The sequence below is a fragment of the Suricata suricatta genome, chromosome 16, assembly GCF_006229205.1.
Source record: "Suricata suricatta isolate VVHF042 chromosome 16, meerkat_22Aug2017_6uvM2_HiC, whole genome shotgun sequence".
NCBI classification, from domain to species: domain Eukaryota; kingdom Metazoa; phylum Chordata; class Mammalia; order Carnivora; family Herpestidae; genus Suricata; species Suricata suricatta.
Genome location: NC_043715.1, coordinates 21,740,977 through 21,885,155, shown reverse-complemented (window position 1 = coordinate 21,885,155; position 144,179 = coordinate 21,740,977). Strand labels below are relative to the sequence as shown.

At 37.3% G+C, this 144,179-nt stretch overlaps 1 pseudogene; it reads left to right on the top strand.

The window, feature by feature from the left end:
* Positions 1-37,889: 37,889 nt before the first annotated feature.
* LOC115281086 lies at positions 37,890-38,215 on the top strand (annotated as a pseudogene).
* The last annotated feature ends 105,964 nt before the right edge of the window (positions 38,216-144,179 follow it).

The following is a 144,179-nucleotide window of genomic DNA, read 5'->3' as shown; positions in this document are numbered from 1 at the left end:
GAAGATAGCACAGAGTGCAAGGGAAGGTGAAAAGGGGGATAGAGAGGTAGTCAGGACCCATACTGTAATATCTTTACCAAAGTAAACTCTACATGCTTGAATCCCGATCTGAATATATGAAACTGTTAGTTTACATCAAAGCCTCATCCCTAGTCTTTTCTTGTAGCACTAATTACATAAACTATATACAAAGATATGATATTGTGATTAAATGGTGGTTATATTTTGTTTCGTTTGTGGGTAGTGTGTATTTCCTCAATTATCGGTAGTTGTAGTTGATACCAGCCTAGCCGATTATAACAAATCAGAATTCGGTCAAATCAAATTGGACTGAACCAGGGAAATGGTCATCCAGTTCTGCAAAGAGAGGAAAGTACCATATAATCAATTCCTTCATTTCATTAATCAAATAAAAGTATCTCAATTCAAAAACTTTGAATATCTACCTAATCCACTGGTTGAAATGCTGCATCTGAACTTGGAATAGACACAGAGGCAACTTCACAGGTTGAAGGAGACTCAAGGCCAGCCCTGTGGAAGTGGCTTGTTGTAAGTGATTGATGTATGAGTGAACATGAGAGTGAAATTAGAGACTGTGGGCTCCAAAGGAAAAGCATCTATCAGCAGAAGCTCTTATGCATTTTAAAATGCAATTTAGAATGATTCATTTCTTAGGTTTCATGTAGGGACACATAGAGGAGGCTCCTTCTCTTTAAGAGCACTTGGAAATGGAGCATCATTCAAGGCTCTTTGTGACTGGCCTTCCTGCTCAGTGCTACAAGCACAATAAATGTCCTTCAAAACCAACAATCTGTTATTCTAAACCAGCTTTCTTCTGCCCTTCTGGCTGAAGGGCAAAATAGTCAGAATGAAAGCTGTTGAGATACACAATTCTACGGATTCTTAAAACTGCCCACCTCCAGACCCAACACATTGCTATTCTCAACATGAGGAAACTTGAACAGATTTTGCCACATTACTAAAATAAACCCTTCTAAAGGATGAAAATAATGCCATATTTTTGTGAAGTCAAAATTTCCCATGGCAAAAATAAAAAAGAGCAGTGATTCTTACCCTCTGCAAATTATCATAAATTAAATAGGAAGGAATTCAAAGTTTCCCATATCGGTAATTGGAAGGCCTATACATGGAAACTGAATTCATGACTTTGGTCTCGTGATAGAGTTGACATGTTATCTTTAGACTGACCTTTGCTTGATAGACTAGAAAACTAAAGTCCATAAAGTAATTTGCTCGAGTTTACATGACTATTTGTCATTATTGGGACTCCATGTCCGTTTTGGGTTTGTTCATGTGTTTGAGTAAGTATGTATACATCTATGTCCACTACATCCAATTACGCTTTCTCTTGTCAACTCATGCCAATTTCTGGAAAAGCAGTCCCTTGAAACAATCTGATTTTTAAGTATGAACACATTTTTATTTTTTTTAAACTAAATTAAATTGTGTTGAATTGAATTAAATTTTGTTTTGAAAAAGAGAGCATGAACACAAGTTGGGGAAGGAGAGAGGGAGAGAAAGACTCTTAAGCAGGCTCCATGCCCGGCATAGAGCCCGATGCAGAGCCCTATCTCACAGGTATAAGTTCACAACCTGAGCTGAAATAAAGAGTGCAATGTTCAACCAACTGAGCCACCGAGATGCGCTGAACACATTTTTAGATAGAATTTCAGGTTTTATTGAAACAGGCAACAGCCTGAACCCAAATGATGGAATCATCTACTATGCCAGTTAGCATGGGCTTTATAGGGATTATCTCAATCTTTGTTTCCACTAACTATGTCAAGCAGGAAATTAGTTTTAACCTATTTTTTTTTTATATACCTGATTTAAAAACCCTGTAGTTTAGAGAGATTAAATGATTTTTCCAAGGCTACCCAGGCTGGTAAATGGCAAAGACATTGAAAGTCTACCCTACGCTTTTAACCACAGAACTCCCACATAGTAATCAAAATGAGCAGTAGAATGCGGAAGGTGTCTTAAGAGAGCAGACAGTTGGATTCTATGGTACACAGAATGGATCCAGCCTGGGACTTAAGAGAGGGTTACTTGAGTAGAGGATTCTAGGAAGTCAAGGGAAGGTATGTTATAAACTATAAACAGGAGAGTAAGTTCCCTGGAGGAGTCTTTAAAGATCACTCCAGTATGGCCTTGAAAGTTATAGAGAGGCATATGGAATTACTGAACTTACTACACTCATAAGTCCAAGAAGAGGGAGGCATGACACTCCATGCAAGGGGCCAGAATGGAGGAACACCAAGCAAACCCGATCAACGAAGCAGATGGGTAGCCCCAGGCAGCTGCCTTTATTGGAGATCAGGGTAGAATACACAAGCCCAAGGCATGTGGGAATTTCACGGGTGTTTTTGAATGTCACTGAATCATAGTCAAGGGAGGAGAGGAAGGAAACTTGTGGTAGGGGCCAGCCTTATCACTCTGGTGCACCTGGCCACCTGGGCATGATACTCACAGCCTGTTTGTGGGGATGTTGCATCAGGAAAATACAAAGGTTTAAAAATTTACAATATAGAAGGATTCTTTTTTTCAGAAGAGAGGTTTGCACAGTGATATGGAGATGCAGGAAAAAAGTGAATTTTAGAAATTGAAAAGTGTTCCTTACGGTAAGAGTATAGTTGTTGGTAATTCAGGTGAGAGCAACCAGAAATGAGGTAAAAGGTAGGCAGAGGCCAGATTACAAAGAACTAAGGGATTTTTATTTTTTTTTTTTTACAAAGTCTATGAAGTTTACGGAATGGCTTTAAACAGGTATGTTGCATCTGTGTGGGATCTGGGAAGATCACGGAAGCAGCACTATGGAGGTCTGAAGTGGAGGGTGAGGATGAACAAAGTCATTGTAATCACCACCCAGCAGGACTTGTCCGTCCATTTGCAGGTGGGGGAGGGGTACTGAAAGGCGGAAGTCCCCATCTGCTTGTGGGTGGGGTCCTTCAGACACAGCACACCCTGATATCCTCACAGCTGTGGTAAATCATTTGGGCCAGATCTGCGGTGCCACAGTCCATTTATGTTTCATTTTTAGATATTCTCAGGAGACTGGCTGAACACCAGGGAAATCTGACTCAACACAAAATACTCTGTCAAATTTATTTTTCACTTGGGTTTACAAGAAACTGAGTTAGTAAGCAAGATGCCATGCAGTACAATTTGAATTTGAACAGAAAACAGATTTTTTTTTTTTTTGGTAAATGTTACTTATCCTTGCAATGGAATATATCAAATTCCAAATAACAAATAATATTTTGTTGCAGTTTTTCTCCTTGGCAATGTTGTGGTCTCTCTATTTTTCATCCCTATAATTAGTCTTTCATCTTAAACACAGTGATAATTCCTTGCCTGATATTCAGTCAGAAGTTTTGTTGTTGTTGATAAGTCGAAGCTTATCATAAGGAAAAGGGAGAGGGGAGTCTAATTTGCCAGAAGAGAACAGACTATAAAAATAACATTATCCGTTCAGTTGGATTGAAATCTTGGCAGCTGCTCTTCAAAATGTTGCTGACATGGTTTATATTATATTAAAATTCAGAATTACTGCATTTCATCAGTTTCTCTGCAGCTGGCATATCATGTTGTCAGCATCTTGGGATTTACAAGACTATGTACATTGTAAGAATGTTTCTTTAAATGCACATTTTCATAAGCGTGTTTGCTAATTGATATGCTATGGTGTCTTAAAGTGTAAACATATGTTGTGAAAGTCATGCTGCTTTAAAGTGTAAATGGAATACACAAGATGGGTTTCCTTAGTTCAATTTTCATTAGGTTTGCTTAAAAGCAAAAGAATTCTGGGATGGTTTTTAACATATCTTTTAATTTTTAAAGCATTGATTATTTCAATGAGGAAAGTTGTTAGAAGATAAACTTGGAATGATGGATGCATCCAAAAATCTAAATTATTTTTAAATGGGCTCACAGAATTGGTGATGCTCCGGGGAAGAAAATGCTACCAAATAAAACATTTGCAATCTGCAATACTACAATAATATATGGCATCATTTTAAAAGAATTATTAGTTTCACATTAAATACATAAGCTGATACTAATAGCATAATAAATATAGTTTGGCGAATGTTGGATTCTAATAGATTGTGTTTTTTTCAGTGCATAATTCAGAGTTCTTTGGAAACTATAATCAATTCTAAGAACTCAACAACGTCAGAAGGCTTTCGATAATGTTAAAATATGTATGCTTACACGTGGATCCTGTAGATAGTTATAAGCACTTATGTGGTTATGATGATAAAACTAAATTAACATATTCATATTGACTTTAGAGGATCCTTAAAAATTGGATTTGAGGCTAAATAAGGCTGAATGTCTTTGTAGATTGAAAATGCTTGAGGGAACTTTGATCGTACCTGAAGCGCTCAGCAGATGAATTTTCGGATTTGAAAATAATAGTTTTGACTTTTCAGAATGTCCATTTAGAATGCACATGTGAAAGATCTAGAAACACTGGAGAACTGCATACAGTTTCCTGTGAAAGAACATCTTGCACAGACAGAGCCAGAATGTGCACACCCAGGATGCTAGCAGGAAACTAAGTGATGCTGGACTCTTATGTCAAAACCGGCTGCCTCTTATCTTAAAAAACACACACACTCACACACACATGTTAATGGTGTCTTTTTGCACAATTGCCTAAGGACTTGATATTAAATTAGCCTCTTTATTTATTATTTAAGCGACTGCTTAATCTCTCATTATAACTTCAGAAGGAACCCATTAATATTTCTACCACTGGTAAGCAAAGCTGGTGGGATGGACTGGAAAAGCCAGGTGCACACTTCTGATAGCTCAAAGTCCATTTTGCCATGAATACAAATGGCTTTGTGGAATCAAGATGTTGATTGAAACTTTGCTAAAGCTGAGTTTTTGTTTTTTTTTTTACTTCCCCTCGGTGAGACTGGAGTAATTGCATTTCAACAGAATTTATATCATTAATTTATAATTATTACTTTCTTTAGTTGGAAAATATGAATGTGAAAGTTTTGGCCCAAGTGCAATCTCAGGAGAGAAATTAGAACTCTCCGTAATCAATAACGGTGGAGCATTCTGAATCTCTCCTTGGTTTTCATTAGCTGGAAGGAGAGCACATTTAAAGAAATGCTAACAAGTATCGATGTTTAAATTTGATTTATCAATGCTATTTAAATGTATATCTGCACTGTGCCGAGTTTATTTTTCTGCATTAAAGATTATTCAGTGATATCTCCTGGGTTAAGACAACTTCTAAACAAGATAAAGCACCCTGTAAATTAATTTATTTCAGAGAAACAAGAAAACATAATTTGTGTCTTCTTTTCATTAAATTATCCTTTAGTATATTGATTTAGCAGGAACCAAACACTTATTTAGCTAAGGAAACAAAACAGATACAGCACTCTGTCACTTTCGTTCTCTTCCTCAACAGAGGAAAGAATGTAGGTGTTTATGAACATTTATGTGTATGAATGAGCATATGTGCATGACTGAGGGCATTTCTCTGCAAGTTCATGGCATTACAGGTGCTGTTTTTAAAGAGAACACCATTCAGTTCCCTTCAGAATCAGACAAAAGAAGCACAATCAGTTAATACTTGCTACATGGCTCTTTACATTTTGATTGTACTCTACATAAACAATAAAATTATTGTGATTATGCCATCAATTCAAATAATACAGATTGAGTAACCATTTACAAGTCAAAGGTGTACAGGCACCCTAAGAGACCACCTAAGTTACAAATAACAGCAATTTTTCCAACCCTTTAGATACACAGCTCAGCATAATGTAAGAGACTTGAAAGGAGTGAAACTTCACATATATATATTGCAAGGAGAATGGTTTTGTGTGTGTGTGCATGTGTATAAAGACTTTATTAATCTGTTAATTTTATCTGTACCAAAAGATGTAAATTGCTATTTACTCAGGAAATGTTTAGTCTTGTGAACCTGAATAGGTGAACAATTATTAAATTTGGTCTCTTAAGAGTACTTAAATTCTGATGGGAGCACAGAGACTGAGCCTGTGTAAGCTATCATTACACAGTGAAAAACTAACCTCTGTAATTAACTTGCAATATTATACATAGGGCTCCAGTTACAGTAAAATCCAATTTTCCATAGTATACACACCAGGCAGCTTTGCTGAATATTAGATTTTAATGAGATTTATGACCTTATTCATAATTTATTCTTTAAGTTAGGAAAGTTTTGGTTAAAGTTCAAAGCAGTATCTTGAAGCACAAAAATAAAATGTATACCAAGTTTTTCTTGGAGACATTTTAGGATAAATTCTGAAACCCAAAAAGGACTTTTCTAGTCTCAAAACAACTCATGGAAATCATCTGCGCTTTAACACGGGGGAACTCCATGTTACTAATAAAGAGGTAGTCTGTGCTTGGCCTCAGTTTAAGGACAAGCTTTGTTGACTTTCCCTGTTTCATTGGTTATCTGGAAGCTTTCATTCATAGCATATTCTAGTCTAGCACATCTCGAACCTCAGTTTGCTTAGAAATCATTTGGGAATCTTGTCAAAATCCAGACTGTAGTTCACTAGGTCTGGTGTGAGACCCACAGTCTGAATTTCTAATAAATGATGTGGATGTTGCTTATTCCAGGAATAGCAAGGGGCTCCACTCCACTGGAGACCGCTCATGTGTTTTTTTCCTTCTCATCTTTCAGATGAAGAAAATTAGGTTCAAATATAGGAAATATATTTCCTTAGAGTAAGGATTCTTAACCAGGGCTGTTGATTAGAATCACCTTGAGGAGTTTTTAGACCTTAAGATACCCGGGTCGCACCCCAGACCAACCGAATCAGAACCCCTGTGACATCCCTGCATTTCCAAGCTCTCTTATCCCGGGAGCATAAAGAATCACTGCTAGATCTCATAGCCAATTAGCAGAAGTGCTCAGTCTAGCTGTAGGCTGGCTGACTGGCAGACCAGTTCATTGATTCATTGATTGATTTCTGCTTACACTGAGCACACAGTCATTGAGCTGTGCCTCAGATGCTACCAAGTCCCTTTAGCACACACAGTCCTCTCAGTATTTAGGTCCAGTAGTAAATGTTATCAACCAGAAAGGCCTTCCTTGGCCATGATATCTAAAGGACTCCTCCAGGGGCACCTGGGTGGCTCAGTCGGTTGAGCGTCCTGCTTTGGCTCAGGCCATGATTTCACAGTTTGTGGGTTCGAGCCCGGTGTCAGGCTCTGCTGACAGCTAGCTCAGAGCCTGGAGCCTGCTTCGGATTCTGTGTCTCCCTCTCCCTCTGACCCACATGCCCAGTGCTTCACCCAGGGCCTGACATGCACTGTCTCTGTAAAAAACATTAAAAAATATTTAAAGGGCTCCTCCTGTCTTATCTGGTCATCACATCCTCCTGCGTTTTTTTTTTTTCAAATGTCACTAATTGAAACTGTGTTATTTTGTCTTTTTTTCTCTTTTGTAATGTTTTATTTATTTTTGAGAGAGTGCAAGCAGCGAAGGGGTAGAGAGACAGAAAAGGACAGAGGATCTGAAGTGGGCTCTGCGTTGACAGCTGTGAGCCTGATGTGGGGCTTGAACTCACAAACCACGAGGTCATAACCTGAGCTGAAGTCAGACACTCAACTGACTCATCCACCCAGGTGCACCTTATCTCTTTCTTTCCATTAGAATACAACTTTCATGAAAGCAGACTTTGCTTGTCCTGTTAACTTCCAAATGCTGCTCTTAGTAAACCCCAGAGTAAGCGAAATTGGACAGCTTAAGCAGGTCCAAGCGTGAGCTTTGAACATAGGTACACTGGCCGTGTTTCCTTGAACATGTCACTGACATTCCATGAAGGCTTAATTTCCTCATGGTAAATAGATAGTAGATTCTGCTGCACAGAATTGTTTTACTATTAAGTAGGATGATTCATGCCCAGTGCTTCACCCAGGGCCTGACATGCAGGCAACAATCAGTAAACAGAACTATTATAATATTATTTAACAATCAAAAAAAATTGCTGGGAGTTACATATTATGATTCTCATTTAACAAGTGGGGAAATAGACCCATTAAAAACAGATCATTTGCACAAGATCATAGTATAATTTCTGAGGAGGCTGGTCCAGAATCTAGATGTTCATATGAGCGAAGCTTTGTGGAAGGCCCTTTCCCACTTGCTGTCAGAGAAGACACCTACCTTTAATCCAGTGCTCCTCAGACTGCCGCCCTGTGCCACTCGGTTGGCAATATAACTCTTCTCTGAGGGCACTAGTCAGTGAACTCATCAGCGAGTGTCCAATTCCGGGACTTGCTGGTGAAACCTAGGGTTGCATGTGCCAGCAAGACTGTTGGCTGCAATGTATTCAGCGCCCGCTGTGTGTATCAAGCACCCGTTTACCCTCACAAAACCTCTACGATATAAATACCGTCATTCCCAATTATAGATGAAGGTCTTAGATGCCACAGTAGGGCATTAAATCACCCAGGTTATCACAGCTTCCAAGACCAGAGGTAGGATTGGAACTCAAACGGCCCCCTCTTTCTGAGATTGCAGACATACTGGAATGACTTTTTTTCCTTTCTTTACTTTGAGGTGCACCCACTTTTTATGAAGAAGCTTACGTCACAATGACAACCTTAGAAAATGTGTTCGTTTCCTGATAGAAAGCAGGGAAGGTCCAGGGGGGAGATGAGTTGAGATTCATTTGTCAGGATGTATCTGGGTGTATACATAAACTGAATTCACATGAATGTCAACCCCAGAAGACAGATCATGTAGGAGACAGAATCTTTAGGCTTGGGAAACACAGGTGAATGGGTGCAATTTAATCGTACTATGTCTGGCATGAAGATGAACAGGTATGTGCTGTTGCAAAGGTAGAAACCAAAGTAAAGTGAGGATGTCCAAGGTCCTGAGGCCATTTGGGAAGGTCTGACAGAGGAAGTGACGTTTTATCTGCCTTTTAAATTTGGAGTAGGCAGAACTCATTTTAATGGTATCTCTGTTAGAAAAAACCCCACAACATGTGCAAAATCATGGAATATGAAAAAGTCTGGCGTGTTTGGGGAATGGGAAGAAATAGTCTGTGGCTCGAGCAGAGGGTACGTGGGGGACGTGCATAAAAATGAAAGAAAATTTAGAATTTTATCAATAGCATACTTTTTAAAGTTAAAAATAATTCCCACTGCAAACTTGTAAGTGAGATGCTTTCTCCCCTTTCCCTCCTGCCACTGAACAGCAGGAAGGCACCACAGGAAATATGTTTTCGGTTCTGTGCGCATAGGTTAACGGAACTTCAGTTTTGAGAGCTGCTAATATGGCAACATTTTAGAATGTCTTAAAAGCTTTTTTAAAATTTATTTTTCATATGTAAGGGATTGACATTTTCCCCTTTTCTTTGCTTTCTGCTTGCTATTCTGTCAGTATTTACCCAGCTCGCTTACAGGTTTGAAAAATTGGTTTACATATGTCCAAGGAAGAATACAAAGATTTGGTAAATTCCTGAAAAAGAACATAATAAAATGCCACCTTCTCAGACAGCTGAGATTTCTAGTGTGCTGGAAGAGGTCACATCGCTCCCTACCTCTGGCCCAGCGACTGCTCTTGACGCATCCTATTCCTGAAATAAGCTTGCTGTGCAACCTGATGTCCCTTCTTGCCTATGGCTGAATTCTGCCATGAGTCCCACTGTTATATCATAGGGATGTGGGGTCCCTGGGTGAGCCACATTTTTTTCTCCAACCTAAAATATATTGCTTTGATATCAGAAGTATTAAGGTTTTAATCATGGCCTTACTGTTTTTACTGGGTGACTTCAACAAGCCTCATCAACCATTCCAGAGTGTGGTGTCACTCTCTACCTCAAATTAGGATCTAGTTATATTTCCTGCAAGATAGCTTATATAGGCAGTTAGCTAGTTAGACAGATCTCACTATCTATGATCTAATGCAGAACAAGTCAAAGAATAAAGCCACAAAGGTAATTATAGGAAAATGTATTGATGTTAATGAGAGTCAGGGAGGAGGAGGAAAGGTAAAAAGGAAGAGGAAGGAGGTGAGGGAAAAAGGATTGGGGCGCCTGAGTGGCTCAAGTCAGTTAAGTGTCCGACTTTGGCTCAGGTAATGGTCTTAAGGTTCGTGAGTTTGAGCCTCACATCGGGCTCCCTTCTGTCAGCAAAGAGCCCACTTCAGATCCTCTCTCTCTCAAAAAGAAAACATTAAAAAAAAAAAGATGACTATCAGTGTACTAGAAGACAAACATATTCTAATAAATCATAGTGTAAACTGGACTTGTGCCTTGGTTTCAGAGTATTAGTAGCCCCCACCAGTCTTGTTCTGAAAACCAGAATATGTCATATCCCCTCTCCCCCTCATTCCCCTGCCAACAACCAATTCTTGTCTTCTCAGGAGTCAGACCTCAGTTTCTCGGCCCATAAATACTGATTGGACCATATATCTCCTATTCCTAAATGCTTGTGAAAGTCATAAATCATTTCTTTTGTTAGGTATTTTCTTATGCCTATCATAGAAATGCATCATCTAAATGCTACCACAAATTCTCAATCTACTCAACATATGAGCAAGGCAAAGGGGACACTTTTGGGTCCAAATCTATGATACCAGGGAAGTCAAGACCCTTTCATTTTTTTTGACCTTTGCTTTTTTCCTGTAAATTGCTTATGCAAAATTTTTGCACTTTTGTCTGGTAATAAATGTTATATCAAAAAAATTGTATATCCAAATATATTCATACATGCACACACATGTACATCTATGCATATGATAATGTGCTAATTCATTGCTATATGTATTATAAATACTTTTTCTCATCTTAAATAATACATTTGAGATGGATAATAAGAAGCTTTCTAAAATCACAGGGTCAACAAGCAAAATGAAATGACAAGTCTAGAAAGAGAAGTTCAAGACAATGGGTAGACATTCCCTTGCCAGCCACTAACCAGCCTGACCTTAATGCACCCCAATGCTGCCGTAGAGCAGTCTTTCAGTCATGATTGAAAAGGGGAGTCATCCCTCTCAAAAATAAAGAAGTATTTATCTGATAAATAAACATCAACATAACAAAACGTAACCCCTCTCCCCACAATAGTTTGAGACATTGCCTCAGTTAGTGACTGAAAATCCGTTGAACAGACCAGTGTTCTGTGTGGGTATATTCATTTTGGGAGTGGGGAACATAAAGACAATGACAACTTAACTCAAACACCAAAGTTCTGTTTTGAAGTTCTGTCCTGTATCATTTTGTTTTTAATTTTATTCATTTTACTCTTGGACACTAGAGTAATGCATTTTCATTTTAGAAATCTTGGAAAGCAGATAACATGTAAATATAAAAATAATGATACCACTACCAGCCAGAATCAATCACTGTAAGCCTTGTTTACATTTAGGATCTATTTTGTTTCTTTTCATTTTTAACAAACAAAATACAATTCCTAAAGACAAGCTGCAATAAATGCAAAACTGTATAACTCCTGAGGGCTCCCTACACTTTCATGGCCACGGCTAATGGGGCAGGCATGGTGGGAGAACAGGGAATAGATCATCCAGTACAGCACACCATACAGCCCAAACAGCTCCGTTTATTGTTCCCTGTCTGATCACTTCAACAGTTATGGAAATTTCTCTACCCCAAAGCTCTATTTCAGTATATTACATTATTGTCTGCTTGCTGAAGGAGCCATCCTTTCCCAGCAATCTACGACCATGATACACAGAGCTCACATTGGAAGACATATTTGGGGAGGCCCCAAAGCACCCTAACAGGAATGATGAGAATTAGATCCCACCAGAGTGCAACAGCATTTAGAGATGATGGGTTTAGAAGCTGTTTGGTGACAGAGTCCATCCACGGGCCAACAGCCAAGGAAAAGATCTTGAGCCAAATGGAGCCCACACGAAATAGCTGCTGAGTGTTGGAAAAATTAAATAATTAAAGCTGAATCCACTCCGCAAGGAATAGAGATAGGAAGATGATACACTTTTATTCCGTTCTGTATTGATAACTGCAAGTTCACAGAAACCAGAGATCCTTTTAACATTTTCTTGACAATTTGTCACAAACACCAGTTCACAGATATACTTGTCCAGGCAGATTGGGTGGCTTTCAGTTGTCTACATAATACTATGGACCTCTTTTCAGGCAATTCATAAAAAGGGAAGTAACAGCCCTGCATTTACTTCTGAACCACTGTCCCTGTATAATTTCTTCCACCTCATCTTCCCCTGCTTCTCAATAAATCCTGCAGATGGATTGAAAGGAAGCATGGTATTTAGAGTGTCTTCTTACAAATATCCTTTATACTTCTTCATCCAGAACCTAGGTTTTCCTGTTACATCAGGCATTCTTGAGGATATATACATATTTGTCATACAGACATATACACACATACCCATACATATACACACACACTCATACACACACACACTACATTATTCTCTTCAGATCTTGGGACCTCTGACATCTCAACCACAACACCGTGAACAGTACTCCATTGACCAGATACACTTTCTGTCAATAACAACCAGACATGAATATTCACGTATTAGAAACTTAAGAATGTATATAGTAATGAATTATAGATATATTTGGCTGAGATAAAAACCTTCCTTAAATTCTTAATAAGTTATATGTTGTAGCAGTAAATTTATAAGCATAATTCACAAATGTGCCAACAGAGGGAAAAACAAAATCCTGTCAAATGTTAGCAAGACCATTGATTCATTCACATCTGATAAGCAGGCTGAGCTGTATAATAGTCACAAAGAGGTCATAAATAAAATAACTATCTTTCTGGACATTGTCTTGATGAGGTATATGCAGATATTTATGCTGAAAATCCCCACTTCTTACAATTCATAGAAAGAGTGCTTATCACCCAAGAAGAGATTACATGAGAGGTAATTTTATCAGAATAGAGCTAACGAAAATGAGAGAGAGACTTTCTATATCAAAGTGGAACATCTACTTCTAGCACTGGCTTTCCTAGACCTGAGGATCATTTTCATTAGTTTTTCTTAGAAGACACAAATAAATTTTGAGATTCCTTTTGAGTTTATAGAACAGTCAAGAAGCAGAATTTAAAGTTGTATTAGGTTGGTTTGTTTTCATAGGGTGAAACTCAATATTTGTAGGCGCTACTGGGAAAATGTATTGAAAGTGGGAAGTGTCACAAAGGACTAAAACAAAAAGGAAATCATGACACAAAATTTGAAAAAGAAAATGTTGCAGACATGTTCATGTATTTTCCTTATTTGTCCATAACTAAGTCCTATAACATATAATATAAATTTAATCTGGATAAGAATGTTCAAAGCAAAATGAAATATAAAAAGTTCGAAGCAAAAGTGTGGAGATTACAATTTAAATATTTTTACTTTTTTTGATTTTTAATCTGAAATGGGAATTAAAAACTTTACTTTGATTTTTGAGAGAGAGAGAGTGAATGAGGGAAAGGCAGAGGGAGAGGGAGAGGGAGAGGGAGAATCTTAAGCAGGCTCCATACGCACCATGAAACCTGGTGTGGGGCTCGATCTCAGGACCATAAAATCATGACATGAGCTGTAATCAAGAGTTGGACTCTTAACCAACTGAGCCACCTAGGCACCCCAAAAAACTACTTAAAATATTCTTATCCAAAATGTAAAGATCTACTCTTTCTGGCTAACAGAAGCATTTAGAGTTTCCAAAGTAGGAAAGAACTTAAGGAATACCCTTCTTCAGCAGAAAAAAGTTCAAGTCTTTGATCATATTATCAACAAATAATGATGTGTTAGGGGATGTGAGAAGAGCACTCTTCTAGGAAGGAAAAAATCTGGGTGCTAGTATGGCCATATAATATTGGGCTTTAGGTGTCTTATCTGCAAATAAAAACTGCACAACCAAAAAGCTTTCTAGCTATATACAAGTTTCTTGGAAATTCCTCCTACCTTTCAGTCTTTCCTGCTATCTTGTTTTTTGAATTTTTTTTTCAATTTATTTTTGAGAAAGTGTGACTAGGGGAGAGGCAGAGAGAGAGGGAGACAGAGGATACAACGGGGGCACTGTGCTGAGGGCAGCAAGCTTAATGAGGGCCTTGAACTCGCGAACCATGAGATCATGACCTTAGCCAATTAAGACACTCAAGGGACTGAGCTACCCCAGGTAGCCATCTTTCTTGCTACTTTGTAACAAGAGATTTCTATTTTCTTTTATATCTCATGCTAGGAGATATAAAAGAGTCAGCTGAAGGGGAAGTTTAGAGGATGGACAGTACATGTCTTTACCTCTTGCTCTGTAACTTCCTCCAAGGTATTCAGGACTCAGGGCATCAGAAAAAAAAGCATCACACAAAGGTATAAAATTAAGGTAGAAATGCAGTTAGTATAACAAATGCAGCACAGACCATTAGTACTAATTGCTAGTTCTGACAAGACATCAAGAAAATTGGCTTTCTTGGGGCATCCAGGTGGCTCAGTCAGGTGAGTGTCCCACTTGGGCTCAGGTCATGATCTTGGGGTCCACGAGTTTGAGCTGCACACTTGGTTCTGTGCTGACAGCTTAGGGCCTAGAGCCTGCTTCAGATTCTGTCTCCCTCTCTCTCCCTCAAAAATAAATAAAAACGTTAAAGAAAAAAAGAAAATTGGCTTTACTAAAATGAAGAACTTAGGCAACACAGATACTGGCGAGGATGCAGAGAAAGAGGGACGCTTTTGCACTGTTCATGGGAATGCAACCTGGCGCAGCCACTCTGGAAAACAGTATGGGGGTTCCTCAAAATGTGAAAACTAGAACTACCCTATGGCCCAGAAATTGCACTGCTAGGTATTTACTCAAAGGATATAAAAGTACTGAATTGAAGGGGCACATGCACCCCACTGTTCATAGCAGCACTATTGACAATAGCCAAAGCATGGAAAGAGAACAAATGTCCAACGACTAAGGAATGAATAAAGAAGATGTGGTATATTTATACAATGGAATATTACTCAGCAATAAAAAAGAGTGAAATCTTGCCATTTGCCATGACGTGGATGGAGATAGAGTGTTTTATGCTAAGCAAAATAAGTCAGAGAAAGACAAATATATGATTTCACTTATACATAGAATTTAAGAAACAAAATGAATAAACATAGGGGAACAGAAGCAAAAATAAGATAAAAACAGAGAGGGAGACAAACCACAAGAAACTCTTAAATATAGAGAACAAACAGGATTGCTGGAGTAACTTTATGTAGGGGGAGGGTTTAAATGGGTGAGGGGCATTAAGGAGGATGCTTGTAAGTGATAAATCGCTAAATTCTATTCCTGGGATCATTATTACACTATATGTTAACTAACTTGGATTTAATTAAAAATATGTATATGATAAAATAAAATACAGAAATAAATAAAATAAGAAAGAAAATTGGCTTTACTCTTTCTGGGTGGACTTACTCTCTCTTGGGCCTCAATGTCTTCAGCTATAAAATTAAGGACATGATTCCCCCTTTTGATTTTGCCTTTCATTTTCACAGATTTGATGATGTCTGATGTTTGACCACTCTATCCACGTGTTCCTTCACACACTTCCCCATACTTCCTCCCCTTCAGACCCATTCCAAGAAAGAAATACTGAAGGCAAGAATTTTGCTAACTAACTAACTAGGAATTAATTCTCAAGTTAAATTAAATTTGCAATCCACACAAGGTGGGACCTAATTGTTTAATCATTTTAAAGGGGAAAAATGTGTTAAGAATAGTGCAATTGTATAAGGCAGATCAAAAAGTATCTGAGAATCTTCTAGATGTATGTTTGCTGACTCTGTTATGACATAAAGTTGAATACACTTTAATATATGACTATGATTTCTTTATGAATATCTTCAGCAACTTTGTAATGAATGTTCACTTTTACTAGCCAGTAGGTTTAATGTATTAATTTATGTGTATATGTATGTATGTATCTACCTATCTGTGTATCTATGCATAAATAAGTGAAGACATAGAGCTTCAATCAAAGAGTAGTATGTTGGATCTTAGAACACTTCACCTGGCTGCAAAATGATAGGTAACAACCAAACCTAATGTGCTCTTCATATCAATCATTAGTTTTTCTCAGCTCATTAATTTGTATGCATCTTACTAGCAGGTACCATGCTAGAAAATGGGGAATAGAGCAAAAAATAAAGAAAAAGTGAGTAGAATAATCATAGAAGGCCCCCTGGAGGAAGAGGTATTTAAAAAGTGACTTGAAGGCTGAGGAGACATTAAAAATGAGTGGAAAAGGGGCATCTGGGTGGCTTAGTCGGTTAAGTGGCTGGCTTTAGCTCAGGTCATGATTTCATGGTTCGTGGGTTCAAGCCCTGCATCAGGCTCTGTGCTGACAGCTAGCTCAGAGCCTGGAGCCTGCTTCAGATTCTGTGTCTCCCTCTCTCTCTGACCCTCACCTGCTTGCATGCTCTCTCTCTGTCTCTCAAAAAAATTTTTTTTTTAATTTAAAAAGAATGAGTGGAAAGGAGGCATGTGAAGTGTGTTGGGGGATGACTGGGTGTGTGTACACATGAGGTCATGTATGCATGAGTGAACAAACGGTGTTGTAGGAGGTAAAAGAAGAACATTGCAAGCAGAGGTGCAACATATAGAGGAAGGTTAAGGAAAGTCCAGAAAATGAAAGACCCAGACCAATATCAAAGAGGTTCAGAAACATGAAATTAATGGAAGTGCTTCCAATTAGGCTTCTTTCTTATAACTAAGTGGAATCCTGGCTAGTAAAAAAAGAGAATTCTTAAGATATATGTGTAATATATGTAGCACTGTTTTTATAGAACTAGTTTGCAAAGTATGGTACACAGATTCTTGCGGGGTGCTGACCTTGCTACCAGGGGTCTGTGGATTGACACTTCTATTCATTATAAAATTAAGACATTAGTCTCTACTTTCACTCTCCTGATACTTGTCTTGATGGTACAAAAAGAATAAGGGTAGCACCACTGGGACCTTAGCACAAACAAAGGTGGTGATACCAAGCTTTATTAGTGGCCAGTGTATCCTTTGTTACCACTCACCCAGAATTTAAAAAGCTAGTTTCACCTAAGAATAGCACTGGACATTGGTCTTTTAAAATACATTGTGTGATACATAAAGCACTTCTACTGCATCCTGAAGTATGATGATAGCCCCAAAGGAAAACTCTTGTGCAGTTGTCTGTGAGTTATGCTAGCAGTTTTTGTCATGGAACACTGTTGTCACTTGAAAGAATGACTAATAAATTGCCAAGTTAGAAATAACAATGTTCACAAGACCACATAGCTTCTGAGACAAGTTTCAAGTTCAAAGGTCCCCAAGACGACCCTTAGGTTCAACAATTTGCTAGAGAAACTCAGAACTCCCTGAAAGCTGTTACACTCATGGTTAAAGTTTGTTAGAGCTAAGGTGTACAGATTAAAATCAGCCAAGAGAAGACGCTTTATAGCAGAGTTCAGGAAAATTCCATACACAAAGCTTCTCTCTGTGGAGTCATGAACAGCAATCCTTTCTAGCATCAATTTGTGGCATGATGAATGGAATATTTCTAACCAGAGCAACTCACCCTAGCCTTAACACCCAGTCTTTATTTGAGCTTGGTCACACAAACATGGTTGACTGTTCATGTGGATAAACTCAACCTCCCGCCCTCTGAAGGTCAAGCTTACATGGCATGACTCAAATCCCCCTAAATCACTTTGTTTATGTAGCTCAAATCCCCAACCCAAAATCACGTTGTTATTATCTGGCAGTCTTTAAGGCCCAAAGTTAAGCAAAGAGACTCCTATAGACATGATAATCCAACAGCTTGGATGTTACCTCCAAGAACCTGAGGACATGGGTCAAACCTCCTCTGGGACAAGGCTAAAGTTTTTCCCACACGTAAATAAACTATGGTCATTCTGACTTGGGTATTTGGCAGATCTTTTCTCAAAAATGAAGAAAGCCATCCTGTCGCTTCAAGGAAATTGACGGTATATATTACCAAAAAAAAAAAAAAAAGGTTCAAGCAAACATTAGACTTTTGAAAATATGGATCTACTGCCATGAGTTTGAGAGTTTCCCGATATTTAGAGACTTTCCAGGAGAGATTAGTAATGAAATTAACCAATGTTCATTGATATAGTTTCCAGAGTCTTACTTACAACTAACATTTAGGAAACTACCACCTATCAATTCTTGGAATAATATCATAAAAGAATATCCACAATTATCTGATGTCTATTAAAATATTCTTCCCTTTTTCAGTACATATCAGTGTGAGGTTTGCAACTCTTCTTATAATTTAACCAAAATGATATGCTGTGCTTCACCAGATTGAATACAAACATAGAAATAAGAATTCAGCTCTATTCTAATCCAGACATTAAAGAGCCTTATTAAAACATAAAAGCATAATTCTCTTTTCAGCAATTTTCTTGTTTTGTGAAACAGCCATTTGTTCATAAATATGTCACTACATGAACATAAAATTGAATTATTTTGAAATGAATTAATAAATATATTTTTACATTTCTCAGTTTTAATTTCCAATATGATAAATACTAATGGATATAACTCACATAAAAATATGTTTGCTTCAATAATCTTAAGAGCACAAAGAGGTCCTGTGACCAAATGTTTGAGGATAGCTCCTTTTTGAGCAATATTTTTCAAACTGAGCCCTATGATCCCTTAATCACTATCCTCCCACAGTGGGAAAACTGCTTGTTGGCCATATCTAAGCAACAGTCTGCTTTTGTAAATAAAGTTTTATTGGAACACAAATATGCTCAACTATTTACATATTGCTTATGGCTGCTTCTACACTACAATAGCAGAGTTGAATAGTTCCAGCGAAGTTGAGTAGCTATGACAAAAATTAGTATGGCTTGAAAAACCTGCAATATTTACTCCCTGGCCCTTTAGAGAATAATATTTGCCAACTCTTCATTCTGTGAGCCATGAAATTAATTCTGAGGGTTTCGACCAGCATTCTTACAAACGAAGAAGAGAATTAAAGAGAAAAGAGAAAAGATATGAAACAAAGAGAAGAGATGTAAAAAGAAGGATGTGACATAGTAACAGTTATTATTTTTGTAAAGCACTTGTTTCCATTGAAAGTGGTGTGTGTGTGCGCACGTACATATGCACACGCACATTCGCATGCATGTGTGTTGGGTTCAAATACAGAATATTTTCTTACTGAGGGTCATAGTAAAAAAATTGAAATCTGCTGACTTAATGTGCAAGCTAAGTACAATGAGGATTTTCAGAGATGCCCTGTTAATACTGTAAACTGTTTCAACTTCTCCAAGGCAGTATATGGCATATAAATCTGAAATAGATAAATTGACACATTTATATCAGTCTTCCTGAAGATATTCATAGATATTTATGGCAAAAACAACTTCAACAATTTTTATAGAATGTAAATTTCCCCTAACTTTACAGATTTGGTTATGCTTCATAGCCTGTTATTTTAAGAACTCCATAGTTAATGTCATTTTCTCTGCACATGTCATTGCAAATATGAAGTTTGTTTCTTAACCTGAATTTGGTCTTTTGGTGTGGTGTGTTATACTAATATTATTAATATGCAAATTAACATGAATACCTTTAATATTATTGATCAATGTTTAATAAACAAACTCTATATACACAGCCCATGAATTACATAGTATCATGAATTTTTACAAACTGAACATACTTATGTAACAAGATAGATTGTGGATTTTTTACACTGCACATTGGAACACACTAGAACTGAATTATTTATTGAGACTGTTCTTTTATTGAGCATGTTGTTAGGCATTTTGAGATGTAAAAACATGAACAGAACTCTTCTCTGTCATCAAAAAGTTTACAATTAAGATGAAGATGAGACTTGGATATAAATAGTTAATGTGTGTGTGTATGTGTCTGTCTGTACATTGTACAGTGCAATTTTGAAATCTCATGTCAAATAGAGAGATTCAGATTCAGAGAGTTCCAGACTGAAAGCGCTACTTGAGTCTATCAACCCTGTGAAACCTTCTGAAGTGTGTAGCACAGAGCTTGGCATACCGTGCACTACAGACTAAATGTGTCCCCCCAAAATTCATATGGTGAAATCTGATCCCAGTATGATTGCATTAGGAGGTAGGATCCTCAGGAGGTGATTGTCACGAGTGCAAAGCTTTATGAATGGGGTTCTCATGCCCATGTAAAGGAGACCTCAGAGAGCGAGCTTGTCCCTTCTGTTACGTGAGGACACAGCAGGAAGAGACGGGCCCTCAGTAAACACGATTTCTACTAGTGCCTTGATCTTCGATGCCCCCAGTCTCCAGAACTGCAAGAAATAAATGTCTGTTGCTTTTAAGGCATCTGATATTCTATTATAGTAGCCTGAATAGACTAACACCTCTTGGATGCTAAATAAAAATGTCCTCAAACTGAAGAAAATAGCAGCACCATTCCCCCAATTTTGTGGCTGTTTCTGCATTGTCCCTGCATTAGAGGAGGCCTGTGTGGCAGGAATGGACAGACCTAGTGACAACCACAGGGAACAGATCTGGTAACAAAACAAAACAAAATGTTAGGCAACAGGGCTTTGGGGCTGCAACATCACCAGACCAAAGACAGAAGCACTTGGTTAGTTAGTATCTGTCCAGATTTGAAGGTGGAATTTGGAGTAGAAATATTTGAGAATTGGAATTACTCGAGTTACTACACTAATTTCATCTTTCTCTCCTCTTCTTAGAATGCCAGAGTATATTTTCCCAAAGCATTTACGCAGCTACACATGGCAAATTTTAGCTGCTAAAGATGCCAGCCCCCTCTCTGTTATGTCCACAATCAGGGATAAAGCAGCTTTCTTTGAATATGAGGGAAAGATACAATGTTCAGTATTTTCAAAATCAAGAAGATGAATACAGAGCAAAATATTCATATTGTATTATGTTGTATTGGCTCGCCTTCTACTTTTCATAGTGGTCCTTGGATGGTCAAGTGGCTGTAAGTATTACATCAGTGCATTGTCTAGAGAGTCCCAGTTAAAAAAGAGGTAACCCTTCCAATTACATACACATAATACTAACATCTATCACCCATCACTCCCTCACCAATGATTGCCATCAGTAACGGATCACAATACCCTTTCTCTCTGTGCCTAAAGAAAGCCTCAGAATACTCATGAATACATTGATGTGCAATGGCATATAAGAGGTGTGTGTGTGTACCTGCTCACACATACATTTTCTATACAACTCTACTACTTGTATAGATTCATGGAAGCTTAACTTTTAAAATACAGCTTTTACTATACAATTTAGTTATCACAAATGAATTCCTCCTCAAAGTTCTATCATGGTTTTGATCATTATTGCAAATTTGACCACTTGAGCTATAAACTTGTGCCAAATCTAAGTTCTTACACCAAATTCTACTATCATAATACACAGTCAGTCACCTAATCACCTACCATTACTGTCTTTTTTCTTGAAAAGAGAAATCTCTTTAGTTCAAGACATGATATATGAAGCCCCAAGCAGAGAGGTTAAGTTTCCAGGTTCCCTCATAGATATGAGAGAGGCCATAGGCTGCAGTCCTGGCCAATGAGATGTAAAGAGAAGCTCATGAGGGTTTCTGGAAGGCCATCTTCTTTCCCTAAAGCCTCCCCTCAGTGTTTTTAGCTTAGAACATCAACATATTATGACTATGTGAAGTACAAACACAAGAGAAGTCCAAGAGAATAAGAACTGCCAGCCTGTACATCAATAAACAACTCAACTGCTGTCACCAATTATCTACCAACAGACTTCCTGTTAAATCACACAGACAAATCACTTTTTGGTTAATTCACTTTAAGGAAAACTTACTGTCACTTTGAAAGTGCTCCTTATCAAATCATACAACTTGACCCTTGGTTATTACTATCAATTTAGTATCCAATTTATGCAATTAAATAGTCGATTCCTTTAAGTATAAGTGGTAAGAAGGGGGAAAAAAAAGTGTTGCTAGAGAGTTAAAAAGAAATGTAGGCAGAATATGTGCACAGTTATTTCCATGGGGTCTTCAGAGTCACTCAGGAAGCTGCAGGCCTTTACCTTATGAGAGATTTCCCATGGGGACATCATTCCAATGATCTGACCCTTGGTTTTTCTTCGTTAACATAGGAATAATAATGACAACAATAACAAGGTGCTTGAGGGGTATGGTGTATATATTCCCCACTTTTGAAAGTTTGAGTTACGCCACTTCGCTTTTGCAAAAGACCTCCTTCTGCTAACCAAAAGAATTCTGAAGGGGATTTTCACCCTTACGGAAAAAAGGCAAAAGCAAAAGCAGTGTTTAGCAGGGGCTCTGTAGGCAGCTGTTCCAGAGGCAGCACCCACGTGCATCGGCCAGAGAAGCACCTCCTAGCTCTTCTCCAGGGATCAAACTCAGCTTCTGACCTGTGAACTATGTCCAAAAGCATCTGTTCTTTATCTTGATTGCTTTAGCACATCCCTTAGGAAGATGCATCCCAAGATATCATCAGTAAAGCCTAAGAGAGGTTATTTTTGGGGGTCTGGGAACGTTAGAAAAATCTTCCATATAAATTAATGTCAATTGCTTCTTTACTTGACACTATTGTATCTTACGTAAGGTTTCATGGGAATGCTCTACCTGTGAATAGCAGGGGAAACTGTTTATAGTGGATGCTCAGAAAGCAATGTTGGGCAGGACTCCTTCATTGTCTAACACAGGACTTGGCACAAATGTTTAATGAAGTTTTTTGTTTGATTATACTCAAGAGGATTCAAAATGCTGAAGTGGTAATTAAAGCCCAAGAAGACTGCAGACCTCTTTCTGTGAAAATCCAATTTCTTTCCTATTATATTTCAACTGTGGAATTACTTCACATGTTACAAAATGAATCTTTCACTCAAAGGAAAAATGGAAAGTGGTGATATGTTCATCAATTTGCTGGTTTGAGGATTTGGGGTTTTTTGTTTGCATTTGGTTCTCCATTAGCTACATGTCATCAATATCACTTTTTTCCTGAAGGGACAGATCTTACAAGTCACTTCTCAGGTTTGAACAAATATTGTAGTGAACAGCGCTGCTGGGAAGAATCTTGCCTCAAGGGACTACTTATTGTCAACTAGCATTCAGAGTAGCTGAAATAACATTGTTTTGTTCAGCTACTATCACCTTTAGCATCATGTATTTGAAAGTATAAATGTAAACACGGTAGAGCAAGGGCACCATTGCCTTTTTTTTTTTTGAATTCTACAATCCTCCCCATGCATGTGAGCACACCTACACCTTCCCCAAAGTCTGACACATGAGACCATGGTTCTGAATTTAAAAAATTTTTCTTCATCTCAGGGCACCTGGGTGGCTCAGTTGGTTAAGTGTCTGACTTTGGCTCATCATGATCTCACAATTCATGAGTTTAAGCCCCACATCAGGCTCTGTGCTGACAGCTCAGAGCCTGGATCCTGCTTCAGATTCTGTGTCTCCCTCTCTCTCTGCCCCTCCCATGCTCACTCTCTGTCTCTGCCTCTCTCTCAAAAATAAATAAAAACATTTAAAAAATAAAAAAAATTAAAAAAATTTTTCATCTCTCCTAACATAATTTTGTCCCATATAAAAAACAAAACACTGCTCACGCTGTCTCTCTGTCTCTTAAAAATAAATTAAAAAAAAAACATTAAAAAATTTAAAAAAAAGTGACAGAATAGTGTGTATATATAGATATAAGTTTTTATGAGAATACTTAATCATGGTATACTGTAGTTATTGTTCCCCATCTAAACCAAGAGCTACTTGAGGGCAGGGGCTATTTCTTATCTATTGCAAACTCTAAAACACAGCATATGGGAACATTTGCCTGAGTGGCACACCCAAACTCATAGTGGGAAGCGGGTCCAGGAGTCCCCGGGTGCTGGTAGGCAAACTCTCAGGACCACAGTGGGACACAAATGTAAGTGCAACACGAAACTGGAGTACAGAGTGTGAGCAAGAGGCCAAAGGCCTGAGGAGCGGGAAGGGACTCACCGTCAGCAGGGGCAGGAAGCAGGGCAGAGAACGTGATGAACAGCAGACAGAGCTGTGGGGATATTGCCATGTCCTCCTTCAGTGTGGGCTGAGCTGCTGCCTGGCTTTTCTAGCAGCCCTGATTCATCACAATGCTTTCTTGTGATGTCAGCACCATTTCTGGCCAATCATCAGTGCTCTTTCAGAGCATCAGATTGGTGTTCAGGTGGCCAATCATGAGGCAGTTTAGCTGACCAATCACAGATGGCCTTCTCCTTGGCCATCCTGATATTATTGCCTGGACAACATGTTTTAAAGGAAAACATGTTAACATTCTTCAAGAGGAAAAACACATCTAAGAAATAATGTATAATAAGCTTTCAATATGGAAATATGATTACCAAAAAGGGAAACATAAATTTAATTGCCACAAAATTTTTAGATACTGAAAACTCTTCTTATTTAGAAATCAGTGTCATATTTACTGAAAAGAACCATTTTAACATTTAGGAAACGAACCCTATAATCTTTGGTTTCCAAAATTAGTTTGACTTGGTATATCCTGTCAGTCTTTACAAGGCTTTTATTTTTTTTAAATTTTTAACTTATTTTTAATACAAGGCTTTTACGAAATAGCTATCATATCATAGGGCACCTAGGTGGCTCTGTCGGCTGAGCATCCAACTTCAGCTCAGGTCAGGTCAAGATCTCATGGCTCGTGGGTTCGAGCTCTGCACTGGGCTCTGTGCTGACAGCTCAGAGCCTGGAGACTGATTCTGGGTCTCCATCTCTCCTGGTGCCTCCCCTACTTGTGTGCTCTCTCTCTCTCTGTCTTTCTCTCTCTCTCTCAAAAATAAATGAATAAACTTAAAAACAAGAAGTAAATATAGAAAGAAGTCTCTTTTTTTTCCTGTGGGGCTGAGAGATATATATATAGATGTCCACAGCTTAGTAAATCTCCTTATTGGTCCTTCAGATTTGCACAGGCAGGTGTAATGATGAATCAAGAACGAGGTTTCTTAGCAAAATGGAATGAAAGGAATGGAATTTCCAGTACACCCTGAAGAGTTGTCACAGCTTGAGCTGCCCCAACAAAACATAATAGACTGGGTGGTGTAAACAACAGGTATATTTTTGCTTATGGTTCTTGAGGCTGAACATCCCAGATCAGAGCAGTAGTCTGGTTAGGTTGAGGTAAGAGCTCTCTCCCTGGCTTTGGACAACAGCCTTCTCTCTCTGTGTGGGGCTTTCCTCAGATGAGTGAGCACAAGAAGGAAGAAAGAGAGAGAATAAACTGTCTAGTGGCTCTCCTTTTATTTAAAAAAATTTTTTTTGTTAATGTTTTATTTATTTTTGATACAGAGAGAGACAGAGCATGAGAGGAGGAGGGGCAGAGAGAGAAGGAGACACAGAATCCAAAGCAGGCTCCAGGCTCTGAGCTAGCTGTCAGCACAGAGCCTGACGCAGGGCTCAAACCTACAAATGTGAGATCTGACCTGAAGTCAGAGGCTTAACCAACTGAGCTACCCAGGCGCCCCTAGTGGCTTTCCTTCTAAGGGAGCCCATCGAACCCATCTTGAGTGCCCCGCCCCTATGACCTCAGCTAAACATAATTATCTCCAAACACCATCACATTGGGGTTAGTGCTTCAATGTATTGATTTGCAAGGGGGACAAAATTCACTCCACAGCAAGATGGACCAAAAGGAAAAATACAGAGAGATCACAGAATCACAGAGAAATTAGAAGGACAAACAAGATGGTGGGAACCAAATCTATTTTTTTAAATTGGAGGGGCAAATTAAAATTTGGCTGAAATAAACAGAAGTCTGCTAAGGTTTGGGATGTTGGAGTTTGAGACTCTTTTTATGGTGGGTATTATAATTCTTTTCTTTAGCCTCAAACTCAAAGATTGCCTTATCTGGTGACATCATGGAGAATATTCTAGGGAAAGGGATTATGCTGTTGGCAATGCCAAGCACAATAAGATCATATTGTGGAGACCAAAAGGCAGACCATGTATCCAATTAGCAGAAGCAGGTGCTCAGGAATGGAGGGAGAGTTGCAATTGGCTCCATTTCTCTTTTCCCTAACCCCTAAATCTCTGGAGGGTCTGCAAAAGGACTTGTAGTTTACAGTGTGTGTTCCATAGAATTCATCTGACTTTCCAAAGGCATGGTACTTTGACATTTGCATTTAACAGATGTTGCTTGAGTACCAGTGTTTCTCCAGCCCAGTGATATTAGACTAATGAGGCAAATGTGGGGACCTTTCAAGGAGCTTTCATAACACAGAGTGATTTCAACTAAACAAAGATATCATTTAACCTTATGACTATTTCAGCAAATAAGGACAATGGAGTTTATAATTGCATTATGGTGGGAGTATTAGTTTCATAGCCCTGTCATAGCAAAATACCACATATGGGTGGTTTAGGCAACAGAAATGTGTTGTCTCAGTTCTGGAGTCTAGAGACTCAAAATCAAGATGTCTGCAGGGTTGGTTCCTTCTGAGAGCATTAATGGAGGAAACTGTTCCAGGCTTTTCTGCTTGGCGTGTAGATGTCTTGTAGATGAGACAGAGATGACTTTCTTCTGTGTTTTCACCTCATCTTCCTTTTATGTGTGTCTGTCTTTGTGGCCAAAATTCTCTTTAATAAGGACATTAGTCATCTTGGAATACAGCCCATCTTACTGACCTCATTTTAATTTGGTTACTTCTGTAAATAACTTATCTTTAGATAAGGTCACATCCTGAAGTACTACTACTGTGGGGTAAGACTCCAACACATCTATTAGGAGGAGACACAATTCTACTCATAACAGTAGATAATAAATACAACTTCAGAAAAACATCCTGAATTAAGAAAGCCCCTTGGAAGGCCCCCAAATCAATTCCATTGTACAAGATAGCCCATGAATGTGGAAAATAAAGGGAAAAAATGGCAGTGTAGCAAGGTATTAATGGATGGTAGGAGTAATTTCTTTACTTTCCCAAAATTGCAAGGCAATCATTTTTCCTGAAATATAACACAACCCAAGTATTGCCTGTATAACTGACTTCCAAAATTGTTTCAATAGCACTGAAGTAATTTTACATTCTACTAAATAGGATACATTTGAAGAGACAAAATCCATCTGATATTCAGATTATGTCTGGTTTATTGAAATATCAGCCCTGTTATTTTAAAATGATGCCCTGGATGTTGTAGCTTCCTAAGTGAGCTTTCTGACTATATTTTAGATTCCTAGGAATTTTCAGTTTTGCATTGAGTTCTTCTAATCAAAAATCATACCATTTAATTTCTGAGATTCTGCTTTTTCTTTAAGAATTTGTTTTTAATGTTTGTTTGTTTGTTTATTGAGAGAGTGTGTGAGTTCAGGAGAGGCAGAGAGAGAGGGAGAGAGAGAATCCCAAATAGGCTCCCCATTGTCAACGCAGAGCCCCACACAAGACTTGAACTCACAGAACCATGACATCATGACATGAGCTGAAATCAAGATGAGATACTTAACCAACTTAGCCGCCCAGGTGATCCTCCGAGGTTCTGCTCTTCAAGTTGAAAGTTAAAGTTTTATGATTAAAGTCTTATGACTATTGTAAAACTTTACACAACAGGGGTACAAAAGTATAGTCAAATTCTTTTTAAAGTATGTGGTAAGACTAAACTTCAATAATTTTGTGTCTTTTAAAATATACTTTTTATTCCTTCTTTTCTTCAAAGATGGTAGTAGCTCATTGTCTTGGATGCATAAGAGCAGTCGTGTTTAAAATGCTAAAGTTAAAAATTTGCATTATAATGAAACTGGTAACTGTCCAATGTCTTATTCTAAACCACAAAGTTCAAGCATTCTACGGTCAGGGGCAAGAAGTCAAATTTTCTACGTAAGATAAAGAGTTGAAAAAAACTGTAAAATTCAAATGTCTTTCATTATAATTTTTTAAATAGGTCTATCTCATATTTTCTTATTTCTACATTGTCTTCATCAATGTAAGCCTGTGACATAAATTTTAATACATGATTTATGGTTACAAATTCATTTTTTCATTCTCATTTATTATGGGGTGTCACATTTTATCACGCCTGCATTTAATCATCTCCTGTCTGCATATTAATGGTTACAAATATGATACCTGTGTAGACCCAAGAAGCCAGGAGCTTAGCTGTCTCAGAGTGTAATGGTTGAGTGCCTTGAAAAGTAGGGTTGGAAAAAAAAACTTTAGATGTCTTTGTACATGCATATGCATTACAGAATAACTCATGTAGTGAAAAAGAGGGTTTTCTACTGTGTAGAGTCAATTTGTGTAAATTGATTTTTCATAAGCCCCCATAATTTGTACATCCATAACTGTATTGAACATATAATAAGGCTTGTGTCAAAACCAGGCAAGATCATAAACAAGACATCACTAAGTTTTAGTGTCAAGTTTAGGCCAACAGGAAAAATACTAATGCCCTCAGGTGCATTCATTCACACTGACACACCTTAGGTATTATTGACTAAAATATGGAAGTGAAAAGGCATGTTTTTAGGACTTTAGAGTTGATCTGAAGTTGACGTGAGGTTTTTGAGAGTTGAGAAGAGAATTTGCAATTAAAGATGAGGGAATCTGCTGCTATTAAAGTATAGGTACTTGACAAAAAGTAGTGCTAAGTATATGTGTTAATTAATGAATAAGTATTTTATTTTTACTTGCCAGCAACTAGTACCTGGGAGTTCCATCTGGCACGAAAGCACGCTGAGCTGCAATGCCATCCATAATGGATGTTACAGTGAGAAGAGTGTGGAGGAGGAACTGGGCTAAGTCCTACTAACTACAAGAAGACACAAATCATGGGCAGAGCATCAGGTGCCAACAACAAAACCAAACCAAGATCAATAGAAAGCCACACATACTAGGAAGAAAAGGAATTATGGTAATTTGGGGTGGGGGAAGGTAATTGGGTAAGTAAAGTACACAATACTAATGGAATGAGGAAAAACTTAATTCGGTGACCAGCAACAGAGAGTGTGCAGCTGGCTATGCAAACTGGGGTTAAGTTTGGGGACTTCAAGACCCCATAAAGAAGGAGGGAGTATATTAACTAATAGGAATTGGATGTATGATCGGTATTGCAGTAGAGAAACAGAAATGTGATGAGCTGTTATCTTTGGCCTTGAAGATGGCTACATGGGAAGCCTATCCTAACTCAAAGAAAATCAGGACAGAATCATGCAAGACAATGTGAAAGTGTTGAAATGTAAAGGTAAGAGACGGTGGTTTGTCATGAATGATCTGGGTAGCCTTGTTTAAGGATCGAGAATAAAGGCACATTAGCCCCTGTTTTCAAAATAGGATATTGATCTTGAAATAAACTGGACCACCTCCCGAAATTTTTGTTACCCTAATTTCTGATGTTACTCTAGTTTCCGAAGGGGAGAAACTTCAAAACAAAGCCTTTATTCTTGAAAAATAGGGTCCCTAGCCTGTCTTCTTTTGATTCTGTATCTTTCTGTTCTTTTAGTCAAAACTTTAAGGTTAAAACCTCAGAGTAATAAAGCAAGGCTTATGAAGCTGATAAAGCCACTCCACTTATAGGAATGTAGATTTCGGAGACAAAGGAAAATTATGCTTTCCCAGAGATTCTAAATAATTATTTCTGCCTTTTCAGACATGATGAAGTTCACATGAGTAATAATTCCTATCCTATGGATATTAACAAAATCAACAATAGCTTTGCATGGAAATAAACTGCACAATGAGAAATTTCAACAGCTGTATAAAGGAGAAGATACACCTGTGCTTTCTCTGTTGGAAATACAAACTGGCTGAGCCACACTGGAAACAGTATGGAGGTTCATCAGAAAATTAGAAGTAAAACTACCATATGACCCAGTAATTACCCCAGTAACTGGGGTATTTACCGCAAGAATATAAAAACACAAATTTGAAAAGATATATACACACCTATGTTTATTGCAGTGTTATTTACAATAGCCTAATTATGGAAGCAATCAAAATGTCCATCAATAGATGAATAGATAAAGAAGAGGTGGTATGTATGTATATATATATATACATATATATATACATGGCATATATATATATAATGGAATACTACTCATCTACAAAAAAAAGAAGGAAATCTTATTATTTACAACAACATGGGTGAATCTAGAGGTTATAAAGCTAAGTGAAATAAGTCAGAGAAAGGCAACTACCACATGATTTCACTCATGTAGAATTTAAGAAACAAAACGAAGAAAAAAAGACACAAACCAAAAAATAGACTCTTAACTATGGGCAAGAAACTGATGATTACGACAGAAGAGGGGCAGGGAGATGGGTGAAGTAGGCGGAGGAGATTAAAAGTACACTTGTATCAAAACATAAAAGTTTCTTGAAATAAAAGCAGTGCATGTCATGGTCCAATGAGCCTTAATGTGGTCAACACAGAAGGAGAGAAGTCTGGAAGATCACACTGGAGTTTTATGGCTCAGGTTGCAATTGGCCTAAAACACTTCCACTCACATTTCATTGGCCAAATTTAGTCAAGTGGTCCATATTAACTATAAGGGAGACTGGAAAACTTTAGTGCTGCTAAGTACAGTGGAAAAAAATGTTACAGCGTTAGCAAAAATAGTATTTTCTTCATTATACTACCTGTGTCCTCAGACACCTTCCCTTCCTTCTCCTCTGCCTTTCTCTTCTCCTCTTCCTTCTCTCCTCTTCCTCCTGTCCCCCCTCTTTCCCCTCCTGTTCTCCTTCCTGCTTGTATTAATTCCCTGCAACTAGTTGCTGATCCCCCAATTTTATATTTAAAAATAAAGCACAACACAACAAAACTATATTAATGATAGATAAATTTCCTTCTCCAGCACCAGAATCTCCCTTGAAATGCAGAAACCTACGTCAAACTCTCTTGAATATCTTCAGTTAGCTGTTTCATAGCTATTTTAAACTTAGCTTGTTGAAACATGACTAATAATTGACCCTGTCCCCAAACCTGGCTCTCTGTCATGTTTTAGCTCTGTCAGTTGCAACTATTATTGACTAAGGCTCACTCTTAGAAAGTTCCAGGAAAATACCTCTTCTCTCTCTTCTCTCTCTCTCTCTTCACCCCAAGTTCAACTTTTTCAAGTTCACTCATTCTTCAACTTTGAGTTAGATCCTAAGTCTGAGTCCTCTCCCACCACTTAGTTCACCACTATTACCTCTCATCTAGATTAGTGTAATGACCTCTTAACTGTTTTTTAATTTGTTGATACTAATATTTATTTTCAACAAACTATCCAAAGTAATCCTATTAACCTAAGTTTAGAATACATTACTCTTTTAAAAAACCTTTCTAATGTCGTCTGTCTCCCCACCCACCCACACCCTCCCCATTGAACAGGCAGTCTTAAAATGGCCTCAGGCCCTCAGGCCACATGTCCTGGCCCCTCCCTACCTCTTCAACCTCAACTTCTACCATTGGCCCTTGGCTAATTCCACCCTGCCTGTGGTCAACCTGCTTCTTAGTCTTTCAAACCCGTAAAGCCTGCTTCACCCTCAAGGACTTTTCTCTCTGCTTGGATATAGTTCCTCTCCCAGGTATCTGCCTGGCTCTCTCCAATCCTTCAGATCTTAGCTGAAATGTCATCCATTAAAGATGGCACCTCAAAAATCCTGTATAAAATTATAGCCATTCCCTACACAAATCTGTTTTTTCTTCTGTTTTACCCTGATTAATTATTTTCCCTCATTCTATTTTCCATCAAAGCACATATTACTTATAGTGATTTTCTAAAGAGCCCTATATAAAATTTAACCCACAAACTTCACTCTCCTCTATGTTACTTAAACATTTTTTTCCTTATAACACTTATCATCAAGGAACATATGATTTAATTGGTTGTTTGCTTGATGTATTAATTTTCTACAGTTGCTATAACAAATTACTGTACTTAGTGGCTTAAAAACACATTTATTATCTGACAATTCTGTAGGTCAGAAATCTGACATGCATTTCATGCTGAAATCAAGATGTTGGCAGGAGTAGAATTTTCTTCTGGAGTCTCTACGGGAAAATCTGTTTCCTTACTTTTTCCAGCTTCTCAAGGCGGCCTGTATTCCTTGGCTCATGGCCTCCTATCATTTTCAAAGCCAATAATGTCTGGCTGAAACGTTCACACATCACACAGTTCTGACTCTGGAATTTCTGCCTCTTTATTCCACATTTAAGGACCCTGTGATAATCCAAGATGGTCTCCCAATCTTAAAGTCAGCTGATCAACCAATTTATTTCCATTTGTAACCTTAATTCCCCTTTGCCATAACTTGATGTATTCACAATCTAGGGTTGGAATGTTGTCATAAGAGAAAAGAGGAGGGCATCATTCTCCAATGATTTTTGTTTATTTTCTCTCTTCCTGGCCCTCAAAGATTCTCAGTGTTGGGAGGATACAGATTGTGGCTCCTAATTGCCCTTCTGCAGCGGGACTGTTCTAGGTTTATATTATCAGCCCGATAAATATTTGTTGGATAAATAAAATAGTAAATAACAGGAGCAAGAGTCAGGAACTCTAAGATGTGAACTAACTCTTGAATTCTCACTGGCAGGAGTTGCCTAAAGCCATGTTATCAAAGTGTGGTCTGTGGACAGGCAGCACTGATATCATCTCAAAAAGTGTAGAAATGCAGAACCTCAGCCCCCCCACCCCCAAACTGTCGATTGGCATTTTTTAAATATATTAAACATTATTCCCCTCATATTTTAGAAAGAAAGAGAGAGTGCGAGTGGGGGGGAGAAGTGGAAGGAGAAACAGAGAATCCCAAGTAGGTGCCACACTCAGTGCAGAGTTTAACTTGGGCTTTATTCCACGATCATGACCTGAGCTAAAAATCAAGCATCAGCCCCTCAACTGACTGGGCCACCCAGGTACCCCAAAATTGGCATTTTTAGTAAGATCTTCCAGTAATACATAAGCCACGCATGAGAAAGAATGACCTAACAAATATACAAACCAATCAGTTAATCAACTGACACATCTCTAGGAATTTATAGAGGTCTATTCTGTGCTCAGGATGTTGAATGACTAGACACTCATTTCCACTAATCTAAGCACACATATATGTCCAATTTCCTTTTCTCCATGTGGCACATCATCTGGTCCTTTGAAGTAGTAGAATCCAAAACTTGGATTACTACTGTTGATAAGCTTCACACACAAAACTACAAAACAAAGTCTAATAGCCCCTACACCTTTGCCAGCACAAAGAACAGTGACCGAACCAAAAAGGCACTCAGCATATAACTGCTTTCCTGAGGAGGCAAAACATTAAATACCATTTTCTTAAGCCTTTTTAACAACAAAAGCTGGCAGGAGACTTTTAAAATACTGCTGTGTTTCATCAAGTCTTTTTGACTACTGCAGAGGATAAGACTTGTTTTTTTTATTATTGATTATTTCAGTTATGTGTGTAAGTATGTATTTTAAAAACACAAGCAGCAAAAGAAGAACAGGTAATTAGGCAATATAACAACAAAACAACGTTTGATTTTACTTGGCTCACAATGGGACTGAATATATTTTGTAAGAAAAAAGTGATTACATTACTTTAAATGAATTGATTGTTGTGGCCTAAACTCTGTAGCCTTTGGCTTTCTCCTTAATAAATGAAACAATGAAAGATTTCCCAAGACTCCTCTTGCAAACTCAATGCCTTGGTTTCAAGACACAATTTGTTCTCTCTCATAAGACTAAATCCATCTCTATCTCCAGAAAGGCATTTTCTCTTGAAAGAAGGAATATTAAATGCTGTATCTTCTCCCTAACTTTTAAAACAAAATTACTAAAATTTCTTTGAATGTGGGGAAGTCCAGCCCAGTGCCAGAAACCTAAATACACACATACATACACACAACTATAAGCATACTCATTACAACCTTTTCGTACTTTTCACTTTTCTGCTATAATCTAATCTAGTTGGGGCCAGCTAACCAGCTGATGGTCTGCATATCTAGACTATGTGTCCTAAGTCAGTCCCCAAGACGAAGTTTGGCTGCAGTTTGGGCTTTGTCTCTCTGGGACTGTGGGCTACCTGGGGCTCTTGATGATGAAGGTAGAGGCATAAAAAGACAAGAGATGGCAAAGGGCTGTCTGAAAATATCCAATGAGATCAATTTTCTAGAATGGGGAATACTTAGTCCCACAATTTTTAGAAGGTTGACAGACCTGCTAATAGGTGTCACCCAATGTCATCCCAGTTTCCTCATCCATGTTGTCACTGGAGAACTGTTTTGGGAATCACCTGTGGAAATGCCTTAGACCCATCTACCTCTCTATTACTTTAATAACAGTTTTGCATTCGACATAATAAGTATGAAACCTCAGTGTAATCTGTCTTGTTATCTCTCAGTTGCTGCTCACAGTATGGTACGCATGAAATAAGATCTTTGAATTCAAATAAACACACATTAGAATTCTTCCTGCGTCATCTACTGCATGTGAGATCACAGTCAGTTATTAGCAGTAAGCCTTGAAGAAACTTTCTTCCAAAGCCGGCAAAATAATGCCTTTCTCACAATTATTTTAAATAGTAAAAGGAGCAATATTTTAGTTGTAAATCACTTAGCACTGCATCTGGCACATTAACACATGTAAAAACTGGTAGCTTTCTTTACCTCCAATTAAAAAATTTTACAACCATCAAAATGATTAGTTTGTCACATGCATATTTTGTGGTAATAAGTGGAGTCACATCATCTCTGTACGGTAAGTTGTAAATACGTTGAGTAAGCTTATGTTATAATATTCGTTTGCTAAGAGACGAACAAAATGCTGAAATTCAATAATGTTTACAATGTGTTTTCCCTTCCAGTTGTGCACTGAAAGCCTAATGAAGTCTGTTTGAAGTCTGATTGTCTTCCTAAACCTGCCATATCATCAGGAATGAATGACAGGTTTTATTCTGATTGTTTTTTGGGTTTTTTTTTTTTTTTCAGGTTTTTGTTTTGTTTGGTTTGGTTGGTTGTTTTTGTTTGTTTTTGAGAAAAAACCTCATCTGGAGATTATGGACATATGCAAGTCCATAAAATAAAAAAAAAACTCTTTAATTTCATTCGATACAATATTAGGCCATGTAATGTTTTATCAGTGGCATGTTGAACTGCACTCTGGACAATACAGAGATGCTGATGACCATATGCTAAGTTCCACAAGGCACAGTGAGAGCAGCTCATGTGCTTGTTAAAGACATGCCAGGCCATCAGCAACATGTGTGTTGGATGGCTTCAAAACACACATGCTCTCAAGGGGGAATATGTGTGAAAAATCAGAGCCTGAAAGAGGGACCTGTATCCTCTCTCACACAATTGAAAGGTTATAGTTTAAGATACACAGCTTTTTCTTGAGCGACCTATAGAGTTTTTCAACATCTCTTTAGATATATTCAGAAAGATCAACTTTGTTCCTATCACGTTATGCCCATTCGTGGGTTAGACAGATGGAAGTGTGATGAGAGATTACTGTCCATGTTTATGCAGATATCATCACCACCATCATCAGTGTCAAGTCATGATTTAATTTATGCCATCTGGATTTGGTAGCCCTGCTATAGATAGGCATGACTATATTTAATCTTCACAGCCCCACTATATTCCTCTCCCCATTATACAGATCACAAGACTACAGAGATTGCCTCAAGGCATATAGCTAATAGATGATGGAGACTGGCTTTTGATCCTGGCTCTATAGCATAAGTCCTTATCTATATCTCATGTGAAAAAGTGAAGAGAATGCAAAATTTGAGAAATTTTATGGATAATAATGTGAAAGTTGAATAAGTCTATATCATAGCTTTGTATCAGAACAGTTAATCTTATAGAACTTCAGAAATAAGATTGCATCTGTCTTCATGTAAATCAAAGCCAAGACTTGGGCAGTGGCTCCATGGTTAGAAGACATCATGGGAATCTTGGCTTTCTACTCCAATGTCCCTATTTTAGTACTCTTGCCCTTATAAGCCAACATAATTTGAGTAATCCAGCCAGAAGATCCATACTAAGGGTGTCAGAGTGGAGCAAAAAGGCAAAGAAGAAAACATCATCTTTTCTAATATCTTTTATGGTTGTACCTCATAAAACTTCCAGTGATGTCTTTACTGGTGGCTTCATCCAGCTTCAAGAAACACTGGGGAATATGCCCTAATATATGGGCAGTAATGTTCCCCATAGGAAAATATGATTCTGCAACTAAAGATGAGAGGGAGAATGAATATTGGAAACTCTCAGCAATAGATATCACAAAATCTAAGTACTCCAAAAATAATCCAAAATTTTATTTCTTAAAAATAACTTAGAGTGGGAGCTGGGCAAGATGGCAGAGAAGTAAGGAGCCCCATTACCTCCGTCTGCCCGCAATTATCAAACTGAGAAGAATTAAAAGCCACAGCTTTCTGATCTCCAAGAATGGAGTTGTGCACACAGACCCCTTATTGACAGCAGCCTCATGGATGCCTGAGTGAGTGTGAACTGGGACCAAAGACATTGGGGGAGGGAGCGCTGGCCCAAAGTGGAGCCAGAAGACAAAGCGCCCAGAGGCTCGGCGCTGGGCCCACAGAGAGCTGTGTGTCCACAGGCGCACAGTTCCTCGGACAGCTGCGCAGGCTGGGCGGCCGTGAGTCCAGAGGCGCACAGATCTGTGAGAAGCCATGCATGGCATCACTGGGCACAGCAGCAGAGAGACCAGGGGAAGAGAAGTAGAGACTGAATCAATCATAGCATAATCTCTGGAGAGGGGAGACCCTGCCTGGGACGAAGAGCTGCTGAGCGCAGAGAGAGAAATCTGACCCCATCAGTGGGCTGCTTCTCCCTTGGGCCTGGCAGCTCCCCGACTTCAGGCGGAGCCAGGGGAAAAAACTGACTTCACAATCCCCCTACTCGATCCTGGCCAGAAAGCCACCACCTGCTGGAGATTTTAACTGTGGTGGCAACGTCAAGTGTGTGGGCAAGGACTTAGAAACCTGGCAGAACTTAAAATACAGAAACAATTAGACCCGCCCAAGGCATAAGAAGGTTGGACTCAAGAAAGTGGCTGGCAACACATGGTCTGAGGGGGGATAGGGGTGCCGCCATTCTTCTCCTCACATCCACCAAGGCAATGCCTCAGAGAGCAGGCCCTGAGACCTGACCCACCTACACCAAACCACGCCCATCCACACTGGATAGCAGCTGTGTTTTTGCTTATTATTTTTAATTGTTTTTCCTTTCTTTTCTCAATATTTTTAATTTTTAATTTTCCCTCTGTTTTCTCTTTTCAATTTACTTATTTCCTTCTTTTCTCCCTTTCCCCCCTGGAGTCTGGGAAAGACCAACATTTAGGCACTGCCATGCTTAGATCAACTCTTACCATCCAAATAGTTTTTCCTTTATCTCATCCTTATCTTCCCCCTCCACAGGTTTTAAGCTCTCAGACTGTCCTTTATCTCTGGCTATCACCATCCCCACCCTCCTGCATGATTTTTTTTCCTTGTCTTTTCTTTCCTGTTCCTTTTTTTCTTTCCCCTTTTGGTTTGCTTCTTTACTTGTTCTGTCAGTACATTTGTGTGCTTGTGTTCTCTGTGTGTTTGTCTGTTTGTTTTCCTTTTCAGAGCTACCTCAAGAAACAACCCAAAGCGCACATAGTGGAAAGTCCCAAATATCCCTGAATAGGGAAATAAATTAATCAGAGGCATAACAAGAGAAACTGAGAGACACCATTAAAAGAACATCTCCTGAAATGACAGACCCTAGACAGTCAAAGAACCTCTTTCAATAGAGAAATACTAATAGATGCACAGTGCAGAACGAGCTTTTAAAACTGACAAGAGGAGAGCTCGGTCGGGGGTTTAGGGTCCACTTTCATTGGTCCGTACACTCACTTCTCAGACCCTAGCCATCAAAATGGTGAAGCAGATCGAGAGCAAGAGCAAGTATGCTTTTCAGGAAGCCTTGAACAGTGCAGGGGAAAAACTTGTAGTAGTTGACTTCTCTGCCACGTTGTGTGGACCTTGCAAAATGATCAAGCTCTTCTTTCATTCCCTCTCTGAGTAATTTTCCAATGTTGTGTTCCTTGAAGTAGACATGGATGACAGTCAGGATGTTGCTTCAGAGTGTGAAGTCAAATGCATGCCAACCTTCCAGTTTTTTTAAAAAAGGGACAGAAGGTGGGTGAATTTTCTGGAGTAAATAAGGAAAAACTTGAAGCTACCATCAATAAATTAATCTAATTATGTTTTCTGAAAACACAGCCAGACATTGGTTGTTGAAAACTTGTAAGTTTTTTTTATTAACAAAAAGGAAAGATCAAGTATGAAGACTATATACACAACTGCCATTTGATTATAAGTAACAATAAAATATTAATTCTACCCTTTTTAAAAAAATAATAAAACTGACAAGAGACAGAAAACTAGCCAAAATGACGAAACAAAAGAACTCTCCTCTAAGAAACTCCAGGAAGAAATCATAGCTACAGAACTGCTCAAAACAGACACAAACAACTTAACTGAACAAGAATTTAGAACAATTATCATAAAATTAATCACTGGTCTTGAAAAAAACCATCAGAGAAGCTATTGATACACAGACTAGGGACCTTAAAAATAGCTGTGATGAGTTAAAAAAGGTTATACATAAGGTGAAAAAAAATGGAGGCTCCACTGCACGGATTGAAGAAGCAGAGAGGAGAATAGGTGAATTAAAAGACACAGTTATAGCAAAAGAGGAAACTAAGAAAAAGAGAGAGAAATTGATACAGGAGTACGAAAAAATAATTAGAGATCTGAGCGATACAATCAAATGGAACAGTGTCCTTATCTTAGGAGTTCCTCAGGAGAAAGAAAAAGAGAAAGGTCCTGAAGGGGTGCTGGACCAAATTATACATGAAAATTTCCCCAATTTGGGGAAAGAGAAAGACATTGAAATTCAAGAGACATACTGAACTCCTCTAAGACGTAACAAAAACCGACCTTCAGCATGACATATCATCGTGAAACTGGCAAAATATAAAGATTAAGAGAGAATTCTGAAAGCAGCTAGGGATAAAAGGGCCTTAACATACAAAGGGAAACCTATCAGAGTGATTACAGACCTATCTACTGAAACATGGCAGGCCAGAAAGGATTGGCAGGAAATCTTTAATGTGATAAACAGGAAAAATTTGCAACCAAGAATTCTTTCTCCAGCGAGCCTGTCATTCAAAAGAGAAGGAGAGATAAAGGTTTTCCCAAATAAACAAAAGTTGAGAGAATTCTTCACCACCAAACCAGCTCTACAAGAAATCCTAAGAGGAACTCTATGAGAGAAAGGTAGCAAGGAATATAAGACACCAGAGACATCAATACAAACATGAACCCTACAGAGAACACAATGAATCTAAACCCACATTTTTCAATAATAACACTGAATGTAAATGGACTGAATGCTCCAGTCGAATGACAAAGGGTAGCAGAATGGATCAAAAACCAAAATCTATCTATTTGCTGTCTACAAGAGACTCACCTTAGACCTGAAGACACCTTCAGATTGAAAGTAAGGAGATGGAGAAATATGCAACTGGACGCCAAAAAAAGCCGGAGTAGCCATACTTATATTGGACAAACTTGACTTTAAAGTAAAGGCAGTAACAAAAGATGAAGAAGGACATTATATAATAATTACAGGGTCTCTACATCAGGAAGAGCTAATAATTGTAAACATCTATGCACCGAATTCGGGAGCTCCCAAATACATAAAACAACTAATCACAAACAGAAGCAATCTTATTGATAAGAATGTGCTAATTGCAGGGGACTTTAATACCCCACTTACAACAATGGATAGGTCAACCAGACAAAAAAAATCACTAAAGAAACCATAGACCTGAATGTCACACTGGGACAGATGGAATTAATAGATATATTTAGAACTCTGCATCCTGAAGCTAGGGAATTCACTTTCTTCTCAAGTGCACATGGCACATTCTCCAAGACAGATCACATAGTGGGGCATAAAGCAGCCCTCCATAAATACAAAAGAATTGATTTCATACCATGCACACTTTCAGATCACAATGCTATGAAACTTGATATCAACCACAGGAAGAAGTCTGGAAAACCTCCAAAAATATGGAGATTAAAAAACTACCCTACTAAAGAATGATTGGGTGAACCAGGCAATTAGAGAGGAAATTAAAAATATAGGGAAACAAATGAAAATGAAAATACAACAATCCAAATTCTCTGGGACGCAGCAAAGGCAGTCTTAAGAGGAAAGTTCATTGCAATCCAGGTCTATTTCAACAAACTAGAAAAAGTGCAAACTCAAAACCTAACAGAGCACCCAAAGAAACTAGAAAGGGAGCAGCAAGAGCACCCCAAACCCAGCAAAAGAAGAGAAATAATAAAGATCAGGGTAGAATTAAACAAGATAGAATCCACAAAAACAATTGAACAGATCAATGAAACCAAGAGTTGGTTTTTTGAAAAAATAAACAAAATTGATAAACCTCTAGATAGGCTCCTCAGAAAGAAAAGAAAGAGCACCCAGATAGACAAAATCGTGAAGGAAAATCGATCTATTACAACAGATCCCTTGGAAGTACAAGCAATAATCAGAGATTACTATGAAAAATTATATGCCAACAAACTGGACAATCTAGAAGAAATGGACAAACTCCTAAATGCACATGCACTACCAAAATTAAAATGGGAAGAGATAGAAAATCTGAACAGACCCATAACCAGTGAAGAAATCGAATCAGTTATCAAAAATCTCCCAACGAATAAAAGCCCAGGGTGGGATGGATTCCCAGGGGAATTTTATCAGACATTTAAGGCAGTTAACACCGATATTTAGCAAGTTTTTAAAAAAATAGAAATGAATGGAAGACTTGCAGCATCATCCAACAAAGCACATATCACTTTGATTCCTAAGCCAGACAGAGACCCAACAACAAAAAAAGAGAACTACAGGCCAATATCCTTAATGAATACGGATGCAAAAATGCTCAACAAGATACTAGCAAATCGAATTCAACAGCATATAAAAAGAATTATCCATTATGATCAAGTGGGATTTATTCCTGGGCGATAAGACTGGTTCAATATTCGCAAATCCATCAACGTGATACAGCACATTAACAAAAGAAAAGAAAAAAAAACCATATGACCCTGTCAATAGATGCAGAAAAAGCATTTGACAAAATACAACATCACAACAATAAAAACCCTCAAGAAAGTCAGGATAGAAGGAACTTACTTGAACATTATAAAAGCTATTTATGAAAAGTCCACAGCTAATGTTATCCTCAATGAGGAAAAACTGAGAGCTTTTCCCCTGAAATCAGGGACATGACAGGGATGTCCACTCTTACCACTGTTGTTTAACAGAGTGCTGGAAGTCCTAGCATCAGCAATCAGACAACAAAAGGAAATAAAATTTTCAGAATCAGCAAAGAAGAAGTCAAACTTTCACTTTTTGCAGATGACATGATACTCTACATGAAAACCTAATTGGCTCCACCAGCAGCCTTCTAGAACTGATCAAAGAATTCAGTAAAGTCACAGGGTACAAAATCAATGTACAGAAATCGGTTGCATTCCTATACACCAATAATAAAACAGTGGAAAGAGAAATCAAGAAACTGATCCCATTTACAAATGCACGAAAAACCATAAAATACCTAGGAATAAACCTAACTAAGGATGTAAAAGATCTATATGATGAAAACTATAGAAAACTTATAAAAGAAATTGAAGAAGACACAAAGAAATGGAAAAATATTCCATGCTCATGGGTTGGAAGAATAAACATAGTTAAAATGCCATTACTACCCAAAGCAATCTACACATTCAATGCAATCCCCATCAAAGTTGCACCAACATTCTTCTCAAAGCTAGAACAAACTATCTTAAAATTCATATGGAACCATAAAAAACCCTGAATAACCAAAGTAATACTGAAGAAGAAAACCAAAATGGGAGGCATCACAATCCCAGACTTTAGCCTCTACTACAAAGCTGTCATCATCAAGACACGTGGCAAAAAACAGACACTTGGACCAATGGAATAGAATAGAGAGCCCAGAACCAGACCTACAAGTGTATGGCCAATTAATCTTTGACAAAGCAGGAAAGAGTATCCAATGGAAAAAAGACAGCCTCTTCACCAGGTGGTGTTGGGAGAGCTGAACAGCAACATGTTGAAGAATGGAATTAGACCACTTTCTTACATCACACACAAAAATGGATAAAGAATCTGAATATGAGACAGGAAACCATAAAAACCCTACAGGAGAAAGCAGGAAATAGCCTCCTTGACGTCAACAGCAGCAATTTCCTACTCAACACATCCCCAAAGGCAAGGGAATCAAGAACAAAAATGAACTCTTGGGACCTCATCAAGATAAAAGCTTTTGCAATGCAAAGGAAACTCTCAAAAAAAATTAATAGGCAACTGACAGAATGGGAAAAGATAGTGGCACATGGCATATCAGATAAAGGGATAGTATCCAAAATCTACAAGGAACTCACCAAACTCCATACCTGAATAACGAACAATCCAGTGAAGAAATGGGCAGGAGATCTGAACAGACACTTCTCCAAAGAGGATATCCAGATGACCTACAGGCACATGAAACAATGTTCAGCGTCACTCCTCATCAGGGAAATACAAATCAAAACCACACTGAGATACCATCTCACACCAGTCAGAGTGGCTAAAATGAACAAATCAAGAGACTATGGATGCTGGTGAGGATGTGGAGAGATGGGCACCCTCCTATACTGTTGGTGGGAATTAAACTGGTGCAGCCGCTCTGGAAAACAGTGTGGAGGTTCCTCAAAAAACTATCCATAGAACTCCCCTATGACCCAGAAATAGCACTGCTAGGGATTTACCCAAGGGATACAGAAGTGCTGATGTATAGGGGCACATGTACCCTAATATTCATAGTGGCACTTTCTACAATAGCCAAATCATGGAAAGAGTCCATTACCCGATGAACAGATCAAGAAGATGTGGTATATATATACACTGGAGTACTATATGGCAATGAGAAAGAATGATTTGTAGCAAAGTAGATGGACCTCGAGGGTGTCATGCTAAGCAAAATAAGTCAGGTGGAGGACAGATACCATATGTTTTCACTCATAGATCTAACAGGAGAAACCTAACAGGACCATAGGGAGGGGAAAGGGGAAAGAGAGTTGGGAAGAGAGAAGGACACAAATCATGAGAGAATATGGAATACTGAAAACGATCTGAGAGCTGAAGGGGGAGTGGAAAAGGAGAAGGGGGTGATGGTCATGGAGGGAGTCACTTGTGGGGATTATATGGAAACCAATTTGATAATAAACTATTATTTTAAAAAAAACTTAGAAAATATTAATGTTTCTGTATTAGGGATAATCTGTATGACAAGTTTATATTTAAAAATTCCAAAAAATGTCAGGGCTCACTGTTGTATTCCCATTTAAAAAGTTGTCAGTTATAGCTTTACCTCACTGGCTTCTTGAAGCTCAGCCACCATCATGAACATCATAGTAACTATCCCAAGCAGGAAGCTCATGACTAACTGACTACTTCAGCAGCAACAAATGGTCACTGATGTTCTTTGCCCTGGGAAGGTAACAGTACCTAAGCATTTGAAAAAACAAACCAAAAAAAAGAACAAAACTAGCCAAAATGTAGAAGATCGCACCAAATATCATCATTGTATTTGGGTTTGGAACCCATTTGGATGGTAGCAAGACAATTGGCTTTGGCCTGATATATGATTCCTTGCATTATGTAAAGAAAAATGAAGCCAAACATAGACTTGCAAGACATGGTCTATGTGAGAAAAAAAAAAAAAGATTCAAGAGGGGCTCCCAGGTGGTTCAGTTGGTTAAGCATCTGACTTTGGCTCAGGTCATGATCTCACAGTTCATGGGTTCTAGCCTCACATCGGGCTCTGTGCTGACAGCTCAGAGCCTGGAGCCTGCTTCAGATTCTGTGTCTCCCTCTCTGCCTCTTCCCCACTTGCACTGTATCTCTCTCTCAAAAATAAATAAACATTGAAAAAACCTACAAAGAAAAGAAAAAGATTCAAGGAAACCATGAAAGAAACATAAAACAGAACAAAGAGAGTTGGGGAAACTGCAAACGCCATTATTAGTGCTAGCAAAAAGTCAGGTAGAGATTGGGTAACAGAAGGAGTAAAGATCCTGCAGTGACTTTATCTGTGGTGATTGTACAGATTTTTCACAAGAGGGTTAATACACTAAGAACTTTAAAAAAATGTCCATCACAAATAGCGCCATTTTAATTGCTGGGCAGTAATGAAAGAATTGTGGCAATTCTACTACATGAGTGATAAACACGCACCACATGATGGTCAGGTTACATCACACCACACAAAAGGAACAACAGTTTTATACTAATTTGAATAGAGAAAAATGATCACAGTTTCGATTCCCCCATTGTTTATGACAGAACTGACATTTCAATTGCAAGACAACCTACACCATAGCAATCCCATGGCAAGCAGGGACTTTATTCCCACAAAACAGTATTGCCTGTCAAGAAAAATCCATGCTTGTTTAATGTGATTTTTATCAATGTTCATATTTTTTGTATTTAATTATAAATTTGAGGTTTTATGGCTATTTATTAGCCATAAACCCATGGATTTTCTAACTAGTTTTATGTTTATTGCATAAATAACCTGAGAGAAAATTAATTTATATCAGCATAGGTTATGGGTTTTTTTCCTTCCTTTTAAACAAGTTCATTTACACATTATTCAAATTTCTGAAACACAGGCAAGTAAAAAGTACTTGGTAAATGTAAATAATCACTTGAAGTGGTAAAGTCAAGTTTACTTCCCAGTCTCTTCAAAAACAGACCCATTCACTTCACACTATGCTGTGTGATCTCCAGCCTGAGATTAATTGACACTCTTCTCTCTAATTCCCTCTTCTCAGCATCCATCATTTCCTTCCGTGTCTCCAGTGTGCTAGTGTCATTGATCAGGAAAGGTTTAATACCAATATTCTTGACTGCTCGCTTTGAACTCTGATAAAAGGCAGGGGCTGTGGGAGCCCATTTGGACATTTCACAAAAGGGTGATTGATGGGGGTGTCTGGGTGGCTCAGTCAGTTAAGTGTCCAATTCTTGATTTTGTCTCAGGTCATGCCCTCACAGTATGTGAGATCGAGCCTCATATTGGACACTCCATTGGCACAGAGCCTGCTTAGAATTCTCTCTCCGCCCCTCTCTTTGCCCCTCCCCACCCTTCCCCTGCTTGCATACTGTCTTTCCCTCTCTCTCAAAATAAATAAATTTTTTTAAAAGGGGTCGTTGATGGATAGACTGACTTCCTCCATGAGGAAAAGCACCCAGATTGAGTATAGATGTGTCTGTAGTCTGGGCAGAACTTCCTCCAAGGAAAGGACTGAATGGAACAGGGTATAAAAGTCAAACCATTTAAATTTATTGCCAGAGAGCACTGGGTTGGTGGAAAATTTTGCTGGGCTTGCCTTACAACTGAACCTCTCCCTCTGCCCACCCCGGCTTCCTTTGCCTTCCTTTACATGTAATGATGTGTAAGAGACCTTCTGTGCCCCAAGCTGTAGCTCATCTTCTGCGTCTGGGGAGTCCAAGCTGGGATCTTGAGTAACTACTGTGTTGCAGGTGGTAGGTTGCCATGTTTTTCTCCCACAATTAGTTTCCTTTGATTCTCTAGCAGTCCGTTTACACTACAGAGTGTATTATATTCCCATTTTGCATGTGAGGCTAGTGGAAATCAGAGAAATCCACTTACTTAATCAGAGTCACATAACTGACAAGTTGTAAAGCCAGAATGAAATCATGACTTCACCTCCAGTAGCCCAGCACTCTTTATTGTATTCATTAAAATAACCCTCAAAGATGATTTAATGAGTGTTTAATTTATGCCAGACACTGTGCTAGCTCTTGGGTGGGTAAGTAATGAGAACAGAAATCTGTTATGCCACCTCTCTGAAACTTACAGTCTAGTGGGGAAAGCAGACATTTCACAAATGATACAATTTCAAGAAATTACAACTTATATGTAAGAAGAGGCATAGATGGCCAGGATAATCTGGAAAGGGGGGTTTTGAACAACTGCTTCTAATAAAAAAAATAACATTCCATCTGATATCTCATGGATGAGCAAGGCTTATCTAGGCAAATAAGAAAGGAAATAATATTTAAGACAAAAAATATTAGATGCACAAAGGCCCTGTGACAGAAGGTAGCATAGTTAAAAAAAATAAAAAAGGAAGATCTCTAGAATTGGAATCACAGAGAAGGGATAAAGTGATCTGAAATGAGACCTGAGAGATATAAATGAAGGATAAGGAAGCCTACCTAAGATAAGATGTTTTATCTTAATTCTATCAATAATGATAAGATATCCAATAATTTCAAAAGTTACCTTTGCATTTGAAGAGATCATTTTTTCTTCAGAACAAGGTATAGCCATTAGAGAGGGTAAGAATAAATGCAAGAGGTGATCTAGAAGTCCAAGTCAAAGATGTCAAGAGCTTAAGATGGGAAGAGCAGATGGAGTAGACAGCCAAAGGGGTCAGCACAATGGAATGGGGATAGGTCGTGCTATACATAAAATGTGACATGTAAAAGTTATTGGGGTGCCTGTGTGACTGGGTTGGTTAAGCATCTCACTTCAGATCAGGTCATGATCTCATGGTTCATGGGTTCATGCCCCATGTTGGGCTCTGTGCTGACAGCTCACAGCCTAGAGCCTGCTTCAGATTCTGTGTGTGTGTGTCTCTCTCTCTGTGTCCCCCCTTAAAGACAAAATATACATTAAAAATTTATAGAGTTGAAAGTTACCAATATGCCATTGGATAATTGTAGCGACACTTTCGTTGGGCAGAGCATAAATTCTACTGCAGAAGACAAATTCTACTGCACTAGAAGGGGAAAGAAAGCTAAACTAATACACATACAAAGCCTAAAGAGACAGGAGATCCTGGATCAGACAAATAACCAGCCTTAAAGGGAGGTAATATCGATAATTTTTCTTCCTGGTCCACAACAAAACTATGTTCATACATCCTCATAGCATTTGGATTTCTTAATGTTTCCTTCTTTTTCAGAATCAAGGTTGCCTATTTTATAATGGATCCTCTAATTTATACATATGAAGTCTGTTCCTGATACTTTGTCCCATCTTTGGCCACTAATTTAGGAATAGCCTCACCCATCGTTCTGCATAGGTAATGGCCTTGCTGTAAAATTAGGGCCCCCCACATCATTCCTTAGAGGATGGAAGAGAATGTTTATAAAACCTCTATATAGATACTAATAATTTTTGTTTCCTGTACATTACTTATGAATTTATCTATCAGGCTCATCAAAGTGCTTGCATTTTCGAGAACTTTAAAGATTGTTTATTCTTATAAATAAGATTTTATTTCATTAAGGCATGTAATAAGCTAGCTAAAAGCCTTTCATTTTGAAAGCAGTACTCACCCGTAAACTAACATGAGAGGTGTTGAGAGCTATAGGATAGAACTCAAAGAGATAAATCAACATTTCACCCAATAAATAGGGCACTTTGCTCTCAAGAGGAGAACTTGATCATTTTTCACTTCCTTCCTGTCTGTTTCTATTCTGGTCTTTCCTCTACACAGAACTGGATTTATCTTTCAAACCATTCTAATCATCCAGGCTCATGCTTGAAATCCTAGAATCATTGTCCATTTCCTACAGAATGGAGTAAACATTTTAGCTTGGCACTTAAGACTTTTTGAAATCTGGTTCCAAGCTATGTTTTCAGTGTCATCTCCTGCCATAACCCCCCACCCCCCATGCCCACGATGCTCTCCTTCCAGAATTGCTCATGGGCTCCCCAGCAAAACATGCTAACACATACTTCCTTGGTTTTGCATATGCTGTTCCTTTCATGTGGAATCCCTTCCATTTTATTCTTTTCTGGAAAATACCTGCTTACAATTGAAGAACTGTTTCAAGTGTTACCTTCCCCAAAGAGCCTTCCTGAGTGCCCACATAGTTACTTCTTTTCCTCCTATTTCAAAAAAGCTTTGTAAATATTTCTGTCATCTCCATCATGATATTTTGTGATGGCGTCTTTACTTGCCTGTCTTCCTAAAGTGCTTTTAGGTGGATTATAGAATTTGAGGAAGATACAACATATACAGATTAAGATTCTACTTTTGTTGTTGTTTGCTTGTTTTTAACAGGGATATAGAATCAATACAAGCAAACTGATACAAGCAAAGTGGCAGCACAGAGCTGTACACATGTAGCTTCCTCATCATAATCTACATTGCCAGTCAGGTCACCCAGGGCACAAGCATCTCATAAACACTTGGGGTTTATATATAGAGAGAGGCTTAAAAATATAGGAAACCTTGGGGGTGCCTGGGCAGCTCAGTCATTTAAGCATCTGACTCTCGATTTTGACTCAGGTCATGATGCCATGGTTCAGGAGTTGAGCCCTGAATTGGGCTCCACACTGATAGCACAGAGCCTGTTTGGGCTCCTCTGCCTCTCTGTCTGCTCCACACACACAACCCCCCCCCCCAACATGCACACATGCTTTCTCTCTCAAAAATAAACTTTAAAAAAAATATGTAGGAAAACTTGCATGAAACTACACACTCTCAAAACTTACTATTTCAAAAAAGTGTGTAAACACACTGTTTACATGCAGTGTTACAGAGGGAAAGCAGAGAGAGTTCTGGAAAGAAGCGCTGGAACAGTATAGAGGTTATTAGCCATGACTTTCAGATGGGAAAGATCTGATTTTGAGTGCCATGTCTTCACATATTAGCCCTTTGATTTTTAGTGCAAGTTACTTAAATCTTCTGATCTTGCAAAATATGGATTAAAATAACTACCTCACTGGGCAGCAGAGGACCTGGCAAACAAAAGCTATCACAAAGGGGCTTATTCTGAAAGGAATACTATGCTTAGGAGAAAAAAGGAGCACTCTACTAATCAGTATAACAATTACTAATTTCCTGTGAACAGGGATTGAAACTAAAAGGATTTATCTAGCCTGGTTGTTTTTTTCTCAGGAACTTTGCAAAAACAATTCAATGTCATTTCCAGACTGGTTAATTAGTATCTGAGAGAAATTGAGGGAAGCTACTGTTTGGCTGAATTTTCAAAAAGGTTTGCTTTGTTTAGACCTCCAGGGTCTGAACTAGGACACAGCATATACTTAGAAAACAAGACTCTGAAGAGCTGAGAGTTGCCTTCTTCCTTGAGAGAACAACTTTCTTACGAGAAGTCCTAAAATGTCCCAGAGGATATGGAATATGTTTGTAGGAAGTCGTACATCTTTTTAAATCTAAGAACCTTGACACTGTTCATCAGTTTGTTGGAACACTGTCAACATGTTCAAGTTGAACTCTGGATTATGATAGTGGGAGATAAGAAAAGGCTTTGGGATTCTAGTTTAGTGTGTTTCTCCTTTATTATTTTCAGTGGCAGAGTGCTTTTCCTAGGATAGCCTACCTGGAGACCTAATTTACACAACAGAGAAAATGGTAGCTTCCCATCTGTGAAACAAGAGGCTCTTTGTCTCAGCTCTCTTGAATTCTCTCACCTTCATGCTCCTCAATCCCACACACAGAGGAGCCCTTGGGTGCATGCTCTGACAAGGCACCTCAGAGCAGAGGGTGGAAACGTCCAGGGTGTTGGGAGAAGCATGGATTTCAGCGTCTAAGTGACTAGGATGGCAGAAGCCACCATCACCCAAAAACATGCTTACTTTACATGAGTATCTTTTTCTCTCTAAAATCCAGTGTCTTCTTTATCTTCTTTATACAACGTGAATAGGGAGAGTTGTTTTCTATTTGTTTCTTTGTTTCACAGAATTGTTATAATAACTGAATAATCTTAATAATGACAGGCAACATATATTGAGGGCTTACTGTGTGTCAAGAACTTTGAAAGTATTTTCCAAGGAATATCTACTTTAATCCTCACAAAACCTAGGAGGGTGTCACTTTATTATCTCTTGCTCCCTTCTTATCTATATTACCAGACTTTCGTCTCTTTGCCATTCTTAATAGAACACTCTAAGGTAGCACAGTTAGTGTTAGATAGATCCAGCTTTCAATCCACGATGGTTCTTCTCCAGACCACTCACTGTTAGCCATCAGCTTCTAAGCCAATACTGAGTGGCATATATGCAGAGCCCAGCATCTAGGACTGCTCTCAGCAGGTGAAAATCCTCTCAACATCCATTTTATGCCAAATAAGATATGGCAAATAGTAATAACTCTTATAACATTATTATTGACTTATCAAATGGGCACGTATTTAAATATCCTAATTCAATGTGATGAAATTACATTGATGTTGACTTTACTGAAGTCCTACATTTTTATTCCCTTCCACCATCTTGAAAACAGTTAATTTTTTTTTTTTTTGGATACTACATGTTTCTGGTTTTCCTCCTGCATCTCCACCCTTTCCATATCCAGTTCCTTTCTAGATCATCTCCTCACACAAGTCATACAACTATTCACCTTTCACAGTATTCAGGGTGACACCCTCCCTTTCAGTTTCACTCTTTAAAACTCTTACTCATCAAATAGCATCCATACTCCCACTGATGATTGTAACCTAGGTCTCATCTCTGAGATCTATTCTCATACATAGTCAGACTTGACCAGTTCTCCCTTCAATATGGTGGACTGAACACATTGTGCAGGGTGCATGGTGGCCAAAATAGTACCACCTAATGTGTGGTTCTGGAGATATAAAATAAAGATTTACTAAGACAGAGAGTAACTCTACTTCAGGGTAAGGTGGAGAAGAATCTGGACTGTTTTCTCCTCTCCTTTCTCTTTTCCCCTCTCCTGTTCCCCCCCTCCTCTCCTTCCTTCTCCTCTCCTCTCCTCTCCTCCTCTTTCCTTCCCTCCCCTCTCCTTTCCTTTTCTCTCCTCTCCTCTCTTTCCTTATTTCTTTTCTTCTCTTCTCTAATTCCAATGAATCCACCCTCTCTTCTATTACTTCAAGCAAACCAGAAATTAGTAATCAATAGGCTACTTGCTATTTTTCTACATCTAATTCCTCTCCTTTGTTTTGAGGATGAGGGTAGGCAACCACTCCTAAAACTACTTCTGCCAGCTTAGATACTCAGCACAGTCACCCATTTCTATCTCTTTTCTTGACTTACCATGCTTCATCCTTTACACTCCAACCTTCCGCCAGCTTAATGTGTCCCTGTCTAATCATGACTTAAGGTGAGTTACAAGAAAGCCTTTCTTTTACTCTTTCTTTTCTGATTTTTAATAGTCAGGCATTCTAAGAAAATTTTGAAAACATCTAGTGTTATGTCTCTTCACAGACAACATTTTTCTTGACATTTCCTCCCATCCAGAACAATGGATCATTGCGTCCCACTTCCTCTTACCTTGCCAGAACCTATTCGTTTTGTTGCTGAGACTTCAAGTTGATGTCACAACTGAATGTGATATTTGTTTTCATTTTTATAACTCAGACCAGATCATTCAACGTAAGAGCAACTTACAAAGAGCTCAGCACAATCCTGCTCCGACTTGTTCCAGGGAAGATGGATTTCACCTGAGAGCCCAGGCACATCCCTGTACTCAGGGGCCTGTATCACTCACTGCTGTCACTAGAAAGAGTGAGTGCTTCCTTCAGATTTGCCAGGTCATAGGCTTGCTAGGCAACGTTTCAAAGCAGCTGATAGTTCATCACTGCCATTAATAGTAAGAATGAGAGTAAGTAGCAGGGATAGGTTGAGTTGGAAGAGAAAGGCTTCAAAATCTGTCACAAAAGCTCTGGGAGGCAAATTGGGTTCAGGGAGGCTCATGTATGTGACAGACTCAAATGCCACGAAAACCAGTCCATGATCATCTGTGGGAGGAAAAGGAAATCACTAACTACGATTTGAATCGTGTCTATTGCAGGTGTCCTTCTTACAAAAGGCATGATCCTAAACCAGATATATTCAAACAACGACCTAATAATACCACATGGATTTATAGTAATTTTTTTCAACCCTTTGAAAGAACAGAACCACATGAAAATGCAATATGTTCCTTTCCATGAAGTTACACAGGGATTTTTGGTATCATAGGTACCACTGAATGTTATACAGTTAATGAGAAAATTAAGCTCTGGCTGCAATGCCACATGTTCCTTTGTTCCTAATGAACACTGACATTAGTGCTCAATTAACAATGACACGTATAATCATAAGAGTCTTTGCTCTGATTCCAACCCAGTATGGCTGGACCATAAGGAGACCTCCCAGTGTGATCAGATCAAAGCTCCTATGCAGTGTGTCTTTTCAGAGCAGGGAAGAGACAAATTAATCATATCTATCTAATTTTAAGTAGCATGGTCAAAGAACCATTGGGGAAAACTCATGGTGGGGGCATGGAGAAAGCCAGCCTTGAGAGAGGTTCGTGTCATAAAAGAGACAAAATTTCGTGCCCAGCAGTATCTGTTTGCAGTTTTCTGCTTTATAATTTTTCTCACAGATATTTAAAATTAAATTAGCACTTTTCTTTTTTAATAAGAGATATAAAAAGCACTCTTTGGTCATGATGCATAGCGCATTAGCTACAATTACATCAATATATCTTTCTCTGCTTCTTTATGCAGTTTTTGATTTTTTTTTTTCCTTTCTAACCTCCTTTGGGGAGCTCTTAGGGAGTGCTTTTGCTAATAATTAATAATGGGAGGATTCTCCTGAGGAAATCGTTTTGGAATCGTTATGCTCTTCTAATAAATTGTCATTTCAGAATTCTAATCAGCAAAATTTGGATTCCAAATGTTTGGTAATTACAGTGGCCCATTGCATCTGGATTGATTAAAATGTAAATGCAACTGATTCTGTCTTCAAAAGCCGATAGAAAGCAATGCGCATATATTCATGTAGAACAGGATTCACGTGCTTGGGAACTTTAAGGGAGAACCTGATACTGGGATAATAAAAGGATATCTTTCTATCTCTGCATCAATGGGCTTCTCACATTCAATCGCACTTTATTCTTTCATTAGTCTCTGCTGCAGCTGCTCCAAACATCTAAACTCTCTCAACAAAGTCACACAACCACATTCATATCGTATCGCTGCTTTTATCTGCCTGAAATGTGTGGCGGTGCCATGTCACTGTCATCTAAGGAGCTCCAACCATTGCACCGGTGTGTAAAGGAACCCCTAGCAGTCCTTTGAGAAAGATTGAGGCAGAACAAACAGAACAATAACCAGCTGCATAACAACGGGATGTTTACTGAACGGTGTACCAAAGTCAAGACGTGTAGACTGATCTCTACAGTCAACAATCCACCCCCCCTCCCCGAACCAATGGAAGGTCAGATTTCAGACTCACTTTTCTGAAAATGTCTCTCTTGTTTTAGTTAAGGATAGTGTCTTTTCCAGACTGTTATTCTTTGCAGATTCCCATATAATACAAATTGCAAACTTTAAAACTTTACATCCAAACATCGGTCCGTAGAATCTGAGAAGCAGATTACTTCACAGCTCTCTTTGGGACGAGTAAAGTGTGCCAGCAGTTTGTCAAATCTATCTGCATGTTACCAACACCCAGGGGACTTATTGAGCTTGTTTATTGTGTTTGTTTTTATCAGTGCTCAAGCCTCACCCACAGAGATTCTGATTTAAGTCGTGGATGGAGCACTGGCAACTAAAAACTCCACAAATAATGCTATTTTGCAGAAAGGTAGAGAGAAACACTTTTAAGCAAAGGGATTAATTTCCACATGTACCTAAGTGGGCATAAGGCTACGCTAAAGAGGGATGGGTTCTTCACTTCTGAAACAAGGTACGACAGTGTTCGTTTAGCAAATATTAATTGAATGCATACCTGGTGCCCATTACTGTTCTAGGCAATGTAGCAGTGAATTGAGTAGACAAGGATCCTGTCTTCAGAGAGCTCACCATCTGGTGGGAAAGATAGAAAGTAAACTATCAACAAACAAACTGGAGAACGAATCAGCCAAATCATCCTCCAAAAGCGGAAAGTGCTGTGGATGGAATTTATAGAACAGGTTGGTGAACATGGGGAACATCCAGAATGCGGGGCTGCTAGAGAAGAGAATCAAGGAGGTGCCTCAGCAGAGTAACATCGAAGCTGCAACCTGAATGGTGGGCAGGAGCCTATTAAGCAGAGATCTGAGAGAAATCTTCCTGGCTGGACACACAACTAAATAGACCTGAAGTAAGATCTGGCTTAGTATATTACAGGAAGGACTTCAGAGATTAGATTAGTGAGGCTGGAGTGAGGCAGCAAAGGGGAAGGTGGGGGAGAGGCACATCAGTAAAGCCATTTCAGTTATGGGAGCTATCTGAATTTTGTCCTAGTTTTTAATGAGAAATGGTTTGGGGTTTTGATTTAGAGGAGGACATCGTAAAAACTTTGAATAGAGGTAAGGGAAAGAGACTCAAAGGAGTGGATTCACACTTCTCAGTAATAACAGAGAAAGAGATGGTTATAATCTTAGGAGTTTTGTCTGATATTCAGGGATTTGGTTTCAGTTGTTGTTATTTTACAACATGATCAGAAAGTCACCTTTTTTGGCCCTATTTCTTCTAATAGTTCCTTGAGAGACAAAATCATATGTGGGAATCCCAAAACTTGCATTCCGAGTAATCAGTCCCTTTTCTGAGTTCTTAATATAACTGCTTCCAGCAAGAAAATAACTCTTCTGTTTCTACCCCACACACTCTGCAATATTTTCCTTCCATATTTTAAGAGTATCAAAATTAGATACTTTTCCATCCGGAAACAGCCAGGAGACAGAGAGATGAAGAATGAGAGAAAAGTGGTCACCTCAGGAGAGAATAAGGGAAGTGGTGTCAGTGTCATGCCTTCACTGTCTCCCCTGCTGTGACAGACACTTTACACCTGGGGCCTCCTGATCACTCAACCCAGAGAGGCAGACTTTTCTATCTTCATTTTATGGATTTGCCAGTGAGTTAGAGTGGATGGAGCATTTGGGCCCAGAACTCAGAGGCTTTTGATTCCTGAATCAACGCTATTAACTGGTTTATCACATTGCACCTACCAGTTGTTTCTTTCCACAGTTTAATGACATGAAGGTACATCTAGGAGAGAGTAGACAGACTAGTCCACCTCAGAGACTTTCATTTCTCTCCTTTTCCTGGACACAGGGATTGCCTCAGTCCAGAATCATGGAGTGATTGTGATACATTTAGTATCTAAAAGGGACAGCAGGACCCACCACTTCCTTTCTACAAGCAAGGAAATTGAGTCACATACATGGCTTGCTAAAGGCATGATTAAGTCTAGAAATCAAAACCTCCTCACTCTTCATTGAGTTCTATTTCTTATCAAACTAGGCTGCCTTTGACTCTGTTGGAAATGTGCTCTGCCTTTGGCTCTCCTTCAGCTCTGACATATCCCGAGCCAAGGATTTCCAGGACCATGATGGAGATCTTGAAATTGGTTCACTGACTCCACAGTGGAATCACAACACCCACACCACCTGCCATCCCTTGATGCGCTAAGAAGATCAGGATTCTCGGGGCACCTGGGTGGCTCAGTGGGTTGAGCATCTGACCTTGACTCGGTCATGATCTCTTGGGTCATAAGTTTGGGCCGACATCAGGCTTGCTGCTGTCAGCACAGAACCCACTTCAGATCCTTTGCCCCCCTCTTTCTGCTCTTCCCCCACTTGTGCTCTCTCAAACATAAATAAACATTAAAAAGAAAAAAAGAAGATCAGGATTCTCTACAATCTGCAACAAGAATCTGAAATATTCCAGAGCTCCAGGTAATTAATTCTACGTTTACCCACTGAGTCTGGGGAACTCTGATATCTACCACTTCTTCAATCCATAATACTTATACCAGTCTTTTTCAGAGCCATGCTTTCTTCACACTATTTTCCTTACCTGAAATGCCCTTCTCATTTCTTTTTGAGTGAGGACTGCAAAGCAACCCTGTTACTCAGGCCACTGTCGATACTTGATGTCCCATTTTGCCTGGTCTTAGACACAGGCCATTGTTAATTAACACAATATGGTCCACTTCACTCTGCTTGAATCTTTGAGGAGAGGTATTATGTCTTGCATGTGTGTGTGTGTGTATGTGTGTGTGTATGTACCCTCTAAAAGCAATTTCCAAATTAAATACTGTTGTAAGTCTGATATTTTTTTCTGTTTTCACTGTACACCACCTAATACACCACAAGTACATAAAATTTCATATTTAATAAATTTTTAATAATGTTTAATAATGATCTGAACCACTTCTAGTACACAAATTTGATTCCCATCTTGTAGTAACTTCTATCTGGCTGGTATTAATAGCTATAGATTTTATTTTCTTTCTTTAAAAAGTGTATCTATAGTACATGATAAATTCATTAGTTAAGCTGCATTATCTTACGACCCTATCTCTATTATATCTCAAAAGCCGGATGGCTTAAAATGTAATCTCCAACCCCCTGCCAAAAGTGTCAATCACAATTTAGCAACCAAACTACAATCTGAAATTTGGGCTACATGACTACTTTGTTTAGAAAAGTCTTACATGCAAAAGTAGTATTGTAAGAGAAAAAAATTGCTTAATTTTTGCTTGTTCTAAAAAACTTAAAAACATTTGACAGTAAATCCTCTTCTCTCCCATGCCAAGTTCTTCCATTTTTGTTTTGTTTGCCATTCATGTATACCATGAATATTTGAAATAATTGCTAACATGTGTCTGCCAAGATAGGCCTCCATAATTGTTTTAGTGACAGCCTCTGTCTAAGGCACTCTGATTAAGAATATACTATCCCACCTTTGTCCCTTCCTTATCCATGAACTCTTCTATTTCCTCCTGCTTGATGGCTGTGAGCCTTTTTGGAAATAACAAAGAGCAGAGATATCTATTGATACTTCAAACTTTCACATTTAAAAGTGACTCCATATGTTAATTCATCAAGAGAATAACTGGAGTGACATCATTCAGTGAAACTAATATGGAAGGCATGCAAGATAGGATGATCATAAATTCTCTTGTCCCCCAATAGAAAGTGTGTATGTGGGGGTATTCTGAAAGAAAAAAAAATAGACAAGTACTCTGTGCCTAAGAAGTTCTCAAGCTCATAGACTAAATGCATCCCTTTTATATCCCATACCTTGATAGATTAGTCTCTTGCTAATGATAATATGCTTTGAGCCATTTTTACAACACTCAACATATTTTCCTACTGACTACCCATGGAGTATGTATTCACTCCTATCACTAAACATACACACACACATATTCACTTCAGCCTTATCTATGTTCTCAATTATTATTTTATTAATGATAGATCAACATAAACTCACACAACAGTGCAGATGGAGGGAAGAGGCAGAGCAAAACCAACACCTCTGCACTTTCCTGAAGGGGATGAACCTGGATTATCCTTAGGATAAGAGCAAACTTTTCAGTATATTTTACAGAGTCCTTCAGGATATGGACCTAGTCAAGTTATCCAGTATACTTTCTGGCCATTACCAAAAATAATTTTTTTTTTTTTTTTTTTTTTTTTGCAGTGTGCCTGTACACACATCAAACACCTCATGGTACAGGAAGAACTGTATTTCTGTGTTACTCTGTCTATCTAAGAAGCCCTTTTCTCTTTCTCTTTTGGGTTAATCCCTTTTCTTCCATTAGATAGCAGCTTAGATATTGCCTCACCTAAATCATTCCACGTAACCTCTCTAAGTGTCAGATATTCCTCCTTTGAGGACCAGGATTCTTGAATGCTTACTCTGTTGAATTCCTTACCAACATAAAAAACATAAAAAAGCATGGAATCCTGATATGAATGTTAGATATATTTTTCACCTGAAATAACAAACCATGTTTTTTTAGTGCTAACAAATAAATTAAGAACTATGTGGAACAAATAATCACCCTTAAATGCAACCAATTCATTAATGTATATTCTTTTAAAATATATATTAAACAGGTACACTCTTCAACGGACATTGCCTGCTTAATTATGTTTAAAATTCTCAAATTGTGAAGGGAAAGGTACTGGACTTTATTCTTATTTAGATTTGGCCCCTAACTGCAGGAGGGGTTGGGTAAGCATTCTCTGGTCCTAATTCATAGTCTCTATCTTTTCTCCACTTTCAAAGTGGCAGGATAGTGCTGGGCATAGTAAAGGTTTGATGGGTATACCATATCACTGCTTCTTGTGATTAAAATGAGGAGATGAAACTAGATCATTCTTTAAAGCTCAAGATTCAAAATAAGAAGAGCTGTGTTATGTCTAATTAATCACACTTGTGTGGGCAAATCTCTGTTCTATTTCATGGCCACAAATCCATAGAAAAGTCACTCATTTAAGAGAAAACTTCTGAAAGTTAATTTCAATATTCTGTGTAGAATAATTGGAGCTTAAAACACAACTTTTCATTGAAATGTCGCAAAAGGGTTAAGGATGAAGTGGTATAAAACAATATTTCCAACCATTTCAACTTCATTTTTGGCACTACCTTCTGAACCTTGCACATTTTATTTCTTTCCTATATTGAGTGACTTTTCAAGTGGTCCTGCTGTGAGCCAGTAGAATTACTAAGAGGTTTCTGATTTCATAGCTATTTTTTATTATATTTGGAAGCTGGTCTTAAGTAGAGCTAAAACTCCAGGGCCACTATTTTAGAGTAGTAAAGATTGACATCTAAATTATGATCTAAGGAAAGTACAAGGCCATAGCTTTCATTGAATGTAGAAAGAAGTAAAAAATGGATTTGTCTCTGAAAATGTTGGCTATTTGACGTCTTTGAGAAATTTTCAGGCATAATTAAATTCTAAATCTCAGCAATGAAATTGTAATAGACATTTGGCTTACATCTATTACTCTTAGTTAATTCTCAGTTAAAGTTTCTTACATCTAGCTTTCAATGTCTCTCTTTCTCGTCCTGGGGAAAATATGCTGGCACATGATTTAAGAGTCTAAAGTAGACATTATAAGGGTTAGTAAGGGTAAGACATAATGCAAAAATAATTTGTTATGAGAAAGAGACAGAGCGAGAGAGAGAGAAGGAAGGAATCTGGTATTCTTTGATTCAACCCCATATTTCATACACAGAACTAGGAACTTTATATTCTACTCAAATCTAAGTAAAATAGTGTGAGTTAGATGTTCTATTTCCCATGCAAATAAAACAAAAGGAAATTAGAATACATGCCTAAGGTCATTTGTGTAGAAAGCATTCTCTGTACCTAGAATGAGTTTCTTCCTATTCTTTCTCCTTATAGGTTATTTTTATTTATCCTTCCAAATGGAATTTAAATAGTACTTCTTTGGATAGACATATCATAACTAATTCAAAACAAATGATTAAAATACTATTGCACCCTGTATTGCATTCTGGTTATTTCCATATATAATATCAGCTCTTAATTTGCTGCTATTATTACCTACACCATTCAAGAGAGGAGAATTGTGTCACAGAATCTCAGTGACACAGCATCAAAGTATAAAGACAAATGCAATTTCAGAGTATCCCATAGTGTATAAGAATTAGGTTATGAATAATCTTACACTACCTAGCATTTGATCTGATAAGTTACTGTCACTAGGTGTGTGAGAAGGCTGGCATGGGAGTAGGAACACCTAGTAAAGGTTCTAATCCACAGCTGCTGATTTCAAGCCAGGTACCCCTCCACGTTGTCATGCTAACGGATTTCGTGAAGTTATGTTGTTACATTGTACTTCTTACATGGGTGTGCATGAAGTGGTTGGGTACCGTGGAGGCATAGAGAATGGCGAATTCCTACCCTGGCCTTAAATCCACCCCTATACTACATTTACTCTAAGATGTAAGGGGAGTCACTAGGCTCAACATTCTCTAAGCTACATATTTTATCTCATGTCATCCATTAGACAATCTGGCGGGGCTGGTTATTATCATCTCCGTTTTAGTTGGACCACTGCATCCCAAGTAGGTTAAGTGGATTTTCCAAATTCACACAATTAAGATGGAATAAAGTTGAGACTTAAACTCAAGTCGCCAAAATTCACGTGATACCAGCACTGCTGTCATACCTCATGGACTCCTTTTGTTTGGCACTTTCACCATGATTGTCTTATGAAATGACAAGATTCTAAGGGACACAGAATTATCTCGATTAATGTGGCATAGGACAGCAATCATCAACTAGTTATTGGTCAGTGTGAACATAAAGAACTATGGCAAAAATAGTTGTTGTTGAAGATGGTGGTGGTGGTGGTGGTGGTACGCTGTTGCTATTGCCAGGTTTAAATGAGTCTGCTTAGAAATTTGAATGTCTTCAGGTCTGGTGTTATTTTGGTGGTGATAAGAAAAATGGCTATGAGTTGCTACATTTCTTAATTTTTTATTGAAATAGGGCGGGAGAAAGAATGTTCTTCCAATTTCTCTCAACTCAGGTGTCATGGGACACACACACACACACACACACACACACACACACACACACACACACACCCTGCTCTCACCATTCATGGACAAGGTTATTTCTTCTGCTTATTCTTTTGTTAAGTCCAATAAGCCAATGATAATATTGTCCAGTTGTTTTTGCCTAATGTTAGATGTTAGGTAAATAACTGAAATTGTGTCCATTAGGGAAGCACAGATCGCATAATGCGTCAAAGTTCCTGGTAAGGCTAATTTACTACTAATTTCAGATAAATCTTTTACTTCTGTTAGCTATCATCATAGCCAGTCATTACCATTCACTCTTGCCTGGAATATTTTAGCTTTTTGTTTTTAATCCCTAAATAATTATTCCTGCTCATCAGTATGAAAAGTTTTCACTCTCAAAAGTGTTATGGTCTTGTCATAGCCTATATCCAAATTGTTCTTTACTGTACTATTGTTAAGTATACCGCTGTATTGTTACTGTGCTACTTAATATTATGAAGTATGACCTTTGTTAAGTAAACCCAATATTAACCCAGACTAGAGATGAGAGAAAATGCAGAGATAAGAGTGGTTTCAGAGACATTTAATAAAGGCATTCTTTTCTAAGTATTTATCTGGTGTATGAAAGACAAAATATCCACCAGGTTATTAGTGAGTTTTCTTTCTTTATAGTCAGCCCTGTTACAGTAACTCTCGATGCTTCTATTATCTCAATTGCAATATATATTCTTAGACATTATTATCCTAATGTATAATATAGATTATAGCTCTATCTTCTAAGCCTGGCAGTTGGCAATGTGGCTTGTTATGCATTCAGAAATATTTGGAATGTGAAATTAAACAAAAGAAGCATGCAGATATCAAATGACTACATGTAAAAATGTCTTTGGCACTTTGTTTGCAATTAAAATAATTCTAAATATACCTAGCACACTTTTGCATCCAATTAAAAAAAGAGAGAAGAAATGTAATTGGTAGAATTTTATTGCCTATGATTAGGTATTCATTTAGTTTTTCTACCCCCTGAGAGTCTACAATTACAAAGTTTCTATATATTGCCACAGTTCATAAAATACGCCCTTTAATTTAACATATTAGCGCTTTGGCAAACAGAGTTTAAAAAAAATAACTGATGCATCTTTGTCATCTTTTTTTAAAACTATTTCTCTCTAAAAATAAAGCTGCAAATATACTCTATACAGACTTTTTGTGGTCACTATGGAACTTCCATTTAACAAAGAGTTGGTCTCTTCATGTTGATTAAAGTATTCTTTTACTCTTAAAACTTCAGAAAAATGAACGGAAAGCTTCGATGGGCTTATAAACCATAAAATTTGTGGCCCAAGCTATCAGTTAAACAGTTTATTATTTTATAATGAAAAGACACTATCACTAATAGGTGAAACACACTCTCATTCTCATCTTATTTTCTCATTTTTTGTGATGGTAAATACAGTGTTGTTATCTTTGGACAGGATGACAGCTTCAGGCAGGAGATACAACCCCAGGGACCAGCACTTTAATTTAAAAAGCCAAGAGGAAAAAACACAGGAGGAAATCAGACAAGGCAAGGCTGGAAACAAAGCTGCTTTTCACAATCAAAAGCTGGACAAGGAGCCCTTGCTAATCTCATGGCGACTCCAGAGGTTGCACTTTTAATAGCAAACATAGAAGAAACAGAAAGAAACAGGAGAACCCTCTTTAGTGAGGACTTGATGACAAACACTCAACGTAGGATGGCCCCCAGGATATTACTTTCCGTAACAGATTGTATATGGGAGAGACAGAGAGTGCACCGACATTCCGACCATAAGAAAGTGCTTTCATTTACCCTCACTGAGGGAAGTATGTTTATGAAGGAAAGGGCGGAGCATGTCTTCTATGCCTCTGTGAATAAACAAGCATGTCTGAGCATCTACTAAATGCCAAACACAGGAGGAAGACAGCGAGGCACAGGCAGAAGGTAACGTTCTAATTCCAGTTGCAAGAACAGATCATTTGGGGACCAACATAATATGCACATGCATGAGATATTAATATCGGCCCAGGAACTCTTTAAAGCACATATATGATCATTAATGGTATCCTTGTTGTCTCTGTGGCTAGCACAAGCTTGAGAGCACTCACGCAAGTTTCTTGTACTCAATCACTAAAGGATATGAGAACGACAATCCTGGTGTGCTTTGGGTACAATGACATGACATTATTAAAACATGGTGACTCAGCTCAGTCTTGAGAAGTAAATGTTAACTAAATGTAGAAGAAAAGGTGATCTGGTTGCAATAGAGACAAGAGTATGTATAGTTGTGTGAGCTTGTTCTATGGCTAAGTGTGTATGAAACAGAAATAGAGGGAAATAATAAATGAGGAAGAGGAGGAGGGTGACTCTGGTTGTATGGTGATGCTGCTGCTGATGTTAACAAGATCCCACCATTTAAAGTTCCTATTGTCTTCAGTGACTGTGCTAGATGGTTTGCAAAGTTACCAACTGTTCATTAATCTTCATAAAAATCCAATAAAGGAAATGCAATTCCCAGGACCAACTGTCAGTATTTCTAAAATCCTAGTGGAGAAGCTCAATATAGTTACCTGGGTTAAATAAAATAGCATCTTTCAAATTTGGGGGAAGAAATTAAATCAATGCAATATGGAAATTCCAGTTATCTATCTCATGGCAATTAAATGTTCCAAATGATATATGTACATGTTTTTGAAAAAAATAAGAATGGAGAAAAACGGACATCAATTTAAAATATAGTTTACTTGTGAGACAAAAAATAAAACATGAGTTTAAGGTAAAAAAAAAAAAGATCTTTAGGGGTGAAACAACTTGCAAAATGCAAATTCTATATGAAGTTTTCATTTTATAATCCCCAAACTCTAAATGACTTAAGAGGCCTCATAGATGAACTTGATTCTATACTCCAAGGTTTTTAGCATCTGAGTCTTGTATCTGCTAATTTGCACCTCCAGCATATATGGTCTTATTTTTTCTACCTCCAAGTTCTTAAATTAATTGCTTATGTGCAGGTCATTGTTTATGAGATAGTCAGAGAAGTTAATTAATCTGAAACAAGGAGGCTTTCTCCATTAGTGCCATATATATATACATATATGTATATACATATATATATACATATATATATATGTGTATATATATATACATTTTTTTTACAAATTAGCAAAGTAACAGAGAGCCCCTGACAAGTATTCAATGTCTTGATTTCAAAATCCAGCTCCCCCTTCCCTCTCCTCCCTTACATAATATCAATTATTACTTACTGCAGCCTAGCTCTACTATGGGTGAAGATTTACCCTACAACTCTTCTACCTGTGACTCATTGCTTCTCAGGAATACAATGCTAACTAATGGGACTTGCATTTTACTAATTAAAATAATATTTAATATTTAGAAGACTTTACAGAACAATTGAGTGGATAGTTCCCATATACCTCATCTTCCATAAAGTTTACACCATTACTAACATCTTAAATTGGTGTGGTACATTTGTTAAAACTGATAAGCCAATTATCAATATATTATTATCAACGAAAGTGCATAGTTTATAGCAGGGTTCATTCTTTATGTTGTACATTCTATTGGATTGACTGATCTATCATCTATCTATCTATCTATCATCTATCTATCTATCTATCTTATCATCTATTTAAATATACAATGACAAGTATCCATCAATACTGGATTCCTCATTTCCCAAAAAATACCTTGTGCTCCACCTATTCATCCTTCATTTCCACCAGATTCCAGAAAACACCAATCTTTTTAGTGTCTTCAGGCTTGCCTTTTACAGAATGTTATATAGTTGGAATCATACATTATCTGGCATTTTTAGTCTGGTTTATTTTTTACAGATTTGTTTTATTTATCATAATATTTATTTAAGATTTCTTCATGTCTTCATGGTTTGAGAGCTCATTTCGTTTTACTATTGAATAATATTCTATTGTCTGGATGTACTATAGTATGTTTATCCAGTCACCTATTCAAGAACATCTTGACGATTCCCAGTTTGGGGTAATTATGAATAAATCAGCTATAAGCATATGTGTACAGGCTTTCTGTGGACAGAAGTTTTCAGTTCATTTGGGTAAATACAAGAAAGCATGGTTATCTACTAGCTTCTGGTTTTATTTGCTCTTCTTTTTCTTGGATCTTAGGATGTGAACCAGATTGTTAATTTGAGACTCTTCTTCTCTGTCATGTATGAGTTTAACACTACAAGTATCCCTCCCCACAGTGCTTTAGTTGTATCCCACGTATTTTAACATATTGTGTTTTCATATTAATTCAGTCCAATTTTTACAATTTTTTGGTATGCATTTGCATTTCTTTTAATCCATTTGACCCAAGAATAGTTTAAAACTTTGTTATTTCATTTCCAAATGTTTGGATATTTTCCTGTTATCATTATGTTATTGACTTCTAATCTGATTTCATTGTAATTCAAGAACATATTCTTCAGGATTTCTGTTTTTTTAGATATGGAATTTATTTTATGGCTTGGAATATGGTTTATTTGGAATGTATTCTCTGGGAACTTGAAAAAAATGTGTGTTCTGCAGTTATTGACTGGTGTGTTTTGTAAATGTCAATCAGATTTTGTTAGTTGATGATACTGAGTTTTTTACAATTTTATTGCTTTTCTATCCAGTTACTTCATTAGTTGCTGAGTTTGGGCTATTGAGATCTCAAAATATAATTATGGATTTGCCTATTGTTCCTTTCACATCTATCAGTCTTTGCTACACTTATTTTGCTGCTTTGTTGTTTGGTGTATGTATCCACATTTAGAATTGCTATGTCTTCTTGGTAGATTGCCCCATTATCATTATGTAAAATCACTGTCTGCTTTGGTAATTATCTTTGCTCTGAAGTCCATTTTATCAGACATTAATATATCGACTCCAAATTCCACTGGATTAATGTTTGCATGATCTATCTCTTTCCATTTTTTTTTTTTTACTTTTGGATGCCTAATATACTACATGTGAAGTGGGTTTCTTATACACAGCAGATATAGTTAGGTCTTGTATTTATATCAATTGTGCCAATCTCTGTCATCTAATTAGTGTATTTAGACCATTTTCACTAATCCAATTATTGATCTGGAGGGCCTAAGTCTGCCATTTTATTTTTGAATTCTGTTGGTTCTGTTTGTCTTGTTTTTCTGTTATCTTTTTTCCTGTTCTCTTATGGGTTATTTGGACAAATTTTAGAAATCCATTTTGATTTCTCTATAATGTTTATGAGTTACTTAGTAAAGCCGTTAAGTGATTGCTGAAGGTATTACATTATACACAGACATTTTATCATAGTCAACTATTGTCACAGTTTTATCAATTCAGGTGAAGTGTACAAACCTTACCTTCCTTTATGCTTCTTTATCCTTCTTGTTTGTAATGCAATTTTCTTAAATATTTCTTCACATACATTTAGAACCAAACCAAAGTGTGTTATAAATTTTACTTCAATTGCCAAAAATAATCTAGAAAATTCAAGATGGAAAAGAAGTATCTCTTGTATTTATAGCTTTTTCTGATTATCAAATTCTTCTTCCTTACTGATGTTCTAAGGCTTTTCTCTTTATTTCCCTTTTGTTTAGAGAAACTCATCCATTTTTTTAGTGTCTGCTAGTGGCAAATGCTCTTAGCTTTCCTAGACAGCTGCTAATGTCTCAATTTTCCCTTAATTCTAGGAGGACACTTTGGCTGGACATAGGCTTCTGGGTTGATAGTTCCAGAAACATTGTGTCTCTTCCTTCTGGCCACCATTGTTTCTAAGGAAAATTCCTCTGTCATTTAAAGTATTTTCCACCCTTATGGTAAAGTGTCAGGTGTTTCTTGTTATTTTCACAAGTCCCTTTCCTGTTCTCTTCCCCTTCCCTTCTTATTCATAAGTTTGTGGCATTTCTTAGTGTGATTTTTTTTTGTGTGTTTATACTCTGTAGGACCTGCTCATCCTCTGGATTCTTCAAGCTTGTATTTTTTGCCAGATTTGGAAAGTTTCAGAGACTCTTTCTTTGACTACATTTTTAGCCCCATTCTCTTTATCCTCTCCTTCTTTGACTTTAATGGAAAGAATGTTAGTTTTGTACTATAGTCTCACATCATGGGTAATATCCTGTACTCAATACACACACACACACACACACACACACACACACACACACACACACACACACACATTGTTGTATTTTAATCCATAGTCTCCCTGCTGTTTATACTGGGTAATTTCTATTTTTTTTTTTTTTTTTATCTTCCACTTTACTGATTCTCTGTCTCCTCCTCAGGGGATTTTGAGCCCATCCTCAGGGTTTTGTTTTGCTTTGTTTTGATTATTGCACTTGCTTTAAATTTTCCATTTGGTTTTACTTTATAGATTCTATTCCTTGGCTGAAACTTTCTATTTTTTTCTATTTTCATTTTTCCCCATTTCTTTGAATTCTTTACCAGTGCCAGCAAGGTTAAAAGTCCTGATTCCTTCCTTGGCCATTTCTGACATGACTTTGGTGGGTGAAGAGACGGGAGCACTTCATTACACCCTGGAGAGGATGAAAGTTTAGCTATTTGTTCTTTTCTGAAGTGGGTGGAGATTAGGGCCACATATTTTTGCTGTGCTATGTGGTGAGAGTAGAGTAATTATTTCCCAGAAGTTTTCTTTTCTTTCCAGGCTCTGTATCTCCTGATCCTTTGTCTAGAGTGAACAGGATTTTTGTTTTGTTTGCTTGTTTGTCTTTGTTTGTTTTTGTCATCTGCATTACTGGCATTTTAGATGACTGGCTTCTTCAGCTCCAAATCTTGGATACATTAAGCAAACAGCAAGTTAAAATCCAGGGTATTCATCACCATGTCATTGCTTGGGTCTTCAAGATCCCTAACTAGTCTGCCTTCTTCTCCCCACCTTTTGTTTTTTTTAAGATTTTTATTTTTAATTTTTTATAGTTTATTTCAAATTGGTTTCCATATAACACCCAGTGCTCATCCCAGCAAGTGCCCTCCTCCATGCTCATCACCCATTTTCCACTCTCCCACACCCCTATCAACCCTCAGTTTATTCTCAGTATTCAAGAGTCTCTTATGGTTTGACTCCCTCCCTCTCCTTAACTATTTTTTCCCCTTCTTCTGCCCCATGGTCCTTTGTTAAGTTTCTTCTGTTCCACATATGAGTGAAAACATATGGTATCTGTCCTTCTCTGCCTGACTTATTATTTCACTTAGCATAACACCCTCGAGTTCCATCCACATTGCTAGAAATGGCCAGATTCCATTCTTTCGCATTGCTATGTAGTATTCCATTGTATATATAGACCACATCTTCTTGATCTATTCATTGGTTGATGGACATTTAGGCTCTTTCCATGGTTTGGCTATTGTTGAAAGTGCCGCTATGAACATTGGGGTACATGTGCCTCTATGCATCAGCACTTCTGTATCCCTTGGGTAAATCCCTAGCAGTGCTATTGCACTGGGTCATAGGGGAGTTCAATTGTTAATTTTTTGAGGAACCTCCACACTGTTTTCCAGAGCAGCTGCACCAGTTTACATTCCAACCAATAGTGTAGTAGGGTGCCCGTCTCTCCACATCCTCACCAGCATCTATAGTCTCTTGATTTGTTCATTTTAGCCACTCTGATCAGCATGAGGTAGTATCTCAGTGTGGTTTTGATTTGTATTTCCCTGATGACGAGTGACATTGAGCATCGTTTCATATGTCTGTTGGCCATCTGGATGTCCTCTTTGCAGAAGTGTTCATGTCTTCTGCCCATTCTTCACTCGGTTGTTTGTTTTTCAGGTGTGGTTCTCTCCACCTTTCAATGTATTATACTGTTTGTTTTATATATAATGTCCAGATGTTTTAGTTGCATTTAGTGGAAAGAATAGGTAAAAGTATGTTTAACTCATCTACCAGGAAGTATAACTACTCTATCCATGTCATTGTTTTTGTATAAAAATTCTAAGTTTAACAGGCATACATTTTGCTTGTTGGTATCATTTCTTCAGATGCACTCTTTTTGGCCTCAGACTGGTAGTTGATTAGGTTCTTTGATTGAGTAAAAACACATTATCTGAATTGTGCCAAGTCAGCATCTCTGATCAGTAAGGTTTAACTTTCCCCCTCCCCCCGTAATAATCTGAAATAAGAAGATGGAAGGCTTTTGAGAAATTATATCACAAATTTTTTCCTTAGTCTGGAATATGAAAATAGCAAGCTGTGGATTTAAGGAGACTTTTTTTCATTCCAGGTTGGGCTGAACCAATATAATGATAAAAGTATGATGCATCAGCCAATCTTTTAAAGAACTTAATGGCTGTGACTTATCTGATAAGCCCTGTAATCTATCTAACTGACAATACAATTTCCTTCCTCCCCAAGTACACACATGTATACACACATGAAATCTGGATTTGAATTTATTGGAAGTTGTATTTGAAATATGGATATCTAGAATCAAGTAGAAGAAAAGTAGCTATCATTAGTGTAGTTGAAATAAAGTTCAGGGGTACCTGACTTGCTCAATTGGTTGAGCATCTGACTTTAACTCAGGTCATGATTTCATAGCTTGTGAGTTCTAACCCTGCATCAGGCTCTGTGCTGACAGCTCAGAGCCTGGAGTCTGCTTCTGATTCTGTGTGTGTCTCTCTCTGCCCCTACCCTGCTCATGCTCTGTCTCTCCTGTCTCAAAAATACATAAACATTAAAAAATAATAAAGAAGGTTCAAAGATGGATGGTGTCCTGTCATAGACTTTGGTTTTTGTTTGCTTGTTTAATTTTATTTGTAGGATTTATTAAGAGAAGGAAAGGTATTAATAAGAACGATGAGAAGTTCAAGTTTTTGTGACATTTTTTGTAAAGTATCATTTTACACACACACACACACACACACACACACACACACACACACACAAATATCTTGCTGGCAAAGAATATCAAATTTTAATAGGAGTCTCCACACAGAATAAACCTTTAGTTTAGAGGATTTTTACAAGGTGAAATAGGCTGTGCTATATATATTTATCAATTTGTTAAAATTCACAGTCACTTATTTTTCTATAAAATAACTACTTCAGAAATAGTTCACTCAATTTTATTTGATAGTGTCTTATATATCTTTCTGGTCATTCTTCTGTAAGCTAAAATTAACATGATGAATATAGGCCCATCCTACCATGTCATACTTTAAAATTTGTCACTGGATAATGCCTTCCTTTATTTTTAGTTGCATCCAGAGACCACTTCATATGTTTTAAACCTTCTTCCATTCCCCACTTTGCCTTTCATATTATCAGAAATAATTTAATAGCAGACCCCATGTACTTTATTCCACCATTGAAGACTCTGAGCACTAATAGCTTGTGAATGACAAATGTGTGGCACATAACCCAGGCTTCTATGATGGAGAATCTAAAATACATCACTTTCTAATGTCCCTGTGTTGACAGAAATTCTCTAACAGAAAGTGAAAAAGAAGCATCAGCTCTAACACTGGACTCAATGGGCAGCCCTGTCAACAATGGGGGGTATGTGTCTGCGTGGTATCATTTATAGATATTTTGCCCTGTTTGAGACAACATTTGCCACACAATAGGTAACTAAAGAAATAGTGATTCAATATAGATTTAACTTTTTTTAATGATAGCTGTGTATGAACAGAGGCAAGAAGAATGAACTGTTGTTTGCTGAATACGTACTATAAAGACTGTCCCCACACAGAAGATGTTCCCTTTTAACATTCTTGAGCTTAGCCTTAGAATGTAGTCTTGTAGCCCCTTCTCACAAGATAACAAATCTAAGACTGAGAGAAATTGGTTAATTTTCCATATATATGTTTATTTATATGCTTATTAATATATATAGTTTTTTGCATATATTTCTTAAATTCCCAAATAATATTTCTTTACGACACATAAAGCAACACAAAGATATGTTAAGGAAAAGTAAATGGTCTCCTTAAAAGTCACTGTTATACAAACATATTTGGGAACTAAGAGCATGAACAAAATTATAGAAAAGCTCAAATAATGATGTCAGAGTATTAATGGTATTCTTCTTTGAGGAGAAAGAACCATATCTTAAAGAGTGGGTAATATCGTAGCAAGGAGGAATATAGAAAGACACTAAACTAGAAAAACACCACAAATAGGAGCCTTAAGATAAAAATAACAATAGAAAGTAAGGTTTATTGGATATGTATCATGTTTATCTCCCTTAATATTCACAACAAGAGAAAATGGAAATTTTCTACATTATGTGAATGAAACAAAGGTATTTGACAAGACTGACCAGCAACTAAGTGTCAAGTCTAGAGTTTTGACACAATACCTGGATAGGCTTGCCAGGCATGTTTTGCCTTAACTGAGGGTTTGGTACAGTGACTATAAAGACCTTAATGACAATAGAGATCAGTATCAAATTATGTTCTTGACTGCATTCTAATGGGATTTGATTCCATTCTCCAGGTAGTGAGATTTTTTTTTTTTTTGGTATGTTTGAAAGTGGAGTGACAAAGTCAAAGATAAATCTATCTGGTGACCATATGAAGACTGGATTTTAGTAGCTATTTCCTGAACCCAGAAAACAAAGTTGGGAGATTGAAGTAATTCAGATGTCTGGAACAAAGAATCTGCCCTAAAGTGGGGATAGTGGTCAAGAAAAAGAAAAATGACTATGTGGAATGCTTTGCAAGGAAATGGACTGGATAAAATACAGTTATCAAAAGAACAGGAAAAACTGTCCGTTTCACCTTTCATATTCTATGATGTTTTTCCAATGAATTAGCAAATTAAATAAGAAAGCTAATATTTCAAATGTGGTAGAAAATGTGGCAAAGCTTTTGGACCCACAAAGCTGACAGATATATTCACATAAATGTAGTTTGGATGTATTTGGTAACTATTTCAAATTATATGAAAGGGATATAATATTAACATGATGGAATGCTTCATAAAGTTCATGAAGTCCCATATTTTATTAAACACAGGGGACTAAAATTTCAAATAAATATACAGTAGTTATTAGCATTAGTAATAAAATCTGATTATTTTTATAACATATGTTGATTCCAGCAGTATTGATTTTGTCTTATTTGTATTAGGTTATTGAAGCTGTACATTACTTATACTGGTTACTGTTCAAATTGACATATTTATACCCTTTCTTGTAGTTATGTAATTGGCTTTATTTTTATTATACCACATTTTTGTTGTGAACTTTCTCTTGACCGTTGGCTTTCTTTTATCATGTATCACCCACAAAGGGGCCTTAAATCAGTTCTCCCAAACTAGATGAAAAGGGAAACAGCTTTTGGCAAAAGCTAAAAGCATATATTTTTCCTATTTTCCATGTAGATTCTCATGTTTTTCTTCAGCAGATCCAAAGTCACGTGACGTTCGCTGAGCGCCTACTCTGTGCTCTTGTAACAGGGGTGTGCTCAGATAGAAATGCACCTTTCTCAATCAGTAATTCAAAATAGAAAACTCAATAAAGGAGCTGCTAAAATTGGTCCACCAACAAGAACTTTGAAATCAGCAGGGTTTTTACCTTTTTTAGTATGTTTTTATTTTTTTGAGAGAGAAAGACAGAGTGCAAGGAAGGGAGGGACAGAGAGAGAGGGAGACACAGAATCTGAAGCAGGCTCCAGGCTCTGAGCTGTTAGCACAGAGCCCGACGTGGGGCTTCAACTCACCAACTGGGAGATCATTACTTGAGCTGAAGTCAGAGGTTTAACCGACTGAGCCACCCAAATGGCCCTGAAATCAACAGTTTGTGAGGGGGCCTGTGAGGATAGGAAATCCAGGCCAGGGTTAGGAGCCAATGAAAGGTAAGTTGAGAGTAACCGCACTCCCACACCAGTGGGAGAACTATAAAGATCCCGGTCTACACTCAACATCATCATGCACCGTGAGCTCCCAATATTGCTGAGAGGTGCTGAGATGAACTTATACTTTTCTCTATAGGACAGATGAATGTTGTCCGTCACACCTGCTTAAAAGAAGGAAATATCTCTGTGTTTAATATGTGTATTTCCTTCTTGTGGTATTTAGTTCCTTCTGGTCTTCTTTAATCTCGGATTCTGCTCTTGTCTTTCGTGTGTGTGTGTGTGTGTCTGTGTTTGTGTGCATGCACATATTATTGTCACTATTTATGGAAATGTCATAGTCTGTTTATTTAAAAAAATTAAATTAATTTTAACATAATTACAGATACAAATATTGAAGCATTATGTTGCATACCTGACACTAATATAATGTTACATGCCAATTATATCACAATGAAAGAAAGAAAGAAGGAAAGAAAGAAAAAGGAAGAAAGAAAGAGAAAGTAAAAAGAGAAAAGAAGGAAGGAAGGGAGAAAGAAAAAATAAAAGAAAGAAAATAAATACAAGCTGATTGCCACAACTCAAAATTGTAAAGGCAAAACAAAAAGACCAACAAACCAATTCAAACAAAACAAAAAACAAAGAAACTTTACCAATGAAATTACTATTTTTCTCTTTCTAAGTACTTCAAAAATCCATGGAATCCCCATTTCATCACATGCCAAAAATAATCCTTCTCCCCATGAAAGACTTAGACAATCCTGAGGGCATGAAAGGCACGTATTTTTTTATTTGTGAACTGACTTGTCTTCCTCTTCCTCTTTGGTCTAGCTGGGGGAAGCACCCATGAAGGTAGGCTCCGTGTGGCCTTCATTGTGGTAAGGGCAAAGTGATGAGAGGCTTTGGGTCTGGACCAACTTCAAAATGACAAAGACAACAGTATCACAAGAGAATATGCTGGGAACAGACTTAGTAACAATGTACGGGGAGCCAAACATTAATGTACTTTGTAACATGTCACATTGCAGAGTTGATAATGAACTTTCCCAAGTCTGTTTTTGTTTTTCTGGTTTTCCCACTATCATACAGAAGGAAGGAAACAGCAGAAAGTAACACACAGGTTTTCCTTTGGGACCATCAAGAAAGAAGAAACAAGTCAGGTCAAGTCCAATGCACAGCCGCATGGCACCAGCATGGGGAAAAAAAAATTCAAAATGATGATAGGTAGAGTCAGTGTGCTGAAAGACTGGGGGAAAGATTCTGGGCTGCAGGAAGAAAAGGACAGCATGGACAGCGGAGCTGAGCTGTGAGAGCCAGATGGGACATTCCCTGACCAGAGGGCTTAGCTGCCTTTCTGTTGGCCCAAGACTAACTTCCTTTTTAGCTGAGAGGGGGAAACAGGCTCTCTGTACCTCACAGTAACGTGAGTCACTTACTCTCCCCGTTTCACATGGCGAGGCTTCACGTGTTCCCTCACTATCACAGCTCAAAGCTTCAGCGCACCAACAGGATGATTCACCCATGTAAGACTGCCTCATTCTACACTTGAGGACACTGAGGCTCACAGAAGTTCATGATAACCCAAGGTCACTTAGGCACAAACTAAATGCAGATTTAAAAATAGAGTGCTTGTGACTCCTGGGTGGCTCAGTCAGTTAAGCATTCAACTTTGGCTCCTGGACTTAAGTCTTGTGTCAGGCTCTGTGTTGACAGCTCAGAACCTGGAGCCTGCTTTGGATTCTGTATTTAAATCTCTCTCTGTCACTCCCCCACTCATTCTCTCTCTCTCTCTCTCTCTCTCTCTCTCTCTCCCTCTCTCAAAAATAAATAAACATTAAAAATGGGACACCTGGGTGATTCAGCTGGTTGAATGTCTGACTCTTGATTCTGGCTCACATCATGACCCCAGGGTTGTGGGATCAAGCCCAGCATCGGGCTCTGTGCTGAGCTTGGAGCCTGCTTAAGATTCTCCCTCCCTCCCTCCTTCTCTCTGTCTCTCTGTCTCTCTCCCTCTCTCCCTCCCTCCTTCTGCTCCTCTCCCCTGCCCCTCTCCCCTGCTCATGCTCTCTAAAAAAAGAATAATAAATAAATTAAATTAAATTTTAAAATCAAGTTTTCCTCACTCCAAATCTTTTCTATTTCTATACACAATTAATCAGAAAAATGATAATGATTTCAGAATTCTCAACTGAGTTTCTGATGAGTTTTAACCTCTGAAATGTGTTTCTGTTCTTTTCTCTCATTTTACTTTCTGTACTCCATCTGATTCCTTCCTCTGTGACTTACCTGTAGCCCTGGGCCAGGACCATGGACTCTAGACTCCAAGGCAACCAACTTTTCTGAGAGATTCACGAAATGGTTACTTCTCTTCTGCACTTACTATAAAACAATTGTGCTGAACTTCTAAAATTTATTATTTCATATATTCTTTTCAACCAAATTCTAGTCTACAGAATTCCCCCCACTTGGACAGAAGTAAAATAAGTGAGGCAAAATGGTTGGGAAAAGCCACAAAGATTAAGTGGTGAAGCTTGGATGCAAATCCATGTCTCTCTGACTTAAATCCTATGTTCTTATGGCTCAAAGTTTTTAATTCTACTCTTGTTTCTCTCTCCAATGAAGTCATGCTGAAGAAACCTGCTGTAGGCAGTGCCGTCAATTTTTTTTTAATTTTAAGGTTTATTTTATTTTTGTGTGAGAGAAAGTAAGTGAGCATGAGCAGGGGTGGCGCAGGGAGAGAGGGAGACACCGGATCAGAAGCAGGTTCCAGGCTCTGAGCTGTCAGCACAGAGCCTGACATAGGGCTCGAACGCAGGAACCATGAGATTATGACCTGAACTGAAGTCAGCACTTAACCGACTGAGCCACCCATGTGCCCCATTTTTTTTCAATTGTTAGTGGCAGTGTCATCAGTTCCCAAATGTATAGGCCTATCCACAAATCTTCATATTTTCTGAACTTCTCTTCTGTGGCACTGATGATTAATTGCCAGTATAAGTATTTGTTGGTATATTTTTAAATTTCTTTCTCACTAGACTGTAAGTTTCATGATGACAAGGACCTTGATCCCCATGTATATGCTTGCATTCCAGTACCCAAAGCAGTGGCTGACATACAGTTTAAGAGAAGTAATGTGTATATAAAAAAATAATTCTAAAATATTCAAGGGGCTTTGTTTGTTTTTAGTATTTCTGATACCATTGGTCCATTTAGGAGCCATCTACTTTTTATGCACTTATCCTAACTTTTTCCAGACCCTCTTCAGTCCTTCTCCAACCATGTTTGAATGCTGAGGAAGCTAACCTTGTTAGAACATCTTGACTCAATATTCTTTCCCCTGACTTCCTGTGAGATTCAGCCAATGAGAGCCACTGAGAAGTGATGTGAACATGATGAAGAGAGAAGTCAGAGTATTTATTCCCCTCTCTTCTTGCCTCAGTAGAGGGCGTTCCATATGTTGCAATATAAAAGGCCACTGCTCCTGTCCAAAGCCTCCCTACCTCACAGAGGCCCTGCAACTCAATTACAATAACCAAACGGCATCAGTGTCCTAGGGCTGCCATAACAAAATACCAACATTTGGGCTACTTAAAACAGAAATTCATTGTCTCACAACTATGGAGTCTAGAAATCTGGAATCAAGACATCAGCAAGACCCTGCTACTTCTGAAACCTGAAGGGAAGAATCCTTTTTGCCTCTTTCAACTCTAGGAACCCAACGTTATTCCTTGTCTTGCAGATACATTGCTCTAATCACCGACCATAGCTTGTAGATGCACCACACCAAACTGCCTATATCACCACATGGTGTTCTTCCTGTCTCTCTGCTTTCACACGGCCATGTGATTCCAAGGACCTCAGTCACATTGGGTTAGGAGCTCACCCAACTCCAGTATAACTTCATCTTTACTAGTTATATCTGCAATCACCCTATTTCCAAGTAAGTTCACATTATGATATAATGGGGGTTAGGACTCCAACATATATACCTTTGGAGGGATGCAGTTCCGTACATAACACAACCTTCCCCTTGCTCCTTTATGCCTAGAAAGCCTAAGAGATCTCTCCTGTTGCTTGTGCACATTGTTTTCACTATCTTATTGGTTTCCATTAACTCTGTCTATGCCTCTGCATATACTCCTTTCATTCAACTCTCTTGGGTTATTTCTCTTGAGTGTGCTATTTCCTGTTAACCTAAACTGCTGCCCCTACCTTCCCAAAAACTCACCGAGTATTTATTAAATTTGGCCAGAATAGAATGTGTCCAAATTTTGGAGATTCGAGAAGAATTTTTAAAAAATAAAAGTAAAAGTTAAAAAGAAGTATGGATTAAGAGCTAATTAGAGGTTTCAAATAAAGTCACCATTAACACCAAACAGCAAGACAGAGCTCTTTGATTTACCTTTAGAACTAAAAAAAAAAAAAAGTACACATTTGTCAGCTGGTGACATCATCAAAACTAGTGGTAGCAAACTGTTATATTTTCACTAAGAAACCCAATATGTCCTTCGCACATCAGCCGTAATAGAAACTGACAGGAACTGGTAGAGAAGGTGAAGTAGAAATTTCAAAGCCATTTGTGAATTATAAATAAAATATAACACCATATATTGAATTGTCACTCTGAATCTGTTGCTCAATGATGATAAGGGGATCTGTACCTGCTTTAAAGGATAATATGACCATCATTCACCCAAAGTCATGTGAAGTTGCTTTAGAATGTGGTTACTGGAATGGATGTGCTCACACAAATCCATCTGCATCCTTTCCTTAGCACTTCTCACATGACCTTGCTTCCCTTGTCTTCACCCTATACAAACCCTCAGTTTCAACATTTAAGAAATGAATGCCAAGTATCACTTACAAGTGATGAAAATTACCCATGTGGGTATGACATCTCTGATAGGACAAAGCAATTTAGAATTGTGGTCATTTTAGCTACATTTAAAGTGTAGGTACATGTATACATATGTGCATGCACATATGTCTCAGTCTGTGTATATGCATGCTTTGCTACAGCTATATCAGTATTTCTTAACGTAGGTATCTTCTGGTCTAAGTGATAAAATATTGAAGTCTATTTTTGAGAGTAACCTTGAGACTATTCATGGCATAGTTTTCTTATGCATAGACCAAATTAGTTCATTATTCCAGCTTAAGGGTCCACAAATTTTCATTTTACTTTCATGCATTTCTTAGAATAAATAATGTGAGTGTATTCTGACTGCAAGTAATTTCTATCAAAAATATCAGAATAACAACACTAGCAAATGAAACAGTCTGTTTATTCATAGAATTTGAAGTTACATATTTGCCTGTCCTTTCATAGGTAGGCACTGATAAAAATAAATTTTTGGGATTTGAGTGTCCATTTTGTCTCTAAAGGATAATAAAGTACCATAATATGGCATAAAGAAAAAGTCATTAGAAGTTATACAGACCTGAGTTCTAGTGCTGATATGCCTCAAATTTTAAAACTCTCTCTGAGGATATCCATTTGTTTTTGTCATATATGGGACATGGGCATTCTTCTAAATTATATCTTGCTTCTTCTCAATTCTGTCAATGTGTGATTTTATGATATATAGAACTCTAGGGAAAACTTAGCATGTTATGTATCATTAATTATTATTTATATAACATAAATATTTTGCTACATGAATATCCAGAGAGGGCAAACACATTTTCCATTATCTTCCTAAAGTGGTTATATATATGGTCAACACAAATAAAATCCTGGTTCATGTTATTCTTAATGGTCTCTGTAATCTCAAAGCTTTTGTAGGTTATTTTAAATTCTTTTAAAGCAACTGAGACATATCTAATATTAGAAGCATTTGAAAACTATTCTATGGTAGACAGCTTCTAAAATGGCTCCCAGTTATTCCTACCTTCTGGTACTCATGTTCTTATGTAATCCTTTCCCTTTGTATCTAGGCAAAATCTAGTGGCTTGCTTTTAATAAACAGAATATATCAAAAGTGATAGGCTGTCACTTCCAAAATTAAGTTATAAAAGATTTTGTCTTCCATCTGGTTCACCCACTCCGTCTTGCTAGTACTGATGGAGCATGCTGTTATATTGTGAGCCGTTCGATGGAGATGCCCATGTAACAACGTAATATCCAAACCAACAGCCTACAACCCCCCAAGCCATCAGTTTAGCAGTCCCTGAGTCCTTCTGATAACCATGTCAACAATCATGGAAGCAGATCCTTCCCCAGTGGAGCATTGAGATAAGAGCACCTCTATCGACATCTTGACTACAACCCGGGAGAACCTAAATCAGTGACCCTGGCTATGCCCCACTGTGCTACCGTTTAGAATTTCTAAACTAGGGGCGCCCCAGTGGCTCAGTCGGTTAAGCATCTGACTTCGGCTCAGGTCATGATCTCACGCTTTGTGGGTTCAAGCCCCACGTCAGGCTCTGTGCTGACAGCTCAGAGCCTGGAGCCTGCTTCGTATTCTGTATCTTCCTCTCTCTCTGACCCTCCCCTGTTCACGCTCTCTCTCTCTCTCTCTCTCTCTCTCTCTGAAAAATAAATAAAAATTTTTTAAAATTTAGAATCTCTAAACTATAAAAACTGAGGAACTGAATACTGTTATTTAAGTCATGAAATGTTAGGATAATTCGTTACATGGCAATAGATAATTAATATGTTTTCTCTTTAGTATGAAGAGTGACTGCCAGTGTAGGGTGTGGCTAAGAGCCTATATTTAGAGGGAAGAGAGAAGTAGTAAAGTTGATCCAAGTAATGATGGCAAGTGAGATAGGAAGTTCTTATTTTCCTAGGAAGCTTGGATTCCTGATAGGAAAACAAAACAAAACAAAAACAAAAACAAGCTCAGAAGCCCTGGTATTAGAACAACAGTAAGTGAATACATCTTGCTTAGGTCCTTAATTCTCTGTGAAAAGTCATCTTCTTTTGCACAGCAAAGGAAACATCAATATAATGGAAAGACAACCTACCAAATGGGAAATGATATTTGCAAAGGATATAACCCCTTTTAAAGGGTTAATGTCCAAAATATATTTTAAAAAGTCATACAACTCATCACCAAAACCCCCATATAATCCAATTAAAAATGGAGAGAGGACCCAAGTAGCCATTTTCCCAAACAAGATATATGTATGCTTAAGAGACACATGAAAAGATGCCCACTCCACTAATCATCAGAGAAATGCACATCAAAATGACGATAAGATATCACCCCTTACCAATCAGAAGAATGGCTAGTATAAAAAAGGCAAAAAATAACAAGTGTTGGTGAGGATGTGGAGAAAAGGAATCCATTGTGCACTCCTGGTAAGAATGTAAATTATTGCAGCCACTATAGAAAACAGTACGGAGTTTCCTTAAAAAATTAAAAACAGAAATACTATATGACCTAGTAATTCCACTTCTGGGTATTTATCTGAATAAAAAAAACACTAATATGAAAAATATATATATGGCTCTATGTTTATTGCAACATTATTTACAATAGTCAAGAAATGCAAGCAACCTGTATCCATGGAATATATATGGAATACATAAAGCTGTGGTGTACACACACACACACACACACACACACACACACACACACAATGGAATATTACTCAGCCACTGAAAAATGGAATCTTGAGGGACACCTGGGTGGCTCAGTCAGTTAAGCTTCTGACTTCAGCTCAGGCCATGATAAGAAGGCTCCCGAGTTTGAGTCCTGTGTCAGGCTCTGTGCTGACAGCTCAGAACCTGGGGCCTGTTTCCAATTCTTTGTCTCCCTCTCTCTCTGCCCCCCCAAACCCGCTCACACTCTTGTCTCTTTCTCTCAAAAATAAAAAAACCCTTAAATTATTTTTAAATGAAATCTCGCTATTTGCAACAACGTAGTTGGGCCTTTAGTGTATTATGCTATGTGAAATAAGTCAGACGGAAAGTCTATTGGCACATGGTTTCACTTAAATGTAGAATCTAAAAAACAAAACAAACAAATGGACAAAATAGGAACAAAAATAGAAACAAAGCAGAACAAACTGCGTTTGTCAGAGGAGAAGGGGTGGGAAGATGGGCAAAATAGGTGATAGGGATTAAGAGATACAAACTTCCAGTTATAAAATAAGTCACAAGGATGAAAAATATAGCATAGGGATTTGGTCAATAGTATTGTAATAGTTTTGTATGCACGTAGGTGACAGAGGGTAATACACTTCTCATCGCGAGTACTCTGTAACGTACATAATAGTCAAATGACTATGCTGTACATGTGAAGCTAAAGTAATATTTATGTCATCTATACTTCAATTATGAAGAAAGTCATGGGGTAACTGGCTGGCTCAGTTGGAAGACAATGTGACTTTTGATCTCTGGGTTGTGAGTTCAAGCCCCACAATGGGTGTAGAGAGTACTTAAATATAAATAAAAACAAATTTCAAAGAGTCATTTTGTGTCATATAGATGCCTACATTCTGCTTGTTCATTACAGTCTAGCTATGCTTGTCTTCTTCCTGTTACTTAAATAGATCATGTCTTCCCTTACATGGGGTCTTTGTCCTTGATGTTTCTTTTGCCTAGAGTGGCCTTTCTACTCCATTCCACATTCTGGTCCTTTCCCTCTAGTTGTGAGATTAATTATCACCTTCTAAAAGTACCCTTCTAAAGTAATTCTTTCTTTTCTGTGTCCATGCTCTTTCTTTTTCCTGTGTAGCTTATTTACAATTTACAATAAGTTATTCACTGTTTTCATCTTTCCTACCCACTAGAATAAAAACTCCAAAGAGCAGGGACTGTTTCCTTTATAGTCACTCTTTCTTCCCCAGCACCCTAGCAGAGTGTCTGGAACAAGCATGGGAAACAATACACCCTAGTGTGGGAAGAATAGAAAAAGGGGAAAGGGAGAAAGCCAGTTAGCATGGTTATGGGATCAATTTCAAGATCAATATGAGTACCAAAATCATTTAGACCAATATATCAATATATGGCAGACATGAAATGTTTCTTTGTACCTTAGAAGTCATCATTCTTTAATAATGTACAGGGTTAGTCACATTTGAAAAGATGTCTTTGTTTATGTTTGATTTTGCTTATGTTAGTTTTTGCCTTTTTATTAAAGTGGAATTAGGAAGGCTTAACAATGGTATTGAGTCAGAAGTGGATAATTACAGCTGAATGAAAGAATGAATGAGGGGATGTATGATTCATCACACTTTACTTTGGAGACACACTTCCGGTTTTGGACTTGCCCACCCTTCTGTAATACTCAGAAAAGTATAACCTCGTGGGGTAACCTACCCATAAAATGAGAAAATAGGTGTGTTAATAATGTGAGACTCCCTAAATCTAAAAAACTGTTTTAAATTTTATTTCAGTTTCAATATTATTCTTTTATTCAATTTTATACATTATAAACTATCCTGCATTGTTACTTCAGGACTGTGGCCACCTGAAATCGTTTGTCTGTGAGTTTATTGGGAGAAAGAGTTTGAGAGATTGTAAAAATGTTCTAATATATCACTATGTCCCGTATGCAGTCACTCGGATTTATCACTCTGCAGTCCAGTCTGGCTCTGGGCTTGGCCATGTGACATACTTTGGCCAATGAGATGTTAATAGAGGTGACACACCAAAGCCTTCAAATGGTCCCACTTAGCTCTTGCTCTTATTGTGAGTGCACTGCCACCACGGTGAGAAGAAATACTGAAGGTTGACCTGCTGGTCTAAGAAAGAAAGTGAGAGACATGTGAAGCAGGGCAACAAGCCAGCCCACACATGCATGTGCAGTTTAACAGATGCACAGACATTAAAGTAAGACTAGAAACCACTGGGTGCCCCATGGCTGTTTCAGCTGAACCTCAAAGATGCATGAGAAAAAAAGTTCATGCCGCTGAATATTTGGAGAAGCTTGTTACACAGCAGTTCCTGAGTGATAGGACAGGAAAGGTATTGCAAAGAGGAATGACATATTACATCATGTGATACACTACAAAATTGTCACGTCAGTTAGGTGGTCAGCGTCTGACTCTAACAATATTCTGTTAAGATCAGAATTTTTATTTTTGATGTTTTATTACATGGAAATAGATTAAAGACAAATTCTCTGATCTATGTTTTCTTTTTTTTTTAATTTTTTTTTTAGTGTTTTATTTGTTTTTGAGACAGAGAGAGGCAGAGCATGAGCGGGGAGGGGCAGAGAGAGAGAGGGAGACACAGAATCTGAAGCAGGCTCCAGGCTCCGAGCTGTCAGCACAGAGCCCGACGCGGGGCTCGAACACACGAACGTGCGATCATGACCTGAGCCGAAGCCGGACGCTTAACCGACTGAGCCACCCAGGCACCCCTGATCTATATTTTCAAAAACATCTATATTTGAACCAATTAGAAATAAGTAATCCTTCCAATTCTTAAGTGATATAAAATACTAGGAAGTCACAAAGGGAGCATGTTTAAAGTAAAATGAGATAAATGAATTAATGAATGTTATAATTTGGGAAGATTTTTTGACATTAATACTGCCTCATCTGTGAATGGTTTGCTTTGTTTTGTTAAGGAGTATGTTTGCTATTATCTTTTTATTACATCTTTTCAATATTTGTGGAAGTGTATAAGCCATGAGAAAAAAGAAAGAACGCATGTGCTAGTGTTCTTGTGTTTGACTTATTTGACATTTCTATCAGACAGCATGAATCAACTCAGATAATTTATTTATTCAGGTCTGTATTCATCTCCCTCATTTTTTGGTAAATTCATTTAGGGCAAGAAGTGTGTCCCGTTCATTTTACTACTCCCCCCTTCCTCCCAATAGTGCCTGCTTCATAAGCAGGGCACAATAACTGTTTGGCAAATTGAACTAAATTAAATTTAAATTAAAATTTACTGAAGCAGACAGCTATATAGAGAAATGCAGAAAATCATGACCTAAGAGCATGATAGTTATGGTACAAGAAGAACTTCTCCTCCACATGTGGACATTGTCTGCCATCTCTCCTCAGAGAACTTGAAAAAACAGGAAACAAAACAAAACATTTTGGCATCTGACAACAACACTTTGTTAATAACTTAATTAGAAACATTTTATATTAAAACATATATTGATATTTTATGACAGATATGGGCATCCACTTATTTAAGACTCAAGACTTTAAAAAAAATAGCAAATAAAAACTATTTACCACTAGTCCTCAACATATTTCAATGAAAGAGTGTAGGGCATTCTAATACACTGTAATCATTATTATATAGGTTAAAACTTCATCTCATCTTTCAAAAAAAAAAGTCATCGCAATTTTCTCTGTAGCTCTACGGCTCATCTCAGTGCAGGCACATTTATAGGAAGTAAGATTTGTTACATTGATATATGGGTGTACAGATGAATCAACCAATATCAGTTGTTGGAGGTAAAGATGAGAGTGCTCTCAATTTTAATATCACATATCACACATATAAAATAATTAAACTATGTCTTGGAGAAACTGATAGCTTCTCTAAGACATAGAGCCACTAAATTGTCAAAGTCTCACATCTATTTCTCATTGCGTTTTTGTCTGCCTATTATTTTAACTCTCGATGGTTTTATCAAGATACTTATTTTTTACTATTTTTTCCTTTTTTTCAGCTTTACAGAGATACAATTAACAAATAAAACGGTCATATATCTAGAGGGTATAATGTGATGATTTAGACTATTTCTTTCTTTATATGTATATATCCAAACAAAACTGCAATCCGTTTACATGGGCCAGGCACTATTCCTAGGTTTGCATGCTATAGGAAAACAAGAATGAGTATAATAATTGTCCCACTGGAAGTTACAAACAATGATAAGACATGAGACAGGGGAATACTGAGTGCTGAATCAATTCTGCAAGCTTTCAACAATATTTCTTAGAAATCTAGTTATTTTTAAACTGAAATTTAAAGAATTGGGAATTGAATTAAGCAAGCAAAGCATCATATTAAGAGGATTCCAGACTAAAGAACATGTGCAAACTGATTGCCTTTAAGAAAACATTGTGCACAACGATATGGCCAACTGATCTTTGACAAAGCAGAAAAGAGTATCTAATAGAAAAAATATAGTCTCTAACAAATGTGTTGGTGAAACTGGATAGCAACATACAGAAGAACAAAACTGGACCACTTTCTTACACCGTACATAAAAATAAATTCAAAATGGATGAAATACCTAAATGTGAGACAAGAAATCATCAAAATCCGAGAGAACACAGGAAGCAATTTCTGACCTTGGCTGGAACAACTTCTTACTAGACATGTGTGCAGAGACAAGGAAAACAAAAGGAAACATGAACTACTGGGACTTCATCAAGATAAAAACTTCTGTACAGTGAAGGAAACAATCAATAAAACTAAAAGGCAGCCTATGGAATGGGAGAAATTTACAAATGACATATTTGATAAAGGGTTAGTATCCAAAATCTATAAAGAACTTTTCCAACTCAGCACTCAAAAAAAAAAACACAACCCAGTTAAGAAATAGGCAGAAGACATGAATAGACACTACTTCAGAGAAAGCATCCACATGGCTAACAGACACACAAAAAGATGCTTGACATCATCAGAAAATACAAATCAGAACCATGATGAGATACCACTTCATACGTGTCAGAATGGCTAAACTTAACAACACAAGAAACAACAGCTGTTGGCAAGGATACAGAGAAAGGAGGACCCCTCTTGAACCATTGGTGGGAAGGAAAATTGGTACAGGCACTCTGGAGAAGAGGAGAGGTTCCTCAAAAGACTAAAAACAGAACCACCCTATGATGCAGCAATTGCACTGTAAAGTATTTACCCAAAGAATACAAAAATACAGATTTGAAGGAGGTACATGCACCTCAATGTCTATAGCAGAATTATCAACAATAGCCAAACTATGGAGACCCCAAATGTCCATCCACTGATGAATGGATACAGAAGATGTGGTATATGTTATATATATATATACAATGGTATATTAGCTATCAAAAAGAAGGAAATCTTGCTATTTGCAAGGGTGTGGATGGAGTTAGAATGTACTATGCTAAGTGAAATAAGTTGATCAAAGAAAGACAAATACCATATGATTTCACTCATGTGGAATTAATTTAAGAAACAAAAAGATGAACATATGGTAAGGGGTGGGGTAGAAGAGAGGGAAACAAACCATAAGAGACTTTTAATAATAAAGAACCTACTATTGGTTGACAGAGGGAGGTGGGTGGGAGATGGGCTGGATGGGTGATGGGTACTAAAGAGGACACTTGTGATGAGCACTGGGTGTTGTATGCAAGCAATGAATCAGAATTCAACTCCTGAAACCAATGTTGCGGTGTTTGTTAACTAAATGAAATTTAAATAATAAAAAAGAGAACATTACGTAATAGAAAAAGAACATGATTTTTTAGAGAGAGGCAAGGATGGAATCATGAGAAATAAATGCTTATCATTGTCAGGCACAGTGACAAACATTTTCAATGAAATCTCTCTTTTATTAATTCAACTATTCAATGGAAAATGTTCTGTTATTCTTCCCTGTTTTTAACTGGAAGGAGACTACGGTTTGGATGAGCTAGCTTGACCAAGCTTTAAGTTATAAAATCTGAATTTAAGTTATCACATTCAAATACTGCTTTCAAAAACAAATTTGGAAAGTGATACTTTGTAAAGTGATTTAAGAAAAAGAGCTATCTTGGTTCTAGACATTTTACTGAACTACTAAAATTTAAATCAGTGATAGTAAGTAAACACAAAAATAATGATTTTAAAAACCTTATGAGAGATATGCAATGTGTTCAAGTTTATAAACTATTTCAGTGTTGAATTTTGAACCAGTGTATCAAGTTTCAAAGTTAATGTTATTAACCAATGAGTTTTAGAAAAAATTTTGGATCACACCAAACCTGGAATTAATGGTAAGAGAACTTATAACTTTCTTATCCTCAATCTACAAAAATGATGATTATATGGTTTTGATAACATCTGCCCAATAAAATAATATCCTGTCCATGTGATGCATAAAGCTATTGTGAAGACTAACAACACTGATCTCATTATGCATAAAGTCTAAGTATTAGTGTGATAAACAGAGCTCATCACAGTTCTACCTACATTATTGATGTTAGTATCATTACCCACCAGCTTGTTTCTTGAACCCAAGACTTGTCACACAGAACTTCTCAAATCATATCCTTTTCCTGCATACAATATCCTATGAACTTGCCGAAGTTAGACAATGTAACTAGGATTTCAAATCAACCTATTAATATTATAACTTGCTACTTTGCTAGTTGATTTGATCGGTGACAAGATCTTTAAAACGGATACAAAGTATTAACAAATACCAGTATGTGTCAGATGAATTTGTTATGCATTTGCACACATGCTCACTCATTAAATTTTTATAACACTAAGAAATATGTTATTTTCCCCACTATAAAGATTAAAATGTTGATGTCTCAAAAGATAAGGGCTTTTCCCGTGGTTAAAAACAAAGTAGTAACGGTGGGATCATGAACTGAACCCAGGTCAGTTGGATTCCAAAGTCCATTTACATGCCATTAAGCCAGATTGTCTTGGTTATTTTTACAGCAAAGTAAATTTTCAGAACTAGTTTTAAATTAGTTTGCAACTTATCTTAAAGCTTGCATACACTCACGATTGCCAAAGCATTTCCATCTTTGTATAAAAAAAGATGTAATAATGCATATAAATCATCTTGCACTCAATAGAGCTAGTTCCTCTCCCATTTTTTCTCTAGCATCTGTGATACGGTTGGTGATGGATGTTTGGAAGGTCAGATGACAGATGGGGGCCAACATGTCTAGTATCGGATTAAGAATTTAGAATTGGAGATACAAATCAAGTATCTCCAAAGGGGGAATTGGAAATCTTAGAGTCTGGTTGATGCTCTGATTCTCATCAAGATTCAATTTAAAAAAAAAGTCTTTCCATTTTAATTTGCACCTTTTTCGATTGAAATGCCACTACACCATTCACATAAATGAAGAGTGGAAGATCCAATGAGTTTTTGGCCATCAATGTGGCCTCCAAGAGCCGTCTGTTCTCAGAACCAGTTAGCAGCAAGGATTTATGAGCTAGTCCCAGCAAATCCCATGTGTATGGCAGGGAAGGGCATATCCAGCTGCTTTTTATTTTCATCAAACATCTTGATCTGTTCTTCAAACATTGCAAATTTCATGAAGCCCCAAATACAGTTTGTCAAACACTTTTCTTCTCTAATTAGGAAAATGATTTGAGTGTTAAGAGAAATTGCAAAAGATGATTCTGATTCATTCATATTTACATGAAGTCACCAATGTTGTACATCTTATCAATACCCCAGATTCCCAGTGTGTGCCAAAACAAACAAGAATATGCACAAATTCTCACATAGTATTCCAAACATACAAATATATCTTTTGCCTTAATCTATCAGAAGTTAAACAGAGGTTTGAACTTTGGGAAAGTGTGTTTTGTTCCCCTTAATAAATACATTCATTTCAAAACTACTGAATGAATACCACCATGATTGCTAATAATTATCCTTAATATGTATTCAGCATTTTTAAGCTCTTTAAGTGCTTTCTCACACATTACTGCTTTGTGTAATAGAACCAAATGATGGAGTTGAAAGCTATCTAGAGCTCATAGAGTCCAATCTTTTCATTTTTAAAAAATCAACTCTATGGAGGTATAATTTACATATAATAACATGCATTCAATTTTAGTATAGTAAGAGTTGTATGAAATTTGAAAAACGTATATATTGTATAAGTATCAAAATCATGCTATAGGGTATTACCATCACTACATCAGTGGCCCTTCCCCACTCCTGGCCAAATACTACCAACTCCTGGCCAAAGAATCCACTGATTATTTTTTTTCTTTTCAATTTAAATGAGATTGGTCTTTTTCATAAGGTTTCATATAAATAGTATATAGCCCCACATTTTCTATTGTATTTGACTTATTTTGTTTAACAAAATATTTTCGAGATTCATTCATGTTCTTGACTATATTAAAAGCTCAGTAGCCTCGGGGCACCTGGCTGGCTCAGTCAGGAGAGCAGTCTGATTTCCAGACTGAGTTTGAGCCCCACTTGAGTGTAGAGATTACTTAAAAATAAAAAATATATTTTTAAAAAGCTTATTGCTTTTTATTATAGAGTAGAATTTCTACTGTATGGCTATTTCATAGTTTATTCAGTTATATGTGTGTGATCTTCTGTTTGTTTGTTTGTTCTCCTACTCCCCCTTCCTCAGTTTTTCACTATTGTGAATAAAGTTGTTATGAACATTTCTTTAAAGGTCTTTATGCGGACATATGATTTAATTTCTCTTGCAACTTCCTCAGTGGAAAAGGACACACACACACTAAAACTTGTATTTCCAAAGCTCTCAATTTAGTAAGAGTTTACATTCAACATCCACACCAAGAGATCTAAAACACTAGGGAATATATTTAGAGTAAATCATCCAAAGTTTATAAATGTAGTCCTCTTCACTTTTAAGCTTGTTTAAGTCTTTCTGAGGTGAGAGGTACTACACAAGGAGTATGCTCTATGATGGAGAACAAAACAGACATGGTCATTACAGTCAGTCCTGAATTAAAAATCCAGCAACATGTGCACATATAATTTCTAAATGTATAGATTTACTAAAGAATTCATACAGAATTCCATAATGCTAATTTTTTTCTGATTGGAAAAGACTCTATGAAATGGTGAAGATTAATCTAAAGGTTGAAGAATGGAAAAGTCCCAGCAATCTGAACAGGTGTCCAAAGAGTATCCAAAAGAAAGATGAGCATGTGTAAAAGTCCTGAAATAGTAGAGGCTAAAGTACAGGAGTTGAAAGGGGAAGTGGACTGAGATGAGACTGAGAGTCAAGGAAAGGTTTCTTATCTTTAACTACTCATTAAAAATACATAGATATATAGTAGTCTTTATATGGTCTACATGGAGAATTAGAATCTATCCATAGCAAAGATACACAAATCTTAATAAGTTTTGAGAAATGTATACACCTATGTAATTAAACCCCAAATTAGTATGTGAAAATATAAAACATTTTTATCATCCAAGAATATTCCTTCATATCCACTTCTCTTCAGTTGACATTCCCAGGCCTCCCTCTGTGCATCCCAGGAGGCGACCACTCTTCTGTTTCTATGGACACAAATCAGCCTAGATGAACTTTGTCTATTGCTGAAATACATAGGAATACTACTATATGTATACATTTGTGTCTAGATTCTCTTGCTCAAAGTGATGTTTCTAGATTTATCCATGTGTTTAATTTTACTATTGAATATTATTCTATTAAATAAAAAATATCACAACTTTTAAAATGCTTATCAAACCTATTGATGACAATTTGGGGTTGTTTTAATTTTGAGCTAAGGCTTTTATGGACATTCATGTTTAAGTGTTTTGGACAAATGTATTTGATTCTTCGATTCAGAATGTAAGGTAAAATAGTATGTTTAACTTCATGAGAATTGCCACTTTTCTGAGTCACAGTACTACTCGATATTCCCAGCAGAAATACATGGGTCTCTCTTCTTGACAAAATGGCCAGCATTTGACATTTTTTAATTTTTCTGTTTTCTCTCTACTTTTGACTTTTTAGCTATAATTATTTTTAAAACTTTGTTTAGTTATTGTTTTTAGTGCTTTTCTCCAGGGATTACAAAGTGTATCGCCCTAAATTGATGCAGTAAAATGTGAGTTAAACTATATTATTCCATGTGTGAAATAAGAGACTTAGGGGTGGTAGTCTTATATGTACTATCTCCTTGAGGCTATTATTACTCATATATGTCTAATTTAGATATGCTATAAACTCCAAAATATAGTGGATTTATTTTAGCATCAACCAAGTAATTTTCCTTAAAGCAAAATAAGAAAAGAAGGCATATTTTTAGATATTTAACACATATTTAAAATGTCCACTCTTCCTTCTTTCCTGGGGAAATTGAGTTTATATCTGGTATCAGCTCTCTTTCAAGTAATGTTCTTGCTTTAGCATTTCTTGTTGCAACAGTCTATGAATGGCCCATCCCTCTCTGGAATTTACTCCATTAACTCTTCTTAGATAGCTTTGTAAAAAAAAAAAAAAAGTTTGATTGCTTATTTATCCATTTTTTCCCCTTGATGAGATCAAGAGAGTGATGGTCTTCAGTGACTTTCTACTAACTGAAAAACTAGCTCTCTCCAAGGTGCCAAAGCCTCCAGATCTTATATGCATTTGAATTCAGTGAACCATGGCATTAGCTACAGTGAGGGAAGGAAAAATTTCATACATGTAAGTTTTTAAAATAGAGTCAACAGTTTTTGTTGACAGTTTGGAAAGAATCAACTATATAGGAGGGAAATATATGTAGTTTTAAGGATGCTGTGAGACAGGACAGTGATGTGTTCTTGGGTGAAAGCACTGAGCATAGTGTCTTACACCTGGAAGGCCCTTTGTAATGTGAGTTAAATCTGAATTGGCCTTCAGTATTTGACCTTATAGGAGACTCTACTTATAAAGCTTAGTTGTGTAAAATAATTTGAAATAAGCTATTAGCAAATGACCAAAATAAAATGTGTATGCTGTTAAACTTACAGGCAGACAAAATGATAAGGTATATTTAGTTTATCATCAAATTTTATTGGGGTAATTGCAATCTTCTCTAAATTCTGAAAGGGGTAAGGATTTGGGAAAGGTGCCTACACAGGCCATTTGAGATGGAGCTAGATTTGTTCAAAAGATAAGAAGTTAATTGTATTCTAACCTATGTGTCACAAAAGATATGTAGAACATTAGTTGGGCACAGCACTTACATTTGGCATAATATGTGCTCACCAGATCAACTCTCTTAACCATGATTGCCCTGCATATGAGGGTATGTGTGTGCAGATTTACACATATACACAGACACACATACACACATGTATATGACTTAAGTATGGTCAACATTTTTGCCTGAGACTTGACATAAATGCATGAATCACATCCTTCCTCTTGTATCAACAGAGGCTCAGAAACGAACCTAAACTTCTGTTCCTACCTGGCATGTCCCCTCTTCTGAAGCCATAGTGGCATCAGACAAAACCAGTTAAAAAATAAGGCTTAGTAACATTCAGAGTCTAATAACTTAAGTTTTTAAAGTTTATTTATTTATTTTGAGAGAGACAGAGAGAGCGAACACAAGTGGGAGAAGGGCAGAGAGAGAAGGAGACAGAAAATCCCAAGAAGGCTCTGTACTGTCAGTGCAGAGCTAGATGTGGGACTAGAACTCACAAAACCATGAGATCATGACCTCAGCCAAAACCAAGAGTTGGATGCTTAACCAACTGAGCCACTCAGGTACCCCCAGAGTCTTATAATTTAATACCCCAAAAGTGAATATTTCAATAATCATTCATTATCCCAAAAGCCAAAGGAAGTCTCAATCTAAATGAAAAAGATAATCTCTAGAGATCAACACCAATGAAAACAGAATATTAAACTATCTAGAAATATAAGTACTTCAGTAGGTAATTATGCCACTTACAAAAATTGAAAAAAATACTGTCTCATTAGAGAAACAGATAATCTCAGGAAAAAAAAGCCCCACAAAGTATATAGAAAACTTAAATGGAAATTCTATAACTGAAAGAAAACTAACTAATAAAAGATTTTAAAAACACAATGAATGAGCTCAAAAGTGGAATTAAAGAGACAGAGGAAAGATTTGACAAATTGGAAGACAGACAACTAATCTGAAAAAACAAAGAGAAATAAGATTAAAAAGAAAAGAAAATAATAGCAGAGACTTGTGGACATGTAAGAATACAAGAGATCTGACATTCATGTTATCAGAGTTCCAGAAAGAAAGAAGAAATAGAATGAAGCTAAAAAAGTACTCAGAGAAATAATGTCTGAAAATTTCTGAAGTTTTTGGAAGGATATAAACCTATAGATTTAAGAAAGTGAACAAGCCCCAAACTGGATACACCTCAAAAGTTCCACACAAAGAATACTGTAGTCAAACTTTGGAAAACTAAAGACAGGTTTTTCCAAGATGGTGGAAAAGCATAGAAGTTCTCAGGTTTTGTCATCACTGAAACACAGCAGATCAGCACCAAATCATCTTGCACATCTAGGAAATTGATCAACAATTATACAACAATCTGTATAACTTAAGCCACGGGACTCAGCAGGTACATGTTGCAGAGTGGTGACCTGGGGCAGAAAAAGCCATGGAGGGCAGGAAGCTGATTTTGCAGAGAGAGGACAGAGAAAGGGAAAGGGGGAAAGTGCAGCACACTGGGATCATGCAGGTAAAGCACTCCCCCTGAAAGTACCTGGAGAGAAAGGGAAAGAGTGGAAACAATTGCAAAGGACTGAACAAGAAATCTGGTCCCCAAAACCACAGATGGGGAGAAAGAAGAGGGTTTCAATATTATTAGGATACTATAAACAGTGGAGCGCATAGTCAGAAATACTGTAACTCAATACCTGGCATTGCTCTGGTGAGGAGCGAATCCCCAGGACCAGGCAGCAAGGTCCAATGGGTCTGTGGGTCACATGGGAAGAAGTGGTTCCCCTAGTGGGAGTATATTTGGTAGAGGCCATACAGCCTCCCCAAAGGCGAAGTTCCCAGCAGACCCTGGAGAGCAGCCACATTTACTAGTATTGGGACAAAGATGACAGCACACATTGAAACCTGGTGCTGGCTATGTGTTATGATTTGTCATAATTTCTGAACCTTTGCCAGTTGCACAACTGCATGAACATTTTTTGGGGGGGGGGGGAAGCTGACACCTGGCCATTGCTCAGCGAGACCATCCTCCAGAGGGTCAGAGCCAGTGAAAGCTGCAGGATTCTCTGATGTGAGGGGTTTGGAAACACAGCCCCATCTAGAATAAAACTTGGGAGGCAGGTGCTGCCTGGCAGGCTGATGGCTTAGACAGGACAGGGTAGAAGTGGGAAGTGGACAGAAGCCTGAAACAAAGGAGAGGTGCTTGATCACAGGTTGATGAGAGTGCAAAGTTCCTGTGTCAGAAACTAGGAAGCTGGCTGAAGCCATTTCCATTGCTCCCAAGCAAGTACATGTGGGTCACACCACACTACAGGGATCCACCCCAGTGAGCTAAGCATCACCACCTAGTGGAGAATGGAGCCTTTCCCAACTGCACCCTCCAAGGACATCCCTCTAGAAGGACAGCACAAGTCAGTCCACCTGCTTATTGTAAGGACTATAGAGTGCTTCATAGTTTGAGTTCTAGGGGAAACTGGATGCATCTTCATTATGGTTTCATTATGTTTGCTGGTTCATCTATTCACTTTTTCTGGTTTTTTCTTTTTTTTTCTTTTTCATAGATACAGAAAGAGAAACATTTATTTTTATTTGCTTTTTTAAATTTTTAAAAATTCTATTTACTATGTTTTTATTTTTTGTAATTTTTAATTCTATTTCACTTTTTTATTTTATTCTATTTTATTATATACATTTAAAATTTTTTTAAACTTTTTATTTCTCTTCATTTCTTTTCTTTCCTTTTTTTCCTATTCTGTCAAGCTTTTTTCAATAACTAGACCAAAGCATATCTAGAATCTAGCTTCCTTCATTTGATTTTTTGTTTTGTTTTGAATTTTTATTTCTATTTTTCATTTTATTCACTCTCTCCTTCCTCCAAAATGAAAAAATGAAGGAATTCACCCCAAAAAATAAAAGAAGAAAAAATGACAGCCAGGGGCTTAATCAACACAGATATAAGCAAGATGTCTGAACTAGAATTTAGAACCATAATAATAGGAATACTATATGTGGTTGAAAAAAGCATAGAATCCCTTCCTACAGAGAGAAAAAGAAGTAAAATATAGTCAGGATGAAATTAAAAATGCCATAACTGAGATGCAACTTCAAAAGGATGCCATGGCAACAAAGATGGATGAAGCGGAGCAGAGAATCAGCAGTATAGAAGACAAAATTATGGAGAATAATGAAGCAGAAAAAAGAGGAAACTAAGGCAAAAGAGTATGATACAAGAATTAGAGAACTCAGTGACTTATTAAGAGGAATAACATCCAAATCATAGGAATCCCAGAAGATGAAGAGAGAGAAAAGGGGGTAGAAGGTTGCTGTGAGCAAATTATAGCAGAAAAGTTTCCTAATCTGGGAAGAGATAAAGACATCAAAATCCAAGAAGCACAGAGAACTCTCATTAGATTCAACAAAACCCAACCATCAACGAAGTATATCATACTCAAATTCACAAAATACACAGACAAGGGAAGAATTCTGTAAGTAGCAAGGGAAAAACGTTCTTAACCTATAAGGGAAGACAAATCAGGTTCACAGCAGACTTGTCCAGAGAAGCTTAGCAGGCCAGAAAGGAGTGGTAGGATATATTCAATGTGCTGACTTAAAAAAAAAAATGCAGCCAAGAACTCTTTATCCTGCAAGTCTGTTGTTCAGAATAGGAGAAATAAATAGTTTCCTAGACAAACAGAAACTAAAGGAGTTTGTGACCACTAAACCAGCCCTGCAAGAAATTATAAGGGGGACTTTCTGAGGGGAGAAAAGACAAAACAAAACAAAAGCAACAAAGACTAGAAAGGACCAGAGAACACCACCAGACTCTCCAACTCTCCAGACAACACAATGGCAATAAATTCATATCTTTCAGTACTCACTCTAAATGTCAATGGGCTAAACTCTCCAAGCAAAAGACACAGGGTAATAGAATGGATAAGAAAACAAAATCCACCTATATGTTGTTTACAGGAGACCCATTTTAAACCTAAAGACACCTGCAGATTGAAAGTAAGTGGATGGAGAACCATCTATCATGGTAATGGACACTAAAAGAAAGCCAGAGAGGTCATACTTAGACAATCTAGATCTTAAAATAAAGACTGCAACAAGAGATGAAGAAGAGCATTATATCATAATTAAGGGGTCTATCCACCAAGAAGCTCTAACAATTGTAAACATTTATGCTCCAAATGCAGAAGTACCCAAATATATAAATAATTAATATATATGAATATATATATTAATCACAAACACATAGAAACTCATTGATAATAATACCATAATAGTATGGGACTTAAACACCCCCACTTAGAGCAATGGACAGATTATCTAAGCAGAAAATGAACAAGGAATCAATGGCTTTGAATGACAGACTGGAACAGACGGACTTAACAGATATATTCTGAACATTTCATCTTAAAGCAGCAGAATACACATTCCTTTCAAGCGCACAGGGAAGATCGTCCAGAATAGATCACATACCAGGACACAAATCAGCCCTCAACAAACACAGAACACAGATCTAGAACATTCAGTGCATATTTTCAGACCACAACACAAGGATACACGAAATCAATTACATGAAAAAATTTGGAAACACAACAAATACTTGGAGATTAGAGATCATCCCACTAAATAATAATTGGGTTAACCAAGAAATTAAGGAAATTAACAGGGCATAGAAGCCAATGAAAATAAAAACACAATAGTCCAAAACCTCTGGAATGGAGCAAAGGCAGTCATAAGAGGAAAATGTATAGCAATCCAGGCCTTCTTAAAGGAGAAAGAAACGTCTCAGATACACAACCTAACCTTACACCTTAAAGAGCTAGAAAAAGTACAGGATATATAACCCAAAACCAGCAGAAGATGGGAAATAATAAAGATTAGAACAGATATCAATGCTATTAAAATAAATTTAAAACAGGGGCACCTGGGTGGCTCAGTCAGTTAAGCGTCAGGCTTCGGCTCAGGTCATGATCTCACAGTTCGTGGGTTTGAGCCCTGCATCGAGCTCTCTGCAGACAGCTAGCTCAGAGCCTAAAGCCTGCTTCAGATTCTGTGTCTCCCTCTCTCTCTGACCCTCCCCCTGCTTGTGCTGTTTCTCTGTCTCTCAAAAATAAATAAAAAACAGAAAAAAATTTTTTTAAATAAATTAAAAAAGAAATAAATTAAAACTAAATAAACAAACAAAAACAACAGTAGAACAGATCAATGAAACCAGGAGTTTTTCTTTGAAGGGATTAATAAAATTGATAAACCCCTAGCCAGTTTGATCAAAATGAAAAAGGAAGGGACCCAAATAAATAAAATCAAGAATGAAAGGAGTGATCACAACCAACACTACAGAAATACAAATAATAATAATATTATGAATAATTATATGCCAATAAATTGGGCAATCTGGAAGAAATGGACAAATTCCTAAAAAAATGTAAACTACAAACACTGAAACAGGAAGAAATAGAAAATTTGAACAGACCCAGAACCAGTAAAGAAATATAATCCATAATAAAAAAATCTCCAGAAAAACAAGAGTCCAGGGTCAGATGGCTTTCTAGCGGAATTCTACCAAACATTTAAAGAAGAGTTGATACCTATTCTTTTGAAACTGTTCCAAAAAAAAAATGGAAGTGAAAGGTAAATTTCCAAACTCATTCTATGAGGCCAGCATTACCTTGATTCCAAAACCAGACAAAAGCCCCATTAAAAAGGATAACTACAGACCAATTTCCCTGATGAACACAGATACAAAAATTCAAAACCAGATACTAGCCAACCAGATTCAACAATACATTAAAAGAATTATTCACCATGATCAAGTGGGATTTATTCCTGGGATGTAGGGCTGGTTCAATAAATGTGATATTTCACATTAGCAAAAGAAAGAATAAGAACCACATGATTCTCTCAATAGATGCATTTAAGAAAGGTATTTGAGGGGTGCCTGGGTGGCTCATTTGGTTGGGCATCTGACTTCAGCTCATATCATGATCTCACAGTTTGTGGGTTAGGGCCTCACATCAGGCTCTGTGCTGACAGCTAGCTCAGAGCCTGGAGCCTATCTTCTGATTCTGTGTCTCCCTCTCACTCTGACCTTCCTCTGCTCACACAGTCTCTCTCTCTCTCTTAAAAATAAATAGAACATTAAAAAATTTTTAAAAAGCATTTGACAAAACACAGCATCCTTTCTTGATAAAAAAAAAAAAAGAAAAACCTTCAAGAGAGTATGGATACAAAGCTCATTCCTCAAGATCATGAAAGCCATATATTAAAGACCCACCACTAATATCATACTCAAAGGGGAAAACGGAGTGCTTTTTCCATAAGGTCAGGGACACAACAAGGATGTCTACTCTCACAACTGTTATTCAACATAGTGTTGGAAGTCCCAGCCTCAGGAATGACACAACACGAAGAATGAAAGACCTCCAAATTGGCAAGGAGAAAGTCAAATTTATACTATTTGCAGACAACATGATACCTTATGTGGAAAACCCCAAAGAACTGGGTTTTGTGGAAAACCACACACACAAAAAAACTGCTAGAACTCATCCATGAATTTAGCAAATTCACAGGATTAAAATCAATGTACAGATTTTGGCTGCATTTCTATATACCAGTAAAGCAGCAGAAAGAAAAATCAAAGAAGTGATCTCATTTACACTTGTACCAAAAATCATAAAATACCTAGGAATAAACCTAATCAAAGAAGTGAAAAATCTATACACTGAAAACTAAAAAAAGCTTATGAAAGAGACTGAAGAAAGCACACACACACAAAAAAAGGAAAAATATTCCATGCTCCTGGAATAGGAAGACAAATATTGTTAAAATAACAATACTATCCAAAGCAATCTACATATTCAATGCAATTCCTATCAAAGTAACACCAGCATTCTTCACAGAGCTAGAACAAACAATCCTAAATTTTGCATGGAACAGTAAAAGACCCCAAATAGCCAAATCAATCCTGAAAAAGAAAACTAAAGCTGGCGGCATCACAATTCCGGACTTCAAGCTATATTACAAGGCTGTAATCATTAAGACAGTATGTTACTGGCACAAAAGCTGACACATAGATCAGTGAAACAGAATAGAGACCCAGAAATGGACTCACAAATGTATAGCCAAATCATCTTTGACAAAGCAGGAAAGAATATCCAATAGAGCAAAGACAGTCTCTTCAGAAAATGATGTTGAGAAAACCAGACAGTGACATACAGAAGAATGAACCTGGACCACTTTCTTACATCATATACAAAAATAAACTCAAAATGAATGAAATACCTCAGCATAAGACAGGAAGCCATCAAAAGCCTAGAGGAGAAAACAGGCAAAAACCTCTTTGACCTCAGCCATGGGAACTTCTTACCTGACACGTCTCCAGAGGCAAGGGAAACAAAAGCAAAAATAAACTATTGGGACCTCATCAAGATAAAAAGCCTCTGCATGGCAAAGAAAATAATCAGTAAAACTAAAAGGCAACTAATGGAATGGGAGAAGATATCTGCAAATGACATATCAGATAAAGGGTTAGTATCCAAAATCTATAAAGAACGTATCAAACTCAACACCTAAGAAACAAATAATCCAGTGAAGAATGGGTAGAAGGTATGAATAGACACTTTTCCAAAGACATCCAGATAGATGGCTAACAGACACATGAAAAAGTGTTCAACATCACTCATCATCAGGGAAATACAAATCAAAACCCCAATGAGATATTACATCACACCTGGCAGAATGGCTAAAATTAACAACTCAGGCAACAACAGATGTTGGTGAAGATTCAGAGAAAGGGGAATCCTTTTACACTGTTGTTGGGAACGCAAACTGGTACAGCTACTCTGGAAAAAAGTATGGAGTTTCCTCATAAATTAAAAATAGAACTACACTGTGACCCAGCAATTGCACTACTAGGTATTTATGCAAAGGATACAGGTGTGCTGTTTCTAAGCGGCACATGCACCTCAATGTTTATAGCAGGACTATCAGCAATAGCCAAAGTATGGAAAGAGACCAAATATCCATCAACTGATGAATGGATAAAATATACAATGGAATATTACTTGGCAGTCAGAAAGAATAAAATCTTGCCATTTGCAACAACATGGATGAATCTAGACTGTATTATGCTAAGCAAAATTAGTCAGAAAAAGACAAATATCCTATGACTTTACCCACATGAGGACTATAAGATATAAAACAGAGGAACATAAGGGAAGGGAAGCAAAATTAAAATTAATATAGAAACAGGGAAGGGGACAAACCATAAGACACTCTTAAATATAGAGAACAAAATGAGGGTTGCTGGAGGAGTTTTGAGTGGCGGGATGGGCTAACGAGGGAAGGGTCATTAAAGGGGACACTTACTGGATGAGCACTGGGTGTTATAAGCAGGTGATGAATCACTGGATTCTAGTATGAAATCATTATTGCACTATATATTAACTAATGTAGATATAAATAAAAAAAAATAAAGAAATAGAGGTGTCTGGGTGGCTCAGTTGGTTAAGTGTCTGACTTAGGCTCAAGTCATGATCTCACCGTCTGTGAGTTCAAGCCCCACATCTGACTCTGTGTAGACAGCTCAGAGCCTGAAGCCTGCTCAGATTCTGTGTTTCCCTCTCTGTCTGCCCCTCTCCTGCTTGCACTCAGTGACTCTTGCAAGAATAAAGAAACATTTAAAGAAATAAAAAAGAAAGAAAGAAAAGAAAAAGAAAAAAGGAAGCAAACCTAAGACAAAGTAAAAAACATGAAAACAGAAAAATAGTGGGCAAACAATTTAAATGACAACAGATTTAGCATCAGAAACAATGGTAGCCAGAAGGGAGAGGCACATTTTTTTAATGCTGAAAAAAAAAAGAATCATTGACCCACAATTCTATATACACAGCAAAATTATCCTTCTCTTGAATTTCTACATTATGTTTGATGGTTGAAATAAGAGTTATAATACTGTCTGTTATGGTTCAAAATGTACATAAAAGAAATATTCAAGATAATTACATTATAAACACTGGAGAGTTAAGAAATGTAAACAAGGCAAAATGATGTGAAGTGGTAAAATGATGACTCCAGTAGTCTTGAAATTATACAAACACACATACACACACACACACACACACTTACACACATATGTGCAAATGCGTGTGTTTGGGTATAGAAAACCTTCAGCAACCACTAAAAAGACTATATAAAGAGATAAACTCATAAACCCTACAGAAAAATAACACATTAAAAATGTTTAAGTGATCTACAGAAAGCCAGGGGGAAAAAAGAGAAATGGAAAATCAAGAGAACAAACAGAAACCAAAATGGAAGCATATGATATCAATGTTTAAATTAAATGTAAATCATTTGAATATCCCAGAATTTTTCTGGCCGCCAGTAGAGGTCTAATTGGCACTGCAATCCATCACAGGGGAACAGCAAAGAAATATTTATGCTGTTTTCTTCTATTCTATCTTCTCATTGATTGGTGAGCTTTTGGCTCTAAGCCATGAAGGTCTGGGCTTATTTGCCCTTACTTGTAGTTGCAGATTTCACCGAAAGAGTTACAGTACCAGGATCCACATCACAAAGTATTTTCCAAGATTATACATATTCAAGACTAGACGTTATGACAGTAAAGACACAGAATGTAAGCCTAGGACAACAGATAACTTCTTAACCTCGCCACATAGTCTGCCATATGGAGCTTACTATCTAGTCAGAAAGAATGACAGAGTTTACATGTATTTGTATGTAAATATACCCATAAATAATACACATATATTCATCATACATATATATTTATTATATATATATATTCATGACACTTGTTGAAAATGATAAGGAAGACTTTATTCAAAGGGGGCATGGCAATACAGTGTATGGACCATTGCAATGGGTCTTCAGGTGGGAGAGAGAAATTACACTCACTCTGAGTGTAGCATGTGCCAGTGGGAATTTATAGTGAAAATAATAGGCTGACAGTCAGTGGATGGAAGATTGTTAAGAAGATTCTTGCTGAAGACAGGCCAGGGTGAGCAAACATCACCTGGGGAGTGGTGGAGACTAAGGAACCTGCTTCAGATACGAAAGCTCACCCAATATCAAAGTGGGGGGGTGTAGGTGGGGCAGTCAAGTTAAACAGACTTTGTAGGATCCATGCTAAAATTGAAAAATGCAGAGACACATACAAAGTTAAAAAGTGAGGCATCATGGAAAGAGTCCAGGGATGCCTGAGTAGAGTTTCACCAATGAGGAAATCTTTGTCAAAGTTATATATAAAAATATTTCAGGGAGATACTAGGTAACCAGAGAACTAGTTAAGCCATGAAAGAGAATTAAAGAAGTAGAGTAGAGATGATTCTGACTCTGCCAGGAAATATAAAGGGAGGTTCTACCTGATTTTAGCTTTGAAAAATTTGGATATGCTCCATGCAACAATGATGAGAAGCAAGGGCAGAGTGTGTACAAAGCCTCAGATATATAAATAATAAATAAAAATCCTCAGTGACACTAATTTAATTAGCTTGATAGTTTAAGAACACTGGTTACATTCTGACACACAAGTTGATACATTTTTAAAATTTGGAAAGAAAAAATAATCCTTAGTAGCTACAAATTCTAATCTAAGTGGAAATTAAAAATTTCAAATTTAACTTTATTCAACTTCAATACATCCCAACTTATGTCTGCAAAAATTACTTTTCTTCTAAGAATATGGTTTGAAGCTCATAAGTTTTACACATATCATTTTCTAATATTTAACAGACTTATTTCTGAAAAGTTGAATTATTTTATTTTTATACTATAATATAAAGGAGAGAGGAGTCTTCTGGTTCCTTGCAATTCAAAGTATGGTTTGTGGATCAGCACTTGGGCGCTTGCTAGAAATGCAATAAGTCAGGTCTTACCTCAGGCCTCATGATACATCAGAATCTGTTTTAACAAGACTCTCACATGATTCTTTGTACATTAAAATCTAAGAAACGCTTTTCTGGTTAATTAAAATAGAAAATTAGTTCCGTCAACTCAGTTTTTCCTATGTCATCTATGACATCTTGAATCTGACCCTTCCCTCAAGAGCCATTCAGAAATTAGTGCCTAAATGTTGGCAGGTTAGGAGAACTCACTCTCAGCACTCATTTCAAATGAGAATAAGTTTTATTTTTATTAAGCTAGTATTCATTTACTCATTCATTCATTCAAAGGAGACCAAAATTTATTGAATAAACCACATAAGAGCAGCGCGGAGGACAGCAGAAGAGGGGCAGTGTCTGCCAAGCTAGTGTTTAAATTCAAGTTTTCAGCTGAAGGTGTTCAAAGTCCTGTCATTCTCTCTTTAAAAACAGTGAATATTTGGTGTATATTTCTGAATCTATTCTTTTCTTCATCAATTACTTTTTTTTTTTGCTTCCTACTTTCCTAAGTATTATTCTTGTTTTAAGTTCTGGTTTGAATCTAGTTTCTATTATCTTATAAACAAAAACAGATATATACCACCTGGTATTAAATATGGAAGAGACCATAATTTCATCAACATGAATAAACCTATTGATTTTTGTCTATAAATACATAAATTTACAGAAAATGAGAATTCCCCTTTGTTCCAAAGCAAATTGCCACCAGTAATTTCTGTTATTTGCTTGGATGCTAATAGAATGCTTCTATAATTCATGTGAAAATGAACAGTATCTAAATGCATGTTTTCCTTCGGTCACTTGTGGTAGGTTCTTGGCCATTTGGCCTCACTTTTAACAAAATGCAAGAGTATTTCTTGGTCCCATGGAGCACCTTCCCTCTGGCCTTCCTTTTTCTAGAATGACTCCATTCTCCTTGAGAGGACCCCAGCTGTAGCTTTGATTGAGTCATTCATTCTACAGCTGGGGCAAGCTTTCTCTGAATTGCAGCTAAAACAGGCGTTTCAAAGGCCTACATTGTTATACAAACGCCTCTGTTCTTCAAGTTAGAGGCAGAAGCCCAGTCAAGTGCCCAGACACAGAGGCTGTCAGAATGGAAGAGAAATGAATTTCTCAAGACTATCATCATTTTTCAGTCCATCTTTCATCTAGAAAAATTTAGTAAAAACACATAGAACAACCTAATCATTGGGTGTTACGGAAAAATTGTCAAACCGAAGGCATTATTCGCACGTGTTTGACTCACACCATGATGAGACTCAAAGATACACAAGGAATTGCCTTGGGAAGATGCCAAATGAACAAGACAGAAGGAGCCACAATTATAATCGCTGGTTTGCCCCATAAAACTGTGACTGTTTTGAGAATGAAAGCTTCAGGTTATCATAACCTGTTCTCCTTAAACATTAAAATCATATAACTATTTTTGCATGCAAATTTTATGCTCACCAAGCAACTTTGATAATTTTGCTTCCCACATATTTTTCCTGAGGTAAGACTTACATGATTGGCAAATACACTGCATACGAAAAGTATCTCATGCCTCATTATAGGGAATAAGATAGATAGGAGCTCAATAGCTGTTACTTGAATAAAAATTGAACGGATACATTTGCATTTCTGTTTGTATAGGTCAATCTGTAGTAACTTTTGTTAAGTGAAATGACCTCCTCAGATCCGTCAACCCTAGAGCAATGAGAAGATTGGATTTCTAACTCAAGATTAAAGGCCGTCATTTGACCTCCAAACTAAGGTTATCTAACAGGGACCCTTGGCCTAAATCCATATTAAAATAATATAAAATATTCTACAAAAGTCAGATTTTACACTAAGTCTTGTATATTACAAATTATATCTTTCTTAGCCAAGAGGATTTGAATAAATTGAGCATGCATGAATTATGTTTAACTGTTAGAGAATCAAAATTATTATCAATTGCTATCTTTGAATGCCACTGACCAGTATATTTATCACTTCTACATGCAAGATGTATCTTGTCTCATCTGTCATAATTTAAGTTAGCTTAGAAGATTTTTTCTGTCTTATCTCCTTCATCAGTACAGCACTGACAGGACTTTATTGCTTCTCAAATCACACTTCTAAACTTCTGATAGCATTATATTTTGCTTACTGATTGTTCCCATGGTGACTTTCTGAATAAAAGAATAATGCCCTTGATCAGAGAAGCCTGGTTTTCATTTTAGGAGGTTAGGTTAATGGTGTTGTACACTACATTTGAAGCCATTTCATTTTAGAGACACAGCTTGACTTTCAGCCACAAAACTTAAAAATGAAAAGTCTTTTTTTGGTTATATTTGATCATTTCTATCTGAATACTATGTCTGTTTCCTACCTAATTAAGGAATCTGACATCACACTTTCTGAATAGTTGCACAGTTGTCTATTTTTTCTGGCCCAACCTGCTTTATTGAAGTCCAAATAGGGCCAAGAATAGATTTTAACTTCCCTGTGTCATCTGAAGAAGCAGTAAGACACAGAGTAGAGAGTCAGGACTGGGAATCGGGAGGTCTTTAAAATTGCAGGACTGGCAGGGACATTGATGTCATCTGCTCCAACAGCTCGTGATGCTGGCACTGTCCTCCTTCATTCCCCTCAGTAACGCATGTACATTTAGATTTTTTAGAATTATGTTAAGTAGTTTTTTTTTAACTATAAAAAATTTGGAACAAATAAGAAAGAAAGGAAAGGTGGGAGGGAGAGAAGAGAGAGAAGAAAAGAAAGAAAAAAAGAAAGGAAGAAAGGAACAGAGAGAGGAAGAGAGAAAGGAAGGAAAAGAAGGAAATAGGTGCTCTCACCATCCATCACCCAGAAGTAATCATATTAACTCCAGGCTTTCTTGAAATTTCACGGAAATGAAGAATTCAGTTTCTAAACACGATGGTCTACATTTTGGACTCTGATTATTTCTTGAAATGCCTACCATTCTCATTTTATAGCTTTCACCATTGTATCATGTGTAATTTTGATCATCCATTATTGCAAGAAGACATCATACCCCTTCTGAATCTTCTTTCCTCCTAAGAGAACTGTGACAGCCTTTTTCAAAACTGTCTAGAGTGTTCGAGTTTGGATTTCTGTGGTCCTTCCAAAGCTTAGAATTATTGCCTTCAAAGAAAAGATGAGTAAGAAAACAAAAAGATGAAAGATCCTTTTTATGACAGAAGAGATAAAAGACAGTGACTGACAGCAAGAGGAAATTTCGTGCTTTTTTTTTTTAATAGACTGTATTTTTCAAAGCAATTTTAGATTTACAACAAAACTGAGAAGGTATAGGGACTTCTGGGGCACCTAGATGGCTCAGTCAGTTAATTGTGTGACTCTTAATTTGGGCTCAGGTCGTTATTTCATGGTTTGTGGGTTCAAGCCCCATATGTGGCTTTGTGCTGACAGCATGGAGCCTACTTGGGTTTTCTCTCTGTCCTTCTCTCTGCTCCTCCCCCTGTTTGCAAGCTCTCACTCTCTCTCTCTCTCTCTCTCTCTCTCTCTCTCTCTCTCTCTCAAAATAAATAAATAAATATTAAAAAAAAGAAGGTACAGGAACTTCCTATATACCCACTGCCCTCTCACATGCACACCGATTACCCAATATCAACATCCCTCATAAGGTTGTATGTTTGCTACAATTGATGAATCTATGTTAACATGTTATTATTCATCCAAAGTCCATAGTTTACATCAGGGTTCATTCTTAGTGATGTATGTGCTATGGGTTTGGACATATGACATGACATATAGAATATGACATGAATTCACCATTATAGTATTATGCAATTTATTTTCACTGCCCTGAAAATGTTCTGTGTGCTCTACTTATTCATCTTTTCATTTCCCTTCCCCCTAAAGCCTGGCAACCACTGATCTTTTTCCTGTCTCCATAGGTTTGCCTTTTTCAGAATGTGATGTAGTTGGAATCATACAATATGTAGACTTTCCAGATTGGCTTCTTTCACTTAGCAATATGCATTTAAGTTTCCTCCATGTCTTTTCATGATTTGATAGCTCATTTCTTTTTAGCACTGAATACTAGTCCATTGCCTGAATGTAACAGACATTATTTATCCATTCACTTACTAAAGGACATCTTGGCTGCTTCCAAGTTTTGGTTATTATGAATAAAGCTGCCATGAGCCTCTGTGTGCATGCATTTACATGCATACAAGTTTACAACCCCTTTAGGTAAATACCAGCATGGTTGCTGGATTACAGGGTAAGAATATGCTTTGTTTTGTAGGAAACTGCCACACTGTATTCCAAAGTGGCTGTACCATTTAGCATTCCACCAGCAATGAATGTAAATTCTTGTTGATATACATAGTCATCAGTATTTGGTGTTCTGCATTTTAGCCACAGCAATCAGTGGGTAGTGGTATCCCATTGTTGTTTTAACTTGCATTTCCCTGATGACATAAGAAGTGTAATATGCTTATTTGCCATCTGTATATCTTATTTGGTGAGCTGTCTTTTATAGTCTTTGGCCCAGTTTTAGTTGGTGTAAGAGAAAAAAGCAAAACCAAAACTTTTGTTTCTCCTTCACTCGCACTCACAATATGCTGACATGAGATGTGTGGATTTTTTTCACATACCAACAAATTCTCTGTAAGTAGTGAGTGCACTTCACTTCAGTTCAGTTCAATTCGATTCAATTCTGACAGTAACTAGAATTAAGACAGACCCCATAGGTTAAGGGTGCAGCCCAACAAGACTGCTCCCCACTTTAGACATCAAACACAAGTAGTGGGTCCTCAGGTTAGCTACAACCCTCTGTCCAACTTGGCTACTTCTTATGCCAGATAATATGCTAAAATAGTTCACAAGACTCAGGAAAACAGTTTACTTACTACATAGGAGTTTATTATAAAAAGAAAGCTAGATGAAAGAGATGTCTGAGGCAAACAATGTGACAAGGGAGCAGAGTTCCCATGCCCTCTCCCGCACTCCAAGTGCTCACCACCTGGACGTGATCCAATCCCTTGGTCCAGAAATTTTTATAGAGGTTTAATCATGGAGACATGGTCAATTAATCACTCAATCTCCAGCTTCTCTTCCTTCTCTGGAGAATGAAGGGTGGACCTAACAGCTCAAGCCTCTAATCATGATTGATCTTTCTGGTAAATAGCCCCATCCTGAATGAAGTCATCTAGGCCACAAGAGAGTTGCCTCATTTGAACAAAAGATGCCCCCATTGCTCAAGAAACTCCAAGGGATTTAAGAACTCCTGACACAGAGCTCTGTGTCAAGAGCTAGGGTCAAATTTAAAATATTAGAAAAAAAGATGTTCCTAGCACCTTTATTGCTTAGGAAATTACAGAGGTTTTACTAATTTATTATATCACAATATCACAGTCCGGTGTTCGTTGACTTTTTGTTGTTGAGGATTTTTTTAATGTTAATTTATTTTTGAGAGATAGAATGGAACTGGGGGAGGGGCAGAGAGAGGTGGGGACAGAGGATCCAAAGTGGGCTCTGCAGTGACAGCAGAGAGCCCGAGGTGAGGCTTGAACTCAAACCACAGGATCATGACCTGAGCCAAAGTTGGACACTCAACTGACTGAGCCACCCAGCTGCCCCTTTACTGTTGAGTTTTAAGAGTTCTTTGTATATTTTGAATAGTAGGTCTATCTCAGATATCTGCTAAAATATTCTCTCTTATTTTGTGGTTTGATTTTTTTCATTCCCAGCCAGTATCTTCTGTGAAACAGAAAAGTTTAATTTTAATGAAATCCAGCTTATTGATTGCTTCTTTCATGTATTGTGTCTTGGTGTTGCACCTAAAATATCATTGCCAAACCCAAAGTCATCTAGATTTTCTCCTATGCTACCTTATAGCATAAGCCTTATAGTTTCATGTTTTACATTTAGGTCTGTGATCCATTTTGAGCTAATTTTGTCAAGAGTGTGGTCTCTCTTTGTCTCTCTCTGTCTCTCTTTCTCTCTCTCTCTCTGTCTCTCTATCTCTCTCTCTTTCTCATATATATATTGAAGGTTGAAAATGATGAATTAGGGGCTGACCCTGTACTATATATGTATAATTTAAATAAAAACTGTCAGTATAATATGCAGAATCTGGTCTCAACTAAGAAAAATAAATAAAGGAATATATACATGCATGCACATGTGACTCTATTTGAGAGCATCAAAAAGGCTGATCCATCAGATGGACAACCATACACATCTTTAAGCTGAGAAATGTTAGTAAGATTAAAGTCCAATGATGGAAATGGCAGGAGGGTTTGCCAACTTTGTAAATCAATCACTGTCAAACAGAGGCTAAAGTTTCTTCAACTAAGTGTATTTGTTCTTTCAATTGAACTTAATCTAATGACAATAACAGCAACAGTTACGACATTAATAAGCATTTACTGGGTAAATAAGCATTTAGCATTTACCATGCTAAAACCTTTTGCATGCAAAACCTTACTCAGTCTTTGTAACACCAACGTGAAATAGTACAGAATGAAAAATGTAGGGTTGTAGGTGTTCAGTAGTCTCCTTAAGGTCTATGAACTAGTAAATAGGAACCTAAAATTACAAATGAAAGGACATTTGAACTCCAAATAATATATCTAAAAAATACTCTTGGACTTCGACTCTCCTGGGCATCTTTCCAGATGCACAGAATAGTCCAGGGCATTCATCAGCTATTGCTACCCACCCCCCACCCCACACACACACATTGGTATCTGCTCCTTGCCAAAATGTACCCAAAACATCTCTTAATGAAAGTTTTATGTGGATTCTCTATTGTTTCACTTAAATGCACATAGTACTTCATAATATTTTAAGGAGTAATGACCCATGTGTTCAGTGGGATTTTGTTAATTTTAAATATTATATGAACGGGACTTTGTTCAATGAGACTTTGTTAATTTTAAATATTGTATGAACCATAAGAATACTACACCATTATTCATTGCTTCTTAACAGCATCACTTCAAAGGAAAATTATATTGTCACGGTTTATACTACTAAGAACCATTTATATTCATTCCATCTTCCCGATTGCCTCTAAATCCTGTTTCTACCCAATCCTCTGATCTTTTCTTGTTTGAAATATGTTGTCTTAGATAAATCAGGCATATATTTAAAATTATTACTGTATGAATTGTGTAGAAATTTAAATAACATATGTGTTGGAAAGTGGTTTGATGAGAAGATGAGGGGCTTGGGGTCCTTAAAACTTAACCATGCCATCAAAAATGAAAGAACACTGGCACAATTATCCAGATATTGTTTTGTGTCATAGAAATATTACCAGAATAATACACAGAATATAGTCTTTGCCAATAATTAGGGAGTTATCTTATTCTGGGTTTCACTCATCCCATCTGAAAAATGAATATCTTTGATTATATCAGTAGTTCTATAACCTGTCAGGGCATCAGAATCACCAGAGAGGCTTGTTAAAAATAGTCTCCTGGTCCCACTTTCCAGCATAGCTGAGATAATGATGTGTCTAGGATAAGTACATGTGTATGAATGTAGATAGGTAAGGAGGTAGGTAAGTGTTCATTTATTTTATAGCTTCTCCAAGTTAATCTAATATAGCTCGTCTTTCAGAATAGACTGCATCTGATAGTCCTCCCAGTTTTTGGATTATTTTACCCATCAAAATCACTATCATGCTAAATTAATTAATAAAGAGGTCATTAAAGGTGATTCTAATACCTTAGTAGCCTACATAAGCAATAAAAAACCTAAACCTGACAGTGTCTCAAGGTTAAGAAATCAAAATCTAAGGGCAACCAATCATAGCCATCTAGGTTTTTCCAAATATGATAAACATTTAAGTCATAGTCAGTCAAATAATTCTTTTGCTTTGCTTCCACCTTTTACTCCAGCTGCTGTTGGTGGAACACTACTAACTACTCCTGGTATGGTGCTGCCCAGTTCCAACTGATTTTTGCTCAGATAAACTCGAAATTTTTACTATGCAGCAGTTCCTCTTTCAACAATTGGTGATGAGGAAATTGAAGAAGATACAAAGAAATGGAAAAATATTAGATCAGAAGAATAAACGTTGTTAAAATGTCATTATTACCCAAAGCAATCTACACATTCAATGCAATCCCAGTCAAACTTGCACCAGCATTCTTCTCAAAGCTAGAACAAACTATCCTAAAATTCGTATGGAGCCACAAAAGACCCTGAATAGCCAAAACAATATTGAAAAAGAAAACCAAAATGAGAGGTATCACAACCCCAGACTTTAGCCTCTACTACAAAGCTGTCATCATCAAGACAGTATGGTATTGGCACAAAAACAGACACATAGACCAATGGAATAGAATAGAGAACCCAGAACTGGACTCACAAATGTATCACCAATTAATCTTTGACAAAGCAGGAAAGAGTATCCAATGGAAAAGAGACAGCATGTTTAACAGATGGTGCTGGGAACATTGGACAGCAACATGCAAAAGAATGAAATTAGACCACTTTCTTACACCATACACAAAAATAAACTCAAAATGGATGAAGGACCTGAATGTGAGACAGGAAACCATCAAAACCCTAGAGGAAAAAGCAGGAAACAGCCTGCTTGACCTCACCGCAGTGATTTCCTACTCAACACATCTCCAAAGGCAAGGGAATCAAGAGCAAAAATGAACTCTTGGGACTTCATCAAGATAAAAAGCTTCTGCAATGAAAAGGAAACAATCAAGAAAACTAATAGGCAGCCAACGTAATGGGAAAAGAGAGTCACAAATGACATATCAGATAAAGGGCTAGTATCTAAAATCCACAAGGAACTCACCAAATTCCACACCTGAAAAACAAATAATCCAGTGAAGAAATGGGCAGAGGACATGAATAGACACTTCTCCAAAGAGGACCTCCAAATGGCCAACAGACGTATGAAATGAAACTCAGCATCACTCATCATCAGGGAAATACAAATCAAAACCACACTGAAATGCCACCTCACACCAGTCAGAGTGGCTAACATGAACAAATCAAGAGACTATAGATGCTGGTGAGGATGTGGAGAAACGGGTATCCTCCTACACTGCTGGTGGGAATGTAAACTGGTGCAGCTGCTCTGGAAAACAGTGTGGAGGTTCCTCAAAAAATTAACAGTAGAACTCCCCTATGACCCGGCAATAGCCCTGCTAGGGATTTACCCAAGAGATAGAGAAGTGCTGATGCATAGGAGCACATGTACCCCAATGTTCATAGCAGCACTGTCCACAATAGCCAAATCATGGAAAGAGCTGAAATGTCCATCAACTAATGAATGGATCAAGAAGATGTGGTTTATATATACAATGGAGTACTACATGGCAATGAAAAAGAATGAAATCTGGCCATTTGTAGCAACGTGGATGGAACTCAAGGGTGTCACGCTTAGTGAAATAAGTCAGGCAGAGAAGGACAGATATGGTATGTTTTCACTCATAAGTGTAACAGGAGAATCTTAACAGAGGACCATGGGGGAGGAGAAGGGTGGGTAATAGTTAGGGAGAGGGAGGAAGGCAAATCATGAGAGACTCTTGAATACTGAAAACAAACTGAGGTCTGAAGGGGAAGGGAGTGATAGGCATGGAGGAGGGCAATTGTGGGGATGAGTGCTAGGTGTTTTATGGAAACCAACTTGATGATAAACAATATAAAACGTTTATTTCTGGACTCTCAAAAAATAATTGGTGATGAGGTGATTTCAGGGTTCAATTGTGTGTACACAGCAATAATTTTATAGTCAAAAGAAAGAGGGAAGATGATCTGACAAGGAAGAAGAAGTAATGGCTATCCTGGTGACACGTAGTACCAGATTCTCAGTACCTTTTCTCTCCTGCAGCTATGATTCATTTTCTGGACCAGAAAATTAATAATCCATCTCTCAAATTCAAGTTTATTCCTAAAGTGGCCTTCCCAAGGAGTGGGTTTTGAGTAAGAGAATCCCTTTGCCATGTAACAGAACCTGTTTGCGAGAGTTCCTAGGAAGGGGAAGATCAGCCTGCCAGGTAGGGAGAAAATGGTACCAGCCCTATTGGGGGTTACACTGACTGTTGATGCCCTGTTGAGTCTCTTTTTGGTCAAGTCCTAGGAAAATCACTTAATTCTGCTCTTGCTGAACCAAAAGAAGGTGGAGTTTGAATATTTAACATGACTTAATTGTTAGCCTTAATGACTTTCTGATTTTAATCTATTGTATGAGAAATCACTATAGTAAGATGATGCACAGGAGTGGACAGGATCGTCTAGCTCTGCCATTTCACAGATGCTGTATTTATTTAGCATCTATTATTTGCCACTTTATGAGACACTGGGAGTAGAGCAATAAGGAGGAAAATTAAGTTCCTTATCTTCTAGGTTCTTATACTTGGGTGGAAAATAATCATGACTATAATATATTATCATAGTAACCATATGTTACTATGTATAATATATTATCATAGTAACTATAGCTGCTATTTATTGAGTGTGTACCAGGAAGTATGCTGAATACTTTAGCTTCCTATAATAGATAACATCCTTGAGCAGGTATGATTCTTATCTTGATTTTACAGGATCTTGAGAAAGAGGGTCACTTAGTTGAGTGTGAAAACAGATACAAATTCAGGTCTGTGATCCGAATGTGTCCTATTCTCTTATGGCTTATGATATGGATTTTGAAGTCTTCATCATTCTCAGTTGTGTGATCTCAAACAAGTTACTTAATTTCTCTGGCTATGACCTCTGATTCTTAATTTGAAAGTGGGATTAAAAACATCTACCATGGTAGTGAAGTTGTGAGGAGAGAGAGAGAGACAGAGAGAGAGACAGGAAGGAAGGAAGGAAGGAAGGAAGGAAGGAAGAAGGACACAGACAAATAGAAAAGAAAGAATGAAGAGGAAGGAAGAAAGGGAGGGAGGAAGGAAGGGAGGAAGGAAGAAAAATGTTCCTAGCTTAAAATCTGAGCAGCAATTCATCAATGCCTGTTCTTTTTATGCAGTCATTCACAAACTACTTTTCCCTTTCTCTGTAAAACAAGCAAAAGGTAAATTACTGAAACACACAGTCATCATAACCATTTGAAATAGAGCATTCAGTCAGGCAGATGGTGGGGCTTACACTTTTCTCTTAACAGCTTTCCTTCATGTCACCTATTTGATAAGGTAACTTGGTTCTCCCTACGTCAATATAGTGAACCAGAGAACTTGGCCACAGAGGAAAAGAAGAATCCACATATGTCTCCAGAGTTTAGGTGACAGGTATTCAGAATCTGTGCCCTTGAGAACCCAAACTAGTGTAAGGATGCTGTTTCTAAAAGGTCTATTGGATACAAACATATTAAGGGCACAAATCAAGGATTCTCTTTCATATACAAATATATTGATTTCTAATATTGTTTCCACAGGAATATATGATGAGTACCATCTTGAAAGATGGAGAATTCCTTTTGATTTGGTAGTGGTGAGTTCCTTAGTGGTGAAACCTGAAAATAGTGCCTCTGTAAAGAGAAAAAAGTGACGGAATTCCTGAGGGATTTTATCATTTAACTCAACTTGTCTTGTCCTTAATCTTCAGAAGATATTTTTCTGGGGCTCCTGGGTGGCTCAGTGGTTTAAGTGTCTGACTTATGGTTTGGTTCAGGTCATGATCTCACAGTTTTATGAGTCTGAGTCTTGTGTCAGGCTCCTTGCTGAGAGTGTGGAGCCTGCTTGGCTCTATGTCTTCTCCCTCTGCCCCTCCCCAACTTGCACCAATCTCTGTCTCCCTCAAAATAAATATACAAACTTAAGAAAAAAAGAAGATACTTTGCAGATGTAGACGTTAAGATGAATCTCCAATTTAAGTGGGTACAAAGATGATTCTTATGTACAGTCTCTTCTCTGGGCTTAGTTTGATTCAGTAGTTCTCATTTATAATCTCAATTTTCTCTTTCTTTTTTCTTGTGTTGGTTTGATTTCTTTCCTTCTTTCTTTCTGCTTGCTTGCTGGCTTTTTTTAAGTGAGCTCTTCCATATAATGTGGTCAGTGTAGAGACTTTTTTTTTTTAATATTGCACTAAAGACTAAGAAAAAGTTCCTATTAATTATTCATTCATTAAATAAAGTTAAGAGTGCATTTGAAATGTAATCTTGATCCCCAGGGTAACATTTAAAGTCTGTATCCCTCACCTGCAATTTGGTGTGCATCGAGGAATCTGGTATTGAGTTTAGAAAAAGTGAAAAAAAGTTTGAATTTAGGACTCTAGGCAAGAAACTTGAGAAAGGAAGATAAGGTCAGGGGCTTGGGTGTTCAGCAGGAGTGAGTAAATTAACATTTATTTAGTCCTAAGCACTTTACAATTTTTTCTCACTTAATTCTCACAATAAAGCAAAGAGATAAGCATTATTAGCATCCATTTTACATTGAATCAAAGAGGTTAAGGAATTTCTTCCAAGTGACCCAGCTGGTAGCCATATAGCATGTTAAATTCAAAACTCATTTTTTTCTCCCATTGAAAACTTAGCAAAAGTACAAATTTGCATACAGTGGGTAGTGTTTGCATATTCTCCAGCCTTGGCTTACTACATTGCATCTCAAACTCTTCAAATATTAATTCACTTAAAAAGCGCAGCATAGTGTCTTTGACTCAGTAGGTGATCAATAACTATGAGTTATAGTAATGTTTCTGAGTGTGGTTGAATAGAATTCTACTTCATCATTCATCCTGTACCTTTGAGAGATCTAGTGTTTCTGTTTTAATGGTTTATACGCTTGAGGGCAAAAGACTTACTTTGCTTAGTTCAGAAGGAGGAGGGAAAGGAGAAGTGAAGAGTGCTGAGAAGGGACAGGAAATTAGGAAACTTTAGCCTAACCTCATCTAAACCTAGACATATAATTAGATCATTTGAAGTTAAATTCTAAACTATCTTATTGGCTATTTCACTGAAATGACTGAGAGAGCACTTGGACAGGGTTTGTGATGAAGCTTATTTGAGTATTGTTGTACTATGGCAATTGGAGGGCAAGGGAGGAAATAAGTAAAATACTCTGAGTTTGTAACAAGCAAAATGCAATTGAACATATATTTTCAAATATAATGCACTTCTTAAATTTAAGCATTAGTTCATGTGATCATGGGTTAGATGGTAGCATTTGGTAATGCTTTTCATTCTTATCTTTTCTTCCTGTCTGCTTGTCTGCTTTTCTTATTCTTCCTGTGTCTTCCTTTCCTTTTCCCTTCTTTCCTTTATTAAGGTTCTTTTCTGAAAAATCCCATGTCAGTGTCTCATGTCCTTACGACTTTGTTTTTCAAATTTCTATTTGTCTAAGAATTCCAAAAGTTTTGAGAACGAATGCCAAATCTGCTGATTTAGTGGAATAATCTATCCAAATACTGTCTAATTTTGATGACCAACTGGATGTATGAATTTATGAATGTCATGTAACTACTTAAAATCAAGGGCATACTGGGGCACCTGGGTGGCTCAATCAGTTAGGTGTCCAATTCCTGATTTTGGATCAGGTCATGAACTGTGGGATCTCTGAGCCCATGACCAGCTTGGTGCTGTCATAGATCCTGCTTGGGATTCTCCCACTCTCTCCAGCCCTCCCCCCTCAAAATAAATAAATAAACATTAAAGAAAAAAAGAATCAAAAGCATACATTACTCTCATCCATAGAAACTAGAATATCATGAAAGACAGGAGATTCAAATACAGTATTGTTATTTTTTTAAAGATATGCTGTCAATTTAGGTATTTTCATGTGCAAAAGGAAACAGTGATGTCCAAAGTACACATTGACTTTAAAACAAAGTATAATTGTACAGACATTAAAATGCAAAGTCTTCTGAGTTTTAGATTTAAGAAAATGTTAAGATCAAACCCACAAAGTTGTGAGATAGCTATTATTTTTAATCATAATTCTTTTTAGTTTTTGTTTGTTCTTATAAACACTATTACTTATTGAATATTTAGTGCTAGGTACAGACTAAGAACAGTGAAGAGTTGTGGCATTTAACTATCACAGCAAATATAAAATATCAATAATATGATATCAAGTTCTACTAAGTGACATGTCTACTAAGTGGCAGATTTATAGTAAAATGTGATGATGTCAAGATCCATGATCATTGCTATTATGTTATAAAAATTCAACCAACATCCTGACTTCGAAATAGCTAGGTTCTTTCTTATGGGGTTAGAAGGGCCCATGCAAGTAAAGGACCATGATGCACGATTTCATATTAACGTTTCTTTTTGTCTTTAAAACGATTGATGGAGGGACTCATTGTGGACTAGTTCTAACTCTTGATTGGGACTCAACTCTAAGCTCCAACTAAAGAGGCACACTGAGTCCCACAGGGGAGGTTAAAAGACATGCTGCTGTTGACTATAATGTCACCAGTGGCTGCCATACAGTTGGGGTAGTCAGGGTAGAGTAGAGTATCATTTATAATGCAAAAGGCAGCAAATACAATCAGAGGCAGACCAGATCTCACCAGCCTGCTCTGTGTGACATGAGAACATGTGGAGGAATGAAGTGTTCATAATTATGAATAGCGGCTATATTACCATAACTACATTATTCATGGCTTCAAATGGAAATGCTGTCTTGAAATTCCATGCCACTGATTTTATTTTTTCATTTTTAACAGTGATAATTTATCTTGCTTATTGCTTAACCACTCAACAAAGCTTCAAAATGTCGGAGTGGGGGGTTGGCACTTCTTTTAAAATTTCTAAATATGGCACATCGTTTTGGTCATAAACAACAGGTATAATGAAAAGAGCCTTTGGAGAGAGGATCTAGGCAGAGTGGGAAGGTCTGTCAGGCAATTAGTATCTCCAGTCCACTGAGGAGTGAGGAAATGGGCTGCTGATTGCTGTTCTCAAGTGCTCTCTAACCCCCTGGGTTCCAGGGCAAGAATCGGTCAGCAGAAATTCTGTCTGTCAACAAGATTTTACCACATTGCCTGGATTGTAATTTCAACTTCTTGCCTTTAAAGTAACTTAGGGAAAGTAGTCCTCTCAGAAGCCCTGATTTTTTTTTTTTACAAGAACCAAAAAGATATACACTCATACATACACACTCACCACTTAATTAACAAAAAGAAATAAGAAAGGATATGAGAAAAGGAAGAAAAGTAAAAAGGGAAAAGGATATATTCCTCCTCTCCTGTGGTTCAATCTGTAGCAAACAAGTTATAAGCATTATTTCCTTTCATTAGAAACACAATGATGGCAACATAGGAGGTAGGCATTATTATGCCCATAAAAATAAAATAGAGAATCCACAAAGTCTGTAGTGTTGCCCAAGGGCAGACAGGGAAAGGAAAAAAAAAAAAACAAAAAACTTAGAGAGTTAATATTCATTCCCAGGACAGAAAGACAGGAGATTTCTACTTCAGGCTTCCTCTTCACAAGACCTTAAGAAAGTCAAGTGTTTTATTAATAAATTCCTGGGTAGAAACAGATCTAACCTTTACTAGCAATGCAATAAGAAGTTACTTTATCTGTATAAATCTCATCTACAATACAGAAAGACATAAACTAACATCAACCTTGTAGGAGAGTTGATTGGGCTAAATAAAATGGGGCCAGTAAAATACTTCCTACAGGGTCCTACACAGGGGAAATGCTCAGTGAGTCATTATTTATGATCATAAAGATGATGAAAGATATTATTTATAGCTATATATAGCTAGATAGTGTTAAATGATATAGTGAGGCATATTAAAATGTTTAAGGGTTTATTTGAGCAAACATTAATTTGAATCAGGCACCTAAATCAAAAGTGGATGGGAGAGCTCCACTGGAAGGAGCTAAGAAAAAGGCTTGAGAGAGGAGACTGGAAGCAAAGCGACAGAATTTATTCAACTGGGTATAGCTTAAGCCTTACATGGAAATGCCTAGTTGACTATTTGTGATTGGTTGTTCTTAAATTTTGATTTCTTAACCTTAGGGCATTTGCACGCCCGCCTGAGTCTGGCCTAGTTTCTGGTTTGCTTACATAGGCTGCCAAGACATTAGAGCCATCTCAGTGTAAAGGCATTTAAGACAGATAGGTGTAGATGCAAATACAGATCTATACACACACGTACACACACACACACACACACACACACACACACACACACATTTGGTTTTACCCTTCAAATATTTGCTAATTCTCTTTCTGTGTTGATGTTTAACATATCAGTAGTTAGACCCAGAGGCTTGATGAGAGAGAGGGAGAGACAGAGAGAAAGAGAGGCAAGACATCATTATAAGAAGTGCTATATGCTTCTATCCAAAGACTCATTACATATACTTATCGCTGTTTTGTGACATTGGCAACTGTTCATCATCTTTGTCTAGATTTCTTATGTAAGGCATTCAACCCCTCTTATCACCAAAAGTAATGCTTAGCCGAGAGAAGGGAAGCTTCAGAAAGATACCATCTTGCATAGGCAACATCACATAATCTTGGGATGATGACCAAACAGAATTTAGACCATTCACAAACCACAAAATAATAGTCCCCATTGATTGAGACATTTGGAACAATTTCCACTAAAGTAATGAGAGCCACTGGTCTTGCATGTTAGGACATCTAGGCACCTCTAAGTAACTTAGCCATATTTCTTACAATTTAATGATTTCTATCCCAACATTGGGCAAAATTGTCAGTATCATAAACTTGGGGTTTTTACATATTCTGAACTTACAAAGAAATTTATCACCCAATTGTTTTTTAAAAAGGAAAAAATGTTTTTCTCATATATAATGTTAGAGTTGTTTTTACTGATAATAAAAATGAAAAGTATGGACTCTATAGAAAAAAAATGATAAAGATAACTAAGGGTGCCTGGGTGGCTCAGTCAGTTGAGCATTGGACTTCAGTTCTGGTCATGATCTCAGTTCAAGCCCCATATCAGGATCACTGCTTTCAGCACAGAGTCAGCTCTGAATCCTTTGTCTCTTCTCTCTCTGCCCCTCCCCTGCTTAACTTTCTCTCTCTCTCAAAAATAAGTAAACATTAAAAAAAAGAGAAGCCAATAATCAAAAGTAACTTTTTAATTATTATTCCAAAATTTTATCCAGAGATAAATGTAGTTAGTTTCCTTTCAGATATTTCCATGCAAATAAATAAATATAGAGAAAAATAAACTTAAACTTGTTCTACAAGAGATAAAAAGATAGATTTATTGGCACTATTCCTTTGACCTTTCAACAAAGAAAATCACCAGCCCTTCTTTGAAGAAGTAGGCTTAGAAATTCACCCTGGAGCATATCTTGAGGGTCCTACTTACTTATGCAGATTTATGCTAGGCAGGCCTCAGCCTTAGAAAAAGTGTCTAAAGGAAATCTTTGTTTGGCTTATCAAAGTCCAGCCTCCCCCTTTGTGGCTCATTGAAATCTGAGAAGAGAGAATGATTTGCTTAAGAATTATGGAGGTTTTTTTTTGTTTTTTCAGAGAGATGGACAGTAAATGTCCAACCCTCTCACAGTTAAGGAAATAAAAGATCAAGGAGGGCAAATATAATCCCAAATGTGGCCCAATTAGCAAGTTAAGGCCAAAAGTCTCCTTCGATGGTCACCATGAGTTACAGAGAACAGGGCTAGTGACCAGAACAGTCACACAGGGACCCCTCCCATAAGGGACACACACTTACTTTAATGCTCTGTTGTCCTCTTGAAATTCTTAATTATTTCTAAATAAGTAATTCTGCCTTTTTATTTTACAGTTGGCCTTGCAAATGGGCTAAGGGAAGGCTGCCCAACATGGGCCACTTTGGCATGAACATTATTTTGAATCAAGCTGTCTTAACCCGGTGGCCGGGGCCTGCTCGTCCGCCCCGTCCGCTTCCATCCCAAGCTGGGACCGCACTTGCGGTGCCGCGGTGCGCTAGCTCGCCAGGTCTAGGCCACTTGTCCAGGCTTTGAGTGCCCTCCCTCTTGGGTCCTTCTCCTGAGGGAGGGAGAGAAAAAGGGGGCAGGAGAGGGAGACGCAGAGAGTAAAGACAACACTCATGGTTTTTGATCAGGCAAAAGAGAGATTTATTCAGAAAACTGTCTTTTATAAAGGTTTCAAGGCAGGAAAACAAAGCAGCTGACCAAGGTCAGTTACCAGGTAAACAGAGTCAAATGAATATCAAAAGAAACGCCCAGATTTGCCTCAGCAAATAATCTAAATACTGAATAATCTGAAATACGGTTTTGATCTTTTGTGCACCTTGGCCACTCCACATCTTGCCCAGCATGACAGACGCCAAAGTTATTTTGACCAGGAAATGGCAGTCTCCAGCCTCTAGATGCAAATCTTGTTTACTGGTTCACTCTCCAGAGAGTGATAATCCTTGCCTGAGGCAGACAGAAAACTTGGCGCCCCGACATCAAGCAATCAAACCCATCAGATTCAGGACAAGTTCCTTATGTTCCCTGCACCTGCCCATTAACGTATGAACTAGGATGTATGGTGGACAGGAAAAAACCTAGTAAGGTATGTTTGATCAGCAGCCTCTCTTTGTCCCTTTGTTTTTGCATGGACAAACCATTTACTCTTCTTCATTTCCCCTGAAAATTATATTCTTTCCCTTTGAAGATCCAAGCCCCTATCCCATTCTCCTTAGTTCAAAATGGCATAGATACCTCATTTTGCCTGAATGTCTTTGGAATTTCCATGTCTGCATGGATTCCCCATATGTGTGATATTAAACTTAATATTCCGTCAATCTATCTGTCCCATGTCAATCTGATTTTTAGTCCAGCTAGAAGGACCTTGGGGACAGGATATTTTTGTTCTCCTGATAGAAAAAGATGGCACTAGGGCACTGGAGCTAGCCATTAGATATATAAAGGGACTGTATTTTTCTGAGCCAATGAAGAGAATATTGGCAAAGTACTCTTTCTGCTAACAACTAGCACCTTCAGAGGTAGCTGTGGGTGCATAATGAAAGGATTGGTCTCTAGTAGAAGTAATGGTTATATATAAAAAAGATACCAAAAAAAGACATGGCACAAACTTGACTCAGAGTAACACACCAAGTTATTGAAAAACTAAGATGACAGAAGATGCTATCCTTTTGTCCTGAAACCTGCGCACTTGACCCACTCACTCCACAATAAATAAGAGTAGATAGCTCATGCTGATATCTAGACTCTTCGCTCTGCTTTTATTTTGGATTTCTGTACATAAGTCTAAGACCCATCTCTCCTTTGCTGGACATCCATGAAGCTTCAAACCGTCGAAGCTCCAAAATCTATTATGACCATAACAGTGGCCTTGGGTTCCATGGAAATATAGAAATATAAGAAAGAGAAAGAGAGAGAAACCATCTGACTCTTTAGAACCTATTCTAGCATTCAGGATGCTTATATCCATAGCCTGCACATTCTGATAAATGTTAGCAAGAAAAATGGATTCCTTCCCTCCTCACAGACAAGAGCAACAAAGTAGGAATTCTTTTGAAATCACAAGAAGGGCTTGGAGACATAAATAGGGTTATATTGGATTTCAATTATAATTATAAGAAGAATCCTGAGCTTGGCCCTCTGGGTCAGCTGAGAACATATAATTTATATTCTACACTTTGCAAGCATTAATGAAGTAATCTCTGACACAAAAATATAATCTATGTTAATAAGAGTAATATTATAATATTCACTCTATTCTATAACCTGGTTTAAAATAATTTAAGAATATATTATAATTTTTTCCACATTAATATACACCTCAATAATATTTTAAATAGCTATTTAGTTTTCCATGGTATGATGGTGCCATAACTGTTACAACTGTTTCCTCTTTGGATGGTGTACCTTGTATCTATTTTTCCCCACTCAGTCAACAAATATTTATTGAGAGCAAGACCCTGACATATTAAGGATATGAAACTGGAAAAATGAAACACCTTTCTGACTATAAGGGTAATGATAAGTCGAAAACAGAACCACACCACCATAAAACACCTGTATGTGATCATTGGTTTTGAGGTACTTAAAATAATAATAAATACATTATGACTGGGTCCACAAAATTTAAAATGCTTAAGGGCATAACAACAGTATATTCTAATCAAGACAAGTTTTCCCTACATAAATCTGTTTTTAGTCACTGAACTTTATTTAATGAAACAGATAGTAACCATAAGTTTTTGCTGTTGCTCTAGACATTTAGATTCCTTCATATTTTTCCTTATTGTAAATAAATCTGTCTTAGTTAGTAAGTGAGAGGGGATATGATAAAATTCACTTTATTCCCATCTTCCTGGCAGTGAGGGAATAGAAACAGTTTTATGTCCATCTTACTTTTTGGAAAAAAGGGAGGGAGAGGGAAAGAGGGAGAGGGAGAGAGAAAAAGAGACAGACAGAGAGAGAAGTGACCAATCTGTCAAGAATGAGGAATTTTCCCCAGACTCGAATGTTTAAAAAGACTATGTATCCAAGTTAGTTCTGCATTAAAAGGAAGAGTCATGTACAGGTGATGTCTGTGGGAAAAGTTTCATTGGATTTGCTGAAGACATCAAGAAAACTTAAACGCCTATCTTTTTTCTATTCCTGTCTAGATCCTAGTGTTGGAAGGGCCATAACCATGGTATCAACAGTCCTCTTCAAAAGCAAGTTTTCAATTGCCCCACAATATTTGAATGCAGTGTTTGGTACTACAGAACTCTTTACAGAAGAGTTTGAGTTAGGCTTTCAAGATGTAAAAGATGACAAATGTGTGATGATAGCCTTGGATTAAGTCTTGGCTAGAACACTGGATTTTGAGTCTTTGGCCAACAGCCTCATAAAGAGTTTGTGAGTCATATTCCTTGTGTTTTCACATGGTAACAATAGGGCAGGCATGAGCCCATATAAGTTGAAAGAACTGGTAGAAAACAGGGTTTTTCTCTCCTTTGTTGTAATAATATTGTTTTTGAAGACACAATACACTTGGTATTTGTTGTACATAAAAGTTTCCTGAAACCATTTTTATCACAAAAGAAAAACAAGTTGACTGTGGAGTAAGAAAATTGAGGAAACATGTTTGAATTGTAAAATTCACTTTGGTAGTTAGGGATTGGGTTGGAAATAGTTGACTCTGATTAACTTAGGATGGAATGAAATTTAAGAGGTGAGTACAGGATACATTGTGCAATCTAGAAGGCCAGAGAGCAATGCTTGGGAAATGTGCCTCAGCCAAAGGGCGTGGTCATCATAACAGCCGGAATCTCGGCTTCTGGAGTCCACTCCTTGCCATCACCTCCAGGGCCAGCGTGCTATTACAGAACCTAACTGGCACTGAAAATGAGGCTATTTCTACCTCTTTCACAATTATTTACCAACAGTTCTCTGCTCCTATATACCACCTCCTTCAAATTTGAAATCTGCTGTTGTGGTTCCTTAGTTTCATTTTCAGTTCTGGGGTTTATTCCTTAAAACAAATTCCTTTTCTACTTAAAGTTAACCAAAATTGGCTTCTTTTTCTATCTGGAATCAAGCTACCCAAACCAATGTACCCCATCCCTCTCGTTTACTACTGTAAAGCAAACCATCTTTGAAGATGGCTTATTCATAGCTTGTCTGTGAAACTCCTCTTTCAGATACAATTATCAAGATCTCACATTTGTTTGCTTTATGTCTTATTCAAATATATGTCACAATAACTTTAATACTTTTTTGCGCTCCATTGATTTATATTTCTATTCCTCTCTGAGCTCTTTGAGGGCAGAAACTCATTTTGACCTACGTTTTTACCCTTACTACCTAGCTTAGGGTTTGGTGAATTGGAAGTCAAGAAAATGCTTGCTGAATTACTGCAAGGCTATGGATATCTATGTCACTGGTGCCCAGTACGGTGGTTGGCATGTAAGCCCTGTCAATGACTGAGCTCTGGAGGGAAAGGGAGAAAACTGCTCACTTAAGTTGATTGTCATCCTCACCTTTCTGCATGGAACACACATAGATATTTGCAAAGCAGTCCTTTATCTAGCTGGCTATACTATGTTTGTTAATCTATTATGTCTTCATAAATTTCTATAGTTCTGGAAGACAGAGAATACATTTTAAGCTATGATTCTACCCTGAAATGCATAACACATCCTGTGGCATCACTAAAAATGTTAATTGACTCTAATTTGATAAACTGTCAGAATTTGGGCATCATGTATATTCTATCCTAGGGAATTATACATATACTACAGAAAAAATTAAAGCCTCTGCATTGTGATCGCACAGCTCCTGCCTTGTACTGTAAGTGTAAGATTTGGCAATTACAAGGCATCGCATTGTTGCATGGTCCTTTTCTCCCCCACTAATGCAAATGTCTTGTCACTACTGAAATGCTTAAAATTACTTTTAAAATGAGCATCTGCAAGAAAACCCCACACTAAGTTGAGAAGGGAAAAAAAAGGAGTAGATACCATAGATTTTTACAAATATGTTCAACATAATTTTAACCAGACACTTAAAGTAATTGAGTTGTGAAGTTTTGTTATTTTTCTTATCAAGCCCACATTTCAGAAAATAAAGTTACCAATTAAAAAAACCCACTTATGATTATATAGAGATCATACAACTTACGTTTTCACATATCCTAAGAAAGTTTCAACAAAGGAAAGCTGAAAAGAAATCACTTTCACAGAAATAATTTTCAGAAATTGCTTTAGTCTCACATTGTTAAGCACACACAGAGAAGAATGAAGACATATAATACATTCAGACCTCAAAGGTGGATACTTGTGTTTCCCATATAAGCAGTTCATTTAGAATTGATCTGAAATCACTGAATATACATCATATTTGATGTTTCAATTGTTCCTTTAAAATGAAAATTGGAAAATATAATAATTCTCTGACTTAAGTTCACCCTGCTATTACTAGGTGACATTTCAAATTATATATTTGTCATTCTTTTCCGTGCCTTTTGTGGCACAAATAGATTGAGCAAAGTAGAGAATATATTTTAAATCTTAGGTATTCCCTTTGAGAGGATTTTCATAATATTTGTCATTGCACTTTAATTTATAGTAATAGCAGAATAAAACATTTGTAAAGCTGCATAGGACACACATTTACAATTCCACCCTGATCACCCTCCTTTTCCTCCTCCCAATACAGTCATTTTCTAGGTTGTCAAAAGGTAGATGGTCTCCAGGGCTAGTTTGTCATAAAAGGTAGGATCAAACTGATAGGAAAAAAAGAAAAAAAAATGACAATGAGCTTGTGCACCAAGCCAGACAGTGCAAGAGTCACTGGCAGTTTCTCCAGAGCAATCTGCCAGACTTTGTTTGTCTACTTGTTGAGCTGCTCATGGTATCACATGTCATGCCTTCCTACCACGCTCCCACCACGTGCTTGCCTTGGAACCTCTGTTTTGGGTGCCGCCTGCTGGGGGCTTCACTGAGGCCAGAGAATATTCAAAGACTGTCTAAAATGAATTTGACTTTTAGGAGCTTCTAAAAAGGAATGCATCTCTGCTCATCTCTCTGCCAAAGAGCTGTCACTCTCTTGAAAAGTTAAATTTGTCACAAGGAAAGAAAATTTCACCATAGCCTGTTTAAATAAGTTAGGGAGTAGAAGCTTCTCCCCAATGCTTTTTCCACAGCAAGCAAATGTATCAATCATTTTATTCTCTGAAATAACAATTTATTATCCATGCAGGAGGCCTTAGATTCAATCTGCACAGTGTTCTGAGTGTCGCATCAGATACCAAGACCTGCCATCAGTCTTTATCAGGGTGATCACTCTGCTCTTGTCATCAGTTTTTAATAATAAAACTATTTATTACTTCAATAATTATTTATGACAAGAAGTCTGCCATTGGCATCATGAATAAATATTGATAAATTGCTTGGTTAATAAACGGGTACTGTTTAAGTGTCTTGGAGAATGCGAAAATGAGAGTATTATCATAATAAAGAGTTATTGTAAAAAAATGTGAAATGTTTATCTCTTATTGAAAAGATTATATTTGTCCAACAGGAATCCCATGAAAAGAAAGTGAGAAATCTAATTTGTAAAAGGACAAAGATTCAGCATGAAAGACTGAAGAAACAATATTAAACCATATAAAAACATAAATTTCAGGCATCTTATCTAGATGCCAAATTAAACTAAGTGAATTGCACTCAGATTGAGGCATTGTTTATACACACTCACACACACACACACACACATATGCATACACATATATACATACACACACAGAAATATATAAATTTAAAAGGGAGATCAAAGATTTAGAAACTATGTTAAAAACACTTTTTTAAAAGCTGTGATCAGCTCCCAAGAGCCACAGATTTTTTTTTTAATGTCTCTTATGACAGGCTGGAAACACAACTTTGAAATGGGAGTCTGAAATAGCATTAAATCTCATCCTCTGATGAGCTGCTGGGAACACATGGATACAATCTTTACTTGCAGAGAGTCTTCCCCTTGGGCCAATTTTCTGGAAATCACAAAGGACTCAAAGGACTCAAAGCATGACTAACAGTTACCTGGTCAGTGATGCTGGGTAATAGGATATTCAACTTAAAAGTCAGCGCCGCTTCTACAAGAGGGCTGGTACAGACCTCTTGGCCATCTTGCCTGCAAAGCATCGTGGATGCAAAATCAAAATGAAGCCAGGGGAGAGTCAGTTAAGAGCAGTTAGGAGACACTCTGTTTTTAAAAAATGTAAGGAAAGCTGCAGTCCACTACAGGAACCTGGTGAACAGAAATCGTAGATTCCATCCAAGCGAGGTCCAAATTAGACTGCTGGAGTTGAAGGTAAATAAAGAGTAGCAAGGAGATCTTAGGGGCAGTTGCCCCCAAAATAGACTCTGAAACAAGGATTTGAGTGCAAAGACTGGATGTGAGAGGTGATTCTAGGAAGGACTATGACAAGAATGCGAGAACTTGCACAGGATCAGTAAGAGTTCTTTTCCTGAGCTGATTACTACTGTGGGGAATTTGGTTCACTTTCAGCAGAGAACTCTAGGAGGCAGTTTGGAACATGAATCACATCTCATCCAAGGGTGAGGTAAGGAAGCTGGGCTGTTTAGATTTCAAATTCCCAACATATGTGCAAGGAAACACACAGTGTACCAACAGCTTCTTTTACAGTGAGGTAACTAGAAATTACAAAATTGGATTTTTCCAAGAGTTGAGTGGGATGAAGGGAACAGGTTCATACAAATAAGAGGGACAGGGTGAGGGAAAGAATGAGGAGAATTATCTTGGATAAGGCTTTATCCTGAGTGCATTGGAAGGAGATGGAGTAGTTCAAGTACACAAAGAATCAGTTAAAGTATGAAGAATGACTATTAAAGAGCAGCAAACACAGCCCTGACTATCAGCAGGCAATTCAGAAGCACTCCCACTAAGGCATCAACCTGCCTGGATTTGGATCCCAGCTCCAAGATTTACTTTCTGTAACCTTGGGGAAATTGTCACTTCTCATATAGGTTATGGAGAGAATTAAACAAAGCAAACTATAGAAAATGATTAGCACTGTACCTGGTCCTGGGTAAGTACTTAGTAACGTTAGCCATTATTAGTGTTATTATCATTAAACATGCCTGGGGAAATCCAAACTTAGTCTCAAGACTGATATCATTAATTAGAAACAACTGTTTGAGTTCTGAGGTTGCCTGGACTTCCATTGGCCCACTGGATGATTTGTACAAATAATTTGCAGGAGAGAACCAGCCAGTGTATTCAGCAGACCCCTGATGATCTTTGGGATAGACAAGGATGAGGGACATTTTTTAAAAGCCAGAATGATTGACTTAATAACCAGAAGAATTAAATGGATGATTTAGCAAAACTGTAGATGAGGAAACATATTCATCATAGTTCTATATGTAATTACTCCAATGACACCTGGTTTTTAATTGTCTCTCATGCACTAGCTATTTGTACGGCAGCTATTTTGTGAACACAGCAGGGTACTCTGCCCTTAAAAAATTTACATTGTAGTGGTTTAAAACAATGAACCAGTGATTATAAGAATGAAAAAAGGACAAAGCACTGAGAGGCAGAGAACCAAGATATCCAATCAGACCTAGGGAAAACAGTCATCTTAATTAGTTCTTCCCATGAGTATTTGTTCAGCACCTAATGTGCATCAGACACTGTGCCAGGCAGTGGAATACACCTCAGGGGATAAAGGATCTGTAATAAATGACACTATGAGAAGATCAGTCTAGAAAAATGTTAGAAAAAACAGCTTCACTGCAGAAATCATGATAGAGCTAGGTGTTCAAGGGGCAAGGGATCTTTCCAGGCACAATCAGTGAGGAGTAGTTCTAGCAGAGGGAAGAGCGTGTGCAGTCACCTTGCAGAAGCAAGTGAGGGTGGCCCTAAATCTTCAGAGATGTTGCTGGAGCAGGGTAAGCAAGGCAGGGAACACAACAGGAAGAGGGCTGGCAGAGGGCAAAGCACTAAAGGACCCTGAAGGCCAGGTTCAGGTGGTGGTTCTATCCTGAGAACAATGGGAGAGACTTGGATGATGGGATCTGCTTTTGGAGACACGTCCCAATGTCAGTTCAGAGATCACGTCTCAAGCGTGGAGGAGAAGACCCCTCGTCAGCCGTGGCAGTTATCCACGTGAAGGCTGATGGAAGAGACTCCGGGCTGGTAAGAGAAGTGGGAAAGTTGGATGAAGAGCTGTGGAAGCAGCGTTGATGGAAGGAACCAAGCTAAACAGGAGAGTGTGATCATTTTGAGAAATGCAAAGATAATCCACTCTTGCTGGAGAACTGAACTAAAAGGAGACGTAGTGGGTGAATGATAAAGCCTCAGCCAGATTCCAGAGGCCCTAATGAAAAGATTTTAAGGGCATAGCCTTTATTTCAAGCTCTATTAAAATATCTTAAGATTTTTGAAGAATCACTGGGTGAAGGGACAAACAAAAATCAACGACTAATTCCATGGGCGGATAAGATCACTGCTCTAAGAAAAAGTGTTTTATTCATTTTCATGTGTCAAAAGTCCTTGAGAAAATGCTATCGGCCAAACAGGAGTACTCAACAATCCATCTGATATCAGAGTCCCTGACAGAGCGTGAGTTTCCATGAAAAAATATTTGTTAAGCTTATACTGACTGACACAGATCTGATGATGCTCAAATTGGCCCTGCCAACCCTTTATGGTTCAGTGAATTCACCCCATCCTGAGATCTAGGCCAGGGCTAGGTGATTGATTACAGCCGGTCAAGTGTGAGGATAAGACTGGAGCTTGGCTCTGTCACAGGTGGAGCTGCATTTTGAGTAAGAACTTTCAATTACACAGATTGAATATATTCACACATAAGCCACTTTAAGGCAGAGAGAGTCATCTACTTGCATAGAAATCAGAGTATTCTAGAGTGTCTATTAAACAGTTTCCGTGTCTTCTGTTTGCTGATGTAGTTCACTGTCTCTTTTAATGAAGGTTTTTTGCTTCTCTGTCCCAATGATCCCCAAGATTTTGATTTTAGAGATGTGGGAATGGCTTCAGTGTCTGTATTTAAACCAAACTCCCCAGATAACGGTGACACCCCTATAGGTTTGTCAGCCTGACCCACTATACATTAAGCATTTAATTAAATTGAAATAACATGAAGGAGGGTAACTTAGCAGTTTGCTCATTCAACCAGCATGTATTAAGCATCTGCTCTCTTGCTATCTGTAGCTATGATAGTGGGTGAGATGAACCAGAAATAATTTGTATATGAAAAAGAGAAGAAAATGGAATGCAAAACCCAGAGGAAGACATGCCTTTTGAGAGTGGACAAAGGCGGCAATGGAGGAGGCCAAGTCGGAGAGTTGCGAGGGAGACCAGGCAAGAGTGAATCTGTCAAATACTTCATAATAATTATGGTGCTTTAATAATTCTTCATTTCTGCTTTTATCACTATTCAGCCAAAATGTTCATAAACATTGTGAGATGGGACCTAATTTACATATTCTGCCAATTATCTGTATTTATGGATAACCACTTGGAGGATTTCCCCCATTACCCCGAATAATTGAGAATTGGCTATAGAAGCAGTTTCCCTTCCCTGCTGAATAAATGTGCCGTATTTATATTATCCATTACCAGGTGGCAGACGTAATGTTCAGTGATGTGTGTTACTTATCTGAAACTTGAAACTCCTTTCAAGGTTCAAGCTCACCAGTTAATAGAAGATAATCTGTATGGAGCATAAATTTCAAGGAGATGTCTACAATATATCTTTTGTGAGCCTCCCGCTTGCCAAGATACCTCTTGCTGGAGTTGACTTTATTAGTAGTAACCATTTGCACTAGGAAGCCTGTGACAATGATAAAGCTTTTACATTATATAAATTATACTGGACATATTCTATTTTTTCACATTCATTTGTTTACTAACAGACCTTAAGATAGAAAGCTTTCAAATCATCTGGCAAAATATAATTAAGAATCACTCAGACATGTAATTTAATCAGGAGAATAGGAAATACATAAAGGTTATAAATGACTTCGCAAATGACTTTAGAATTCTTATTCATACTAATTCTTTTATGATGCAGATTAGGGAAGTGAGTTAGATGGATTTTAAGTGTTTGGTTTTCAAAGTATTTTAATTAATTAAAATAAAATCCATGTGGTTAACCTAGGTATACAAAGAAAACAATTATAATTTAATCTCCATAATGTCCAAGCTTTTAAATTGTGTCTTAGTATTTTGAACAAACGGAAGTTTCACACCGAGATGATGATAATATCAGGGGATATGGAATGTCATTTGTGGGACTATGTTTTCACATGGTCTTTATTCCCCCAGATCTCATTTTGAATGATTCTTCTGTTATGCAGATTTTTAGATTATAGACATTCTTGTTTATTTCTTTGTCATCCTTTCAAAGCATATGAAACCACAGATCATTTTATATTAATTCTAATTCTACTTTTCAGAGAAAGGTAAGCTATATTCCTGTTTCCTTCTTCCTAGGATGCAAAGTTGCTTTTTCAGATCCAATTCTTCTTTGTTAAATCAATCAGATTTGATCATTGAAGCAGAAGAAAAAGACATATAGTTCAAATTTGTACTGGAAACATTATCTTGTTCTCATTTTAAATATGCAATCAGAGGAGGAACAATATCTTGAGAAACCAAAGCTCAAGTCATGGGCTGTGAGTATGGTTGTGATGGGGAAACATTCAGCAAACATTTCAAAATCCATCAGCTCAAACTCAGTCAAACATACCCATGCCATCTGTCCGCCTGGCTTGTGGATGCAATCCAAAGTGACAAAAGGAACCGTCTAGACACCACGATGCTCAATATGACCCACATTTTTGGTCGAAGACATTCTGCAAAGATTCTGTAGTAATTCGCTGTCGCTTAGAGGTGGTTTGGACCCCGTTCTGGATATACCTTCCTTTCCTTGTTTTACTGTTGCTGAAGTATTTGTCTATCTCTATGCACCAGATATATGGGGACCAAGTGGAAAAAATATTTTCTTTGGAGGCAAACAGGCTTAAGTTTGGTTCCAAGTTCTGCCACTCACCAGTCATAAGATACTGGTCATGTTTGTCATTTTATTTTCAACTTCACTGAGCCATTGTTAATCATTGGTAAGATTTATAAAACAGATGAAAGATAGGGGTTAGGTGATAAAAAGCTTTGGTGATAGAGGTTAGGATTCATACTCCATTGTTAAAATCTTCAATCTGACCTTTAAAGGCTGTGTGACTTTTGATGAATTTCTGAAGCTCTCCTGGCTTGTTGCCCATGTAGAAAATAGAATTATATTAAAATCTATCTCCTTTGGCTGTGATGAGGATTTAGTAATTAGTGTACATGACATGCCTAAAAATATATCTAGAACATTGGAGATCAGCAAATGTTTAAAAAATGTGAAGATTTTAGTGAGATAGTAATGCCTCGTCAAATGCCTGGCTGATAGAAGTTTATTAATTTTCCTCCCTTGACAACAGCAATTTTGTCATTCTCAACTTTGCAAACATAAAAATTAGAAAGATATTTTGCAAGAATCTGTGCATAATAAATACAGAAATAAATCCAAATAAATAGATCTGAAGATTAAATACAGAAAACCCAAAAAAAGAACAACAGCTTTAAAGTTAGGATATCACTTAACGTGAAGAACTATTAATAAACTACCTAATATCGCCTAAAACTAACATTACACTATATGTTAAGTAACTGGAATATGCACAAAAGCTTGGAAGAAAAGAAAGAAATTACTTAATATACTTTGTTGAGCTGTTTGTCTCCCCTTCTTCCTAATGCCTTCTTGCTTAAATCGATTAGCTTCTGACCATCCTATAAAATCTGTATTATCTCTAGACTCATTTCACATTTTATACATGATATGCAGTAAATGCAATATATTGTGACTACAAACAAAACAGCAAATTCAATTACCTAGTTAGTAACATACAGTCTAAATAAACACATACAATATCAAAACATCAAGCAAAACAGTAGACACAAATACCATGTACTGTATTCTAAAGCAAAGTATTGGCATTACTCTCATAAACACCGTTTAAAGCCTACTGACTTATTATTAACTGAAAATAAATGCTGTTCAATTTGCAAAGATTATATGGTTTTTAAAGCAAAACTGAATTGTATTAGAAGAAATAGCTAGCATATTGAGGTTTCCCATTAAACCTTCATATTAGCTAGCTTATATTTAGAAAATTATAATAATTCCAAATATATTTTTAGAGATAACAAAAGCTGCCAATAATTTTCTATTTTAATAAATAATATGTAGGTTTGATACCTAAGGTACAAATTCCAGAGACTTGTAAAACTGTATCACACAATAATCATCTTTTTAAAATATCTGATTTTTATTTTTAATTAATTTTAACACCCAACATGGAGTTTCAGCCTACAACCTCAAGATCAAGAGTTACATGCTCTACTAACTGAGCCAGCCAGACACCCTTGAATAACAATCTTTTGAAATTTCTGAAAATGAGGAAATAAAAGTAAATTTTTTTTTGTTTGAAAAGTAGAGTAATGGTGTCCCGAAGATGTCCATATCCTGACCTTGGAGCACATGACTATGTTATTTGTATGGCAAAAGAAAATTAGAGATGCCCATGAATTCAGGTTGCTAACCAGCTGACTTTAAGAGAGGGACATTATCATGGCATATCTGAATGGCCTCAATCTAATCATGTAAACTCTTTAAAGAGGAAGAGGGAGTTAGAAGATTGAATCAGAAAGATGTGACTTGAAAACGGCCCAGCATATGCTATTGTTGGCTTTGGAGATAAGGGGAGAAGGCCACTCGACAGGAAATATGGCAACCTCTACAGGCTGAGAACAGTCCTTAATTTATAGCCAGCAAGAAAAAGAGACCGCAGCCCCACAACAAAAAGGATCTGAACTGTGCTAACAACCTGAATGCGCAGAAAACAGATTTTCCTGTAGTTTTTAGGAAAGAATGTAACCAGCCAGCTGTTACACCAGTTTTAGTCCAGTGAGACCATAAGAGAGTCCTAACCCACAGAAATGTAAGATTACAGATTTATGTTATTTAAGATAATACATTTGCAGTAAAACAAAATGGAGACAGTTCTAGTTTATACTAGTATAACCTAGAGATTCATAAGATTGTATCACTCTTTGTATACAAATCTCATGAAATTTCTAAAAATGAAGCAAAAGAAAACTACTTATTTGAAGTCTTCATTTATAGGTAAAAGAATGCCTTCTGGTTCAAAGACCTATTTTTTCAGTGTATTTAGTAAATGTCTGTTGACTCTCTGTAAGGTTTAAAGATTTCAGAGGTGTTAAAACAATACTAGCTTTTAGAATATAGAGATTGACAGACCTGTGGTCATACCACATCTCCAACGCAAAGTAGCTAAACTAATTCCTACCTTTCTGTTTTGGATTATCGGGGAGTTCTTGGTTAATTGGGTGGGTTTTAGATGAATATTCAAGAATTATTAGAGTTTTATCATATAGAGTTAGATAAAAAATGTTGTAACGAGTAAGAATAAATGAACTATGACACCATCTTGGAATATATAGACCTATACCAATGTTAGCTATATCCACATCTAAATTACATCATAAACATCAATGGAAGATTTATGTTTAAATACTGTTAGTGAGAGGCTGCTCCCAAAAGGCAGATGATTCTATTGTCCAACAGTTCATAGAACTATTGACATCTTCCTTAGTATTAAGTGAAATATACCCTATTTTAATCTCTAGCCACTGGCTTTGATCTAACTAGAGCATCTGAATACATATATTATCCGCCTTTCTCAAAATTATGCTTCAGATCTTTGAAAATATTTATTTCTTTTTGTATCTCTTCTCTAAAACTAAGTGCCCCTAATTCCATTTGCCAACATTTAACATAACAATGATGGGAACATCCACCACTATGTTCATTCTTCCCTGGATATTCTCCAGTTTGGAGCATTCCCTCTTCTTATTATAGAATCAAATGATTTTGGAAAATATTAAGAAAACCATTTGATTCCTCGTGTGTGTACATAAGTATTGCCAGGAACTGAAATGTAGGGACCTTGTCAATCCATCAGATCAACATGGAATCCAGTCATTTCAGCTTCAGTGTTCCTTGGCTCTGATAGCTTGGTCTTCTGGAACTTCTAAAGATACACTAGAACCATTTTCCCCCTAATAATTGAAGTTAATTCTCTCTAAACACACCAATTTTGCTTTTTAAAAACGATTATACACTAGTAAAAGAGGACAACATACACCAAAGTATTCTTAAGGTAAATGAGAGATATTTGTATCTTCGTAAGAGGCAAGAAGGGGTGGCTTGGTGACTCAGTTGGTTAGGCATTTGACTTTTGATGTGAGTTCAGGTTGTGATCTCTCAGTCATGGGGTTGAGCCCTGCAATGGATCTGCTGGGTGTGGAGTATGCTTGGGATTCTCTCTCTTCCTCTCTTTTTGCCCTTCCCCTGCTCATGCATGCATTCTCTTTCAATATAAGTAAATAAATTTTTTTTTAAAAAGAGGGAACAAAGTTCTGTAAGAAAGGCACATTGTATTCTCCCCTACTGCTGGCAACCTGTGCAGCCTTGGTTAAAGGCCTTAATCACTCTAAGATCTATCATCTATATATCAATGTATAGAATTGATTCATGGGGTTGTGTTATAAAGTACATGAAACAGACTATTCAAATAGCCTAGCAAGAAAGCCTGTGCACAGTAGAATTTAAATACAGGTAATTCTCTTTATTCTTAAGCAGGATACATTAAAGATCATTTTGTTTTACTTGACCAAACAAGATCATTATACACACACACACACACACACACACACACACACACACACACATGTATTTATACATAATACTATCAGAAAAAGTTTCTAGTCAACACTCTATCTCATTTCTCAATTGTATATAAGGAAATGGCTCTGCTATGGTACCCTGGTGATCTTGAACATATCCACATGGGCCATGCAGACAAAGGCTTGAACCACTACCAATATAGGTCTTAGAATAACATTTTATGGTTCAAGAACACTTAGAGAATGGAAGGTCTTTGAGAAGCTGCTTTGAGGTCATTGCCCCATTTGCCTTCATCTCTTCCCTATAAGGCTCTTGTGAGAGTTTCTCATTGCCTCCTGGGAACTGGCAAGGTATGAGGCTTTCTGTCTTGCTCACCCCCCTAACGATAGTTTGCAGAATATAAAGCCAGTAGATGCAAACTACTATTAGCTCCTCAACAACTTGGTATCCTATAAATTGTGTTGCAGTCCCCTAGTGCTTTTCACTTTGATGCTCTTTTTGGTATGTGGCCCATGGACCATGAGGACCTGGCTCATTTGCTTTTTTCTCCCTCCACTGTTTATGCAAATAATGATAAACCTAAGAGTGGTTCATTGTAACTTTCATGGTCAAATTAGTCCGCTGTTGGCCTTATCTTGTCTTGTGCATGCTTGACAGTTTGCAGGTAGAAGGCTAAAAAATTGAAAATGTAAAAAAATAGTCCTCTTGTCCCCCAAAGAGTCTTCAGAGTCACTGCTGTCTAGGATAACTCAAGGGATTTAATTGTTAAATATAAAGATTTCATTTAGAAGAATGTAATATTGAAAATAGGCACAACTATTGCTGGAACATAAACATAATTTTTATTCTGTGTTAAGATAAATAGAAAGTTACTTATTAGTCTCATTGCATCAATTTTTTTCACTTTCAATTGACACTTCTCACTTCTACAAAGCCGTTCGTTTTCCTTCCAATTAATTTGTTGGGATTCTGTTGGATGGGGAAACCACATAAACAAGGTTGGTAAGTTTTAAAGGTTAGGTAATATCAGAATCAGGATGTTACTCCCGAAGAGGAACCACATGAATTCTGCCTTGTGTTGTCAGACACAAGATTCTGGAAAGAAGGTTAGGGATCTTTCCAGGAGTGTAGGTTCTAAGTTGGTTCTCACGCTAGATTTTCGCTTACTTTTGATATTTGAATTGTTCTCTAAAAATATTTTTGAAACTGATCATTTCCCCACATTCTCAGAATAATTTTTTTCGAATAAATATTTCCTAGAAACAAAAGAAATAGATTAATAAAGGCCATATAACACATGAATGAAAAGCACTGACTTTGAATTCAGAATCCTGAGTTCAAATTGTACCTCTGCTCAGAGCTGAGTTAAGAGCTTGTCCATGCTATATAACCTCTTACCATCTGTTCTCCTGTCTGTTAAGTGAGACTATCTGATAATACCAGTTTTAGGAAGCTACTGTAAGATGCAAATGAAACATTTCAAAAAAGTGATTTGCAGAATAATTGATAGATCTTATAAATTCCATACTTACTAACCATAATGATAATTATTCAAGTATTCATTCATTTTTTAAAAAAGCATTGCTTGAGCACATAGTAGGACAGCTTTGTTCTAGGCATAGGGAATGTAAAGATTTGAAACTGCATTTCAAGAGAGAGAGACAAGTATGTAAGCAAACTTAAAATTCCTTTTTAGTATCTACCTTTTTCTCCAGCAATTTAGACTCAGCTTTCTCTGCTTTGCTAAGTTACTAATCTCCCATTTAATTTCCATTTTCCCAAAAGGTGTCATCTTCTGTTTGCTGTTTTTTTTTTAAATCCCTGATTGTTTGTTGGTCTTTTGGGTTTCACATCTATTTCAGGGATGGGGATGCCAATATAAATGTAGTATTCAATTGACCATGTTGAAGTACAAGGTTAATAAATACTATTAAAGAAATCTCAAAGGTGCCATTGGAAATTACAGAGAAAGGCATAAGAGGCTGCCTGGCTGAGTCTGGGAGTATTTTAGTAAATCAGACCCACTTGTGTTGAGTCTTGCAGGGTGAACTGGGGTTACACAGACTGAAAAGAAGGGTATAAACAGAGCAATCGCATAATCATTTGGGAAGGGAGGCTTCATGGAGACAAGTGCTACCTGCATGGAGTGTGTGCATGGGAAGTTCTAAAGGAGCTCAGAAATTCACACTACTCTTTATCAGAGGACTTGGGGTGAGACAGACAGACTAAATTTTAAAATAACAATTCTTAAAAAGTTTGAAGAACAAATTAATGAGAGAGCAAATGCAGGTGCAGAGAATAGGTGAGAAGCTGTTGAGAGAGACCAGGCCAGGAATGAAGAGGGCTCTAGTACAACAGCCTATCTGATTAGCATCACAAATTTGATGATGGGTGAACTCATTTTGTAATTTTAGGAGTCTTTTAGAGGAATGTGTTGCTCTGTTAGGCTTAATTCATTTCTCTCGGCTTATTTCATCCCTTTCCTTCTACCATTCTCATCCTCAAACCATCTCCTCTACAAACCCTTGCCAAGGATGTAAGAGGACGCTGATGCCAATTTATCTTGGCCTCGTGCTCCCCATGTTATTTCATAGTGTTAAACAAATTTTCAGCTCTTACGACCATGAGCATGAGGTGATATGCACAAATCTTACAGATTTGCTTTTTTTCCTCTATTCCCTTCAAAACACTTGTCTCTAAAACTGGCACTGCATTACTGATTCAGTCAGTGAAACCCTGTCCCTGTCCAGAATTCCAGATGGTGCACACAGCTTTTTATCTCCTATTGGAAAATGGTATATTCAGGGCAAGTTATACGTATATTAAATTTCATTGGCAAATTATTTGACATTCAGATAACTGATTAAATTAATTGAGCTTTTAATCTACATTGTTTTATGCAAAACAGGCTGTTTAATCTCTTTTCAAATCTGGATATTTAAAATTAAAGCATTTTTGCTTTTCCTCATAAAAACCATTAATTTCTCAAACATAACTAATTAGCCAACAAGGTATCATAAGAGACGAATGCCAGTTTTATGGAAGTTTACACACTTGTAGGTTGAAATTACTTTGACATTTATAATTCCCAACAAACCACACACTTTGGATCTTAGGCCAATGGTGTATAATGTTTATGGTATACATATTTTTAAGATTTTCTGAAATAATAGGGGGCTTACCCATTGTATGTATTTATAAGCCAAAACTCAATAATTTTTGGATTCATATACAGTCAAAAGTAGGGATTCAGTTAGCTGGTAGAACTCATGAGGCAGATATATGTTCCCTTAATAATTAAAAAAAAAATCTAACAATTCACAATGGGTGATTTAGACATCTGGTAAACCTCATCCCAGATTAAAAAAAAATCTTCCCAACATCTGTGATACTTTGCTCTAATTATGTCAAAGCAAATAGAACTAATAGATGAAAATAAAAGCCTCCCAGGAATTGAGGTCAGAAGGGAAAATATTTTAAGGTGTTTGGGATTTTTTTTTTTAATTAAAAGTATTTGATTGCTTCACAACAGTTGTTCTCTTGGTAGGCAACCTTTCCTAAGAGAATATCTTCCTGGAAAGATGGTTTTTTTAAGTCATTCTCTAAAGAAAAATCACAGCTATGCATAGACATGAGCTTTCCCATATCTATGAAATACTAGTTTTTTTAAGAGCACCTGCTAGAGAGAAGAGGTCCAAAGTAGAATTTTAAAATGAAAAGTATTGCATGGTCAGATCTCTCAGTTCGCAAAGGAAGGACCCAAATGTGACGTTCATAATTTGAGGGCTATGAATGGGCAATGAAGCTGGGAGACTGGAAATCTTCACTGATGATTGTTTGAGTAGCTTGGGTTGAGTCATGGACCACTGGGGGAAATGAAAAAGAATTAAATAAATGGCTTTAGGGAAACCGTCACTGTTTCAGTGTTTTAAGTAATGGACTGAAGTTAGGGTTGCTTTGGGAGAGGTTACATATTGGCCATCATTCTATCAAGTACGTTTAGGCCAGGTAGTCAGGCCTGTGATCCAATCATGAGGCACTGATCATTCTGGTGTTCACACATGTCAGGCCTTTTATAATTATATCACGGTATTATATATATATTTTGTGTGTTTCCTTTTCCTGTCTAACGCCATAGTTTCAAATATGAGATACTGTATGGCATCATCATGTGATGATCTCCTTATTTCCTCATCATTTGTAATGATATTTTCTAAGAAGGATATATTTGTTTTATTCATAATTTTAATATACATAAATAAGAAACTGGCTCTGTTCAGCATCTTTAATCAGATTTATAATCTTGGTAATATAAATACTTGTAAAAGTACAACTTTATTCTCTAAGATGTAGATACTGTTTTGTTTTATGAATAGCTCAACTATAGAAATCCCCTAAAATGAATGCGTAGTGAAATAGATGCTTTGTAAATATAAACTTAAGTACTCTTTTCTGGTACATTAATGCAAACTAATTGAAGTAACATGAAAAATTACATGGTTTATATTACAAAGATTAATGTTAGTGATGACAATCTATATATGTCATATGTAAGGTATTAATAAAAACTAAGTAGTTCTTTTGTTTGTTTAAGGGAATGTCACCTTTCATGACCTAGAGAGATTTAATTTCCCCTAGTAGCTGTCATCAGCTACACTTTAAGCAGCAGCGTCTTTATTGGTCTGTGGGCTTTATTGGAATGGCATTGATAAATGCTGAATTACACGGGTCCAAGTGTAAACAGAATTCAACTGATTGAAATTCTACAACCCTAGGATTTTTTCAGGACTGGACAGGACCACAAACACATCCAGGCAGGATTATGCCAAAGCGCTTGCCAAACAGACTATTTTCTTCTCTTATTAATAGATATTGCCATACAGAAACACAAGATGGTACATGACCAAGTAAGTCAGGGATATTTAAGCCAGTTAAATCTGTTTCTTTACTGTAGAATCTCTCAGTGTTTGTAGGATGATCAAGGTCCTTGTGCGGATTTGAGTGAATGCACAGTATTCAGTGATGTGGAAGTTTGCCTTCTTCTCTCTCTTCTTTCTTCCACCTACTTTTACATTTTATGAAGTATTTCATGGGACCAGTATTGTCTGGAAGACACCTAAGAAGCGGCTGATTTTCTCTAACCCAATTTACAGATAATAAAACATGACATGCCTGCTAAGGGGGGAAAATGAGAAACAAGTGGTATGTAGAATGAACTTGTGTTCTTATGAAGAACATAAGACTTGACACATAAAGATCATACTGTAATGATTCAGTCAACCCCAGATCTTGGTTGTGGTGGAGGACAAATGGAGAGCATGCCCTGTGGATCACTAGTACAAACACCAAATTCAAGAGAGTAAGATAAGAGTGATTTCACAGAGCCAAGAGCTTGACGCTACAATGAGCCACAGAAAAAGGAAAGAATATTGGCTATGATCAAAGTTTAAGGAGAGGGCAGAAGTCAGGCAGAGAAGGGCAGATACCATATGTTTTCACTCATAGGTCTAACAGGAAAAACCTAACAGGGGCCATGGGGAGGGGAAGGGGGGAAAAAGAGTTAGGGAGAGGGAGGGAGGCAAATCATGAGAGACTCTTGAATATGAAAACAAACTGAGGGCTGAAGGGGGAGCGGGAGAGGGGAAGGGGAGTGATGGTCATGAAGGAGGGCACTGTGGGGAAGAGCACTGGGTGTTAAATGGAAACCAACTTGACAATAAAGTTGGTTTTTTATTAAAAAAAAAAAAAGGAGAGGGTAGAGTATGATGATCTCAAATTCTGCTTATACAGCAATAATGAGAACAAGTCAAGTTTAATATAGACAGTGCCTGCGTGGCTCAGTCGGTTAAGTGTGGGACTCTTGATTTTGACTCCAGACATGATCTCACAGTTTGCAAGATCCAGTCCCATGTCAGGCTCTGTGCTGACAGAATGGACCCTGCTTGGGATTCTGTCTCTCCCTCTCTCTGCCATTCTCTTACTCTCTCGTGCTCTCTCTCAAAATAAATTAAAAAAAAACTTTAAAAATATGTATATAGAAACTCTTTTCACGTTCTTATTATTCTAAAAAATAGCTTTTCTTACTTGACACTCAGGAATATAGTTGTTGAGTTAAAAAGAGATTCTAAGATTTTTAGGAAGGTCCCCACACTGTTTGGAGAGAAGTCTTCAATTTTAGATAAAAGCTTAGCTCATTATAAACACTTTTCTCTGAGTAGGACACGGACGGTATATACTATAACAGGATGGAGCTCCCTTCCTGATTTCTACTAATGTAATCAAGGTGATTATTTTAACATTTTCTTTTACTTTTTTCCTTTTCTCTTTTTCCCTCTCTTCTTTTCTCCTTCTTCATTTCCTCCCTTCCTGCACACCTTTCCTTCAGACACATATTTAAATCACAACCTTATCCTCCCATGTATATGTGCAGTTTATTTTTTCATTTGTTTTGTGTGTGTTTGCTCATCATGGTGCTTATCAGCATTGGGACTAATTCTTCAGGAGTAATTATAAATTTTCATGGAGATGTGTCCAAATGCTTACAGCAAAAGAGAAAGTCCAAATGATTGCAATTTGGAAAGCCTCCTAAATTTTGCTTAGGAACTAAACCCTGGAAGTCAGATAGACTTTCCAGATGTAAACAAATTTATCACTTTTTCACAGCCAAGTGTACTTGTGATGTGTGTTGTTCTATATTTTGTTTGCAACACTCTAGCCAAAGACAACAGTAAAACAATACAAATCAAATAAGTAACATTATAAAACCTTCCAGGCCCTTTCTTTTGTCAACTGGGAAAGTTGGAAACAATATTTTATCTTCCTTCTTCTTCTTAACCTTTTTACAAAATCTCATTCTTTCTAATACATATTTTGTTTTTACTCTCAGTAGGCATGAGTATAACATGTAGCAAGTCCGGAGAAACAAGCCTACCTAAGTCATCATTCTACAAGGATTTGCTGGTATTCACCTTCTCTCATTCTGGGCATTTGGTCCTGGGCTCAGCAAGTCATCGCCACACATTAAAATTATGTATGAATTTATTTAGTCAATATTAGGTTATAAAGCAATTTTGTATGCTAGGTGTTATTCCCCTTCTCATGGAGAGTGTTCTCTAGAGCAGGGGAGACAAATAATAACAAACAGGGGGCCTTGGTCCACAGAGAATGATGAGGATGGTGTGCCAAGAGTGCTTTGGTTGGTTAAGAAATGCCTTATTAAGAGGTTAGAGGGTCACTTAAAAGGCAGAAGGATGTAACTAACCATAAGCACCCCAGGCAGAGAAAACACAAGTACAAGGGCCCTAAGGAAGGATTCACAGTCTTGTATTGGAAAGAGGAAGTCAAGTAAGCATGGACCAAACCACACAGGCACTGGTGAGCTATTTAAAGCAGCTGATATAATCTTATGCACAGCAGAAATCCCTGGGAGGGATTTAAGAAGTTGAGGAACATAATATCATTTGTGTTTTCAAAAGATTTTACTCAGTTTTAGATATATGTCTCATAATTTCTGGAAACATATTTAAATCTGGAATATATGAGGAAAATATAAATGATTATTTAGGAATGAAAAAATCCATGCTATAGAGGGGGAACTGTATATAAGGGTTAGTTCTTTGCACTGGAGACATATATAAGGATATATTTTAAAAATTTTGAATCTAATATGCATAAACTATTCACATTTTACTATCACTAAAATCCAAATGTATTATAATTATTAGTATGTCAAAGTTAAATTTGAGTATATGCTCCTTAGAGGTAAGTAAAACAAAAGTCACTGCTTTCACAATGGATATTAACCTTACATTTGATGAATTTGGGAGAACAAATGTGTACATTAATATTTATTGAGTGTTTAATTTATCATTCTAAACACTACTCAAAGTGCTTTGTATGTATTAACTTGGAGGCTGTCACTTTTCATGGAACACCTGTCCTTCATCTATTTCTGGGGTGCTGTTGTATCATTCACTCTCCATTCAGAGGTGATCAAGGCTCAGGGCGCTGGACTTTCAGTGTTAAAACTGGGATAGCCGTAGAAAACTAGGACAACTGGTCATCCTGTCCATTCTTGTCTACCATAATTGTTTCCTGAGATAGGCAAGCAGTCCAGATTGAGCCACTTAGAGTCCTCTCTGGGACTTTACTAGTCCCATCAAAACACGTGTGCTTTCTTTTTAAACCAATAGGTATCAATGACATCACTACATGTTTAGAGTATTGATCACCATCAATGCAGATCCTAAATTAAGACCTTGCTTAGTATAGAAACCAAAAGAAGACACTTGTAGAAGGTGTCCAGACCATGTGAGTTTCTGCATGAAGGTAGACTGGTAGCCATTTTTTTTTTTTTTTTTTTTTTTTTTTTGTGATTAAAAGTTGTGTTGGTGGACCACATCTAGATTAGGAGTTAGGGAAAGCATCTCAGAAAGAGAGAGTTTTCAAAGAATGATGGAAGGTGGCCAAGCCAGGAGCAAGTGAACACTCCTGGCAGACGCATGATGGGGCCCATCTGAGGGCCTCACCAGAGGCGGAAGGTCTGGTATGTCTGGCACAGACAGCTGGACAGAAGGGCATGAAGGCAGCAGAGGGTCCACAGGTCACTCAAGGTCATGTGTGAATTTAGAATTTTTCCCCCTAAGGCATTACAAAACCTCCAGTAGATTCTAGGAGTTCATTTGGCTGCTAGACAGAGAATGGATAGAGCAAGGCAATTAAGTGCAGAGCAAAGAGGCCATTTATCTATTTCACGAGAGAGACGGGAAGAGCTTGAGCCAGCATCGTGGATGTGGAAATGCAGACAGAACCTCATGAGGTATTTGGAATAGAACCTCTAGAACTCAGTGATGGTTGGACTACAGGGTGAGAAGGGAGAGCAATAACTGGAGGAAGCCTCTGACCTGAGCATACAGGCTTCTTGCTGAGAAGGGGAGCTTGGAGGACGCTCTGGACATCAAGAACTCTAGTTGTGCCCGAGATGCCCAGAAGACAGGAGGGTACTTGGATCTGGAGTTTAGAGTAGCAGTCTGAGCTAGCGCTGCACATCTGGGCATTCACAGCACTTTATTGTGGTGAACACATGCATTAATGAAGAAAGTGTTACTAAGACTGGAACTCAGATTCA